Source organism: Xenopus laevis, chromosome 1L, assembly GCF_017654675.1.
Source record: "Xenopus laevis strain J_2021 chromosome 1L, Xenopus_laevis_v10.1, whole genome shotgun sequence".
Lineage (NCBI taxonomy): Eukaryota > Metazoa > Chordata > Amphibia > Anura > Pipidae > Xenopus > Xenopus laevis.
In genome coordinates this window covers 139,911,157-140,047,997 of record NC_054371.1, presented here as the reverse complement: position 1 = coordinate 140,047,997, position 136,841 = coordinate 139,911,157, and the positions used below count along the sequence as shown (strand labels likewise).

The window sequence follows — 136,841 nt, the reverse complement described above, 5'->3', positions numbered from 1 at the left end:
CTTAAAACAACAGTAATGAGTGTGTATGACTTTTGGAAATTATATTCTTCTTATTTCCCATGTTTTGTACTAACATTAAAATGATTTTAGCAGTGGGACTGACAAAGCAGAGATGGTGGAAAATAGAGGATTTTAATAGTAGCCATGTGCTGCCAAGTTTTATCCAGTGTGAAGTACGGAGTACAGCCAGACCCTGGAAAAAAAGGCTCTCTGAATCAGCATTATGGGTTGTTTTCCTAGTCTAGTATCTAGTTAAAGGACACCTTATGTCTTTAAACCTTAAAAAAAATAGGAATATACTTCATTCTGCCTTTATTTGGATCTGGATCTTCTTATTAAAGTTTTAGATCAATAAAACGTGGGCGTGGCCACAAATTTTGCATTCACATGTAATAAACCAACATTTATTTTAATAAGTAAGATTAAGATATTTGTCCAAGATGGGGTAAGTTACTAACTGCTGTAAATACTGGTCTATGCTAAACTTCTGCTATATGAACCAGGGGTGACATTTTTGTTTTTGTATGCTACCAACAGAAAACTTTCCATTAGAGAAACTATCATTCAGTGAAAAAGAGGGAATTAGCATTGGATCTCTCCTTTATTTCACTGCACTTTTCCACCAATTTGTTTTCTCCCCCTTACCCTTTTGTTCATACCTAGTTACATAGTTAATTAGGCTCATCAACTTCAAGCCTTCCAAATGATACCCAGTACATATACACACACTGACACTGACCCCTCCAAACACTCACATAAACTATAATACCAATATCTATACTAATTGTAGTTTTTAGTATCACAGCCATCACAACATCATCCGATGTCTGAAGGGGTGGCCTCTGGTGCGGTGATCCATTTTATAGGAAAAAATATTTCCCGCTAGCGGTCTAGAATGTCCTCTTAACTACTTGTAAAGAGTAATCATGTCCCCTTGCATGCGGATTTTTTGCTCAGAGATAAACCCAATCTTGACAGTCTACCCTCATAATTTAAATCCTCCATCCCTTTAACCAGTTTAGTTGCACTCTCTCCAGCTCATTAATATCCTTCTTAAAGGGATACTGTCATGGGAAAAAAATTTTTTTCAAAATGAATCAGTTAATAGTGCTACTCCAGCAGAATTCTGCACTGAAATCCATTTCTCAAAAGAGCAAACAGATTTTTTTTTTTCAATTTTGAAATCTCACATGGGGCTAGACATTTTGTCAATTTTCCAGCTGCCCCTGGTCATGTGACTTGTGCCTGCACTTTAGGAGAGAAATGCTTTTTGGCAGGCTGCTGTTTTTCCTTCTCAATGTAACTGAATGTGTCTCAGTGGGACATGGGTTTTTACTATTGAGTGTTGTTCTTATATCTACCAGACAACTGTTATCTTGTGTTAGGGAGCTGTTATCTGGTTACCTTCCCATTGTTCTTTTGTTTGGCTGCTGGGGGGAAAAGGGAGGGGGTGATATCACTCCAACTTGCAGTACAGCAGTAAAGAGTGATTGAAGTTTATCAGAGCACATGTCACATGACTTGGGGCAGCTGGGAAATTGACAATATGTCTAGCCCCATGTCAGATTTCAAAATTGAATATAAAAAAATCTGTTTGCTCTTTTGAGAAATGGATTTCAGTGCAGAATTCTGCTGGAGCAGCACTATTAACTGATTCATTTTGAATTTTTTTTTTTTCCCATGACAGTATCCCTTTAAGGACTGGAGCCCAAAACTGCACTGCATACTGAAAGCGAGACCTTACCAGGGACCTATATAGAGGCAAAATATTAAACTTTGAGTTGTCATTACCAGTATGTGATGTGTCAATTTGTGCTGTGTTCTATTAGTGTTACCAAATGGTTTATCAAATTAGAGTTCTGTGCCTCTAGCCTAAGGGGGTGGCCTCTGGTGCTTTGAAAAAAAAGTTCCCCTGCTATCTATTTATAATGCCCTCTAATTTACTTTTAAAGTGTAATCGTCCTCTCGCAGGCGCATTTTTTCTCAGAGAAAACAACCCCAACCATGACAGTATATCCTCATAATTTAAAATTTCCAACCCCCTAACCCATTTTACAATATAAGAAGGAGGATAGAAAAGATGGCATATCTAGATGTAAGGACCTGGCATATGTTACAGGGCAACCCTTTTGAAATAAAAAAATAACAAGTGGTATAAAGGCGATACCTTTATTGGCTAACTAATATAATCATAGCAAGCTTTCAGAACATTTTAGTTTCCTCAAGACCTGGCATATGTGATGGGTTCTTTCCCTGGTGTTTTACCCAGCATGTCCACCTCTCTGATTGCTCAGTATTCAGCATCTAAGCTACTCATAGATTGCACATATCAGTTCCTCCCCCTGGCATACCCTATTCTCTACATCTCTGTACTGTTGAATAGTAATTGTTCCCTTCTGTAGGCCAATGCTGTGTTGGCCAGCCCAAAATCCACTTGACCCAAAGCTTTACATATGAGTTTATTTTCTAGCAGGTGGTAAGATCAAACTTTGCTGGTGGCCCTCCCCTACCTTGATGTCAGTATGCACCTAATTCTCTTCCGCTTAGATGCCATCAGTCATTTATATGAGTCCTACCCCCTTCAGTGACCTCAGAGAAAAGGCAGGTGCTGGTATAAAAAGAATGGCAGCTTGCCAAGCTGGGTATGGGTTGACAAAGGACGGCTTAGGTCAGAGGCAGAGATTTCACTAATGAAGGCTGCAAGAAAAACATTATATTTCTGCAAGGCATTTGTGTAGATAAATTGAAATTTAGATAAAGTTTTGTTTGGTGATTATTTTTCCTTATACAATTTAGTGATTAGTTTGTTTTAAATCCGAGACTTAACTTATATAATATTAATATTTATTGAAATAGATCCAGCATTCAGTAAAAACTAACCATTGAAATCCTTGGTAATGGCAATTTATCGCAAATATTCAGTCTCTAAAATCAGCCCTGTTAGAACTCTTTCACTCCCACCAGATAAATTTTTACTACCTTGAATCTAATGCAGTACAAGGGACAAACTGAAACAGTGTCCAGTACAAGGCAAAATTGGCTGATGTTAATATCTAACTAATGAACACATTAAATAGACACCATTATAATAAATATGTTTAAAAATAGTTTCACTCCCATAATAGCTAATCCAACAGACCACGTTGTTATTCAGTGCCAAAGGGAGCTGTCCACTGGCTTTCTCTCCCAAGGTTTGACTTGTGAAAATAGGTGTGAAAGCAGTTACCAAAGCAATTACCTTAGCAACCAATTCGATTTTTATTTTCTAACTTAAAGGAAAACGATACCCCCAAAATGAATACTTAAGTAACAGACAGTTCATATCAAATTAAGTGACATATTAAAGAATCTTACCAAACTGGAATATATATTTAATCAAATATTGCCCTTTTACATCTCTTGCCTTGAACCACCATTTCGGGATGGTCTCTGTGCTGCCTCAGAGATCACCTGACCAGAAATCAACTCTGTCTGTTAATTGGCTCATGTGACCTAACATGTATGGTTTGTTTGTGTAAATCCGTGACAGGGGCGGCCAATATGTTTTTATAGAGACCTACATTGTTTGGGGGGCATAGTTTTCCTTTAATTGAACATACAAAGCTATTTGCAGATTGGTTGCAATTGGCATCTGCACCTGCCAGGAATTGCCTCATGGTTCTGGCACATATTTTTAGAAAATAATCTTTTATTTTGTAGTTAATGGGCAGACTAGACAGGCTTCTTCTTCTCTATATCTACAATAAAACAAATCAAACATCTGAATATGGCCAGCATATGAAGTACCACTGTATTACAGTAGGTCTCATAAAATTCATTTTAAGGTCTAATCCGACAATAAGTCTAGGCCCCCCCTGACATGATATTCAGGCACCTGCAGCTTCAGTATGCCTTTAATATACAATTCCCTACAAGGCCTATAACCCCCCTAGCTGAAACAACACTTGAGACCTACCTTCATAGACAAGATCTGACCAAACCCCTTGGTTCTACATTATACTATCTTCGGCAGGTCCCTCTCCTCTGGAAAAAAAACAAGATTAAATAGCAGAGAGATATTCTCTTGCTAGATGATAAAATGTGGACTGATGCCCTTAAATTGGTTCCTGATTTATCTATCTATCTATCTATCTATCTATCTATCTATCTATCTATTGCTATCTATCTATCTATCTATCTATCTATCTAAACATATACACACACACACACACACAGATACACACCCTGTCGTCTGTGAAAAATGTATAATGATGTATCAGATCAATGTCTCAAATGTAGGGAGGAAATAGGCACTATGTTTCGTGTCTTCTGGACCTGTCTGGGTCGAGGTGCTACAATTTCTGAATGAGAAGCTTGCACTTGCAAATATAATAAAATGAAATCTTCATTTTAGGATGTCTTTTCATTTGTCTAGGGAAGAAATCTATTAATATGAGCCATTCATTTCTATACAGATAGGAAACTGGAGTGCTGTAACCCCTCCTTATTTGACGAAGGATTAGTAGAACAGGTACAGGCAAGTCTATCCATGCACTGGCACTGAGCCTCTTCATTTAACAGCTGCTGAGCTGCAGTATAGACGCTGGAATGTTGTCACATTAGGAAGCATTAAGCGAGAAAAAACGTTCAAATAAAAAACTCGAAATATCACAAATAACTTTATGCAATATGAAACCCTATACTTGTTTTTTACTCTTTTCTTTTACCCATGATATTATTCAAAGCAAAAGGATAGCAGTACAGTATGTAGGCCAATGAATCAAAATTGTATACAATACACTGAATACCTATTAAATAATTAGTGAGCATTTTGCAATCTTCATTTGTTTAAAGACAAAGTATGAGTTACTTGAATAAAGTACCAGCTGGGACACAATCACATCATTTGGTTGAATATTTATGCCTAAAAGAATATTGTATTTGCATGGCTTGTCACATAAAGGCTTCTGTGTTCTTGTGCTAGTGCAGGAATGTCTCCTTTGATAAACTCTTGAGCAACAGCACAAACTGTCATGGACAACTTAAAGCATAATATTTTGCCTCTTTATAGGTCCCTGGTAAGGCCACATCTGGAGTATGCAGTGCAGTTTTGGACTCCAGTCCTTAAGAGGGATATAAATGAGCTGGAGAGAGTGCAGAGACGTGAGACTAAACTGGTTAGAGGGATGGAAGACTTAAATTAGAGAGACTGTCATGGTAGGGGTTGTTTTCTCTGGAAAAAAGGCGCTTGAGACGAGACATGATTACACTTTACAAGTATATTAGGCCTTTATAGACAGATAGTGGACATAAACGCACCAGAGGCCTCCACTTTAGACTACAGGAACAGAATAGGCTATTGTCATACTAAAATTCTAAATTAGTATAGATATTGGTATATATAGTTTGTGTATGGAGGGGTTATGAGTGTGTGTATGTTGGCTGGGTTTCATTTGAAGGGGTTGAACTTGGTGAACTTTGGACTTTTTTCAACGCAACTTAAATGAGTTGTTCACCTTTGAGTTAACTTTTTGTATGATGTAGTGAGTGATATTCTGACAATTTGCAATTGATTTTCATGTTTTATTATTTGTGATTTTTGAGTTATTTAGCATCTCTCCAGTTTGCAATTTCAGCAATCTTGTTGCCAGGGTTTAAATTACCCTAGCAACCATGAATTAATTCGAAAAAAGACCGGAATATGAATAGGAGAGAGCCTGAATAGAAAGATGAATAAAAAAAGTAGCAATTAAAATAAATTTGTATCCTTACAGAGCATTTGTTTTTAGGTGGCCCACATTTGAAAGCTGGGAAAAGGCACAAGGAGAATGGAAATAATTTAAATATAAAAATGAATAATGAAGACCAATTGAAAAGTTGCTTAGAATTGGCCATTCTATAACATATTAAAAGTTAACTAAAAGGTGAACCACCCCCTAACTATGTAACTGTAAAACAAAGATGTGGGCAAGAAGGCAGTACATATAAACAGAGGTGGCCTCAGTACTGGATAGAGGGAAAGACGTATTTTACATGAATAACTCTAGAGATAACATCAAATTTACACTCCTCTATGGAAACAGCCTTTTGGATTGTTTACATGAGCATGATCTGTCCTACAGTATAGAGGTTGCCTGCATTAAGTTTCTAAGTTGCAGACATTTTGTCTGTGTTGTATTCAGAGGACAAGTTGGGTGCAATGAGACTATGACCACAATATACATATATACAAATACAAGAGGTCCCCGACCTGATTTTAGCTGGGAAGGGTGGGAGCTACAACATGGAGCTGGCCATTGTCTATATGTATTTTGTGATCACAGCCTCATTGCACCCCCGGCCAGCTCCATGTAGCTCCCACCCTTCCCAGCTATAGTCAGGTGATCCCACTGGTGTCTAATAAAAGGGCAACCACGTTTGGGAGCTTTACTTTGAAAGCAGCAAAGAAGTTGCAGGTAATACTGTGTAAAATGTATAATGAAGCAATAGAATTCTTAATGAATCATATTGAGTGTTGGACTGGCCAGATATATATATATATATATATATATATATATATACAGATGCAGCCACTTTGGTTTGCCTGTTTGACACAGAATAACTAAACACAGATATCCCACTTATCCCATTTAACACAGACAATTGTGTCACAGCATCCCATCTAATTAAAGCATTCCCCATTGTGAACAATGGTGCTTTGGTATGCTAATGAAAAGGTTAAATGCATTAAATGAGTTAAGATGACTTTAGATAACACAGTTTCTTTAATTAACCTTGAGTCATGACGCATTTAACTCACAAATCCAAGTGGCTTCATCTGTATATATATATATATATATATATATATATATATATATATATATATATTCGTAAACAAGCTCTTATAGGACAAGGAAAGTGGCTGTATGAGTCTTTGTATAGGCAAAGATAAACTTAAATGGCTTTCTTTTCCTGAGTTGATCAGTTTTTTTCTTGTGGGTACTGCTTTATATGATATAAGTTAATCAGTCCTTTAATATGGGTGCAGGAGTGTTATATTTTCTTTGGGTGATTATAACATTTTATGATGTGACTGGGAGAGCTCTGTAATTAAAATCTCAAATTCCTGTATAATAAATATGTTTGTGAAGAATAAAACCAACCACAAATTATAGGTATTATAATATTGCCAGAACATGCATAAGTTTTAACCAGATGATGGTCATGTGATCTCAAGCTATACAGATACATTTTTTAAACTAATCCGTGATATTAATTGCATTATTTTTTCTTTAATATTGACAAGTTCATATTAATGGAAACATTATTTATATAAAGCTCTTTTGGGCATGGCCCTTTTTACCTCTTTTCATCAGTTGTTGGTGTTTGGTATAATATCTGTATGTTTGATGTGTATATCTGTTTATTGTACCTTGATGTGTAATATGGAGGCGCTTTAGAAGTCTGGAAATCTACCTCAGGGTGGCTAAGGACCCAGAAGGCAACACACAAATGAAACCAGAAGTTATGGCTGGAAACTTATATCTTATCTCATTTATGTGAAATCTTGAAGGTTTGTTGAAATATATGTTACGCTTCACTGCTTCTGGAAATTCTTGTGACAAAAGTTTACCAAGTGCAGTGGCATCATGGAAAAAAAAACACTGTCTTTAAGATCAAGTTCAATCGTTATTGCTTTGGTCCACTAAACAAAATATAAGAGCCAAGACAAAATAAATAAAATGCAATATACAATAAAAGAGACATTTTACAGTCAAATATGGAATATTTTTGGAGAACTCAGTGAAGGGTGATTGACTGGGTACCAGGTTGAACAATGAAACCAAAAATTCTATTGGTTGCCATGGGTTACTACCCAAGTGCAAAGTTTCCCAGTAAGTTTCCCCTAATATAGATTATTCTTAATAAAGGTTTAAAAACTGAAATGAAATGTTGACAGCTTCTAAGTGAAGTAAAGCAGTAACTACTTGTTATAACATGATAATGTACCTGTCACATATGGCTCCCTAAATTCAGTGCTAAGCTCCCGAACAAGTGCTACGGCTCAATCTTCCACCTGTAGCAGCCACCTTTGGCCTTGGGAGGAGCCCTCAGCTACTCAGATGCCGCCAGGTATTACCTTGAGAGGAGCAAAGCAAGCGTTCTGAACAAGCAAAAGAGCACGTTTGTTACCAAGGCTTTAAGGAGTAGACGATAAAGCGTGGTCAGGCAGGCCGGGGTCGGTACAGGCACAGTTCAAGAATAGTTCAGACAAGCCGGGTCAATACAGGCAGAGTACAAATAATGGTCCGGCAGGCAAAGGTAGGGATTTGCAAAAATTAGCAGAGTCAGACAGGCAGGGATCAAAAACCAGATATATACAGACAGAAATCTCACACAGGAACTAAATCAATTAGATCTAACAACGGGCAATGAGTTTGGGCTCAAAGCCCCTTTAAATATTCGAAATTAGCGCCACAAGACGCAATGTCACACGCACGGCACTCAAAACCCGGAAGTGCGCGGCACAGGAGTTCCGGCACTAGGAAAAAGAGGATGCCGGTGGCAGGCATCCCCGCCAGCCCTCTGGACCCCCAGGGTGAGTTTACAGTACCCCTATTGTAAAATAGTAAAAGTATTATACATAATAAAATATGAAGTACTATATAATGTAAGGATTTTATAAGTCACTTAGGACTTCTATAACCATATAAAGGGACAAGGCAGAAGGCCAAGTGCTTTTCTACAGGTCAGGGAACTCCGAGGTGACTTGTAATATCCTCATATTTTACAACAGAGGGTACATTATATGTGCATTATTTATGTTTGTGTGTGTATATAATTAGACCTACCTAGACTGACTATGATGTCCTTCAAACACAGTCTCATAGTGATGGTTATTTTATTTAAATCAATTAAAATGTTAACAGGTCCCTTCTCAGGAGGTCTTAATAATGGTCCAAAATCAACCACCTTTAAGAGTTTAAATGCGGCTTGGCTGGCTTTTTTTTTTTCGGAACAAAATCAATGCTTCATGCAAACCCTGTGAGTGCCGGTACCACGTGCAACTTCTATCTATCATTTAACCAGAGCACCCAGGTCTTTTTGTGTACTTAAAGGTGTGCAGCTTGTACCCACCTTTCCATATATATATATATATATATATATATATATATATATATATATATATATATATATATGTTTTCAAAACAAATATTCCAAAGGCACAACCATAACCCTAAAGAGGCAAGTCTGCGCCTACAGGAGAACTATATATATACATACTACAAAACTGAACTCCTTCAGGATTTTTTAACCTAATGGAAACACAGTTCATAAGAGAGTGATGTGTGGTTCATCTAGCACTAGACTTATATTCCTGGTGGCAGCAGACATAAGGGAATAGTGAAATGAAAGCTACACATTGTAGGACTTGGCAGTGTATGTAGATTTACACCTGCTTCTAAAGAAAATAACAATGGCAAATACACTTTGGAACATTTCCGTTCATAACTGATATTTTATAAACTGATATTTTTATTTATTTGCTAAAAGCAGATTAAAACAGCTAGAAATACAACGGGATATACCTGACCATGCACAATAACCAGAAGTAATGCAAAAAAAGGCTTCCTCTCTTTTCCACAGGAGGATTACTTCATCATTCAGAGACTTAGAGAATGACCTTCCTCCATGCACAAAGTGGAGCAGCAAACCCACAGTCCAACACTGCTGCCTTGCCCTTTTATATTTTATATTATTCCACTTAGTTTCCTTAGAATCTGCTAGTGTTTATGCAATATACCTGTGACATTGCTCAGATTTCCAAAAATGCGACTGTCCATGTTAAAGGAAAACTATACCCCAAAATGAACACTTAAGCAACAGTTTATATCAAATTAAGTGGTATATTAAAGAATCTGACCAAACAAAGTATATTATTATGAAAATGGATTATTTACATGAAGCATGGTTTTACATTTAGGGACCTATAGGATTAACATGCCCCTATAGCTTTAAATCCCTACCTTTCCTCATCTTTCCGTAGTTGCTGGGCAAGTATCCATGTATCTAGTTATATTTATTGGCCAAGAGGTGTAATGACCACTTCCTACCACACTTCCATATAGAGCTGGGAAAGGAGTGGATCTCCTCTTTGGCTGCTGGTGTCCTTACCTACTGGTTGTTCCCATTGAGCCTGGGTACACCAAGGCCCAGTAAAGTCATTGCCCTAAAGGGACAGTGATTAAGTCGGCGACCAGGGAACCCCATGAACAAGGTGAGCTAGAATAGGTTATATCTGTTATAGACTCTCTAGGAGAGTAAGATAGAGAGCTCAGATAGCAAGAGCAGCTTTGTGCTCCATCATAGCATGGAGTAGCTTCCCAAGGCTCCTAGATTGCCTTTAGTGAAGGGACCCCTGTTGGATAAGGCATCAAGCTACTTCTTCTCCCTGACCCTTCCACTGGGTGGGATCTGGACCACTTTGACGTATATCTGCCTGAAGGAATTGATGTACTGCTTGACTACAATGCCTTATGGGAGTCACATTCCTCAACTGTGTCATCCAACCTGTTCTAGCAGGTGATATTATTTGTATTGGAACAAATAAACTATCACCCTTTTTGTTTCACCCTAAGAACCTCCTGGTGTCCATCATTATTCTGTATTTTTACTGCACAGTAGCCTGAGAGTTGTAGTTAAACTACACCCTTCCTGAAAATCTTCCACCCTCAGCGAAGGCCCTGGCCTGAAGCGTTGAGTCACATGTAACCCATACTCCTATCACTAGCTGGACATTAACCCCTTTTTGGTCTGCCTAGCCAAATTAGTGTTACATACATATAAGCTGTCTAATTCAATATCTTTTTATAAAGACCTACATTGTTCAGGGTGTACAACTGGACAGTGAGGTCACATTCTGGCCTATTAATACCTGGATGCAAGGTCTAGAGCACTAAAGGGCAGAAGACTGTACCCTTTAGTGCTCAATAAGGAAGCACTGGCTTTTGGGACATACTTGCACTCTGAACCCTATGCTAGTTATTTAGCTTAGAGTTTTTCAATTTGTACTTGTTTTAGTAGGTTTCCAGTGCCTCACTATCTCTTCTACATGAACATTTCATAACAGAATATTCCTCTAAGGAGGCCCCAGAACTGACAAGAAGTGCAAACTAATGATAAATAAATAAATATCTCTAGCATTCATAGCTTCAGGGAACCAGACAACAGAGCAGTGTCTAAACATAGTCACATGACTCTCGTGTTCAAAATTAATACAAAATTTACAGTATGCTGAAACGTGGTATGTATTGTTGTGTGAGTGATAGTGTTTGATGCTGCACTGAATAACTGAGTTTTATGCTTTACCAAAATGTTATCACAGTTATGAGATCTGTTATGCAGAAACCCATTATCCAGAAAGTATTTTATTTTTCTCTGTAATAATCAAAAAATACCTTGTACTTGATCCCAACTAAATTATAATGAATTCTTATTGGAGGAAAAACCACCCTATTAAGTTATTTAATGGGTAAATAATTTTTTAGTAGACTTAAGATATGGAGAGCCAAATTACGGAAAAACCCCAGGTTATTCTGGATAACAGGTCCCATACCTGTACTGAGTTTATATTTCCCAACAGTTTCGGTAAAATCTGTTTTTATGTCTGTTATCCCCTTTCTAGTGTTTATAATGGAACCTTCCAAGAATCCATAGACATAGGTACAAATCGAAAAGAAAGGGCTTTTCATTAATTGGCCAGATTCATTTTGATGAGAAAAATGTATCTACAGTGAAAACTAAATTTTACAACCCCTGGTTTTATGTTTTCCCTCATTTTACATATTTTTTATGCATAATACATTTCCCTGATTTTAAATTTTTCTGGATTTGACACCATTTTCTTTGGTCTCCAGAAAAACGTAACATGGGGGTTCTACTGTAATGATTCAATTCTATAAATCCTTTTAGATTGAAATGGAGTTGCCTTGATAGAAGCCTGAAGCCAATGTGTTCTCCTGGAATAAAACCTGGTTCTAATGGAGCAAAGCATTTGATATAGATGGTTCACCATGCCCAGTTATGCCATTTAAGGGGTCATTTCCTAAAATCCAATTTTATTTTTATTTTTTTAATGAACAAACTCAACCAAACTCCCATCCATGATTTTACCTTATTTATCATTAAAATAACTCAGAAAAGTCAGTTGGGGAAAAAAACATATAAAATTGAGTGAAAACTCGAATTGTACAAACTTTTCAGATTTTTCTCCCGAATCGTTCCATTTTTTTTGGTTATTACCCGAAAACCCTGAATTTTTCAGATTATTGAGCTTAACCCAGTGCTGCCAAAAAGAGGTGGGTCAAAAGAGGGTTGGGGCAGGTCAGAGAGTGGCGGGGTTGTGACATTTCGGGCATTGGCGGGTATTTTACCAGCTGGGCCTGTGAAATACCCTACTGGTGTGCCATAATGTGCAATGTGAGCTGTGGTGATGTCGGAAAATATCATATAAATAAATGCATGTTATAGTGGAGTCCAGTAATCCATTAAAGGCTCCACTAAACACTAAGGTATACATATGGGTCTGTATAGTGATGTGATGGAGAAAAACCTGACCGGCACCAATCTCCCCTTTATTTATAGGCTTCCCCCTGCTGTCACAAATGGGGTGGTTCAAGCACGAGCCTATAAAACCGGGAGCAGGAAGCCGGCAGTGTAAGGTCGCGGGCAGGGATAGCAAGCAGAAGAGCTCAACCCAAACCCACCTACAACCTGCAAATGGTGTGCTGAGCTTGGTCCAAACCTGACTGATCCGTGCCTCTCTGCAGGTATCACTAAATCAGTACTCCTTTAGTGCCACCTAGTAGTTCATCTTGTTATTGCACTTACTGTATGATAACATGGAATCTCAGCTTTATAGAAAAATGTTTTCAGGCATGACTAGTGACAGTGCTGTGCTGGTGGTTACATACAATAAAGGATGAATTAATTAGTGTCATGTTTTACCAACAAGAAAATGCATCAATAGTTGGCCCACATGTAATTGCCCTATGTTTTACAAAAGGGAATACACTGTGACCCACACAGATAATCCAGGCATAGTTCTTGGTTTTAAGTCCCTGTGGGTTTCTATTCTGGTGGGATCATGGAATTTTAATTTAGCCATGAGTACAGACCATTGGATAACATAGGGGCAAATTCACTAAAGGACGAAGCGCCTAACGCTGGCGTAAATTCGCTAGTGTTATTTCGCACCCTTACGCCTGGCGATAAGGATTGCTTCAAAAAAAATAAAATTTCCAAATAACGCTGGCGTTTTTTCTTTTTTTATGGGTGATAGGCTGAAAAAGATCTAAAAATTTTTTGGGGCTACCCTCCTTCCCCCCTACATTTCCTAACTCATGGCACCTTAACTATACAGTGGGCACATGTGTAGGGCAAAATAAAAATTTTATTTGCTGTTTTGAAGGTTTCCCAGGCTTGTGTAGTGCTGCTACATATACCTCCATTGTAACTTCAATTGAGCGCCGTATGCAAATTAAGCATCGCTAGCGTAACTTTGCTTTGCTTGGCGAATTAACGCTAGCGCAACTTCGCAACCTTATGCTTCCCCTGACCGCAACTTCGGATTTTAGTGAATTTGCGTAGCGCTGGCGAAAATACACCTGGCGAAGTGCAGCGAAGCGGACGCTGGCGCAATTACGAATCTTAGTGAATTTGCCCCATTGGGTCTATTTTACTAGCATGGTTTCACCATAGGCTATTCTTTGCCTACAATGAGAAATGAGCAATGGCTGCCATCTAGTGGCAAATGTAGAGATAGCAATCGCATGGAATCAACAGTGTCTATAACAAAAAGCCTCACACTTGGGTCAGATAAGAGACTGGTGGCATTGTTTGCCTGAAGCTGAACTTGCCAAAATATTCAGTCTGTAAATATGTCAATCTATCAATGGAATATACTGTGGATATTTTGCTATCTGGGTCAAATAGCAGTTAGGTAGATTTTATATAAACATAAAAGGTTGAACTTGATGGAACATATGTCTTTATTCATCCTAAGTTACTATAAATAAAATAAAGGCAAAACTAGTTTTCATCTTTTACGACAGGTACGTTTTCACATAATTTAGTTTAGTTTTAAAGGAACAGTAAGAACAAGAAATTAAAGTGTTTTAAAGTTATAAAAATATAATGCAGTGTTGTCCTGCACTGTTAAAACTACTGTATTTGCTTCACAAACACTACTATTGTTTATATAAATAAGCTGCTGTGTAGCAATGGGGGCAGCTATTCAAAGGAGAAAAGGCTCAGATTACACAGCAGATAAACTCTGTAGAACATAATGCTGTTATCTGTTATCTACTATTTAACCTGTGCCATAAAGCCTTTTTTCAATCTCCACCATTGCTACACAACAGTTTGTTCTGAAGCAAACAGATCAGTTATACCAGTGCAGTGCAACACTGCATGATATTTTCATTACTTTAAAATACTTTCATTTTTTGGTTTTACTGTTCCTTTGCATTAAGATGTCACTATACCTGCTATAGAATAAGTAGGCTTTTGCAATGTTGGGGCCACACACACCAGGTCTGTGCTCCACCTTGAGTCTTAAACAACAGCACTATCCCTGGCATCTACTCCAATGGGTGTGTTGTTCATATGTACCAAGAAATTGTCCCTTTACCTCCACCTGAAACCCAGCCAAGGAAGAGAAGTGCTTGTTTCTCTAGCTTCTATGCATTGCAACTGAAAGAATCCGGAGTTCCATATTGTTCAAAGTGACCATTTATTTTGCCGCTACAAATGAACAGTGAGCTCTTGGAAGAAGGTAAATATGCAAGGCAGAAGTACTGAGGTGTAAAGGAGAGACTGGCAAAAGAGAGGCAAGAGGAGAAGATGGCAAGGGTGTAGGAGGGTTAAAGGGGTTATTCACTGTAAAATTACATTTTAGTATGATGTAGAAAGAGATATTCTAAGACAATATGCAATTGGTCTTAATTTTTTTATTTGTGGTTTTCTTCTTGTTAAACTCTCCAGTTTGGAATTTCAGCACCTATCTAGTTGCTAGGGTCTAAATTCACTGGCAACCAGGCAGTGTAAAATTCTCAATTCTCCTTTTGAAATGTTCTCCTGACTGTCAGGCTGGCCCACGAAACTGACCAGCAGGTGTCGCTGTTGATTCAACTTCAATATATTAGTGGTGTAAAAACAACTAATATCTCTAAGCAATTTTGCATTCCATTTGTTTAGGGTTCACATATCCTTTAAAGGAGAAATAAATGTTAAACCTAAGTAAGCTTTATCAGAAAGGTCTATATAAATACATCAGTAAATCCTCAAAGTAATGCTGCTCTGAGTCCTCTGTTAAAAGAAACACATTTCTTTCCTTCTATTGTGTACACATGGACTTCTGTATCAGACTTCCTTCTTTCAGCTTAAACCTCCAGGGCTTGGGCTTGAGCATGCTCAGTTTGCTCCTCTCCCCCTCCCTTCTCCTTCCTTCCCTCCTAGCCCAGAGCTATGAGGGAGTAGAGAGAGACTCAAGCAGGAAGTGATGTCCCACCAAGCTAATATGGCAGCTGCTATCCTAAACAAACAGAGAGCTTATAGAGCTGCTTACTCAGGTATGATAAAGCATTCTACAGAATAAATATAGTGTTCTAGCTTGCACTATTGTGGCTAATCTATTGGCAATAAACGGCCTCTGTAGCTTTCCTTCTCCTTTAATACTATACTTGTGTATAACACAAACATGTAGCAATGGAGGTACAAAGATATAGAACCAGCACAGGGGAGGAGCAAAAACAGCTGAAACAGCACAGTGCCAGGGATGTTGCATAAATTCCAGAGCCCAGCACAGTAAACTAACCATATCAGGAATTCTTTGTGTATGCCACTACATACTTACTCCTTCCTAGGGATCAAACCTTCAGGTCTTAAAAGTGAAGTTTAGCTCTTTGAGTTAAAGACTAAACATGTGGAGAACATAAAAAATTGTGGTAATTTTTTGTTCTATATACCATGCCCAATGTTTCCCTGCAGAGGAATCACAGGGGACCCAGGAAGGTAGAGGACCTAATTAATGACCAATGGCAATATATCTTGGTAGAATAGATCAACTTAGCAATGTTTTGGGGCCCTAAATTGAACTTTCCGTGGGCCCCAGTAAAATCTATGTACACAACTGTCCCCTTGTTGTTTGCCTCTGGCTAGAACTTTTAGTGTGTTACTAATCAGCAGTATTGTATGCATTATATTATTGCTATAGTAAAATATTCTGCACAAAGCTCCAGCCATTATTTTATAATTAAATAAGCAAGTACTGAGCACAAAATATTTTTTTTATTTCCTTTATGAATAAAACTATAGTATACAGATATTTTACTCTAAATAAATTATATAATTTCTCTATTTTACAAGCAAACTAGATCACAATATCTCAAAGACAATATATGTACACAACATAAGGCTGAGTTATAAATAGCACATTTTCTTCAACTCATCTAGTAAACGTTGAAAATATCTTGAAAAGAAGCGTTCTCCTCATACGGAATGTGTGCGTGGATGCTAATGTGCGGCGTGGGATTATTTTACAACCCAGCGAGATGGATTTCAAAGTTCTCCTAATTCCTGCAGAAAAGCGCTATTTCAACGACGTTGCATTTACAGTGTTCCAGGCGGAGCTGCCGGCTCGGAGCGGGTGGACGAATCACAGGTGTTGCTGGTGGCAGTATCAGGAGGAACATGCAAATGGAAAAGCATCTTCTGGATGGAGCTCATTGCTCGGGTGTTGAGTGAGTTGCAGCAACGGAAGCCAAGAACTTTCATATTATAAGAATCCTTCTGAGTTCCAGGAATGGGCTGAAACATGTTCCCCAGTTCATGTGCTATCTGCAAGGTTATGCCAAGGCCAGAGGCTCAAGGTCAGTATGGTCCTCTCTTGTAAGTCAAGGACAGAGATTCACACGGCGTGACTTTAGAGCAGACCAAGCTTCACTCTCTTGGAGACACAGGCTTCTCAACATTACTCCTTCATTTCACAGCTTACAGGACACTTTACTGCAAGAAACCAGGAACAGTCTTTTACAAACCAATTATATGACAAAAAAACAGCACCTTTCTGAACATTTCTTATTTTTATGCACATTTTATCATTTTCTTGGAGTAGAGCAGGGTGGACTGACTGTTTCATACTTCTTCATTTGAGGAGGAACACAAGGTTCTGAAGTGAGGGCGTTAGACATGGCTATGAACCATGGTTAGATTGCTAGCCTTTGGTAACCTTTCTCTGGAGGGTTTCAGCAGAACTATGTCTAGTAACCCATAGCAACCAAGCTTGTTTCCGAAGCTGATAAGTAAATGCTACCTGCTGCTGGTTCCTATTGGTTGCTATGGACTACAAGACAAGTGTCAGACTCCAGACCATTTATTACATTACCATCAAGGCTTGTAAATACATTGGCTACAGGTTTTGTTAATATAAACTAAGGGAAACTAGAAAATTGACCTGGCCTGGTCAGTAAAAGAAAAGATGGCCACTTAGAACGTTACAAAACTTGGTAGGAACAAAATGTACTTCACAATCACAATGTAGAAAACCATAGGTAAAACACTATTTCAGGTATGGAATCCATTATCTGGAAACTCATTATTCAGAAAAGCTCCGAAATACGGAAAGGCCATCTCCCATAGACTCCATTTTATCCAAATAATCCAAATGTTTAAAAATAATTTCCTTTTTCTCTGTTATAATAAAACAGCATAGGTATGGGATCCATTATCCAGAAACCCGTTATCCAGAAAGCTCCAAATTACAGAAAGGCTGACTCCCATAGACTCCATTTCATCCAAATAATCCAAATTCTTTAAACTGATTTTCTTTTTTACTGTAATAATAAAACAGTACCCTGTACTTGATCCCAACAAATATATAATTAATCCTTATTGGAAACAAAATCAGCGTATTGGGTTATTTAATGTTTACATGATTTTCTAGTAGACTTAAGGTATGAAGATCCAAATTATGGAAAGATGCATTATCTGGAAAACCCCAGGTCCCAAGCATTCTGGATAACAGGTATATCAATGCATGGTTGCTAGGGTAATTTGGACCATAGCAACACATATCTGTTTGCTTGACCATTTGGCCAAATGAATGGATGGGGCTAAAGTTGCTGCTATTAGGAAATTCAGAAGTATATTACTTCAAAATTAAATCTTACAAAAATCACCAAAAATAAAAAAACTGAAAGAAACTATTTGAAAACAGGTTACTTGAAAAATCGTTTGTTTGCGATGTAAACTACGACTGTCCCCTGTGCAATGTGTCTGGCCATAAGCATCTGGAATAACACCAAATTTCAATTTTATTTCTTTTTAAAAGTCATTATTAATGCCCTTTTCAGCCGTTTTGTTTTTCGGCTAGTTAGGAAGGAATAGAAGCATCAAATGAGGATGATCCACCTGTTGATGGCGCCATTAGCTAATAAGGGACACAGCTATAGCAGTGCAGCAAATGTATCTGAGCTGAAAATGTTTTTTCATTATGTGCTACTGTGGCTCCATCATCAACATTCTGATAACCCTTAGCCTATTGTATTATGCACAACCTTTATCTCCTTCCAAAACATTCATGTAGTATAGTTATAAAGCAAACCCAAGAGGTATTGGGCAGGTGGCCTATGTTTTTGCCTGATTATAGCTCTGTATATAATTGATTCTCTACAGTTAATGGAATCTTTGTGTGAATAAGGCAGCCAGAACCATTTCATTTTACTGTTTATTATTTAATTGTTGTTTTCCCTATCTCTGCCATAAAGCAAGACATGCTGTGCTTTTTTTTTTCTTTGCAGAAGAGTAGAATCACTACTACAAGAAGATGCACACTCCATTGGAAGCACTAAAAGTGACAATGTATTGATTTATCGCCTATTGTTAATGGTAGATTAAGATTTATCAGGAAATACACAGCCCCTTGCAAACACTTAGGGCAGAGACACACGTGGAGATTGGAGGAGATTAGTCGCCTGGCAACAAATCGACTCTTCTTCGGGCGAATAATCTCCCTGAAATGCCTTCCCGCCATCTAGAATCTAAAACGCGTCGGGGTGGCACTCGAGCTCTTCGTTTGACGAAGACGCCCGAAGTTTCCTCGTGAGGCAACTTCGGAAAACGTATCGATCTGAGTGCCATCCCACCAGCGATTTAGATTCTAGCCGGCGGAAAGGCAGTTCAAGGAGATTAGTTGCCCAAAGAAGAGTCGATTTGTCGCCAGGCGACTAATCTCCCCCAATCTCCACGTGTGTCTCTGCCCTGAAAGGCAAATGGAGTGTTTTGTTGCTCAATGTTTCTTGATAAGTGAATTCATTTGCACGTGGTGTGGAATGCTACTGAATTTCATTATTTTTTAAACTTTTTTTCTATGCAGACCTGACTTTTAGTCAGAATAAGGAAGGAACTCAGCAGCCAACACCCAGAATATCCTGGAAAACATGCAAACCGAGTGCAAAAGAAAAGATTAGCAGGAGTAACAGCAGGGAGGCGGTTAGAACTGTGTGTCACACAACTGTTATCTGACAGCTCCAACTGCAACAGAACACAAACTGTTTGGACAAAGAGAAAATACAGGAAAAAGAATACAAACAAAAGTTTAGCCATCATTAAATACATAGCTCGGAATTTTCTATACTTTAAATACATGGACGAGACAAAGCTTTAGTACATGTCCACATACAGTAGTTCCTAGTCAAAACCCTACGTAAAATTTGGGTGTTGCAAAAAGTTATTTTAAAAATCCCTTTTAAGATTTTAAATTGCAATTCAATAAAACGTGTAATAGTATAAACTACTGTATAAATTGAGTCAGAAATACTTGGGGAAAATTGTACCCTGTACTTTCATGTATTCTGATCAATTACATTCAACTTTGAATATTCGACCATTTGAAAATCGAATTACTGTCTCTTTAAAAAAAAATTAGACTTCGACACTTCACCACCTTAAACCAGCCGAATTGCTATGTTAGCCTATGGGGACCTCTTAGAACCTATAGCCAACATTTGGCTAAGTTTTTAGAAGTTTTTTTTTTTAAATCGTTCGATCAATCAATTAAATTGGCGAATCGAAGGATTTCATAGATCGATCGAAAGATTTTACTTCGATCGAATATAGCCATATTCGATGAAAAAAAACTTTGACTTCGAATATCGAACTACTACAATTCGATGGTCGATTTTCAACGTTTTTTTCACTTCGAAATTCGACCCTTAGTTAATGTGCCCCACACTGTCAGTTCTTTACTACCAGCAAAATGTATATAGTGTGTTTATATACAACCCGAGGTGCTATCTGTTCTAGGAAACTAAGTGGAAGATTTTTCAAAATTTTAGTTTAGAGGTTAATAAATAAAAACTCATCCACGTTCATTCCTATGGGATTTATAGAACAGTATTTATCATATAGTGAGTTCTAACTTCCACTCATTGATAAATACAATTCTAAAAATCCCATTGGAATGAATAGAATGTCGGGAAGCTTTAAAAGTTGTTAAAAAGCTATGAATGAGATATTACCACTGTTATTTAGTTATTGTTAGTATAAAAGATAATAACTGTCATCCGACATGGGGAGGCCCATGTATCATTAATTTGAATATACTCACAATTCTAGGTTATTTAAGAAAAAATTCTTAAATCTGCCCGTACTGTCTGAAGATACAAGAATATCCAGTTCAGAAGCTTCAGAAATATCAAGCACTGAAAACAGTTTATGCCCAAAAAAAAGTGACCCCCCCCCCTAACGGTGGCTTGTGTGCCCAAACAGGTTGAACATCCCAAAGACTGGCCATGGAAGCATATTTGTTTCAAGAACATAAAGGTGACTGATACCTAAAAATACCTATACCGGTATGAAACCTATTATCAAGAATGCTTGGGTCCTGGGGTTTTCTGGACAAAGGATCTTTCCGTAATTTGGATCTTCATACAATAAGTCTACTTAAAAATCATTTAATCAAATAGGATTGTTTTGTCTCTAATAAGGATTAATTATATCTTAGTTTGGATCAAGTACACGGTACTGTTTCTTTACTACAGAGAAAAAAAATAATAAATTTGAAAAATCTGAATTATTTGGTTGAAATGGAGTCTATGGGAAACAGCCTTCCAGTAATTCGGAGCTTTCTGGATAAAGGGGTTTCCACATGACGTATCCCATACCTGTATTTATAGTATGTACCTACATACATAGTTGCTAGTATCTAGTGGACAGGACTAAAATAAGTTGAATGTGACTGAACTATGGACTTTGTGTTAGACAACAAAGGGTTGTGCTATACAAAACACTAAGGGGCTAATATATCATGTGATTGTGTTACATATTAAGGAATGTATTTAAGCATATGGTTTATTGAGTGTATATTGCACCTGAGGAAGGGGGTATCCCTGAAAGCTTGTGCTGTATTTTCCGCTGTAATAAATGGATTGAAAGGCTCTGGCCACAGGTGTGCTCCTTCCATACAATGAAACCATGTGAGTCAGTCAAAAAATATTACTCAAATGACCTCAACTGTGCTCTAAGAGGGCTACCTTTAAAGCGTGGCCTGTTATGCCTCTTGAGGTTTTTTTATCCTTGAAATTTGAAGAACAAGTCAAACAACAATCAGCTGCTCTATGGCTGAAGCTAAAAAACGTTGCCATCAACAGTATAGTATTTCATGTCTTTATTTCTTGTACAGTATAGAATTTGCAGCCAGAGACCAGCTTGTTTTATTGGCCCTCACTGACTTACTACAGTCGTCTGTTTCAAACCTTTCCTTGTGTCCTATCAACAGCATGTCTTTCTGGGTAGCAACACACACAAAAAAAAAAACAGAGGACCTAACAGCCGTATTTTCACGTCTTGACTGTTCTGCTTTAAGGATATTCTTAAAATGAACAGTGATAGTGGCCACTAATGGTGATTTTAATGTTTAGTGCAACCCAATTATTATTTCTGAACAGCATTGCTTGGCGTTGGCTGTGCAAAACTAGATGACCCAGATACTTACAAGATAGATGTCAAATACAGAGGCATTGTCATTATCCCATTCAAGGGTGCTCTGTTCAGATGTTTGATAGGCGCTGTCTTCTAGGGTGAATGTTGAACTTGAAGGCAGGCCTTTTCTGGAAGCAACAAAAATAAAAAGATCTAGTCAGCAAACATACTAATCAGAATGCCCAGCCTCTGCAAGTTCATTTGTAAGACATGTAAGATTCTTCAAATAGCTTTCAAATATATTACATTTAGGGGGTTATTTATCAAAGGTCGAGTTTTAGAGTTTTGTATACCTCGAATGAACTCACAGCTCGAATGGTTTCTAATTTAAGAAAGAACTTGAATGGAAAAAACTGGAATCAGCGAGTTCAGGGTTAATAACCTTTGGCGGGAAAAAACCCGAATTAATTAAGTTTCCGGATAAAACCCGGGAAAAAAAACCGAACATCTTCAAATGGTTCAAGGGACCTCTGCTATTGACTTCTACATGACCGTGACAGGTTTTAGATGGTGTATTTTCAGATTCAAACTATTTCCAGGGTTGGGGTATAATAAAATTTGAGTTTTTTGCAAAAAAAAAAAAAAAACTCAAACAATTTGAGTTTTCTTTAACTCGAAAATGTGAGCTTTGACCAAATAAATCAACTGGAAACATTTTTGTGGAAAACACAACTCGTATCTTAATTAATAACCCCTTATTATTTCCTTTAACAAATGAAAGTATCTGCTTTTGCATTCAGAATTAAAATTTCTATTAACCCATTATTTACTACTGAAAATGATTCTGAAATAAAAAAGAAACTTTAGGCTCAGAATTGCAGCCCAACCCTTGTATCAGTTCCTCAAGGAAAAGTCCAGCCTTTCATTTTTACACATATTATAACCACCATTGCCTGTCTTTTTACAGTGAAATGATTACAGTCCAAATTTTAGGTGTTTCAAATGTATTCGGCACCCAAAATCATCATGGTTGCCTCCCTTTCACTTGAATGGGAAGCATTTGACAACACTGGTACTTGACTTTAAAGTCCCAAACGCTGACTAAATACTGTGGTAAACTAGTAGCAGTGCTACCATGCATGATGTTCCCATTCAAATAAATGCCAGGTAGGAGTAGTTGCTTTGTGCAGAAATATGGCAACACATACAGTGAATACACATATATAGTTTAATTATGCCTTATTTAGAAAACATTTCATACTTGTGTAGGTAAACACATAGAAGCAATTATCACTCACGCATCAGATGGGGATGGCACTTGGATCGCTTTGGCTTTCCGAAGTCACCCGAAGTTTCCTCGTGAGGCAACTTCGGGCGACTTCGGAAAACGAAGCATTCCGAGTGGCATCCTGCCGGTGATTTAAGTTCTAGCTAGTAGGAAGGCATTTAGGGGAGATTAGTCGCCTAAACAAGAGACAATTTGTCACTGGGCGACTAATCTCCCAGAGTAGCCATGTCTGCCACCACCTATTGTACCATAGTGACTACTCTCTGCCAGGGCCGCCATCAGGGAGTAACAGGGGGTATTACTGTACTGGGCCTGGGCCTTAAGGGGGGCCCGGCTGCGCTGCACTTTTCACCATAGCCGGGCCCCCCTTGACAGCGCAGAAGTCCTGTCTGCATTGTGTTTCCTCCTGTCCTGCCCCTAACCAGAACGCATCATGACAGATCCTGCACAAGCGCCTGCCTCCTGCGTGTGCCACTTCACATGTACAGCCCCCACTCCCTTGCTGCAAACTCACTGCACAAGCACTGCTGCACCAATCACAGCCGCAGCTCCAAATAAAGCAGCAAACATCAGCACGCAGCCTGACCCCTTCCGCGGAATCCCGTTCTACTTCAGTGGCGAACAGGATCAATTCTGCAGGGGGGGATCCCGGATTAGAAGCGCAGCACTACTACATGTATGCTTTCCTCACCCCTCCCATTTGGACACATAGAATTGGCCATTCACCACAGGCTGTCCACCCCTACAGTACCCCCACGCCTACCAGTCCCAGCAGTGTGCCCAACTCTATCTGGCTCCATGGGCTTCTAATAGGTGGGTGGGAGGGACAATAGGCAGGGCAGACATCGGGGGGGCACTTGGGTACAGCTGTACCGGGCCTTAAGGGGGCACCTTCTGTGCTGCACTTTTCGATAAAGCCGGGTCCCCCTTGACAGCGTTGAAGCGATGCAGCCTTTTCCGAAGTGCACTCCAGAAGTCCCGCAGCAGTGAAAAGACCCAAAGCCACTAAAATAGCCAAAGTTCAAGTCCTGAATCGGCGAAAAGATGCAAAGCCACGAAAATAGTTGAAGTCCTGAAGCGGCGAAAAGACCCTAAAACACAAAAGGAGCTTGAAGTCCTGAAGCCACAAGTTAAGTTCTACTGAACACTAATGTGTGTGTGTGTTTTTTTTTTTTTTTATTTAAACCCCTTGCCACCAATGTATTATTTGAATACTCTATAGATCCCTGCCACCAATGTTTTTTTTAAATATTCTCTAGGGCTCCAATTTTTTTTTAACTTGTAACAGGGGCCCTGGCACCAATGTTTTTTTTTAAAAAACTTATAGGGGGCCCTGGTGGCAATGTTTTTCATTTGTTAACTTATAGGGGGACCGGGTCACCAATTATTTTTTTTAACTTTTAGGGGGGCCCTGACCATCAATTTTTTAAAACATTTTTTATGGGGGCCCTGGCGCCACAGTTTTTTTTAACTTATATGGGGGCCCAGACCATCAATGGCTTTTTATAACTGGTGTGTGGTAGGGGGTTACCAATTTTTAGTGCTGATGTCTGTGTGGTCTTTTAACTGTGGTGTGGAGTGGGCGGGATCTGGGGTCTCGCTTGGGGACTGGGGTGGGCGGAGCCCAGGGGGCCCCCGAAACGTTTGTACAGGGCCCCGTGATTTCTGATGGCAGCCCTGCTCTCTGCTTTACTCACAGAAACATTTGCTGATACATAACTTCAAAGCCAATGACGTAAAACTGTGCAGTTGGGCTGAACAACTTGACAAGTGGCGTTTAGAGATTAACAATAGCTGTCTCTGCAAGTGAGGTAACAAAAGAAAAGCATACAAGAAAAATGTGTGTTCTGAAGAACCAAGCCAGGGAAGAAAGAACCCATCCTAGACTAAAGGATTGAATAGAGGCCCACAGTTTAAACATAATGCAGCTACTGGTGTAACAATAACAACTGCACTTTCCCAAGTATATTGCCAACTGCTCATTAAAATACTTTATGTACATACTGAAACAGCTAGTGGCATTGAAACTAGTTTCTCTATGAGACAGATCTGAGATGTTTAAACACCTCTTAGAGCAAGTTTTACTAGATTGATATATGCTGGGGTGTGAATTGTCTTTATTACAAAATGTAATAATAAAGGGCTAATTAACTAACCTATCATCTAAATGACACCAATGGTTTAGCACATATTCAACCATCAGTTCTTTGGTTTCACTTTCTTAAACTACCTTCCTCATCAGAAGAGGAGACCCATTTATCAAAGGTGAATTTCGAATTCACGTGAATTTTTTTAAATTCAAATATACTCACAATTCGACTGGGAGGTTATTTAAGAAAAAAATTGAATGGCTAATATTCGATCGAATGGTTCAGTCCCGAAAATTGTGTATTTTTAAGTGCTTTTTTTTGATGTGTACTAGCTGGAGCCACGTTGTCTCGTCTCACTGTGTATTCGTATACTGCTGAGCTGACAATAAAGTTTACTTTGACTTTTGACTTTAGTACAAATCAAATTTTTCTCCCAAAAAGCCTTGAATGTCATCTCCAAATGGCTCAACGGACCTCTGCCATTGACTTGTACATGACCTCGGCAGGTTTTAGGTGGCGAATATATTCAAATTAGGACTGTTTCCATGGTCGAGGTGTGATAAATCTCACTTTCAAATTTACATTCGAATAGGGGGATTAAAATTTGAATGTGTGAATTTTGAAACTCGAAAATGTTAATTCAAATTCTCTATTGGACCCTTGATAAATCTGTCCCTAATTGTTGACTGAAAGCTGGAAGGAGTCAGAAAAAAATAAAAATGAAGGCAATGGAAAAGTTGCTTAGAATTAGCCTTTCTATAATGTACTAAACGTTAACTTAAATGTGAACCACTTCTTTAAAGAATGTGTTGGGAGTAAGATACCTGAGCTATTGTGGTCTAGCCAACTAAACTTATGCCATGCAGATTTTTTAGGATTTATGGCAATTTAAAGCCATCTCCAAAATATGTGATTTTTGAATACTCACAATTTCTTAGACAATGACAGCCATGCTTGGAAAAATGACCATACCTCCTATCTCTGTTATTGGTTACTAAAGAACATTAAAACACCTGGATAGGTTTGATATGGAAAGTAACTGAATGAGATTGTTATAAGTCCCGCAATGCCTGAGTTTATTGAGTTCTTCCTGGGCTCTATGTAATTGCAGCTCTAACAGCTATCACTGATACATGTCACGGAAGTGACAAAAGACAGGTGCCTATAAAATAAATCCCCACACTGTTGCTTTCTGTTTCAATTACTGCTGACAGGCATCAAGAGCCATAAAAAAACGGCCTCATTTATTGAATGCTTACTAAGAGTAAATATCATGCAATGTCTCCGACATCAGCAAATGTCACTGGAGCTGGTTAGTGTTCCCCAGAAGGACAAAATCAATAAACTCTCCCATCTGTTGTCACTAGCAAATTGTTCCAAACACTGCTTGGCTTTACGCCTGTTTCAGTTTTTGACAGAGTGGGAGTTTCAGTGCTACGTGCCACAGAAGGGATTAGTTCTACATGCTATTTTTAAGTTTAATTGTTTTTCAGACTGCCCGAAAGAAATAATAACATTCTTCAGTTGCTTTCTATTTTTTTTATTTTGGATTTTATTGCATTTCCCCTGTAGCAGCCCAGTAAACCAGGTTTAAATAGTGACAATTACATTAGTTTGTATATTTCAGCACAAGAATGTCTGAATCCACTGCACCAATTGTAACAGCTGACAAAAAGCTACTACTGTTGTCTTATACATCTTAAAGGGGTGGTTCACCTTTAAGGTAACTTTTAGTATGTTATAGAATGACCAATTCTAAGCAACTTTTCAATTGGTTTTAATTATTTATTTTTTATATTTCTATAGTTATTTGCCTTTTTCTTCTGACTCTTTGCAGCTTGCAAATGGGCATCGCTGACCCCTTCTAAAAAGCAAATGCTCTCTAAGGCTACAAATGTATTGTTATTGCTAATTTTTATTATTCACATTTATATCCAGGCCTTTCCTATTCATAGTCCAGACTCTTATTCAAATCAATGTGTGGTTGCTAGGGTAATTTGGACCCTAGCAACCAGTTTGCCAAAATTGCAAACTGGAGAGCTGCTGAATAAAAAGCTAAATAACTCGAAAACCTTAAATAATAAAAAATGAAAACCAATTGCAAATAGTCTTAGAATATCACTCTCTACATCATACTAAAAGTTATCTCAAAGGTGAACCACCCCTTTACCAGTTTTAGGCTAACGTCAAGTAAAGGGGATGTGTACCCCCTTGTTTAAAATGAGTTCAATAAATATCATTTGTGCTAACATATTTTTTGCCTATTGTTTTTACCATGAAAGATCTATATTTTTTTTATTTCTTGGGATAAACAGGGCAAACAGGGAAGTTCATTCATGTTTAGTCCTCATGAAGTAGATGATTTGATTACCAGTATATCTCTATATCTCCATTATACAGGGGAGTTTATCTGTGCACTGTTAATCTAGTTATCTAGCTACAACAACAAGAACAAAACATAGATTAGCTTCAATTTCCCTGTTTGCAAAAATATTTAGTCTTAAAACCAACCTCCCTCCCCCCATAAATAGATACATATTAAGGGGGTTATTTACTAAATTCTGAATGCAAAAATCCTGAAAAATTCATGATTTTGTTTTTTAAAATCACATCTTTAAAAAAATCATGAATTTTTTGGAATTTATTAAACCCCTAGGATGGAAAAGTCTGAATCAGAAAATCCGGCATCTCAGACCTGTTGAGGTTGCATATAAGTCAATGGAAGAAGTCCCAATGATTTTTTGATGTGCACTTGGTTTTCGTGCAATACCCTGAAGTTTTCGGGTGAAAAATCAGTGAGAATCGAATGAAAAACCCGAAATAAACATGAAAATCAGATTTTTTTTCCTCGCAAAACAAATTTTCGAGAAAATGTAATAATAAATAAGCACAAAAATCCCAAGCGGATTTGAATGGAGTTTGTAGCAGAAAATATTGAGATGAATTCGGACTTTGATAAATAACCCCCTAAATGTGCACTCTGTATAGCTGACGATTAGACTTAAAGCAAGCTGCAGACAGCCCTTGTTCCTAAGTATCATGCAGCACACATATTAAATTATTGTCTATTCCATACATATGCTTTTATACAAGTCCATTTTGAAGGGGTTGGACATGTTGGAAATTGTATTGCTTACTGCAAAATCCAAGAATCCTAAAGAGAATTGGGAAACCTATTCCTTGTCCTTCAGTTGCATACAATTTACATAGTCCCAACGCTGACAGCTAACAGCAAAGGTGTTAATTAAGCCCATGTCTTTAGGATGATAATGATCCATTCCAAGCACTGGGAGACCTCATTTCATGTTCCAATTACATTTAAAAAAAATCAAGGACTGCTTTATTATGACCTGAATCACACGAGGTTAGATTACATGTCTGGCATGTGTTAGGCCCAGGGCTCCCTTTCCCCAGAATGTGAAACTTGCAAATTGGAACATACTGCACAAACGAGCAGAAATAGGCAAAATTGCATTTTGAATAGCATCCTCCTTCCATTTGCCAATTTAAAGATTGTAAATAAGCTCCTATGAGCAGGGCCGCCATTAGAAATCACGGGGCCCCGTACAACAAAATTTTTGGGGCCCCCTGGGCCCCGCCCACACTGACGACCAAGCTCCGCCCCATATCCCGCCCACATCGCAGTTAAAAGACCACACAGACATCAGCGCTAAAAAAGTAACCCCCCCCCACACAAGTTGTAAAAAGCTATTGATGGTCAGGGCCCCCTTATAAAAAAAATTGGGGCCCCAAAAAAAAAAAATTAAAATTTTTTTTTTTTAAAAAACATTGGTGGCAGGGGCCCCCTGTTAAAAAAAACTTGGGGCCCCAACAAAAAAAAATGTAAAAAAAACTAAAAAATAAACAAACATTGGTGGCAGGGGCCCCCTTCTAAGTTAAAAACAAATTGGGGCCCCAAAAAAAAATTTGAAAAAAAATAAATTTTTTTTTGAAAAAAAAAAAAAACATTGGCGGCAGGGGCCCCCTTATAAGTTAAAAACAAATTGGGGCCCCAAAAAAAAATTTGAAAAAAAATTAATTTTTTTTTGAAAAAAAAAAAAACATTGGCGGCAGGGGCCCCCTTATAAGTTAAAAACAAATTGGGGCCCCAAAAAAAAAATTTGGAGAAAAAAAAATTTTTTTGAAAAAAAAAAAATGGTGGCAGGGGCCCCCTTACAAGTTAAAAACAAATTGGGGCCCCAAAAAAAATTTAAAAAAAAAATAATTTTTTTTTGAAAAAAAAAAAAAAACTGGTGGCAGGGGCCCCCTTACAAGTTAAAAAAATTTGGGGCCACCAAAAAGAAAATTAATTTTTTTTTTAAAAAAAAAACCCAAAAAAAAACAATGGTGGCAAGGGGCCCCTTACGAGTTAAAAAAAAAATTGGGGCCCCAAAAACAAAAGTTTTAAAAAAAAGATTGGTGGCAGGGGCCTATAGAATATTAAAATAATACATTGGTGGCCAGGGGATTAAAAAAAAACACAAACTGGTGTTCAGTAGAATTGAACTCATGGCTTCAGTACTTCAACTTCGCCTCCTTTCGTGACTTCGGGTCTTTTCACCGCTTCAGGACTTCGGCTTCGGCTGTTTTCGTGACTTCGGGTCTTTGCGCTGCTTCAGGACTTCGGCTTCGGCTGTTTTCGTGACTTCGGGTCTTTTCGGCGCTTCGTGACTTCGGCTTTTTCCGTGACTTCGGGTCTTTTCGTCGCATCGGCTTCGGCTTTTCGGCACTTCCGCATTCGGCACTGAAGAGGCAAGACGTACGGCTCGGGCGCTCGTAAGGGGGGCCCGGATCTTCAAAAAAATGCAGCGCTGCCGGGCCCCCCTTCATGCCCGGGCCCGGTACGCTTGTCCCCCCTGTCCCCCCCTGATGGCGGCCCTGCCTATGAGCCACATGCTATATAGGTAATCTCCTGTAAATCTAAACAGACATTTGTGAAGTAGGCAAACCAGTTTTGCAACGCCTAAATCATTTGATGCCTAAAGACTCAATGGATTGTCTTTTTTGTTTAGAACTAGTTTGTCCTTATAACTGAAATTTAGCCTTTATCCATTGTTATATTATGTTGTATTAGCTTATATCCTGTATAGTAACTGTGCCCCATAAATCACTCATGTCATGTTAAAAGCAAGTTTTGGCAAATAGCCCTTCCAAAAATAAACACATTAAATAATCAATCTATCTGTAAATTCCTAATTTGTTGCCCATGAATACCTTTCACTGATCTAACAGTATATATATGCTGTGCCTTTCTAGCTTTCATTTGTATTTTGCCTGACGAAGGGGCCTTGGTGCTCCAAAAGCTTGCAATATATTTTTATTGTTAGCCAATATAGGTATCACTATACCTATATTGGTTTTTTTATTTGTTATTGATTATTTCAGAAACAGTGCAGAATTTTTAATTGATTGTATTTAGAAAGTTTCTTACTTCAGTATGAGTAACCTTATATTAAATTGTAATTTTTGTGATAGTTCTTTAACCATATTCATTTTTAGGGTTTAGTTCTCCTGTCTACTATCCATACCATTCCTGCACATGTGACAATTACATTTATATTTCTGTGCCTATATCTTCTACCTCTCATCTGGACACAAATATAAACTATTAAAAGCAGAACTCTATGGGTTGTATCCATTTGCTGACTAAAGCAAGCCAGTTGTTTCTGCCCTTCAGTGCTGTCACTGGATTTTACTCTGCTTGTTTTCTTCTTGGAGTTTGTATTCCACACTATCTGTACTGCCTACCATGCTCCAAAAACAGCAGTTATTAGTTTATAATCTCCTCTGGGTCAAACCGGAATAATGTGCAACATACTGCTGCTATATAAATAAATGTGTGGATTATAATAAAGGCTGTCCAGTTCTTTTGAGATTGTTATCTGGTCTTAAGAGCTTTTTAGCCTTACCTTTGGAACAAAATTCTCAATGGATTAGGAGTAGATTTAACAGTACAAAAAACACTAGGCCTGTGGATTATAATAAAGGCTGTCCAGTTCTTTTGAGATTGTTATCTGGTCTTAAGAGCTTTTTAGCCTTACCTTTGGAACAAAATTCTCAATGGATTAGGAGTAGATTTAACAGTACAAAAAACACTAGGCCTGTTCAGAACAGTGTGTTAACAATACCCACTGAAATTGTTTTGTCCTTTCAAGCTATTCTTTTGTAAAAGCAACAATAATACTATATCAATACATACTTAAGGCTTGACCAAGCATTCTGGACTTGGAAAACAAATGCTTATTTTGTCATAGAGATATACAGTATGCCTCCATGAAGAATACACTAAATAAAAGAACAGAATTGCAGAACTTGTAAAACGTGTTTTGATATAACATTTGATATCTCAAAACAAGGTTCATATTCGAAAAATCTCTCATCATCTGGTTGTCAGTGAGGAAATGGAAAATAGATAGCTATAGCAGTATCGAATAGCTTATTGTTGGAGACCCACCAAATATCATTTTTTACTGCAATGGGTATGGGTGTATTTAATACAAAGAATTACTGTATTTTTTTACACGAATTTTCTGTTTTATTTTCTTGCAGCTAATGATAAAGGTTAGTGCTAGAAAGGGAGACATCTGGGTAGAGCAGATGGGCAAAATATTTGTATTGCACTTTCCCAGTATTATCTGCTATAATATGGTGGCACAATTATGTGCAAGTTCACATGCTGTTGGGGGCAAATTATAAAACAGTGATATCAGACCGAGAGGTCTGTGGAGTTCTTCGGCATGCTGAGGACCATACATACCTCCTTGAGGGCTACATCTGGCCCACTAGCCTCCAGGTGGACAGCCCCGACATAGGACAGCACAAGCTATAATGTAGGTAGGGAAAGAGGCATCTCTCAAACCTACTGTGAGGGAACATGACTGGCCATTTGCCTCCATGTTATGCACGGGATGTTTATGCTTTCCCTGCACAGCTTAAATGTCATCATTCATGGACAGGTTGCGAGGGGGTGTGGGAATAGTACCTCTGTCCCTTCTGGTTACAGGTTGCCAGTAGTGAAACTATTTCCTTGTTGCCCTCTGTTCTTTTTACATATCTTAATAAATATATTTTACATACATTCCTACATATATATTGGCATTTTCTATTTTACCATTTCTTATTCCTAAATTTTATGATTTACGTTAACGGGTCTTCGTCGAAAGCAGAGTGCTGACAGACAAGAATGACTCTGATTCCTATTCCCAACCAAAATTACCGTGTGACTGGTTATTTGGCAGATTCACAGTGTTTCCACGCCAACTGCCAAGTGCTTTGCTAAAGAAGAACATTTTGTTTCAGAAGGATTTTGCCTAAAGGATTACTGCTGTAAAGTTAATTTAATTTGGTTAATAAGCAGTATCCCTTAAAGATTTGCTGTCAGGTAGTCTCCAGCTCAGGAGAATAGGAAAATATTCAATCTGAATTTGAGATGAAGCTCAATTGCACATCTTACTGTACTTTTACTACAAGATTCATCAAACAGCTGGAATACAGAATAAGACTACATAATCATTGAAATAAACATAAATGCATCATGTGTGTTATACACTATTTGTCTACCTATAATTTCCAACTGTATTCTGAAACACAACAACTGTTAATTTGTATGGCAGCCAATGATCCCCAGGTACATTGTGTTGTGACAAGCTGAACCCGAAGAGTGACCACATATGGCCTGCCTGATGCTTTCAAAAAGGATCATAATCATCTAATTTACCACTAATGAAAAACGTTTTTTCTTTGTTAAAGATGGCTGCTTCCACAGAAGCTCTCAATGGTCTTGAGAAAGGTTCAATTTTGTTGTAAATTTCTGGCAAAACACCAGTTTTAAATGCCACAGTTCTACAAGCTCTGAATTTGGTTCCACCCTGCAAGTGCAAAAATGATACAGTGGCTAACATTCTGATGCTGATGATGAATGCCAGCAACATTTTCTATTATTTAGGTTATGATTATTACCTGCTAGAATACCCAATTGTGTCTTCATTGTGATACTTATCATCCACATACAAAGATGAGGAGGATACCGATGTTGCTAATGAAGCAGCTTCAAACAAGGATGGGGTACTTGGGACGAGGTCAGGCCGGTGCCTGGAATTTAATGCTGCAAATACAAAAAAAAAAAGATTAGGAATAATGTAAAAAAATATATCAGAACAATAGGTGGACAAACAATATGAAGGCCCAAACTACAGTATGTTTTGTGTGTTTCAATTTATTTTCAAAATTACCAATTTGAAAAATTGGTCAATAAATAAGCTTTACAGTAATACACAAGTTGGGAAAACAGATGCTGATATTGCCACACAGCTGGGAGATTGGCATTAACCTGCCTTGAAGCATCATCTCGTTGTGTCTTGAAATTTAGGAGAGGATATATTAAAAACTATTCATTCATTCTTGTAAAAGGGATGTCATGGGAAAACATGTTTTTTTCAAAATGCGTCAGTTAATAGTGCTGCTCCAGCAGAATTCTGCCCTGCAATCCATTTTTCAAAACAGCAAAAAGATTTTGTTATATTCAATTTTAAAATCTGACATGGGGCTAGACATATTGTCAATTTCCCAGCTGCCCCCAGTAATTTTGCCTCAACTAGATGCTGCCAGTAAATTAAAAAAAATGGCAATGCCTAAAAAAGTGAACGGGGATAGTTTCACACAGTTTGTTCATTTGCTATTTCACCCGTTGTACTCTAGAGACATGTTACTCTGAACTGAACTGATTTTACTCAAAAGTACAAGTTGGCAAAGTGCTGCCTGAAATAATGTTGTCAACATTGTCCTTTCTGTTTTCCTGTTAACAACCTCATATCCAATTAAACATAAGAAAAAATATTTGTACATGCTGGCCACATGTAACAATGCTATCAGCAAAAATGTGCCTGTACTCCTGTTACCAGCATTTCAAAGGTCAGTGTAAGTAAGTGGACAAAGCAAACAAGTGTCAGCCATGTCTATGACGATTCCCGTTTATCCAGTTCATTATATACAGTATCTAGTAGAATTAAGTCAAAGGCAACTGGACATTGAGAGTTTTTCTTCAGTTCAACTGAATATCCTAAATGAATACATTTTACATGCATTCCTACATATATACATATATATTGGGCTTTTCTGTTTTATCAGATAAGTGTCAGCCATGATTCTGGTCTGCAAAAGCATTTTGATTCTTTTCTTGATAGTTACATTGACAACATAAAGTGAAGGTTCATTTTATCAAGTGCAACAATGGCTAGTTTGAGTTGATTGCTTGCATTACTCAGCTGAATAAGACTGGTAGATAACTTAGTGGGCTGATGACCTGATGCCATATCAGCCCAGAGTACCACTCCTCAGACCAATGTTGGTTAAGTCATCAACCAGATGTTGATGGGATAAATCAATGATTTTAAAGATCAGCCCAGGCACAAACTATTGTATTGTTTAATCCAAAAGTGACTCATTTGTATAAGACTAAAACACTACATGTCGCCTGTTCAGGTAAAAATTCTGGGTTTTTTTTCTGCTTTTTTAAGTATTTTAATGATTCATCACCTTCTTCATCAAGACTTGTAAAACTTGGCCCCTCGGTAAGTCTTTTACTCTTTTCTTCCCTCCATTCCTGACTGTTTGATGAGAGTATTTCCTGCGAAGAGGACTTAAGTGCAGGAATTGAATTGCACCTCTTTTTGGATGGTGACGTCTTTAAAGCTGCAAAATGTTAAAATAAAATTATAATTATTATGGGAAACGGTATCCAAGTCATGTTTTTTTTCAATATTTTTTCATCTACAAAGATATTTTGGGGTGATCCATGTCATTCTTAATGGCAGAGTCTGGCCAACTAATTCTCCCCTTCTCTCCCTTCCTTGATGCCATATTCCATGATAGGAAGGAATGGTAAAAACTTCTAAACAGATTGTGAATATTTATTTCACGTAACTATTCAATAATCATTACCTGCAAAAGATCTGCAGTTATTAATACCTCAGTTATTCCCTTTCTATTTATAATGCAGGTTACTAAACCCACCCATATGTTGCACATATCTACTTCCCATAGAACATTACCTTGGACTTTTTTGAAAACCCTTGAGTTCATAAACTTCAGAAATCTGTCAGCATAAAAACTCGGTCTGTGTACAGACACTGAGTCCTGAAAAACATAAACAAGTATTTAATGTTATAAAACAGCAAATCCCACTAACCCAAATTCCTGTGATAAGCCCCTAGGGAATTTTTCCTACAATGAAATTCTTGAGAAAATCTGGTTATACAAGGTTTTTCACTTGGCTCCTCTGAGCATGACTTAAAAAACCAATTCATTGTACTGCCTCACAGAAATAAAATTAAAATTAATTTAAATTAAAACCAGTAAGAGAAAAATCATGTTACATTAGCCTTGTCTTATATATACCCATACAGGCAAATATAACATGATTACATAAATATATATCTATATATATGTGTGTGTCTGTACGATGCAAAGCAAAATAACATGAGATTTACACATTGTATTTAACTACTTCAGGACACTGTATAACTCTTGAAGACAGAGCTGACTTAAGGGCTCATTAACTATTGCAAAATGTAGTGCTAGGTGAGAACATCTGAGCAGAACTTTCAAAATAACCATTCAATCAAAGGGGAACTATCGTGAAAATGTAATATTAGCTTCATCATACTGAAATAAGGAAAAACTTGTCCAGAACAATGAAAATAATAGCTACACATGCATAAAGTGCTGGCAAAAGTCTGCAGGAGTATTTCCTCAGCAACTGCACATATTTCCTTTGCCTCACATTTGAATTAACAGGACTAAGAGCATTACAATATCCTGTTTTATAACACCCAAATCCTCCAAATAATACAAATATGTAACTTTAATAACCTTTCCCTGAGCAGTCAATACAAGCACCCTATACATCTGCATTCGTTTCTATAATGCTCAGTAAAATGTACACAGATAGATTTAAACAAGCAAGCAAAGGCATCTTTATAGATAAGATCGTTGTCTACTTTGGGAATACTCTTTAAGGGATAGTTCATAAAGAACTCTTTGCAATTGGATATTTTATTTTTTTTTTTGGTTTTTGGAATTATTTTGATTTTTGTTCGGCAGCTCCCAAGCTTGGAGTTTCAGAAACCAGGTTGCTAAGATAAGGTTTTAAATACATAGAATATCACTATGTACTACACATTGAAGCCATACTGTAGACAGAACGGATTCCAGCTTGTTTCTGAGACCAGATGCACATTTTAATACAATAAATGGAAGAATAAATACAAAACTGTCAATTAATCAGATCTTTAGCATCAATTATTTATCCATGGTAAATACAATAAAACACAGAGAAAGGAATTATACCATCTATTCTTCCTATAGCATTATACATTATTGCTATATATCTTACCCCATCATAAACCAGGGCTTTCCACGAATGTTCCAACTTCTTCATTAACCTGAAGACAAAGCAACACCATTTGTAATGTTTGCCTGGAACGAGTGTACAAGTATGTAAGGCAGTTGGTATTATATATGTTACCTGTAAGACTGTAGGATATCAATGATCCCCATAAAAAGCAGCATCCTTTCTCCCTTGTGGTTCTTGGCTGGAATGCCTCCCATTCTGTTAAAAAACAACAGTGCTGAATAGCAATACCATAAAATGAGTATATTAATTACCAAGGAAACACACAAAAAAAGATATGAATACTACAGGAACGTCTATGCCACCAATTCTAGAGGGTTTTAAGGAATCTAAAAAAAAGTAACTTTTCTTCAAAATTTACATATAAGAATGTTGCTCATCTTAAAGGCTATGACATAATTGCTAACAATAAGTGCCAGTGGGGCCACACTATTAACCATTCAACTGAATGGGGTTCTGATTAAAAACACCATAGCCCTAAATGTTCTACCAACTCAGGGCCATGGAGGACTACAGGAGTTGTTGCAATCAGGGTCCTTGTTGGCAAAGGAGGCCTGGAGATGGAGTGGCTCATGAAATGGATTTGTTGTTCATGAAATAGGTGGGGGTCTGTGGGAAAGTGGAGGGGGTTTGGTGGGGTGAGGGTGGAGTTGGGCAGAATTGGCAATTGGTCAGTTAGTATTAGGGTCATGGTTGTGCTAGGTCCATTTTTTTCATTGGGGTCCCCATTTTATTTGTTGTCAGGACCCACCATCCACCACCATGAGGGCTCATGTAACAAGTAGACTAATTATTGAGGCCCCTGGGAGAAGCACCCAGCTAATTTAGAAGTATGGGGCCCTATGATTGCTAACAACAATTATGCAGAACCTTACCTTTACATTTTAAAATCATGCAAAGATTTAGGATCCAGATAACAGGTTTAAAAGGACAATGAATGTTTAACTGTTTATGTTTAACTCCCTGTTGATGTGTTGGAGACTAGTTCAATATATATATATATATATATATATATAATATATATATAATATATATATAGTAACATATACAGTATATAGTAATATATACAGTAATAGGCCACACATTACCAATATTTAATACTGCAATTGAAAATGATGTGCTTTTTAAAAACAACTTACGTGCTTTCCTTAATGAAAGAGTTTACATCCTTCCCTGGTCCCTGAATGGACTCCAATGCAGTAGAATATAGAACTTTTTGCACAGATGGCCTTTTATTGTCAATAGAGTAGTGTGAACTTTCTCCTTCCTTTTCTTTACTTGTAGAACCAAGTACATGGACTCCAAGCAACAGGCTATAATCCATGATTTTAAAGCTTTCCAGTACCTGTTACAAAGGGATGAACAATATGCAGTTCATTAATTAGACGCACCCTTTTGACCCTCAAAATCATTTTAGCAGAAACAATAATGCCACAATATAGTACATGATCCATCAATGACCTGCCAAACATGCTTATAAACAGTGCTTAGTTTTGCCATGAGTTATAATCAGGGTTTAGTGAATACACTTATAGGGGCAAATTCATCAAGGGTCAAAAATCGAGGGTTAATTAACCCTCGATATTCGACTTCGGAATGAAAATCCCTTCAATCGAACGAATAATCGTTTGTTCGAATGATTAAATCCTTAGAATCGAACAATTCGAAGGATTTTAATCCAACGATCGAAGGATTATCCTTCGACCTTCCCCATAGGCTAACATTGGGTTCGGTAGCTTTTAGGTGGCGAACTAGGGGGTCGAATTTTTTTCTTAAAGAAACTTTACGATTTTTAGTTTGAATCCTTCGATTGGAAGTCGAAGGTCGAAGTAGCCCATTCGATAGTCGAAGTAGCCCAAAAAACACTTCAAAATTCTAAGTTTTTTTACTTCGAATCCTTCACTCGAGCTTGGTGAATGGGCCCCATAGTGTATTTTTGAAAATGACCGTAACCCCACATCAGAATTCCACAGCCTCCTTGATACAAATGTTGGGAGATATCATAATACAATAATAACAGTGTTATTATTATAGAAGATAAAGACTTACATGAGATGGGTTATCTTCCCCTGTATATTATAAATAAAGTGATGCCTCCTTAAAAGAGAACTAAAGCTTAACTAAAGAAGTAGCTAGAAATGTTGTACACTATGTTTGGGCTTCTGTACCAGCCCAAGGCAACCACAGCCCTTTAGCAGGAAAGATCTGTGTCTCCAAAGATGCCCCAGTAGCTCCCCATCTTCTTTTCTGCTGATTCACTGCACATGCTCTGTGCTACTGTCACTTACTGAGCTTAGGGACCCACTCACAATATACTGTACATATTGAATATAAGGGGCATATTTATCAAAGGTCGAAGTAAAAAAAAAACTTCGAACTTCGAATTCAAAAAGATCAATCGAATGGTGGTTGAAGTTTTTTGGAGTCGAAGTGGGCTGAATTCGGCCTACTCCGAAATCGTACGATCGTACTTCGATCGAAGTTATTTAAACTTCGACCTTTGAACTCCCAGACTCCCCCAATAGCCTCCATACAGGTTCTAGGAGGTCCCCCATATGCTAAAACAGCACTTCGGCAGCTTTTAGGTGGCGAAGTCGAAGTTTTAAAGAGACAGTACTTCAAAAAAATCCGACCTTCGAATTTCGAAGTTTTTTCAAATTTGAATCGAAGCTGGACTATTCCCTCGTCAAAGTACCCAAAAATTACTTCGAACTTTTTTACTACGAAAATTCACTTCGACCATTGATTAATCTGCCCCTAAATGTCACAATATAAGGCTGATTAGTAATTAATACAGATAATTACTGCAGATAAACCAGTGCAACTAGCATCAGAATTTAATAATTAGCCTTGTAGCATCATCTTATATTACAGGCCAATATCATTTTCTGCTGGATAATTAGTGACGATCCCTAAGCTTAGCTTCTCAACAGCTGCTCAGAGCCCACTGAGCATGTGAGTGTCACAGACACTTTACAAGATGGTGACTCCCTGTGACAAGTCTGAAGTCCTGGATCATTGCTTCTATTGAGAAGCTGAAACTTTAGGCTGGTGCAATAGGTTCAGTATATAAAATATGCACTTTTAGCCATATTAATGTTTAGGGTTTAGTAATCCTTTAAAAACAATACAATACTAACCATTTCTAATAAATCGGAATGTGCAACAGATTAGTGTCAGGTGTAAGTGTCCATAGCCTAAACTGGATATGGGCAGTAATAAACAAATTAAGTAACTAAACTGAAACACTGATTCTGCTTTGGCCTATTGTATGTTTACAGAATACAACTCCTCGCAGGGGAGGATGACAAGACCCAGGTAGCAATCAAGAAACTGGATGGACAAAGGCAACAAAAAACGAGAACAGAAGAAAAAAATGCACTGAAAATGGAAATATGAGAAAACACAAACGTTCTAAAGTGCAATATTAGAGTAAATAATAAATAGTAATGGGGATGAACATAGCAGAATAGTAAAGTAGAATGTGGTAACACAAAACCAGCTAAATGGAAAAATGACAAAGGGGTAGGATAACAGGAGGAATAAAGAATAAGAAAGTAATGAGAAAGAAGTTGAGGGAACAAAAAGTCAAAGCAGGAAACAAGATTTCAGCAGAAGGCAAAAGGAACAATTTAATGGGTCACATTTGCTGGTGGTTAATAAGTTAGATGTCTCCTGTTGTACAAGATAACAGCAGGCTTTCTTCTTTTTAAGAAATTCATAAAGATTCTTGGAACCTTAACATACGTGTGGTTAGCTAAAACAAATTGTGTTTCGGTGGAACTAAGTTGCAACAAGCATATAAATCCGAAAAATGCACTGTAATCTCTTCTTGAGGGCAGAGCTCTCTTTGTGGGTTTTTCTAGATCTTCTATTCTCCTTGTATGGAAATTATTTCATTATTAATCACTTATAAAAAAAATCTGTCACAATTTCCTTAAAGAAAGACTTAGTTTACCACTAAAAATGTTGCGTTAGCAAAATGATCTTTTCATTTCTACCCCTCACTAAAAACAACGAGTTATAGTAATAATAAAGCAGCTTTAAAAAGGGCACACAGTGGCTGTTAATTTGCTTGTTCCATTCCCATTCTGAAAAGTTATGGTACTTTGCTTTAAACAAAAACATGATATGTGAAACCCATAGGAAAATTAGGGCAGGTTCTCCAGACCTAACTAGCTAGCAACTGGCAAAGTAGAACCTGCATTTATTTATCCGTGGTGAGATTTATAAACCTGCCATTGCATTTTTAAGTATTTTCTATTTTGCCATTACTGTCCTTTTAAGGAGAACATGCTGAACATGCTTAAAATAGGAGCTTCGGAACATCAGATTACTCCAAACTATCATCTTAAAGAGCAGAACTATTAAAGCCATATTCCAAAACTCACGTCATTCAGATGTACTTTTAGTTCTTGATTTTGGCATGCACAGATGAAAGCAACCCAGTAAACAAAAGACTATACTCAGGCACATTTAACTTTTTTGTGTGTCTAAACTGAAGCATAGATTTATATATCACACTCACTCTATATATACAGTATATATATATATATATATATATATATATATATATATATATATATATATATCAGTGCCTTCCTACTGGTACCTTGAACCAGTATTTGTTATTCAAACTAAGCAGCATTATTCAAATATTCAGAGCATAGCTGTATTTCCATTTGATTTTCATACCGTACAGGATGGAGCTACAGCTAGTTTTTAGGACTCATGGGCAAGTAATGTTTAGTAGATGAAAAGATAGCAATGACACTGTATGACTGTGTTGTCGAGAACAATGATCTGTTCCTGGGTGCTGAATAAATGTAACAAAAGAGAAATTCAACAATTGATAAAAAAACCTATTTTTTTTTACTTATACGTTGGTTATTTCTCCTGGGGAATAATCTCCTGCACTTGACATATACTAGAGTCAAAACAGGTTAGACTATCTGAGCTTGAAGCAATGTAGCAGGGGGTTTAACTACAGAGGAAGCAGACCCTATGGCTGCAGGGGAGCCCAGGAGTTACAGGGGGGCCCATGATTACTTAATTAATGAGCAATTCTAATATATATTGGTAAAACAGGATTTTGGAAGCCCTAAAATTGATTTGCTGTGGGGCCCAGTCAGGCCTAGGACAACACATATTTAGGGACGGCATGCTGCCCAGTCACACCTGAACTTTGGTCCAGGTGCATTAAAGTTTTCTATGAGTCCTGTACCCAGTACTAAAATTATCCTTACATAGCAGTTGGGTACATGCTATGTATATTATTTTAAATGCAGAAATGCATGAGTTTTATAGCAGACATAACTGTCTTAGAGCCTAGGCTTGTTTGGCTGAGTTTTTCCAAGAAACATCACAACCACAGCATACTAGAAAGACGTTTTAGTGCAGGGTTTCATAACCTTTTCCTCAGATGAGCCAAATTAAATCAGGTAATCAGCTTCATCAGCCTACAGTTGTGTTATATCTAATAAAATACCTTTTTTTAAATTATTATTCTCTATTGTAGGATGTGCACCCGGTTATAGGGAAACATGGAGGCCCATCCTAAACAGCTTGTAGACCCATATTTGGATCCAGACTCTGTGTTAGAGGTTGCTTCCCATTATAGTAATTATTATAGTTAGTGCAGTACACAGACACGATGAAAACATAGGTGACCTAATATTCTTGCATGTCTCACTGAAAGTTGTGCCTTTCTCAAACCCCAAGTTTGCTTAGCTGAACTTTGTGCTTATTTTGGCATCAGGTATATGACTGGCTGCAAACTGACTTGCAGAACCTCCTTCACCAAGGTGTCATACTGAAAATATTGTGCTGTATAGTTTCACGCATAGTTATCATGGTGCTCACGTCCTATTCCAAACCCCCTTCTTCATGAGCATTTATAAGACTCTACAGCAGTGATCTCCAACCAGTAGCTTGTGAGCAACGTGCTGCTCTCCAACCTCTTGGATGTTGCTCTCAGTGTCCTCAAAGCAGGTACTTATTTTTGAATTCTGGCTTGGAAGCAGGTTTTAGTTGCATAAAAACTAAGTATAGTGCCAAGTAGAGTCTCCTGTAGGCTGCCAGTCCACATAGGGGCTACTAAATATCAATCACAGTCCTTATTTGACACCCCAAGGGACTTTTGTATGCTTGTCTTGCTCCCCAACTCTTTTTACATGTGAATGTGGATCACAGGTAAAAAAGGTTGGGGATCCCTGCTGTACAGAATAAAGCAGTAAGTTGAAAAGCACTACCTCCCTATCTTAATGCATAAGAGAAAGTTTGTTTATTAGCAGGCAGATAATGAGAACGCAGAGCTAATTTAATTATGGAAATAAGAATTGTGGCGACACTGTCATTACACATGGAAGGCAGGTTTTCTTTTAAAGCACCATGCACTGGAATTGCAAATCCAGGAGCTAATAAGCCTACGAATTACCATCACATGGTTCTTACTGTCAGGTTAAATTGGGTTTACTAGAAAATATATTCATGTTACAACAAAGGTTTTAGCAGTTTGATTAAAACATTTGAAAAGCTTTTATGAAGTTATTTGTGTGAAATGTATTAAACTAATTTGAGCTGGTAAATATACTGTAATAGGAAAACAAAAATGCATTGCTTCTTGATATCCACTGATTATGAATGAATTGTTTTTCATTGACATGTCAGCAAATGACTGGTCTTTAGCAAGTTGTGTACCTACTTTAATTATGTACATAAACCATGTACCATGCTTAGCTGGATTTACACCTAACATAATACTTTTTTCCCCTTAAAACAAAATATAATAATAACTCTGGTGGTCATGAATGCAAATACAAAGTGCAAAATTGGCGGCTATTTCATGTGCACTTAAACACTATTAACATGGCTACTTATGCCCATACATTATAATTATTATACACAATATGAATATCCTGTAAATTATATCCCTATAAAAGTGCATAGTGATGTCATCGGTTATAATCGGAGCTTAGTGATGTAATTTCTGTCACATGACTCACTGGGGCTCATTTATCAACACATGGGCAGTGTCCTATAGCAACCAATCGGTGATTAGCTTTTTGAAACCAGCTGCAAGTAGAACAATTAATGCAGCAATCTGATTGGTTGCCATGGGTTACTGCCCATGGACAAATTTGCCCAGTGTTGATAAATGAGCCCCACTGAAACTTGTGTATTATAATAAATAAAGTACCCTCTGTTGCAAAATATGAGGATATTAGAAGTCACCTTGTTGATTCATGACCTGTGTTTTTATATGGTCATGGAACTCCTTGGTAACTTTTTTATTCATCCTCGTGTTTTTATATGGTCATGGAACTCCTTGATAACTTTTAATATCGTTATATCTTATAAGAGGTAGTACTTTATTCACTATATTATTAACATGTATTTATAAAACACTAATATATTCCGCAGTGTCTCCTTACAACCTGCTTTTAGGGCGAATGCCCTATACTGACAAATGGCAGTGAACTGCACGCAAGTGCAGATTACAAGGTGCATAGATGCAACAAATCGCAGGAAATAATCACCTGACTTGAGGAGTTGGTACCACTAGGGTGCCCTGTGCTTACAGACCCAACTAATTTGTAGCTAGTGAAAAACACTCTGTTAATGCTATTCATGAAATTCATACATAAATTCAGTAAGACATCATTGAGCCACAACTTGTGCTGGTACAGTCCTGTACTCATCTGTTTGATTATGAAGGGAAGGCTACAGTCAGATAGATGAATAGTGAAATAAGCCAAGCCATTTTGCTCTTGGTTAACTTACTCTAGTTTTTGGAATGGAAAAAGATGTCTACGCTAGAAGATTTCTAAATTTGGTGCAGTGACTCATTCTTTGTAATCATTCTTTAGCATAAGACTCAATTTATACCAGTTCAAGAGGTAAACAGTTCACAACAATCTCAGCATACTCTACACAACAGAAATATATATCTGTGGCAAATTCTGGAAATATTTCTGTGCATGACTTGCTGGTTTATACAATGGCAAATTGTATTCATGTGTTACAGAGCCTTAAAAACACACCACTCCCACTGAGGGAGGATGCCTAATGCAAGCAATATATACGCTTAGTAGAGAGAGAGGCTTTGTTCAGGCATGTCCCAGCATTAAGACCCTTTTATACTTTTGAGGCAACAACAGACACATATGACTTTCTGTTTCCAATGTCAGTGCGTGCTTTATGTTTGAGTACTGTGGAAACAGTAAGAGTGTATTTGCATTTCAGCAGAGCCGTGAATGAGCTGCATTGTGAGCTAGAATGTTATTTTCTTATTGTATGCAGCTGGACATGAGATCACTAGCTGGTCATGTTCACACGAGACAGCCTCAGCTAGTGTCTTCATGCCAGGGTTTTTGGCTTTCTTTTTTTTCCAAAACAATGGGAAACATTTTTCATTTTTTTAACAATAATATTTGGCATGCCAGCAGTATGCCTCAGTGACCTATTCTCTTTTTTGGATACCGACCTGTTTATTGGTCTGGTCACACAGACAACTAAAATACTGTTTTTGCTTAGAGAGTTAAATATCAGTCCACACAAGCAGATTCAGGGAGATTTAGTCACCTGGCGACTAATCGCCTCTTCTTTTGGGCGACAATCTCCGGCGCTTCGTTTTCCGAAGTCGCCAAAGTTTCCTTGTGAGGCAACTTCGGAAAACAAAGCACCGCGTGTGCTTTAGCACAGGTGACTTTTCATTATAGCGGACGGGAAGACACGCAAAGGCAGTTCGTGGAGATTGTCGCCCAGAAGAAGAGGCGATTAGTCTCCAGGCGACTAAATCTCCCCGAATCTGCTCGTGTGGACTGGCCCTAAGATGTAAAATATATTTCATCCAAGGAAACACTGGAAATGGTAAGGCTCTGGTGAACTTGGTTTTCGAAAAGCATCAATGTCTGGTGGGTTTCTTATAATCATACTAATTAGATGAATCATGTGTTAATGTAAAGCAAACATTTAACTGTGGTGGATCTAGACTGGGAGACAAATTGTGTTGAGTATGGGTTTACCAGACATATTCATATTTTATCTATTTGGAGTAGACCGTTCTACTAAAGAGTAAGCTACTGTGAGATAGCAAAACATAGCATTTCGAGAGACAAGGGCAGACCAGTAATGTGTTATCATGCAAGAACCAGAGATGTTACTCATGGCTTCCTAGAAAGGCCCCTTCCTGCGATAAGCTGTAATTGAGCCAAAAGAGGGGCTGCCTTTTATTCTGACAATATCCAACACTGAACTATGGTGTAGAGACCTATGAGAGTCTATTTAGGCAGACCTCCACCCAACCTGGACTTGCAACCTGACCCATTTTTTTCCCAATGATCCATTTTCATGGTTTCCAATTACACATTTGAATTAGTCATGCCACTTTTGTCATTCATTTTTTAAAATCAATGGACGTTTTTTTACATTAGCAGTAGAAAAAGCATGGCACTCTTGTTGACTAAGTGGTTGTAAATTGGACCTTAGCAACTCAACAGATGCTGCCAGAGCGCAGCCAAACAAAGAGCTCAAAGATAAAAAATGATGACAAACCTCAGAAGGTCTTAGAATATCACTGTCTATATCATATTGAAAGATCATTTAAATGTGAATCACTTCTTTAAAAGCATATGGCTTATGATTTGTTTTTGCTTTGGAAGCTGCCATATTACATTAAATTGGCTGAGGCATAGCTTTTAATCTTTTAAAAGATTGTCCAGCCAGGGACTATGGAAAAAGTCACTGCCAAGGCAAACACAATTCAAATAGATCATGCAAACAGTGTACATGCAACAAATATATGTTCGTTTATTATGCATCTCTACTGCAACTGTTGTATTTGCACTCTAGTGATTAGTGACGACAGAGCAGACATACTGTATTTATCGTAATGCTGGTATTTACATTTCCAGTGTCACGCCTCTCTAACAGAAAGACTTGCCATTTTGCAGGCAACTGAAACTGTAAAAAAAGCCATAAGGTTGTTTATTCCTCTTTGTCCCAAATACAGAACACCACTGGTTTTCCAGCATTCCTTTCACATTTACCAACCAAAATAGAACGAGCATGAACTCATAGTTTACAACGTTTCAAGAGTTTAGGTAAAATACCTAACAAAAGTGCCATAAGTCTAATAGCTAACTATACTGAAATCCAGGCTAGCTATATTGAAATACACACACATAGCTGCACTCACTTACTGGAGAAAAAGCCTGGGTGCACACTTCAGAAAAGTCATATTGATTATTATGTAAAGCAACGCACTAACAGGAGTTTAAAATATGGTGAAAAAGAGATAACGCTTATTTATTATTGCAACATTTTGGTCTTCCTTGTCAAGGTAACAACAGAGTAAAAAATTCAAACCTTATACCACTCCCCTGGAAAATGGCGCCAAAATGTGTGTAATTAGTTGCTAAGATGTTCACATAGCTAAACTCTGTAGGAATGGCTGTGCTGTGTTTTTAATTTGTGACTATCCCACTGTAAGTTACATTATTTTATAACAAATATCATTATTTTTACAATATAATTTCTACAGAGTAAACTGATCACTGATCCACACAAGGTTTCTTAACAACTAATTACACACATTATTTTGGCGTCATTTGCAAGGGGAGGGGTATAAGGTTTGAATTTTTCACTCTGCTGTTACTTTGACAAAGGTCTCAAGGAAGACCGAAATGTTGGAATAATAAATAAACTTTATCTCTTTTTCACCATATTTTTAAAGTCCTGTGAGTGCCTTGCTTTACATGATATTCTATTTATGTATATATATATATATATGCACAAAGTACTGCACTCAGTACAACCCATCAATCAAATGAATTTACAGAAGAACAATGATTTTACATTCCCCAGGGGACCACATCAAAACAGTGTAAATTCAGGGAAACCGTTAAAGGGGTTGTTAACCTTTGAGTTAACTTTTAGTATGACGTAAAGACTGATATTCCAAGAAAAATTGCAACTGACTAATTTTTTATTAGTTATGGGTTTTGCGTTATTTAGCTTTTCATTCAGAAGCTCTCCAGTTTGCAAATCAGCAACTTGGTCGCAAGGGTCCAAATTACCTTAGCAACCATGCACTGATTTGAATAAAAGACTGGATTATGAATAGAAGAGGGCCTGAATCGAAAGATGAGTAATAAAAAATGTAGCAATAACGATACATTTGTAGCTTCACAGCTTTTTTACATGCCCATTTGAAAGCTGAAAAGAGTCAGACGAAGAAGGCAAATAATTCAAAAACCATAAAAAATTGAAAAGTTGCTTAGAACTGGCCACTGACACTTATTATCCCACCTGTAGCAGTGTTAGAGCATGTGCATTACTTGCTGGTGTCAACAACACAGAGATGGGGGTATAAGTCACCTTTGTTCCTACTCCAGTGCTGTATACACAAGGCTTATAGGTGTGCCTGAGATTCCTTGCTGTTTTTGTTCAGTGCAGAAAACTTACCAGACTGGTCAATTCTATGACAGACACGGTTCTATAGACAATTTTCCCAAAGTGATATCACCCAAAAATTAATTATAATTAATAATAATAAGGATGCATTGGTTTGTGGTTCCAGCAGTCAGAATATACTAGACTAGTGCTGTTCGACTTCTGCGCAATTTTTCTGGCCGACATGGTGGAGTCGATAATGGAAGCCAGTGTTGACCACTACCTGTTTTAAACCACACCCACTTTAAACCACACCCAATTACCACAAGACCATGTCCACATTAATGTTGGAAGAAATTCGAGAAAGTTTGGACCCGGTGGTTGGAGGCGAATCCAGAGGAACAAATGGTTTACCCCTGTTAGGGAGTGTCAAAGCCCTGAGTAGCGAAATTAATTGACCCCACAATTCATAGCGGATATACAAAGCGCCCACTGAGCTACAGAGTTATAGCTCTATTGCATATAATTATTGTCATTATATGAACAATTCTTACAGTCTTGCCTAATGTAGAATGTGATGGTTCTTCGTTGTTGGTTCTATCCACTTGTATGTTAAAAGCAGAAATAAAATCTTTAAAAAAAAAAAAAATGGTGGGAGAACACCAAAAAGCCAAATGGCTGCTGCTCACTGCAGAGATATTGCTCATATGTGAAAAAAGTTAAGTCATATTAAGACATACCCTTAAATCCATATGCCTCCTCCTCCCCTGTGAATAACTCAGCACCCCCAGCACATGATTAAACACCTTAGGGGACCTTAACAACAATATTCAAATGCCAACAAAGCCCAGGCTGAGTATGGCACACACAGAGAGCATAGGGAAGTCAGAGTAGGGCACACACAGGCAAAGTATGGCACTCCCAAGGAGCATAGAGCTGGCAGAGTAGGGCACACACAGGGAGCATAGGGCAGGCAGAGTATGGCACACACAGGGATGGTGTCTAGTTAGATAAGAACTCAGAATGGGACAAAGAACAAAAAGTGTCCTCAAGTTCTGGGTCCCAACCTGCCTACATTGCCTCTGGCCGCCCGATTTCTAACTCCAGTTATGCTACTGATACTAATATGATAAATATTGTTTAAAATACATACCTGGCCTCTGTCCCATTCACTGATTTTATTGTTATTAGCCTCATTTACCAAATTAGGCACCAAAGAGGCATCACCACCAAAAGTAATGTAGGCGTAGGTAGACTATAAATACCTTTCTTACTTTTTTCAATAATTTTTGTTGCCATCTACTGATCTTTAAAGGAGAAGGAAAGCTATGGAGGCATTTTATTGCCAATAGTTTAAATTAGTTGCAATAGTGCAAATTAGAATGCTATATTTATTCTGTAGAATGTTTTACAATACCTGAGTAAAAAGTTCTAGAAGCTCTCTGTTTGTTTAGGATAGCAGCTGCAGTATTAGCTTGGTGTGACATCGCTTTCTGCCAGAGTCTCTCCCTGCTCACTTATAGCTCTGGGCTCACATTACAGCAGAGAAGGGGTGGGGTGAGCAAACTGAGCATGCTCATGCCCGGGGCAAAGAGGTTTAAGATGAAGGCAGGAAGTCTGATACAGAAGCCCATATGTACACAATAGAAGGAAAGAAATGCTGTGTTTCTTTTGACTAAGGACTCAGAGCAGCACTACTTTGAGAGTTTATTGGTATATTTAGGTGGACCTTTCTAATAAAGCTTACTTAGTTTTAACCTTTCCTTTTCCTTTAAGCTAATAAAAGGCATTGTAGCAGAATTCTATTTTGGCATACTAATTGCTGGCTCTTATCAGATAGATTTCTTTACAGAAGCTAAATGCCTTATTCAAAGAGGCAATTTGTTTTTTGAATCCATACAAACAAATTTGGTTTATGTACTGTATGGTACCTGTTATCCAGAATGCTTGGGATCATTCTGTACTTTGGATCACCTTACCTTAAGTCTACTAAAAAATAATTTAGATATTAAATAAACTCAACAGGATTGTTTTGCCTACAATACCTATTAAATATAGCTTAGTTAGGTTCAAGTACAAGGTGCTGTTTAATTATTAAAGAGAAAAGGGAAATCATTCTAAAATCATAATTGCTTAAATGTAGTTTGTGGGAGATGGCCTTCCTGTAATTTGGAACTTTCTGGATAACGGGTCTCTGGATAACAGATCCCACACCGGTACATACTCAGCCATAATACTTATGTATTTCTTACAGATTTTCATGTTACAATGAAATACATTCGTAAGCATTTTGAAGTAACAGAGCTATCTAAAATAATGCAACAAACCTTACATTTAAACAGACAGTATTTCAGCATCAATAAGTTCAATATCATTACTGAATAATTTTACTTACCCGACAATCCCTCTGTAGTGTTTTCATCAAAGCACTGTATGTTTCAGGATCAAAATATAATCCCTCAGGTGTATCTTGCAAGAAATCCAGGTCCTTATAGGTCGGGGAAGATTTTTCCCTTTCTTTTCTTGAGGCCCTGCGCTTGTATGTTGAACCTTTTAGGTCATACTTGTAATTCATCTTCACAGATCGAGGCAAAACATTGTTCATGACCACAATTCTTATGTTTATTCCACCAGATTGAACACAGTAAAGTCCATAAAATTTCGGTAAAAGTGTCCTGGGATTTTGATTTAAATTCTAAATAAACCAAAACAATGCAGGGTTAGTGCATAAAATGTAATATAAATGTTTCAGGAATGTGTTACAAGGAATGTGAAGTTAATCTCTTTAAGATGTGTCATAAAATACTGAATTTATAAATTTAGACAACATAGTGGCTGTTTTCTGATTGAAATAATAGACTTGCTACAAATATTCCATAAAAACAACCTCAGGGCTGTCCCACTGAAAGCCCAAGTGATGTGTATGGTTTTGAGCAAGCTCCAGGGCTCTACAAGCTTATATAATACCTTTATTTTTTTAAATATATTCCAAACCCATAATCCTCAAGTATTATGTAACTTGAACAATTATGAAAGTGTTTCCTGCACCAAATCCTTCAAATAATTAATCAAGCATATTCAAATGTGGATGATCAGATGAAAACACTATCATAAAATAAAGCAGCTTCAAAGTATCAAAGTGATAGAAAGCACTCAAGTCATGGAGTAACCACTGTATATGTAGAGTACTCTATATTAGGTGTTGTTTTGGAGCACCTATTGTTTGTATGTTGACTATGTGGGCCATTGCATGGAAAATGTTCCACAGTGACAGAAGTACACTTCTACTACAGTACAGTGTATATCTTATGAATGCAATACATGTGATAAACCATATAACCACAAATGTGGGTTAGAAAACCACATAACAGTGACCAAAACCAGAGATAAAAGTTAGAGACTTACCATATAGTACCCTGGGAGAAGCTTCTGGAGAAACTCTGCTTCTTTGTGCTGAACAGTTTTGATGATAAATTCGTCATCGCTTGTTACAAAAAATATGGAGCCGCTTGCACCAGGGTTGGACAATTCTATCAAGGGCTCACTGCAGAGTGAATACTGAAACAGCAGATATAATATATTTATATATTTTGCCCACAAGGCACTCAGAAAGATATGTCCTGTCCTGTGAACTCCTCCCCCTGCCTCCCATCAGAAAATCATTGAGGGGCAAATATATACACTCTCAGTACTGGGTAGCTTTTGCTTAATATCCAGGGTACCTGCTGCAAATTGTTGTTGAAAAAATACATTTAAAAGATTGTTAAGATTTCACAGTCGCCATTAACATTTCAAACACTTTTCATTGCAGTATTTTGAGGTCAAGGTTAGAAGACGAAAAGCTACAAATTGCTCCTAATGAGCTGCATAAATATGGCAATTAACACATAAGAGCTTCCAATTAGATTTTAATCAGCTCTATTCACAGGGGTATTTTAATCTAATTATAACTTTGTACTGGAAGAAATAGCATAACCACTAGCAATACCACAGGGCACAGCAAAACTAAAAATTATAATAAAGCAACAGGTTTATCAAGCACACAGTTAATGCTAAACCCACATGCTCATTTAGTACTTAACTCGTGTGTTCTGAGTTTAAGAACAAGCCATGGCCATAAAGATCATTAAAATGTAAATATAAATTAAAATAGTCTCATCTTAATATCTGCGTTGATTGTATACCTTGTTCAATAATATTACTCAGTCTTTGTTAAAAATAGTTTTCTTCCATCAAAGTTAGCATCATTATGTTCTGCTTATTTAAATGTAGATTAATTTTTAAATTAACTGATGGTGCGTTGCCCCCATAAATAGTTATACGGATATGGGACCTGTCATCCAGAATGCCTGGGACCTGGGGTTTTCCGGATAACGGATTTTTCCATAATTTGGATCGTCATACCTTAAATCAACTTAAAAAACCATCTAAACATTAAATAAACCCAACAGGCTGGTTATAATTCCAATAAGGATTAATTATATCTTAGTTTGGACCATGTACAAGGTACTGTTTTATTATTACAGAGAAAAGGTAAATGGTTTTAAATATTTGGATTATTTGTATAAAATGGAGTCTACAGGGGCAAATTTACTAAAGGGTGAAGTGGCTAACGCTAACGTAAATTCGATATCAAAGTGGACCTACGATACTTTGCACCCTTACGCCAGGCGAATTTGCGCTAAGGCGAAGGGACATAACTATGCTAATTCACTAACTTGTGCAATTTACTTAACGTTACCTCTTGCGTCAGACTTGCCTTCGCCACCTCAGACCAGGCGAGGTGCAATAGAGTAGATAGGGCTTGCTTTAAAAAAAGTTGAAATTTTTTCTAAGTCCCAAAAAACGTTGGCGTCTTTTACTTTTTTAAGGGTGATAGGCTGAAAAAGATTGTATATTTTTTTGGGGGTGACCTCCTTCCCCCCTATATTTCCTAACATATGGCACCTAAACTATACAGTGGGCACATGTATAGGGCAAAATAACAACTATATTTTATTCTATGAAGCTTTCCCAGGCTTGTGTAGTGTAATGTATTTTCTGCTACATATACGTCCATTTTAACTTGGCGCCGTATGCAAATTAGGCATCGCTAGCGAAAATTCGCTTTGCTTGACGAATTAATGATAGCACAACTTCGCTACCTTTCGCCTCCCTGAGCGCAACTGGCAAAGTGTGGCGAAGCCAACGCTGGCGCAACTTCGAAGGTAAGTAAATTTGCCCCTATAAGAGAAGGCCTTTCCGTAATTTAGAGCTTTCTGAATAATGGGTTTCTGGATAATGGATCCCATACCTGTATACAGGACCGCCATCAGAAATCGCAGGGCCCCATACGAGATATTGGTGGTCAGGGCCCCCCATAAAAAAACATTTGTGGCCAGGCCCCCCCCATTAAAAAATATTGGTGGCTAGGACCCCACATGAGAAAAAAAAATTGGTGGGCAAAATTGGTGGCCAGGGCCCCCCCCCACACACACATTATAAGAAAATTGGTGGCCAGGGCCTTTTAAACGTCCATGCCTTCCCGAAGTCAGCAGCTCTCAGAAAGATGGGGGGCCCGGCTAATCAAGTAAGTGTGGCGTGGCTGGGCCCCCCTTACCCTCGGGGCCCCCTACAACTCTCCCCCCTGTCCCCCCTGATGGCTGCCCTGCCTGTATACAGTATGCATTAAGAGGTGCTGGTAGTAGGCTAGTACCAAGAATGGTGAGGCTGGATAAATGCTGGCAGATTTAACCATTTGGACCTAGACCTAATGGAAAGATTACTAGCGTATTTTCTTACTCATTGGTAAACTATGGACTATCATTTATATTCATTCTATATAGAGGCTAATAACAATCATTCACAATGATGTACCAATCTAAATGATTTGTTTCTGTGCCAACACAATTTTAGACACTTCATAAAATGAATTTATAATCCTAATAACTATTCATTAGTATAATATAACATGAAAAACTCCTTCTTCCCTGTGCTATGTCAACTCTCTTCCACACATGTATCAAGTTGTCCATAAAAAAACGTTGCACAGTCTGTTCAATACTCCTGTTGCTCTTCTTTTACAATTGAAAGGCAGTAAATAAGGGTTTGCACATGTAGCATCAAAAACATTTCCCTTGCTCTTGTTATATCAACAAGTGTTCTGTTCTCTGTAGAAAAGGGAAGTATCTGGACAGGCTTTATGCCATTCTTATCTTAAGATGGCCACAGACGCAAAGATCTGATTGTACGAATCAACGTACGATCGGACTTTCCCATCTCCCGACCTGCCACTAACCATTCAGATCCAAGTCTTACCATACAGATAGTTAAAAAACAGATCAGCCGATGTTCTGCCCCTGACAGCAATCGTACGATAATTATGTCTGACCAAATCTAGTGACAGTCTCCCACTGATAATCGTATGATCGGCAATACACGCAGAGATATTATCGTCAGCCAACATAAATTTTCTAACCTGTCCAATCGACCAAACGACCGATCTCCGCCGGACGAAAAATGACGGGACTCTCCACACACGGTCCGAAAATCGTACGAATTCTCGATTTGTACGAATGGATCTTTGCGTCTATGGCCAGCTTTAGTCTATCTGTCAAGTGATTAAAAAAGTCCTTACCAAGTAGTCATCTGGCTTGATACCAAAAAGTTCTCGAAAATAACGGAAAGCTAGAGGAGCATAGGTCTTGAACCTGAAGTCTGGATAGTGATGTGCTGGAGTTAGGTTGCTTCCTTCACTGAAAGCATTGGGGGAAAAATACAGAATCTTTAATAAAGGTACAATAACTTTTATTAAACTTTTTATTAAACTTTTATCAACTTTTAAATTATAATATTTAAAAAGTACAGTACTTCATTATAATGGATAAAAGCCTTAGGGTTTCAGGGGTTTGCCCATTCTTAGCAATGCCCTGTGAAACAGAAAAGCTAACAATCTGTATGATGCTGCAAAGATTTATTGGAAGATGTAGACAAGTGACCACAATGTGAGAAATTCTGAGCAACACTGGCATTTAAGAGATGTACTAACATAACAGGCAAACGGAAGCTAACTTTAATAAACTAGTAACAGAGGTAATACAACACTGGGCAGTACCTTATATCCACCAAACTAATGCAGTTAAACCTTGAGGTTTAGTAAATGTATTCTGTGCAGTTCACTGGTAGTTTGCACAGTGAGTAACAATAATACACTGTAATACATGCTAACAGCTCAATAGAGAATTGTCATTTTATCAGGTGCTAGTGTTTAGCAAGCCTAACATATGTTAGCAAAAACAACCGTTTGCCAATGTAAAAAATCACGTATCAGTGAGAACTCAATTGAAATGCAATTATATATATATATATAAAAAAAAAAAGCTAGTCTGCAATGCCTCCTCGAGGCAAGATAAATGAGAAACAACTCTTTTTTTTCAATCAGTATAATTCAATTAGAAAAGATGGGTTATAATGCAGATGCAGAGGAGCTACAAAATATTTTGCAATACACTTTTTCATTATAAACATAGACCCGATGAGTCTTTTTCCTCAGAGCTAATATGGCATTGTCTACTCCTTCCATTGAAAACACAACCGTCCTGTCATGGTTTATAGATGAGGTTCAAGCTGCTTAGAGCGATGGAGCCTTTGTCCAAGGTTGGGCAATATTGGACTGATTTGGTCACCCCCCCACCCTATTGAGCAATTTTTGCATATTTAATTTATACAGAGACTTTAATCCTTCATCTAAAAAACTTAATGTTGAGCATTTATTGGGACAAGCATTGATTGGAATTGGCACTTCTCAGAAATGCCCACATTGTCTGAAACACATCTTTATGTTACAAAATCATACTATCTACATTTCTACAGCCTTAACTTGCCTATATAAGAACACAGATATTGGACTAACAAAGTCTTGCCAATCTCCATCAGACATGTTGCCCTATGTAGTCATAATAAAAGCTCAGTTTATAATAGAATTTCTTATATACAGTACATTAAACTTCTTTCTTCAAAACACCAAACTGCCTTTATATACATAGTAACCATACTGAAGTTTCTTTTAATTGTTTTATGCGTCGGAAAATGGAATGCTTAGAGGTTACAGTCTAAATATTAATGTGAAATTGTATTCACACTGCTAAATATAGCAGATAACCTGCCTAAAAGAACAAACATATTATATTGTCAGTCTTTAGTCACCCCTGCTTCTGTACTTTGTCCTCACTAATTCTACCCTTTACGATGTGTCAGGTCATTAGATGGTCTGGGAAGCAAAGGTAAAAAAGGCTTGCAAGACTGACTTTAAATGGTTTGAAATGTTCTGTGGGCTAACAAAAATGTTAAAAATGCGAATAAGAAATATATTTCTACAGTGCACTATGCGATTATGTATTTTTAATAGGAGCTTTATGCACTTACCTTGGTAAAAATACACTCTCAACTACGTAAAAGTCTTGCATAAGAACATCTCTATCTGGCTTGGAAGTAAGGTTACCCACAGTGTAGCCTATTCCCAGCTGAATGGTTCCTTTAATAGCCGATGACGTAGTCTGCAAAGAGAACATATGTGTATTACATTCATTTACCTGTCAATTTTAACAAGTGGGCTATTGTTTCATGTACTAAACTGTCTTTGTGCTAGAAGTGGTTTTGAACAGACTAATTTTATATCTGAAGTGACAGTATCCGGCCTATTCTGATTTAATGGGCCATGAAAGAAACAGCCTAGCTCTGTTATCATAAAAATAGACAGTCTTTCATTTATTTTTGTTTATGTTTGTTTTTGTTTATGGCAATATTAAGTATTTTACAGTTTTAACACAGAGACATGTCATAAAATGAACCAGAGACCCACACCTGAGATGCTGAATTAAGAGATGTAAAGCAAAACTCTCTACCAGATCTGATGTGTGACTCCCAGATCAGCAAACAACCAAATAACAGCATTTTCTGCAATGGCAGAGTTTAGAAAGTAGATATCATGACCTGGTAAAATATGTGTAATTATTTTAAATTGTTTATTGTAATGGTCGTTAAAGGGGAAGTATTGAGAAAATTAAAATTGAATATAAGCACCATCTTGCTGAAATAAACTTTTGAACCGTTTCTGAAATATTCAAGTTAGTCTCCACTATCCTTCTCTTAGTATCTGCCTCTCTTGATTCTCACAGGAGTTGGGAGTCTGATTTTGAATGACAGTTAATATATCATTTAGGGGGGGGGGCTTCTTTTTCCTAGAAGATGCTTTAGGGCTCACTCTATTTAAATCACCAAAAATTCAAGATATATGCCAAAGGCAGTTATTTTGTTAGATTTTGTTTGCACTGGAATCAGTTATTTGAATGAGCTCTAACACATCTGCTAGGAAAGGGAGCCCCCCTATAAGATATATTGGATCTAACTGTTAATGAAAATCTGACACCTAACTCCTGCATGAAGAAAGAATGAAGAGAAAAAGATGCTGAGAGGGGGGTAGTGACGATAAACTTGATTGTTTCAGAAACGATAAAGATTTTTTAATTGATTGTATTTAGAAAGTTTCTTATTTAAAATTTACATTTTTGCAATAGTTCCCCTTTAATTTCAAACAATCCACTATCTCTGAATGAAACCCACTAGTAATGGTGTTTGATTATGGCAGTTCTCACAGAAAGGATCATAGTCATTAAAAACCACAGTTCTAAATTCTTCCTTCAACATTTGGTCACTTTTACATCACTTTGACTAAAGGCAAAGTATTTGGTCCAAAATAAACCTATCTGGATTCAAGCATATGCTGACTTCATTTAGTGCTTATGTTATAACAGTTGTTGTGTAACCTTGTAAAATGTGTAATTCATTCAGTTTCTCTCTTTGTAATAAAACAGTGCTTTGTTCTTGGTTATAACTATATTAGTAATTCCAGGTAAAGTTGGCCAGTCAAAGGGCAAAAGAATAACAAAAAGGTGGTATAAAGGTGATATGTTTATTGGCTAACTAAGATAATCATAGCAAGCTTTGAGAACATTTTAGTTTCTTTTTCAAACTGAATCCTCTTTTCAGCTTGAAAAGGGAACTAAAATGTTCTCAAAGCTTGCACCTTTATACCACATTTTTGTTATTTTTTTTTTTTGCAACTAGTACAAATCCATACTGGTGGCAATACTATTGGGTATACTATTGCGTTTATTTACTCTACACATGTTTTAGTACACAATGTGTGGTGACCCAAATTATGAAAATATGCTCCAAGAATTCCAGATAATACATCCCAGACATGTTATATTGTCATAAGACAGAGCAGTATCAATCTTTTATAAGAAAGTTCTTAATATTGACTATAGTGCTTCCTGAGGTGACATTTCTATAATTTAGCTAAAAAAAAAACAAAAAAAACAATAATGACCCTTATCTGAAGCAAAGGATTCAAAATAAACTTTTGTTTCCTTTTTTTTTTTTTTTTTGGCAGATCTCTAACCATAATCTTTTATCGTAAAGTATTTTAATGAATGGTAACTAATGAAACAGAAATGAAAGATGTTAATATAATCAAAATTTGTTGTTTTCGTTCTGCATTTAATTTTTACACGTAGAATTCCAAATTACATAATTTGAGTGTTTTCAGGCACAAAAATGCCAGTGCTTTCATTTGTATCCCATTCAAGTTAATGAGAAGAGGCAAGTTCGATTTTGTATGGGAAATGTGTGTACTAATTACAGCACAAAGATATTTGCAACAAAAAAGGAACAATTCTTTGTTTCTAGTCACTGTTACAAATGTATCTGAAACAGCAATTCACATTTTTGTACATACATTGTTGCATAATACAAAAGCACTGCTCCTTGCTAGTGATCCAAAGCTTAAAAGCTCCCAGCTAATTGCACGCAATCTAAATCAGTATAATGTCAGCTACAGCGTGCACACACCAGAAAGAAAAACAGATTCTTCAGTCATTTGTTCACACGTCTCTATAGTAAAGTAGAATGAAGGTAAAGCTCTGAATGATGCCAATTTCTTGTGCTTAGGAATTGTCAGGAGTAAACTCTGCTTGATAGGGTGTTTGAAGAGGTCTTGATATGTTGTTTTTAAGAATTTTTGATGACAGGATGGCTGTAGCTGTTATTTGGGTGTGGTGAAAAAGCAATGACCCTGAGATAATGTGGGACAGAGACAACTCCAGATTACCACTACTCCCATGCACCCCAAGGCCAATGCAGAACTTCGACAAACAATATTGTACACATTCATTTTGACTTCTTCCCAAATTTTGGTACATTATGGTATACCACATTTATTAACTACCATTAAGATATGGACATATGTGTGTACAAACCTGAGAATGATACAACATACTTCATTATAACTTATACTTCTATCCAAGTGCCTTTAAGTAGGAGTGCTTAATTTTGTACTGTATGGGTGTGGTTAAACCTGCGTTCATACATTCCATTTTGCCCAGCAAAGCACATAACAAAAAATAAAGAAACACAAATATTTGACTGGCTGCTGATTCTGTAAGGTCTTTGCCAAACTTGAGATGAAATAATAAACATCCTCTTGGCTGACATTTTAAAAGTGTATAGTTTTATTACATTCTGTGTGACCACTGTGTCACTTGTATACATTTCTAATCCCAGCTTTATAATGAAACAATTCTAAAACAAAACCCATAGAAGATGAAGCTGCCTACTGTTATTAAATACTTAAATTCTTACTAATTTTTATGTAATATTTGACACATAAAAACTGGCCATTCACAATGAGAACTATCCATTTTTATCCTATACATACGTCTCCATCACTGCTTATAGCAGTTTGTACAATATAGGGCAGGGATCCCCAACCTTTAGAACCCGTGAGCAACATTCAGAAGTAAAAGGATTTTGGGAGCAACACAAGCATGAAAAATGTTCTTGGGGTGCCAAATAAGGGCTGTGATTTGCCATTAGGTAGCCCCTATGTGGATTGTCAACCTACATTGAGGCTCTGTTTGGCAGTACATCTGTTTTTTATACAACCAAAATTTGCCTCCAAGCCTGGAATTCAAAAATAAGCTCCTGTTTTGAGGCCACTGGGAGCAACAGCCACTGGGAGCAACATCTAAGGGGTTGGGGAGCAACATGTTGCTCACGAGCTACTGGTTGGGGATCACTGATATAGGGCATGGACAGGCAACTTGTAATTGCCTCAATTGCTATGACTAAAAATACCCACAAATCTCAGCCATTTCCCCAGCTTTTGGAAGCATGATGCAACAACTACAGTACTGAATGTTCCTATTTCATGTAAAGTCTCTTGCCACTTATGATTTAACATCACCCTAATCCTCCCAAAGAACAGCTGCTTAAATGAGGGCAACAACCCCAAATATTTATCCTGTGCAGATGTGCCCTTCTGAACTGTAACATCTGAAAACCGCTTTCTCACTGTAAAACGTCATATTACATACCCAACTACAATTTAGGTAGTTAGTGGGAAGCACACTCAGAGCAGTTTTTAATGACGTGTCAGACTCCACACAATCTCTACTTAGTTTGGTATAAGCTAATGATGCCCATTATAAGTTTGTAATTTCAGGAGCTATTTGGTTGTTAGGGCCCAAATTATCTTAGTAACCAGGCTGTGGTTTGACTGAGAGACTAGTATATGAATAGTCAGGGACTTGAATCAAGAGATAAGTAATAAAAACTAACAATAACAATAAAATTGTAGCCCCACAGATTATTTTTGTTGAAAGCTGGAAAGAGTCAATAGAAGAAGGCAAATAATGCAAAAACTATTCAAAAATGAAGACCAATTTAAAAGTTACTTACTTAGAATTGGTCACTCTATAAGGTACTAAAAGTTAACTTAAAGGTAAACAAACAAATGAACACTACAGGGTTATTTATCAAAGTCCGAATTTATCTTAATATTTTCTGCTACAAACTCCAATCAAATCTGCTCTGGTTTTTTTTATTTATTTATTTTACTTATTTATTATTACATTTTCCTGAAAAATTTGCTTTGCAGGAAAAAAAAACAGATTTTCAAAATTTTTTCGTATTTTTCACCCAATTTTCACGATTTTTCACCCGAAAACTCCGATTTTTCACCCGAAAACTCCGATTTTTGACTGAAAACTCAGAAAACTTCGGGGTATTGCCTGAAACCCAGCATACATCAAAAATCATTGGGACTTCTCCCATTGACTTATATGCAACCTCGACAGGTCTGAGATACCGGATTTTCTGATTCTGACTTTTCCATCATCTGGGTTTAATAAATTCTGAAAAATTCATTATTTTTTTAAAAGTCCAATTTTATAAAAAGAAAACACAAAATTTTCATGATTTTGTGTATTCACAGTTTAGTAAATAACCCCCTACATTTTCATTCATTGTGCAAAAAAGTATTTTTTTTTTCAAATATATGATATGCCAGGTCTTCAAATATTCTATTACAACATACTTAAAGCAATTGCCATTTATACAATTTTCTATAAAAATGCTGTGGTTTATTGAAAAAAAAGGTAAAAATTATATTATTATTGTTCTCAAGGATGAATAACTTCACAAGATATAATACATTTGTCAATTTACACTTACTTTTTTATATGTTTTCTCTCCATTTGGTTTGTCGCTTGTAGAACTTCCATTTTCTGCTACTGTAGACATCTGCAGAACAATAAAAAAATTAAAGATACAGTTACCTGCTAGCACAAGAAGGGCAATACATTTCTTTTCAGTCAGCTGCCTTCACTAGGGATGCAAGAATGGACTCTTTTACCTTCTTTGTTGTGTTCCATCCCATCCCTGTCAGGTTCTGCAAGTTCTGAAAGGAGGAAGCTAACTACACGATACGCATAATACCTGACCCCACTGCAGCAATGGCTGGTGTTTCATGATAATGAAGCTGCTTAACATGTAATACAGAATCCCTTACATTCTTAGGTGTTGGGCAGGATTTAAAAGAGGTAGAAATCAAAGGGGATTTACTCATTTTAAAACCTCAAAATGAGGCCAGTGCTTGTTCTGTAATGCAGCACTAATGCTGCTTTTAGCTGCAAATCATGGTGTTACACCATGAAAATGACAAGCATTAGATCACAAACAGCTTATACAACATTGGATATGCTCACTGGGCAGAGAAAAACAGTAAACTCTGCAAATCAACATGCAGGCTCATTGAAATCTGAATCTAACACCCATATTCCCAGCCTGCATAGCTACTGCCTGAAGAATGGGACTGAGGGTAATACCTTTCTTCAGCAGTCAGTCATCTGGAGCAGAGGTGAAACAGTGCACTGATCATTTATGCACACAGCTATCCCCAAGGCCCTGGGAAATAAGTAGCTTACTGTGCAAAAACAAATAAATAAATAACCGATGCAAGAGGTAAAGACAGTCCTGTCAAAGGAGCTTACCCATACCATCATGTTAGACAACACATCTACAGCAACTAATCGCCAAAGAATGTTTAGGGTGCTGGGAGTTATAGTAGGAGACAGGTCACAGGTTAGAAACAGAGACACAGACTCCCCAACTGCTGGGGGACCCTTTTATTCAATTCATGTGTGCTTCAAGAGTAGCAAACGGCTCTTTGCAGCCCCAGGTGCATTCTGTACCCTCTGCCAGGGTGGAATAAACTCAGATCAACAAAAGCAGCAGCACTCCGGTGATTTGAAAAAAGTGAATCTTTACTTCAAGTGCATTAGGCAACGTTTCGGGCTACAATGGCCTTTTGTCAAGCCTTACACTAACAATATCAACATGTGTTTAAATACCCACAGGAAGAGGAGGGGCCACAACTGGTCACCTCCATATTACCCATAATACACAGTGCAACATTTTCATGAGAAACAGAGTGAAACTTTTGCCTTATATTTATACCTTGTATCAAAAAAAAAAGTTGTTTTTCTCCAGCATGATCAATAGGCCCTTAATATTCTTTCTTTGGGAGGAATGCTTAGCTTTCTTTCACTTTTCCCAACCTAGTTCTTGAAACAACAAGACATTTCTGTTTCTCTATGTGTTCAGCATAATAACTATACCTACAAGAAATTATATTAAAAGCAGTGATTTTAAAGACCACTTATAAGGCTGGCTGAGAGTAGAAGGTTCCAGCTACTGACTTATGGAGCTGCTCTTGTACTGTGCCATTTCATTTTTTATTTCACAGACACAACAGTTCTTAGGAGCAATTGCCAGAGAAATGGTTTACATATCATATAAACTTGTTTGGACACTGTTTTGTGCATAATGGTGGATACTTATTTTAGGTGCCAGGGTCACTTTAAAATGCAAAGGCACACTATAATTAGCTCTATCTTCCATTCATTTTCTCATGAATAATTTAGGACTACAAATCTCAGGATTGATAGACCCATTCAATAATTGTTTTTCAGGTACAGCTGATCCTTTTAACATAAACTGCTTATGTCCCCCAACAAAAGTGTTAGTATTGGTTGTTGTATTGCTTGGTTTGTTAGAGGCATACTACTCAGACCTCTACAGAATAGCACTAATTTCATAAACAGACTGTGCTATTGTCAGTACATATTCGTTACTAACTCTTATCTGCAAACATACAGAATGTAATAAAGTATTCAAATAACAATGTGTGTTCTCGCACATAACAGTCTATTGAAAGGACAAACAAAGCATAAAAGTTATTTTGTGTGCCTCAAGGGGAAACACATGGGTTTTACCACCAGCGAATCACCAATGGGAAAGCTTTTACAGGAGTTTAGCGACCCGCAGAAGCAGAAATGTTATTGCTGGTGTGTCATTGCCCTTAGTAGAAGCACAGTATTGGAGTTACAGGACAATTTTGTTCTTCATGAAGGAGAAAATAATAATACAGGTACAGGAGCTATTATCCTTTCTTTAATTTAGATCACCATACCTTAAAGGAGAACTAAAGCTGAAATCACTGGGAGTGCCAAATGTTAGGCATTCTTATTCTATATGAAGTGAAAAGAAAAAACACACAGGCTTCTAGTTGACAGACAGGAAACCGAGCCACCTGAAATTTTCTATTAATAACCAAAATGCTTAAGGCAAATGTTTGCTAACTTTATTTCGTTAAAACGTGCGGTACTATTTTGAAGTAGACTGTAAGCTCTCACAGTATGAACTCCTTTGTTATGGTTTCCTTGCAGTACTGTGAAGTTTCCCATATGAATGTGTTTGTCATTGTAACCATTGTGGAACATATTGTGCACACCCACATACAGCTATGGCAGGCTAACAGCGGGGTCATACTTCATTGCTTACTTCTTGTGCATACACTAGGTTGTTTGCTCTACCCTGATACAATACATTTATTTCATCACTGCAACAGCTCAATAAACAAAAGATGATAATGAACACAGGACTGTCCAACTTTTTCAACAGAAGGGGTTGATTATCCAGAATGCCACACAGGCCAGAATTACCACAAACGATGGCATAAAAATCCTTGCACTCATTGGTTTTGAGCTGATCAGCCTTGTGTAAACATCACAGGATAAATGTTGACATGTATTTGCACATATGGATCACGATTCAAATAAAAAGTGTGGTATCAGGAGGAAGGTGGCATTTTTGAGTATCAATAGAATGGTTTTTATTGGAGAACTTAAAATTATATACATCATTTGGTCCATTTTGGGGAGGCTAAACCATCATAAATCTTCATTATTCTCTAATTATGGCATCCAGTTGTGTAAGGGGCCTAGAAAAATGCTCACACTCAAACATTTTACACACTTCTGGTAAGGTATTGTAAGGTACTTCTGGTAAGGTATTGTAAGATTTAAGTACAAGACTACAAATAGGCTGTAGAGCCATTAAGTAAAGTTCACATTCTCAATACTCAGGGGCACATTTACTTAGCTCGAGTGAAGGATTAGAATGAAAAATACTTTGAATTTCTAAGGTTTTTTTTTTGGCTACTTCGACCATCGAATTGGCTACTTTGACCTCCGACTACAAATCGAACGATTCGAACTAAAAATAGTTCGACTATTCGACCATTCGATAGTCTAAGTACTGTCTCTTTAAAAAAACTTTGACTACCTACTGCGCCACGTAAAACCTACCGAGCACCAATGTTAACCTATGGGGACCTTCCCCATAAGCTTTCCTAGCAATTTCTGATCAAATTCGAATCGAAGGATTTAATCGTTCGATCAACCTACGATCCTACGATCGTTTGATTGAACTAAATGCAGTAAATCCTTTGACTTCGATATTCGGAGTCGAATGATTTTACTTCGATATTCGACCCTTAGTAAATGTGCCCCTCAGTGTACTGTACTATAGTGTATCACTGGCAGCAAATTTCTTATTTTAATGAATAGGAACTGGCATTCTGATCACTGCGAATCAAAACTCCATATTGACAACTGGTTTTAGCCTGTAAAGTGTAAATGTATTTTTTGTCTTTGCTACAGAAACATAGATTTGCTCTACATCCCCAAGGGACTGAAAGCATCATGGTATGGATATAATATTCCTGATTCAAATATTTTTTTACAAATAACAGATAGCAAAAAATCAAAATATAAGTAACGCAATATTAAGTGCCTCCACAAATGGAGGGAGGAGAATGCTGAGTATTGATTATAACTATTTAAAATCAAAACACTGTTTATTGGACTGTTTACATGTGTATAAACCCTTTTTCTCAATACTGTGACACTCCTTTCCTTTAAGGAATAGGTAAGTATATAAAGTCCAGATTGGAGACACACATTGTATATAGTGTTGGCATAACAACTAACAGCTAACTCCATGACCTATTACAACTATAGTTACTTCATGCAATTAATTTGTAAGCTAACATTAGGAAATTATACCACTGCTATTATTCTTTTCCTGTCAAGCAGTAGGAAGCAAACACTGATTCTGGGAATTAGTATAAATATATCCAGCTATGATCAATATCTGCTAGGAAGAGGTGAACACAAAAAAACTTGAATCAGAATGCAGTTATTGCTAATTTGGAACCCAGAAAGCTCTGAGATACAGTATCACCATATGCCAATAGTTTCCTGATTAAACAAATAATTTGTCTAACTTACTCGATGTTTTTACGCATTAACCAATCTAGAATACATAGTAGATATTTAAAATGTTATTATGTTTTAGTATCCTAAGAGAATGAACCCTTATTCCTGATAGCTGAAACCCATGACCGATGGTAAAAAATATATACCTCTGGGCAAAAGTGTCAGAATGTTTAAAAAAAATATAAAAAAAAGACTAAAAAATGCTCAATTTTAATATTCAAAAAGTAAAATTAAAAGACACTTTCACTGTTGGTGCTCACATCTGTTGGTATGTACCTGAAAATTGTGAAAGGAAAACTATACCCCTCAAACAATGTACGTCTCTATAAAAATATATTGCAAAAAACAGCTTATATGTAAAACCCTGCATTATGTAAATTAACAATTTTCATAATAATATACTTTTTAGTAGTGCCATAGGGTAATCCTAAATAGAAAACTTGAAAAATCTGTTGCTCAAGTATTCATTTTGGGGGTATAGTTTTCCTTTAATAGTGTTCTCCTAAGCCACAATATAGTCCTTTCTTATAGGGACAATAAATAGTTAAATTAACTATAGAGCCATACGTTACTGCATGGCCAATGGAACCCTATCAGTACAGTGGCATATAATCCCTTATACAAGCTAAAGATAACTCAGAGCTTTCCTGCATTGAAGGATTATGTAGTCTGTTCACCATATATCTTCAAATATTAGACAATTTCCTACATTATGAGGATATGTTGGCCTGGAACTGTGTGAAATAAACAATCCACAGGAGGTGGATTTTCTAACAGTGATTTATTTTACACAGCAGTGCATTAGAAACAGTATTGGCAGCAATCAATACACAATCATTATGGTACCAAAGACTGCTGGACACACCATAGTGAATGAAAACAACATGTTTGTTATTTTGTACTGCAAGAGGCATTCTACAAGCAGCTCACATCTGTCACGCACTATTCAAGGTAGATTTATTGTGATGTAAACTTTGGTGCCTAAAACACCTCACCAGACTCAATCAGTCATGACTCATTTAAACAACCTGAAATATTGGCAGTTGGCGCCACAAGCAGAAAAACAAGCAAACAACCTATGTGCTGTAATAAGAGACAAACCACGTCAAATAACAGATCTGTGTCTTAATGAGAATTTATATGAAAACAGTGACTGAAATGTCAAGCACTGCAAACAAAGACCAAGCCCAGCTCTGACGTACGTAAGTAAGGGCTGTTCAGCTGATACCATAGACTTTTTTTTGGCTAGACTTCATAATGTTATTACAATTCAGTCATCTTGCGTGTCATCTGTGAAATAATCTGATTATAAGAAAGAACTGAAAAATGAAAGATTGCTTTAGAACTTCTACTTGGGTTTGGTGTCATATTAAGAAATAAATTAGTCTATTTTCCACTAGAGCCACCAGGGTTTCAGCCTATTATTGTGCTGTTTGGATCTTATAAGTCAATGCCATTTTCAATGATAATACAGGTATGGGACCTGTTATCTAGAATGCTTGGGACCTGGGGTATTTCAGATAACGTATCTTTCAGTAATTTGGATCTTCTCACCTTAAGTCTACTAGAAAATTATTTGTCTCTGATTAATTTAAAGGGTACTTTGTTAGGAATGTGGTAGCAATAAACAGGCTCTCAGAGTTGGCAATGGGCCACATGCAGTGTGGTTTATCAGATTCCATTTTGGTAAAACATACAATATTAAACAAATAAGAAAAGCCCATGAAGATGACAAATATTTTTGGCCCATGTCATATTAGCCTAAAGGCCCCCATATAGACCTCGAAAAGAAATAGACGGCACTCCGAATGTACTGGAATGTACTTTTATTCCAGGTTAAAAAAAGGATCCAACGCCCTAAAGGCCCCCATATGCGGGCTGATAAAAGCTGCCTACAGACCAAGTCGGCAGCTTATTGACCATTGTGTGGGGCCATCCGACAGGCGTCCCCAACCAATATCTGGCCGAATGTTGGGCAGATGCCGATCGTGCAGGTTAAAAAATCCAGTCGGATCGTGGCTGCATCTTTACGTTGATGCAATCCCGTGATCCGACAGCCCGTATGGCCTCCATTCTGATCTGATCGTTGGGCCCTAATGCCCACGATCGGATCAGCCCGATATTGCCCACCTCAATGTGGGCATATCGAGGAGAGATCCGCTCATTTGGCGACATCGCCAAATGAGCGGATCTCCCTGTGTATGGCCACCTTAAGTAAAAAGGTCTAGGTTTGGTTAGGTTCCATAGACAATCACTTGCAGCACTGTATTTGACCTTAAAGGACCAGTAACATCAATTTTTTTTTAAATTTGTTTGTATATAACAAAAAAAAACACCAAGACATATTTAACTTTAAAATCGCAAAATCTTTATTAATAAATAATTTACCCAAACCCCGCTTGCGCTCCTCTTCAGAAAAGGCGGCAGGGCGGCGATCCATCATGCGGCGATCGATTTCTCCTCCCTCGGTATCTCCTATAGAAGACACAGAGGAGAAATCGAGCTCTGCACGATGGATCGTTGCCCTTACGCCTTTTCTGAAGAGGAGCGCAAGCGGAGTTTCGGTAAGTTTTTTATTAATAAAGACTTTGCGATTTTAAAGTTAAATATGTCTGTTTTTTTTTAAAATTTGATGTTACTGGTCCTTTAAGTATACAGGTGGACTAGATGAAAGCTATCACTGCTTTTTTTTCAATTGCATAATAAATATCTTGGAACTAATAAACCAGCACAATGTCAAAGTTTATTCCATTATAGAGGAAGTTACCTAAAATGCCCTTTTAGTTAATAGTAGATCAAGCAACCTGAGCAAACTATAAAATGGGACTATTTTTTAATGTATCTGTGATTATCTGTCTGTCTTACAACCTCTTCTCTATTTCCCATGAAAACCACTACACGGTTGCTAACATCTGTGAGTTCACATCAGCTGTAAAGTTACTAAGACTCCTACTGTCTACATTATAAAAGTTAATATTTAGTTAAACTCTGCTAGAAATGATCACATAACAAATTGCTATATGAATGCATATAAAATGTAAAAAATAGATTGCAAGTAGCAAGTATATCATGCACATAAGATTTCATATGAATAGTTAAAGGAACATTAATACCAAAAAATTAAAGGGTTTTAAAGTAATGAAAATATCATGTACTTTTGCCCTACACTGGTAAAACTGATGTGTTTGCTTCAGAAACACTACTATCGTTACTGTGTACCAATGGCAGAAATTAAATAAAGGGTCTATGGCACAGGTTAAATGGTGGATAACAGATAACACCAAAAACTGAAGTTAGAGATCACCACAGTCCGCTAGAGTGAAATACAGCCTCTTTCCATATATTTCTATGGGATTTTGAAAGGTTTTATCAAAGGATGAACTTGCACTTGCACCCTTTGATAAATACGCCTTTCAAAATCCCTTTGATAAATATACCCCAATATGTTCTACAGAGCTTATCTATCTGCTGTGTAACCTGAGCTTTTTCTCCTTTGAATGGCTGCCCCATTGCTACACAGCAGCTTATTTGTATAAACAATAGTAGTGTTTCTGAAGCAAACACAGCAGTTTTAGGGCAGAGACACAAGGACAGATTTGGGGAGATTATGGCCTGTCGACAAATCTCCTCCTCTTCAGGCGACTAATCTCCCCAAACTGTCTTACCGCCGGCTACAATGAAAATCACTGGCGGGATGGCACTCGGAACGCTTTGTTTTCCGAAGTTGCCTGAAGTGGAAACTAATCTCCCCGAATCTGTCCATGTGTCTCTGCCTTTACCAGTGCAGGGCAACATTGCATTATATTTTTTTTATAACTTTAAAACACTTTCATTTTTTGATGTTACTCTTGCTTTAACTTTACTGTTTAATGTTACTTTAACTTCTTTATAGACCTGGGAATTGCAATCCTGAAATCTTTGCCCGCGTTTCTATCTGCATACAAAGTCGTTTATATCCTATTCACTGTATAGCTATTATTGTTGAAAACGAAATGGTTCGGCAATACTGTAAATCATTTATTCATTACATTCTGTACTAATGCTAATCAGCACCTTAGAGTTTTTTTTTAATTAGAACTCACACACATGGATTTGTCTTGAGCTTCTCTGTTTACACCTTTGGGAAGTATTTAGCCAATGTATTTGGAAACACAATTCTGTCGCTGAAGGGGAGGTTATTAAAACAGTAAACTAAAAATCCTTTGAGACTTAATTAAATTGCATTGGCAGCCGCTTGGGGGGTTTGCTTTCACATAAGGACACCGTACAGGTCTAGGCTTGCCCACCGGGAATAGAGTAAGGATTATAGTAAAGTTATTTGCCATTTTACCAACTTTTGCTGGAAATGGTGTTATCTACTACATGTTTAGGACCTGTTATCTAGAATGCTCGTGCAGTGGAGTTTTCTGGATAAGGGATCTTTCTATATTTTGGATCATCATACCTTAAGTCTAAAAAATCATTTGAATGTTAACTAAACCCAACAGGATTGTTTTGCATCCAGTTTGGATTAAGTACAAGGTACTGAGAAAATTTTTAAAATTTTTAAAATTTTGAATTATTTGCTTAAAATTGGGTCTATAGGATGCCGTAAATACCAGACTTTTGGCTCAACAACTCTCTCTAAAAGTCAGCAGCCCTTGGGTTACCTGATTTACAAGCAGAGCTGTCAATCAACCCCATGTCATGAGGAAAATAATGAACCAGTCCTGTTTTTTTCAGTCTGAATTCCTCTTCACACTGAATGATAACGTGAAAGAAGGTGTCAAAAACAATTTATACATCCGAGTGGCATCCCCAGGCACAGGCCCTCAAGTGACTATATGGTAAATACGCCTGTTCCCCCATGGCTACACAACAGCTTAGTTATATAAATTGTGTCTAAAGCAAACACAACATTTTTAAAAGTACAGTGTAACATTACATTTTATTTAAATATTTAAATATGTTCCTTTAAAGAAGACCCGTAATCCAAAAAAATGATTCAAAATCCTATTTTATCACATTAGTTAAGCAAAATGAACCTTAATTAAACTGTATAAATTAGTTGAATCTTGTTTCCTTCAGTCTGGGAATTCATAATTATAACAAGCAGGCAGGAGCCATTTTGTGCACACTGTTATTAAGGCAAGCCTTGCATCATCTCAGAATCTTGTTTGTGCACCAGAATGGGAGACTCAGTGGCGTAACTAGATATTACTGGGCCCCGCAGCAAATTATTTTTCAGGTCCCCAAAATTTTTAGCAGTTGACTTGTTTTACCAATATTTATTGAAACTGTATATGAATTAGGGCCTTGTGGGGCCCCTATACCTCCTGGGCCCCCCTGCAGGCGCAGGGTCTGCTTCCTCTATAGTTACGCCCCTGGGGAGACTCTATGTCCATCCCCATGCCCTGGCAAAACAATTAAATGCTGAAGAGACAGGGGGGAATGTTGGGAGAGCAATCACATCTAGGAAGTGCTGAATGGAAAGTGAAAAGTAATTATCTGCCCCGCCTCTATCCCCAAAGCATAGAGGAGGGGCAGACAATATTTGATTGAAAGCTGAGGTTTATAAATGAGCTTACAACAGCTATGAAGGATTTAATAAAAATAGAAATTGGATTTCATGTTTAATTTGAAAATGACTTTTATTATACAGATTTGTGTGTCTGGGTGACAGGTCCACTTTAAAGGACACTTATCAGGGTGATCGATGCCCTTTAAGAATGATAAGTGAAATCACTGCATCCAAAGGAATTCACTTCTTTAGGGAAGAGTCCCTATACTCTGCTTCAATACTTGCAATTGGGATGTCTAATTAAAGGAGTAATAATTAATGTCTTTGCAATATGTACATTAATTTAACAATTAGCAGCAAAAAAAATAAAATCAAGCACACAATGTACTACATACTGTATGATAAAGCTGCAACACCAGGATGTTTACAGGGGTTGTTCACCTTTCAGTTAACTTTTAGTTTGATGCAGAGAGCTCTCCTGTTTGCATTTTCAGCAATCTGGTTGCTCGGGACCAGATTACCCTAGCAACCATGCATTTTAATAAGAGACTGCAATATGTATAGGAGAGGGACTGAATAGAAAGACTAATAATAAAAAGTAGCAATAACAATAAATGTGCAGCCTTACAGAACATATGTTTTTAGATGGGTCAGTGACTCCCATTTGAAAGCTGGAAAGAGTCAGAAGAAGAAGGTAAATAATTAAAAAAATATAAGAAATAAATAATGAAAATCAATTAAAGTTGCTTAGAATTAGTCATTCTATAACATACTAAAAGTTGAACCACCACTTTAAAGGAGAACTAAACCCTAATGTTAAAAAAACCCTACCCCCCTACCCTACATAGACCCCCTCCCCCCCCCAGCCTATGCTGGGACATGGGGCTTTCCGGATAACAGATCTTTCCATAATTTGGTCTTCAAACATTAAGGGGCCGATTCACTAAGGGTCGAATATCGATGGTTAATTAACCCTCGATATTCGACTAGGAACTAAAATCCTTCGACTTCGAATATCGAAGTCGAAGGATTTAGCGCAGATAGTACGATCGAACGATCGAAGGATTATTCCTTCGATCGAAGGATTTAATCCTTCGATCGAACGATTTAATCCTTCGATCGAACGATTTAATCCTTCGATCGAACGATTTAATCCTTCGAATCGAATCGGAGGATTAAATCGTTCGATCGAAGGAATAATCCTTCGATCGTTCGATCGTACTATCTGCGCTAAATCCTTCGACTTCGATATTCGAAGTCGAAGGATTTTAGTTCCTAGTCGAAGGATTTAAATCCAACGATCGAAGGAATATCCTTCGATCAAAAAAAGTTAGCCAAGCCTATGGGGACCTTCCCCATAGGCTAACATTGACTTCGGTAGCTTTTAGATGCCGAGCTAGGGGGTCGAAGTTTTTTTTAAAGAGACAGTACTTCGACTATCGAATGGTCGAACGATTTTTACTTCGAATCCTTCACTCGAAGTTAGTGAATCGGCCCCTAAGTCTATTAAAAACCATGTAAACATTAAATAAACCCAATAGGCTGGCTTTGTTTCCAGTGAGGATTAATTATTTCTTAGTTTGGATCAAGTACAAGCTCATGTTTTATAATGACAGAGAAAAAGAAAATCTTTTAAAGATATTTATTTGGATAAAATGGAGTCTATGGGAGATGGCATAATTCAGAGCTTTCTGGATAACGGGTTTCCGGATGGAGGAATTTAAAAGAAATCTGTCATTTTAGCACTAGTGCTCCTGAAAAATTTTGCTCAGCAGAGGGGAAACACCTGCCATAGTTTTATAGTAGATTTAGTAGATCCCTAGGCATGTGCACTCTCTGCAAGGCAATGTCTGTGTGGGTTTCCTCAATGTACTCTAGTGTCCTCCCACACTTCAAAACATAATAGAAGGTTAACTGGTTCCATTAAAAACTGCCTATAGCACCTATAGATTGTAAGATCCACTGAGGCAGGGGCTAACATGAATGATGAATAACATCTCTAAAAACTGCTAAACAAGCTAAACCTTCAAGTTATAGTAGCAGCACCTTCGGCGAAGCTAGAGCCAGGGTGCAAAAATAAATTAATAACAGATTTTTCCTTACTATTAGGCAAATATAAATGTATACCATTACTTTAAACATGGAACCAGAGTGACTTTTTAAATGTAATATGAAGCTTCTACAACAAGCTTTACACTGTGTCTTATGAACCTTATCTCTCTGTTCCCAAGAAACATGTAACTTAGCGCCATTCTTATATTGTGACTCAATATGTGTGTTGCCATAACAGAAAAAGAAAACTCGTATTCAGGAAGCTATATCGGCATTCCTATTCAGTTCACCTGTCAGGCTGCTTCAAGAGCCCACAGTTCAAGTAATCGGGAAGGTACTGAAGAGAAGGCTGAATAATGAAACATGGAAGAAATCATGTGGACAAGTAGCCTCACCTGTCACGCAATCCATTCAGCAAATATGCTATCATGAAAGAATACCACCAAATACATACACTCCTTGTCACATTGAACTACTGTAGGGGTAGGACTCCACGAGCAATTTTGTCACGATCTGACGCAAAACGCATGCGAATTGTCGTATGTGTCAAAAATAAGGTAAGAGATAGAATTGACGCATGGTGTCGCAACGTTGATCCGACGCCATCCAACTGTCGGCTGCAGACGCAGCGCACAGCGTCTGCATCCGACAGTCGTGTCACAACGGATAAAACGCTGCGACACCATGCAACAATTCTATCTCTTACCTTATTTTTGTTGCATGCGACAATTCGCATGCGTTTTGTCGCAGCGCGTCGGATCGCGACAAAATCGCTTGTGGAGTCCTACCCTAATAGTTATTGTATAGTATTGCAGCCATGGCAAACTAGAGGATGTGACAAATGCATACACACAGCAGCCCTTCTTCATAAACCATATACTGTAGCTTGAAACAATTGGGAAGTTATAATTAATGCATCATTTTTTTTTATTAAAGATTAAGCCAGATAATGAAATAAGTTCTTCTTACTAGGGACGGGTGAATTTTTTCGCCTTGTTTCGCCGTGGAAATGATGCCCATAGACTTGTATGGTGGCATGCGTCAAAAAAAATATTTTGAGGCCCATAGTCTATAATGGGCATTGGCGACAATTCGCCCATCCCTACTTCTTACAAAATGCAGATTTACCCAAGGTTTCTCGGTGTTGCCTCAGCTTGGCTGAAGCCTTTTTACTATAATTTTATTAGAAGGACAGCTTTACATTAAGGGGGTTATTTATCAAAGCCCAAATTTATCTCAATATTTTATGCTACAAACTCTGATCAAATCCGCTCGGGTTTTTTTACGCTTATTTATAATTAAATTTTCCTGAAAATTTGCTTTGCGGGAAATCAGATTTTCATGATTTTTGCATGCTTTTCAGTACATATGTAAGTGTGTTCACTACGATTAACAGTGCTCTGCTTGGCTGCTTAGTGTTTCCAAAATTGCCATAACAATGGGACAGGCCTGGAATCACCCAGCAGTCTGTCAGAGGGTTGTTCAACTCAGCAAAGCTTTGTAGTTTATGTGCTGACACTGCAGAGACAATCCAGACTGCAAGCTCACTCACATTCTCTTGAGAGAATTACATTTTTGCTGTGTACTGATACTTTTATAGATACATAGACATTATAGTTTATGCTGTCAAAGTTACCTGAAATTGTATCAGTAACACAGTCCTTATCCCCCACAATATTTTTAAAGAGTTTTTCATTCTCACTCTCAGAATTCCTGTAAACTGGATAACTAGAAGCAAAATAAAAAATGTTTCTAATATAGTTAGTTAGCCAAAAATGTAATGTATAAAGGCTGGAGTGACTGGATGTCTAACATAACAGAACACAACTTCCTGCTTTTTCAGCTCTCTAACTCTGAGTTAGTCAGCGACTATAAGGGGGGCCACATGGGACATAACAGTTCAGTGAGTTTGCAATTGATCCTCTGCATTCAGCTCAGGTTCAAAAGCAACAGATATGACCCATGTGCCCCCTCAAGTCACTGATTGGTTACTGACTGGTCACCAATCAGTAGAAACAAGAAAGTAGTGTTGTGGCTATTATGTTAGACATCCAGTCACTCCAGCCTTTATACATTACATTTTTGGCTAACTAACTATATTAGAAACATTTTCTATTTTGCACAGCCTATCTATTTACCCAGTTTTTATTTTTACACTGAACAATTCCTGTCGACTCCATTCAGGCAACTTTTTATTCAGAGCTTGCTCTAACACGGCCTTCCACAGCCTGTACTCTCCAGGATACTTGAAATTAAAAGCCACTGCTTTTTCCCAACATGCCTTTAAGAGCCATTTCTATTCACTGCACTTGTATTCTCAATGTTTGTTCCCACATTGTTTTGAACAGCTAGCAGTGTTCCCACCATCTATGATCCCTGCAATGTTGTTCTTGCTGTTGTTGTTGTTTTGTTATTACGTTTAGGGGCAAGCTTAGTTCAGAGTATGGTTGTATTTGGCCAGCTGCACAGAAAAGCTCACAGGACTACATTTTCTGCACTATTGTCTAGCTAGATTTAAACTATGCAGCTACAAATACATGAGTTGTGAGTATGTACCTGCTTTAAATATATGTGCTCTTGCATTAAATTTAGCTTGTGGGAGTCTTAACCAATGGGTCCCTATGCTGTTTTGGGTGGGTCTTCATCATGATCCTGGTCAATGATTGTAAAATTCTTCCTACAGTAAAATATAATATGAAATTAACAATGATTTTTTCTGTAAAATAATTTTTGTATACTTACAAATTATGAGAGTTTAGGATAAGTTGATATGGGAAAATCAAGTAAAAACGAATAGTGTGTAGTTATAAATGGAGCCAAAAACATTATATTCATATTAGGCCTTGCACTTCACACTTTTTGAACTGCACTGTAACTAGAAAAACACAATTGCCTAAACACGTCTAATGAGGTATTCCTGGTACTGATTATTTATCTCCTTAGGCCTAGGGCACACAGAGCTTTGGTCCCACTGTTCTCAACCTATGTTTTGTAGGCAGGTGGAGAGAAGCGGATCAACTCCCTTCCCCAGCTCCTAATTAAGTGCAGTTACACAGAACAGAGGTAAGCCCGAAAAAGCCTGCTTTGATTTTTTATTTTCCTGCTGACCTCTGCTCTGTGTACCTGTACTCAATTGAAAGTTGTACTTTTTAGAGCAAATCATTTAAATATCGATTTAAAAAATGAAGTCCAATTGGAATTAGCCATTCTATAAACACAGTAAACAGTAACTTAAAGGTGACCACCCCTTTAATACATTCCACACTATAGTAGTGTTTGCCTCTACTAAAGACACAGAAGAATGATGAAAGAAAGATAAAAATAAAATAATGAAGAAAGATAAAAATATAGGAAGGTTGTTTTTTTTTTTTTTGCAGAAAAGGTTGCAACCCTACTGACAAGAACAAAACATGGAGTAGCTTTAATCTCCCTGTCCTGTTTAGCTCAAGAAAGAACAGAAAAAATGTATTAAACGGACAAAAAGTATGTTCAGCACAAGCCTTATTCACTAAAGTCATGCTGAAATTTAAGAAGTTATCTCAACAAAAACGTTGATTAGAACATATTTACATTTTTTTCATGATATATGATAACTGCAGTTCTGCATTATACTATATGAATATATACCACTCTGCAGAGCAAACCTGAAATCATTGCTGCTGGATAGGGTAGCCTGTCAGCAGAATGGATTCTATACACTTACTAAAAATGTGGCTACCACAGTGTTGTACAAAAACACAGTTTCAGGTTTCAAGAAAATTATCTAATAATTCCATGTCATAGTTCGAAAAACAGGTTTTTCATCTTGTACAATCTGATAAAATGTAGCCTGCTCAGTCTCACTGGGGTCATTAGCAAAGCTTAGATAACAGGTAAACCAAAAACACTGACCTTGAAATCAACATATTTATTCATATTTATTAGCCCAGGCAAAAAAATGATTATGGAGCATAATGCAGGCCTTTGTTGAGAAGACCGCATTATTGTGCCAAAACAATCCTTGCCCCATGGAATTTTAAAATATACCTGATAGATATACAGGTATGGGACCTGTTATCCAGAATGCTTGGGACCTTGAGTTTTCCGGATAAGGGATATTTTCTGTAACTTGGATCTCCATAGTGTAAGCCTACTAAGAAATCATTTAAATATGAATTAATAATATTTCTTTTGCTGTGGTCAAAAATAATTGCTTAGGGTCAGTGGTGAATGCTTCGGACTCTTATAACAACTTTTTTGGTTCTTAGAAAAAGTGTTAGAGGAGAAGATGGTAGACAGTCAAATTAATACTGACTGAAACCCGGTAAAAAATACATTTTCAAAACAAGCCATTTTTTATTTTATGTTGCACCTTTGACAGATCTGCAGGGTTTTTCTTGGTCAGGTAAACTTAACTGAAGCACTGCATTATTATTAGGGATGCACCGAATCCACTATTTTGGATTCGGCCGAACCCTCAAATCCTTTGCTAAAGATTCGGCTGAATACCGAACTGAATCCGAACCCTAATTTGCATATGCAAATTAGGGGTGGGAAGGGGAAACCATTTTTTACTTCCTTGTTTTTTGACAAAAAGTCACGCGATTTCCCTTCCTGTACCTAATTTGCAAATTAGGATTCAGATTCGATTCGGCTGGGCAGAAGGATTCGGCCGAATCCGAATCCTGCTGAAAAAGCCCGAATCCTGGCCGAATCCCGAACCGAATCCTGGATTCGGTGCATCCCTAATTATTATATAATCATAGTCAAAGCAGGGAAATACAATTTACTGAAAGCTATGGTACAACATATTGCAGCTGGCCTAAAGCAGTGTTGTCCAACTGTTTCCATGTAGTGGGCCACTAAACCATACAGATTACAATAAAATAACAATGTGATAGAAAGAGGTGAATTAAGCTGTCTTGGGGCCATGAAAATCTCTTTCACCATGGTTCTACTGGAAATTCCTTATTTAAAAATTGCCTACTGGCAAAATCTGTCCCAATCAGTGATGTTATAGGCTATGTCTTTTGATAAGTCAGGTATCTTATCCATTCCACAATAAATACCAAAACTATGTTTATGCAGGGCTTTTATAAATTTGATTTGTATCAGCTTTTTACTGTGAATGCCTTTAGGGTAGTTCAGCAAGTCCCAGTATGTGATGTACTTTGCTATTACAGGTCCAACAGTGTCACAGAAAACCCCTATTCCTCTTGTTTATACAATTTGCATCAGCAAAGTACTTAGCAGAAATAAAATAGGGAATTACCAACCTCGCTACTGGGCAATGTGTGATGCTTGCCAAATATTTTAATTAGCTCTCAGCCTCTTATGATCACACATCAGCATTATGGTCTGTGTTGGCCAATGGATTTCATTAATTAGAAGGCATCTGATACTAAATCTGAGCTAAAAATGCTTTAATCTGAAAGTATATTTTATTAATGAGAAAATTACTCCAAAGTAATTTGAGGGGGCATTGGTCCTATAACATCAGTATGTTAAAATTACATGAAACTAACGTTTCGGATACATATCCTCTAAAAGGAACTTGTCTCTAGAGCACTATATTGTAGAAAACCCAACTCATATATAATATATTAAATGGCAAAATGCTATTTCTGTAAGTGTTTTGAGCAATATTAGGAAGCTGTCACAGAAATAAACTGATTATTCCATTCAAAGTCATTAAAGTATTTACATACATTACTTTACAGTATGCGTGACAGAACCAGCTCTGTTTTGAGGGCAGAATTTGCTACATGCACACCTTATATAATAAGATATAATAATCACTCTGGTGAGAGGCAGTGACTGCACTGTGTTTACCCACTGCAAGCTAAAGTAGTGGGTCAGAGATGACATTCATGTCTGCTTCGGGGCTTTTGGCTGCTGTTCTGTGAATCACAGCAATCCAATCTCTTTTATGGCATCTGAGCCTTCAGGCCCATAACCTGAGAGACAAGCTAACTGGAACTTCCCCGTGGATCCCTGTAAATTACAGCATCAGACACTTGCTCACGTCTTACATAGGATATCACCCAACCGTGGGACTGAAGTGTTATTTTACTTTGATTAAATAACTCCCACGAATGAACATCATATGTGACATATCCTTAGCATTAAATAGCTTCAAACAATATGCAGTTATGCATTTAGTCATACTTGCAGTTTACATAATTGCTACACAAAGAACAGAGATTCTCCAGTGTGAAATATCATATGGCATTTTGTAATATGCATGCTAATAAATGATAGCTGGAGTATTAGCAAAAAATAGACTAAAAACTGAAATATTAAAAAATCTCAGAAAGAATAATGCCTACTTAAATTATGTCAAGTACAGTTATTTGTTAGAAAGAAATCAAGTAGCACACTGTAATTGTGGTGAATTTATTTAGCCCATATATAAACAGACAAGGGCAAAGTTTTGGGTCTCACTGGACCCTTTATCAAGCCTTGATAAGGGTCCAGGCTTGATAACGGGTCCAGTGAGACCCAAAACATTGCCCTTGTCTGTTCATATATGGGCTAAATAAATTCAACATGAATTTTGCAACAATTACAGTGTGCTACTCGATTTCTTTCCTTGGATATCGCAGCTGACCCAAAAAGCAGACGAGGGTTCCCAGTTTAGCACCTGGAACTGACATTGGTTTTAATGAAGGTAAAGCACTCCTAATTACTACTATATACAGTTATTTGTTTACATTTTTATTCTTTAATATGCTCCACAAATGAATTTTATAACTACTTGAACTTAGCCTGATGTTTCTCTGCTTATGAGATTAGAAAGTCTGAAAGTTTATTTACATGACAAATAGGAGCTGATTTAACAAAGGTCAAGTATTAGGGGGTTATTTACTAAACTCCAAAAATCCTGAAAAATTTGTGTTTTTTTTAGTATGAAATTGGACTTTTAAAATATCACAAATTTTTCGGAATTTATTATACATCGAGGATGGAAAAAGTCAATGGGGGAAGTTCCAATTTTTTTTTATGCAATACCCCGAAGATTTCTGCGCTTTCTGGAAAAAAGCATACAAAATCGGAGTTTTCGGATGGAAAATCCAAAAAAATAGTAAAATTCTGATTTCTTTTTCCCGCAAACCCGTGCAGATGTAATCTGAGTTTTTCTCAACATGTTGAGATAAATTCGGACTTTGATAAATAACCCCCTTAGAGTTTTCTTTTCCTCAAATGATGACTTTAAGAATAGCGAGTTAGAGTCCCACGAACTGAAAACTCAAATAGTTTGAATCATTCCAGTTTCGTGGCAAAACTGTATGAAAAAACTTGGAACATCAAGCAGGATCTTTAAATAGTTCAAAGGACCTCTGCCATTGACTTCTACCAAACCTAGACAGGTTTTAGCAGGTGTATTTTCAGATTCAAGCTATTTCCAGGGTTGGGGTATAATAAACCTTGAATATTTCAGTTTTTTTTTAAAAAAAAAACTCGATGGATTCAAGTTTTTTTCTTTAACCTGAACATGTGAGTTTTGACAAAAAATACAACTCAAATACAGGTATGGGATCCCTTATCCGGAAACCCGTTATCCAGAAAGTTCGGAAAGGCAGTCTCGCATAGGCTCAATTTTATCCAAATAATCCAAATTTTTCAAAATTACTTCTTTTTCCTTTTTTCTCAGTAATAATAAAACAGTACTTTGAGATTTATTCCCAACTAATATATAATTAATACTTATTGGAAGCAAAGCCAGGCTATTGTGTTTATTTAATGTTTACATGATTTTCTAGTAGACTAGTAGACTTACTAGTAGACTTAAGGTATAAAGATCCAAATTACGGAAATATCCGTTATCCCGACAATCCCAAGCATTCTAGATAACAGGTCCCATACCTGTACTTAAATTTCCGTGGAAAAAACATCTCAAACCTTATTAAATCTGCCCCTTAATTTCCTACAAGTGGAAATAATAATCTGAGGGTATATTTGCTATCTTCCTAAGGCTAGCACACAATGAGCAAATTGTGCAGAAGTACAACAAAACTTTGTTTTATAATGTTACTCTGTTCTTATTGTGGCTTTTATTTTTATAAAGTAAACCACTTGAATTTATCTAATCATTTCCCTACAGTTTAACAGGAACTAATATAAAGGGATAAAACAACAAGAACAAGAAACTTACTTATTTAAGCTGTTGCTGTTATCAGTGGACTGCAAACAAGAAAAGGGGATATTTTTGCATCAGTAGTCTTAAGTAGTCTTGATAGTCTTATGTAAATATTATTCTCCAGTTTGTCCTCTGAGGCACAACCCATAAGTGACACCAGTTCCCACAGTCTCATAGCAATGCTTTCTTTTTTAGGGGGAATGTAATTAAAAGTCAAAAGCAATATGAGGAAAGACTGGCCAAATTGGCGATGTTCACGCTGGAAAAGAGGCGCTTAAGGGATGATATGATAACTATGTATAAATATATAAGCGGATCGTATAATAATATCTCTAATGCTTTATTTACCAGTAGGTCTTTCCAGCTGACACAAGGTCCCCCATTCCGATTAGAAGAAAAGAGGTTCCGCCTAAATATTTGGAAGGGGGTTTTTACAGTGAGAGCTGTGAAGATGTGGAATTCTCTTCCTAAATCAGTTGTACAGGCTGATACATTAGATAGCTTTAAGGAGGGGTTGGATTGCTTTTTAGCAAGTGAGGGAATACAGGGTTATGGGAGATAGCTCATAGTCCAAGTTGATCCAGGGACTAGTCCGATTGCCATTTTGGAGTCAGGAAGAAAATTTTTCCTCCTCTGAGGCAAATTGGAGAGACTTCAGATGTGCTTTTTTTGCCTTCCTCTGGATCAACTAGCAGTTAGGCAGATTATTAAAAAAAACTTACTTATTATGTTACTATGTTATCTAAAATTTAGTCTTTTCAAATATTTAGCAATGTAAAATCATTAGCTGCCAAATATTACATTGGGCATTATCGCTAAGCAAAGGTTTAGTGTTAACACCTGCTCTGGAGTTTCATGAAATATTTTGTGGCAAAAAACACTTAGACCAATGCAAAAAATCTCCAGGAAACAAGCTTGAAAGTTAAAAAGTACAAATTTATTACATATTATAAAAAAACAAAACAACCCTTCATGGAGCCTAACGCGTTTCATGCTTACTTAGCACTTAGTCATAGGCAATCTATGACTAAGTGCTAGGTAAGCATGAAACGCGTTATGCTCCATGATGGGTTGTTTTCATTTTTAATAATATGTAATAAATTTGTACTTTTTAACTTTCTACCATGTTTCCTGGAGATTTTTTGCATTGAATAAAGTTATACCTCTATTTGGTCACTAGGGGACTCCAACATGCGAGTTAATGTTTACTGAGGTCTATATCCAAGTAATTTTGAGTTTCAAAAAACACTTTGAGCTTGAAAAATTTTATTACATAAACTGCGAATGTTCGCAAAAGCCATTTGGTTGTTGAAGTCGTTGAGGTCTGTAATCAGTCAAAAAGGACACAAACATGGTTGATAACGTAGTTTTTTTTTGCACTAGTGAAACATATTACATCCCCCCAAATATGTGAAATTTAACAGAACAGGCTGAATGAGTATATTCACACTCAATGCAAGTTACTGGTAAATGGTGTCAATACTCGCATTATTTTGCATTCTTGCTCTTTGCACTTGAATATGAGCCTTTATCTCATGGTGTATGGTTTAACTGCAGCACAGTATGCTCTAACAGTTTCATCTCAATGTGAGTATTTTAATACAGAAATATCAAGAGTCTTTATACATGCTTCAGACATTGTTGTCCGGGTCATTACTATACTCTGCAGCTCACTCTAAATAAGAAAATTTGATGTCACATGTAAAGAAGCTGCCAGAAGAAGGGCTCTGCTTCTGCACACTGGCCTTTATTTGCGTTTCTGAATGGTATGCAAGTTAGGGGGTCAGCCACCCTCAGAACGTCCCTCATGAATACTTCTGAATGCAGGCAGTGCTGTATTCACCAGGGTAGACCTGGTGTTTGAATATAAAAACATTTCTGTAGCATTAAAACAAGTTCTTTCACTTGGTAGTCTAATACTAGGCACCAAGATGGCCCCATGCCTACTGACCCACAGCAACTCATCACAAGGTACAATTTAGTGTTTTGTGTTTCAGTGGATTATCAGACCTGGTACACTATGGGGCACATTTACTAAGCTTGAGTGAAGGATTCGAATGAAAAAAACTTCGAACTTCGAAGTATTTTTTTGGGTACTTCGACCATCAAATAGGCTACTAGGACCTTCGACTTTGATTTGAACGATTCAAACTAAAAATCGTTCGACTATTCGACCATTCGATAGTCGCAGTACTCTTTAAAAAATACTTAGACTACATACTTCAGTAGTTTAAACCTACCGAGGTACAATGTTAGCCTATGGGGACCTTCCACAGCACTTTTCTAACCTTTTTTTGATCGAAAAAAAATCCTTCGATCGATCACTTAAAATTGTTTGAATTGTTAGATTCGAAGGTTTTTATCGTTCGATCGAACAATATATACTTTGATCGATTGATCAAAGGATTTGAGCTAAATCCTTCGAATTCGATATTCGAATTCGAGGGTTCATTAACCCTCGATATTCGACCCTTGATAAATGTGCCCCTATGTATTACATTTCCCCTGAAGTTTTGTTGACTAAGATGTTCTATAATATAACCAATAGGCTATGGATACACAGGCTGTTTTCAGCGGCTGTTTTCAGCCTGCATAATTGGGCTGACCTCACCCTGTGTGTGACCGCACACAGGCTGATCGATTCAAATCAATGGAGCTGGGGCACTGAGCAGATCTGCTTCTCTCATTCTGCATAATTATTCAGGTTGAAAACAGCCGCTGATCAGCCTCTGTGTCCATAGCCTTACTTGCTACTGTATAACCAAGATGTTCATGGGTGTGTAGATAACACACCCTCTTTATCTTCTTTAATACTGTCTCACATGCTTTGTTTTATTGCCTGGTATTGGAACTGCCCACAGAATGTGACCTAATCTCATATAAGAGATAGTCTGACAGATAATAATGTATCTCCATTTCCTTTTGTGAAGCAGCTGAATGTCACGAATCATAGCTTCTGTAACCAGTTTGTTGATTTTCTTCTCACCACATTAAACATAAGAATCATTCTTATTGGTTGGTGACAGAATTTCCTGTTTTGTGCAGACATATTTTACGCTACAAATATCATTCTTGCTGAAATCCCACTTGCTTTTGTGCCTCTCGTGTCATTGTGTTGCTGCAGGATTATTCTTTATGTGTGCATATGTGAAAAAAATGAGCTTTTTTCAGAGAACAAACTGTTCCTGCTCAGAGAAAACCAGCATAAATTCCACAGTGAAGGCAACCATAGAATACTGTCAGCTTGTATCTTCTCATGCTGTGGGAGCTCAAACACGCTTGGTTTCCAGGGGACAGAAATGTCTTGATCGGTTAGTTGGACAATCACTATGACAAATGTCAAAAATGATTCTATTGCATTTTCATATAAACTGAGCCAAAGAAAAACTACAAGCTCTTGCAGTACATAAGAAACAATGTGATCACTGGGTTGCAAGTGTTTTGTTCTGTATGAGCTGAGCTGTCTTCTTCTGACCTTACCCTTAAATGACTTCCTAGCTATGTGTTTTCTCCTGGTGGAAAAGGAGCAAACTGTTTGCCAGAAACTGCAGCTTTGAAAGCTTTCCTTTCTGCCAGCGTTTGGTGTGTTCGATATCAGAGCAGATTCACAGAATTGTAATTGTTGAGCCAGGTACAGCCAACTTTTTTTTGTAGCCTAACATGAAAAATGTTCCTTCAATTTATAATGGGATAAGAAGTCAGTTATAAGTTTTGAATCATACAAGAAGCATTGGACTGCAAGTCATTGTACTAATTTAATGGAAGTAATGTAATAAAAACTTTGCTACTACTTTATAAATAAAGTTACACATACATACATACATATATACATACTCGTTTAGTAACCCATAGCAACTGATTGACTGATAAGGGTGAAAAGATGTGGACAATGTCCCTTTTATTACTTTTCCCTGAAACAATTAAAACAATTCAAATTGTTAAAGGGATACTTACACTATTTGAAAAATCATTAATAGAGCTCCTCCTTTATTTACAAAGACAACGTGCATGGGCACCAAGGGTCAGAACACTGCATTAGTGCAAAGAGCAGATTGTAAAGTACAAAACCATGGTGGATGGCATCTATTGTTATTTTGCCTTAATTGATTTAACTATATTGGTTATGCCAACTGTAGACTGGTTTAAGAGGGCCATTGATTTCGGTGGTGTAGCACACTGATCCCAACACAGCAATTCAGAATGCCCAACTGCCAGACAGCATGACTTGGCAGTTGGCTTGATAGCAGCAGGAAAAAAAATTTTAACGGTCAGACTTGATCAGCATTTTGAGACTGTGTGTAAGGTCATGCAGATAAACTGTGTCATCGGAGTACAGGGCAGTAGTTGCTAACTGGCTAGCCAAACAAAGTGGAACAAGGGCAGGTCCAGCACCAAAAATGTGACAGCAAAGGAGCATACATAGGATATTTACCGAAAGAGGAACGTGGAATATGAACAGGTACAATGCTACGGAACTAAGGTACTCACAACAATGATTTGCAGCTGTCATTAAACACTGATATTGTCTAGCTGTTGTCTCACATGAGTCACTATGAGCATACAGGGGAAAGGCATAAGAGCAATCTTGTGCATTTGGGCATAAACGTGTTTATTTTGGTAAAGAAAAAGAAAAATAAGAGAAAAACACACATTAAACTCCTAAAATGGTTACTGAAGCTGGAATTTAGAGTCCACCAAAGAAGCAGATTACAAAGTTTTACTCCCAATAAGGCATTTCAATAGGCAGGCCAAAAGCCTATCTATTATTAAAACAGCACCTCCAGGCTGTTTATTAGTTTTTTTTCCACAATGCTATGCCTCAATAATTGATATCACAATGGTAGCTAGTTTCTCTTTAATATGCTGTAGTCACACTTTATCGCTGGCTTTATTAATAATGGAAGCATGAAAGATACGGTACTAGCTATAAAAGTAGCTATTGAAACTATCTACACAAGTAGAAACCCGAAAATTCCATACACCAAGCATTCCAGATAATAGATCTTCAATCTGTAAATAAATATTGTTTTGTAGTTACTTGATATCAAGGTCTTCACTAAGCAAGTAGCGTAAAAGGCAAAGCAGTGCACAGTGTCTTGTGTTTTCTTCTTTGCCCTGGAATATCTTCTGGAGTGCCTCTAGTTTGAACAGTGCCAGGGACGCAAGGCACTGGGAAGCCCTGTACTTCATGCCTGCCACAGGCCCTTGAAAGTTCCATGTTCTGCATTCAGTCCTAAATTCAGTGCAAGGTGCAGAGTACATTCTGGACTGACTATTGCCACAGATGCAAGTCCTCAGATCACAGGTGCTAAGGGTGCAATTTTAGGAACCTAAATGTGGCCATAAACAAAGAGATCCACTCGTTTGGCATTGATGCCAAACGAGTGGATCTTTCCCCAATATGCCCATCTTGAGGTGGGCTATATCAGACTGATCCAATTGTGAGCCCTAGTGGCAACGATCTGATCATAATGCAGCAGTAAGGATGGTCGGATCGAAGGTTCGCTCCAATGGACAGATGCGTTCTGAGATCCAACGGATACCCGATCGACATCTGGCCAACTCTTGGCCAGATATCGATCGGGGAAGCCCATCGGAGGGCCTCATACATGGGCCAATAAGCTGCAGTCTGTCTGCAGCTTTTATCGACCCGTGTATGGCCACCTTTGTATACAACTGTACATTGATTTTAGTTTCCATTGCTTAGTAATTCCCCAAAGTGCTCTCTAGGCATATAAGCAGATATACAGTAATTAGCAATACTTCTTAAGGAATTTAGCACTTTTGATATATGCCAGGCACTGAGAACGTGCAGATGATTCAATCTAGCAGGCTAGTGGGCTGTAGACAACAATTTCATGCAGCAATTAACTATGTATAAGTACGGTAAGTGGCTTGAAGAGCAGGCAGTCATAATGAGCCTTCCCAGTTATGTCACCAATACCCTGGGAAATAATACAAAATATCTCTTTCAATCAGTGTATAAAAGCTCAGACATTTGAATAGAACTGTGTGAAACAATACATACCTATTGCATTGCAAACCAATTTTCAAAGAATGTGTTGGGGCGAATAGGTGTACCTGAAACTGCACTGGGTAACAGCAACAAAAACTTTTAATTTTAAAGAATTTTGTAAAGCCCATAGCAAATATTGTTCATGATTACATACACCTGTCTATTTAGAGCAAGGAGATTAAAAATACTACATGATTTTTAAATAAGCACATACTGGTTGCTACAATGGCCTAGTCCACTCATTCGGCATCTACCAAAAGATATTTGGGCCAAATTTATTATCAGTCAAACTAGGAAATCTTTTTGGAAAATGCACACCATCCAGCCCTTTCGAGGTAATTTTAAAAAATAAATGGGAGATACCTGGTTTAGAACCTTTTCAAAACCAATCATAGTCATGTGCCTTCAGGAACTACAAGAAGGTAACACATAATTTATTTACAGGTATGGGATCCGGAAACCCGTTATCCAGAAAGATCCGAATTACAGAAAAAGCCTGTCTCCCATAGACTCCATTTTCTCCAAATAATCCAAATTTTTAAAACTGATTTCCTTTTTCTATGTAATAATAAAACAGTACCTTGAACTTAATCCAAACTAAGATATAAATAATCCTTATTGGAAGCAAAACCAGCCTATTGGGTTTATTTAATGTTTACATGATTTTCTAGTAGACTTAAGGTACAAAGTACCAAATTACAGAAAGATCCATTATCCAGAAAACCCCAGTTCCAAAACATTCTGGATAACAGGTCCCATACCTGTACTACAAGTTAATACATCATTAATGTACTATAAGGGATACTGTACCCAATTTTTAGGATTCAATATCTCTCAAAAAAACTATGGGTTCATGAAGGCATGAGGTCACTGGTATGTGTCATAGCACTCATAAGTAATATGTATTGTGTTCACTTTGCCCAAAGCTACCTTTCACTGAGCCAAATTCCTTAAGGCCCCAATTATAATTATATAGAAGCTATAATATATGTGAATTAGTGGTGGTCATGTGATATTAAGAGGACAGCATCTTCATCTTATACAAAACAAAATAAAAATACATTCTACTTATAGTGTATGTTTACTCTTCAATATAGTCTGTATAATCTTGAATGGATTGGTTATACAACACATTGCTAAACATCTGGCATTTGCATGTTGATCAAATAACAAAAACAAGTTGGCTGCTGGCATTCACTTGTTTTGTACTGTGAATTTCGATGCTGCCAGTGAGGAAGGAAAAATAACAGCTTGCTTTTGAAAAACCACACTGCCAAGCAGTACAGCTGCCTATTAAATGACACATTATCACCATCATCACAGATGGAGTCAAAGTCCAAACAGGAAAAGGCCGGCACCAAGAAAGAACACAAACATCTTGTACACTGGTGAGTGACGGAAGAGGTGGCAGACAGTGGGTACAATGCAAGCGCACTAACAGGTTCCTGCTTTATCTGTAACTAGTGCAGAGCTGCAGTGCATATCTAGGGAAGCTAATACATAAACACATACAGATTCCAATAAAGACTAAGTGCAAGCTCAATTATAAGTAATATCCGTCGCCATTAAGATATAATTTCCAGCAAATTCAGAATGCTTAAACACAGAGACATCGCTATGACTCCCTAAGCTTGTTAGTATGTGTATAAAATAAAATAGTATTCCTGTATAATTGCTAACCACCTCCAAAGCATCTGCAGCTAAAGTGCATCTACTCTGGGGGTTCTGCAGTAAGACTGAAAGCTACAGGTGGAAGGCAGTACAGTACTAAGAGAAATGCGTGAATAATATTTCAGTGTCCCTAAAACACAAATTACATTTTCTCTCAGAAAAAGAGTTGCCCCCCCCAGGTGTTTTTTTAGCATCCTGCAGGAAGAGGTTATTCCTGATGAATATACTACATGCAATTTATATTAATAGGAAAGAAAAATAACTGAATTGAAAAGGCCAGTATTTTTCCATAGAAGGTAGCAACCTGATTTACAGCCAGAGCAACAGGCAAAGAGGAAACCCACACGCATTTAAAACTAGACTAGACAGACTGACAGATAGATTCCAGGATAGACAGACTGACAGATAGACTATAGGATAGACAGAAAGTCAGACAGATGATAGATAGATTACCGTTACCTTGTAATTCCCCTTACTATTTACAAGTGCTGATCAGCCTGTTACAATGCACCACAGGAATCAGGCAGGATAATAGCAAGTAAGAAAGGAGGTGCAATGAGACCAACAGCTGTTTTATGAATAATGGCATTCTTCGCTTCAGCTACTTAAGGTGGCCATAGATGCAAAGATCCGCTCGTTTGGCCACATCACCAAACGAGTGGATCTTTCCCCGATATGCCATTAACAAACATGGCTATATCGGGGGTAATCTGATTGTTTGCCCGTATGGCCGAACAATGCCATTACGATGTGCCGTGGGCTCCGGCGGGATCAGTCGGGTCAAAATCAAACCTGACCGATCGACCAAACGACCGATCTCCCCCGGACGAAAGATGTCGGCACACGCCACACACGATCTGAAAATCGTACGAATCTATGGCCACCTTTACTCTCTCTTGCCCGCATTCTACTCATGCAGCAAGCTTCTGGGGCGTTTCTAACCTTATATTTCTATATCACTTAAAGAGAGACATAGAAATGATTTGATTACAATGCACATTACAATGCGCATTACAATGCGTATAATCAATAGGCGGCAAAAAGGAGGCAAGAAGGGGTAATTCTAAAGATGAACACTGTTTCCCTCCTGACACAGAGGTGGACACCCAGACTGTCTTCATACTAACCTCTGATCTAGTCCTGTGAGCATCTGACTCCTGTTAGCATATTATCCATGCCCTCTGGAATCAAACGGAGCAATGCAGTATCCCCTCTGTATAAGCTTGCTTCTCTGGGAGACCTATTGACAGGGTGCAATATATTCCAGTCCTGATGGTACAGATTCAGCTGTGAGAGTGACTGCTACGTTCCACTCAGCCTGGCCTGGCCGCTCCCCCTGTGTCTCAGCACTGCACATACACACACACTGCACTGAGACTGTGACAGGCCCCGCCTGGCTGGGCTAGAGCTCCCCTCCCTCCTCATATTCGCTTCCTTGTCCCCTGCCTAATTATTTTTCACTCTGCCTGCAAAGCAAGGCCACTGTACTTGTTACTTGCCTGAAACCAAGGCCAAAACAGATGCTTGTGTCACAGCCGCCTTGCTACAAACAAGGATAATTTAAAAAGTAGTGTAAGCAGATGTGCTACTGGTAAACATACAGCTGTTTTGCGCTACAGCTGTTTTGCTACCCATAGCCAGGCCCGGACTGGCAATCTGTGGGTTCTGGCAAATGCCAGAGGGGCTGCTATAAGGTCAAGGTGCTATAGAAAGTCAGTATTTAGTGGGCTGGTGGGGGCTCTTTGGACCTCTGTGTGGGCTGATTGGGCCTCTGTGTACCTGAAATGCCAGGGCCTATTTTAATTCTCAGTCCGGACCTGCCCATAGCGACCAGCAACTGGATGGCCCCATGTTCACCAGCAACTGTATGTTCCCATGGCCACCAGCAACTGTATATTCCCATAGCCACCAGCAACTGGCTGGTCCCATGTTCACCAGCAACTGTATGTTCCCATGGCCACCAGCAACTGGATGGTCCCATATTCACCAGGAATGATGGTCCCATCTCCATCAGCAACTGTATATTCCGATGTCCACAAGCAATGATGGTCCCATGTCCACCAGCAACTGGATGGTCCCATGTCCACCATGAGCTGGATGTTCCTATGACCACCATGCAATATGAAGATTTTCTACATTCAATTAATTTTGCCTTGATACTCTTCTTTAGTGATTGTATTGAATTACCTGAAACCCCGGGCTGGTGCTCCTATCAGCAGAAAACTGAATCGGCCCAGGGTTATACCTGTGAGCACAATGGAGTAATCTTCCGTCTTCCTTCTTCTTTGCGCGGCTGCGCATGCGCAGTACAACGAAAAGCCAAACTTTAACTAAAAAGTTAACTGCGCATGCGTTTGCCTGGGAAATTTGAAGAGAGAAGAACACGGATTGCTCTGTGGTGCTCACTGGTATAACTCCGGGCCGGTGCCGTTTTCTGCTGATAGGAGCACCAGCCCGGGGTTTCAGTTAAGTTAATACAATCACTTGGCAGTGCCTAAAATTTGGCACCCACAAGTGCTGCAAGCCTTTCCTTCTCCTTTAAAGGCTTAGGCATAAATTATAACCAAATAGCTTTGCAGTGAGGTAAGCAGGGGCCCTGGACCACTAAACATCTTAGTCACAGGTGCAGCTTGTTTAGTATAACCACTGTCTTGATTGTTAGTGAATTTATTTACACGGATGAATACTAAAGCAGTCTTGGAAGACAAGGAGTACAAGTTTGCATCGATTAATTCATACTTGTTTTACAAGTATTCATCAACAAGGAAACTTTGTTGGAGAAAAAGCAATTCTAGATTATGAAAGCATTGCAGGTTCTGTTGGGGCAAGGTATGGTAGGAATGTACATACCTATTGGATATGTTCTTTATTTGCTATTGTGAAAGCATCAGATGGTAGGTGTCTATCGTTTGATACAGAGGCGGAAAAGAAACCAGGAAGGCCCAAAGTCAATATTTATTACAACCTTTTTTCCGAAGCTTATTCTGGCTTGACAAAATTATTGTTTAACAATACTATAGGATGATATTATAATATAACAGCTTTACCAATGATCCCCTGTTCATTTATCTACCAAATAAGTATGGGCAAAAGGCTCAGTGGGAGAAAGATGGATACTTATTTTGATTAATTCTTGTTTGGTGAAAGTTGACTTCACATTGACTTTAGATCTGTTAACAGTTAACTTGTGTTAGATTTGTTAATTTGAAGTTGTATGTGTCTATCCTGTGTGGCCCAATTTTGACCGTATAGCAAGTTACCTGTATACAGTATGATAAGCATATAGGTGTGAGGACTCATCCTGGTGGGCTAGCGTTAGTGCGCCGGGGACGTCCGCCGCGTCTTTCTTCCTAGGCGATGTCATTGCGCATAGGCATGAAATTCAAATATTTTAAGTGCAGGCATCTATTGTACCATTGCCCAACGTAGGTCTATTTTACTAGTTCCTGGGTGCATTTCTTGTTGTGTAAAGCCTGTTTTGACCCGCCTGCCCCTGTTCCTGTGCTGTCTGCAGCCTGTCCTTACCCTTGCTTGTGCCTTGACCATTCTTACAGAAACTTACAGAACTGGTGTGTTTGACTCAGCTGGTGACCTTGACTATTCTTTGGTCTCCTGATTTTTAGTAGTATGTGCCATTGGGTAATCATAAATAGAAAACTGCCATTTTAAAAAATAAGCGCCGCCCCCCAGGATCGTATGATACACGGTGCACACACACATACCAAACAAACTATACTTGTTAGGTCTTTTGCTTCCTCACTTCTTCCTGTTACAGTTAGAGCTGCAGTATTTCTGGTCAGGTGATCTATGAGGCAGCACAGAGATCATCACAAAATGGCGGTTCAAGGCAAGAGATTATTATTATTATTTATTAACATGTATTTATATAGCGCCAACATATTGCGTAGCACTGTAAGAGATGTAAAAAAGCAATATTTACTTAAATATATATTCCAGTTTGGTAAGATTCTTTAATATGCCACTTAATTTGATATAAACTATCTGTTGCTCAAGTATTCATTTTGGGAGTATAGTTTTCCTTTAAGACCTGGCAGCACCCAAGTAGCAGAGGGCTCCTCCCGAAGCCAAAGGTGGTTGTTAAAGGCAGAAGAGTGAGCCATGGCCCGGGACCTTGGAGTTAGCTCTGGGTTTGTTTGTAACAATAGGGTTTCCGTCTGGCCAGCTGGGGACGGTATTACAAATTTACTGGCAATGTATTTGCCAGTAAACTTGTGATACCCAGTAGTCTCAGCTCCAATCTCTCATCTCCCTTTCATTCCACTCACAAACCAAATTCCCCACTATGTGCCCCTTTATGTCACAGCTCTGCCCCTTTTGGCCCCGCCATGACTTCATTATTGGACAGGAAATATTACAGGTATGGGACCTGTTATCCAGAATGCTCGGGACCTGGTGCTTTCTGGATAACAGCTCTTTCTGTAATTTGGATCTTCATACCTTAACTCTGCTAGAAAATCATGTAAACATTAAATAAACCCAATAGTCTGGTTCTGCTTCCAATAAGGATTATTTATATCTTAGTTTGGATTAAGTTCAAGGTAATGTTTTATTATTACAGAGAAAAAGGAAATAATCTTTTAAAATATGGATTTGGATAATTTGGAGCTTTCTGGATAATGGGTTCCCGGATAACAGATACCAATACCTGTATTTAAAAAAAACCTAAAAAAAAACCTTAAGGGCGCATAGGTCTATAATTCCAATGATAGTTGTTATAATCTGCCTACAGGTCTTGTCTATACAAGGAGTTGTAATACTGCTGTATTTCTCATTGCATCAGACAACTGCCTGAGACACCATGGTTGTAAAGTAGAGGTGCCCTCTTCAATCACAACAAATGAATCCCTAGATATTGAACTCTTATTAATGGCTGTAATTAATGAACTCTTATTAATGTCTGTGGTGGCACACGTAGCGATTTGTCTCCCAGCGACAAATCTCCTCTTATTTCGGCAACTAATCTCCCCGAAATGCCATCCCGCCAGCTAGAATGTGAATCGGCAGCAGCATGGCACTCAGATCGTTTTGTTTTCCTGAAGTTGCCTCACAAGGAAACTTCGGGCAACTTCAGCAAGCCGAAGCGATCCGAGTGCCATCCCACCGACGATTGACATTCTAGCCGGCGGGAAGGCATTTCGGGGAGATTAGTCTCCTGAAGAAGAGGAGATTTGTCGCTATGTGTGCCACCACCCTAATAAGTGACTTTTTTTTCATCACAGTGCCTAGGTTCAATACTTGTATCAGGTCCTTAGACACGCCTATGACTAAGCGCTGGAGGGTGTGAAACGCGTAAGGTGGGATATGTGGGGTTAGTATGTACCGAATACTTTTTTAAATGTGATTACCAATAAATTATTTGGTTTTACTCTAAGAGGCCTTGGGACATATATCTTTTTTGATACAAACCTTTTTGCAGTTTGATTGCCTTTGGAACTGGGGCAGGTCCCTTCGGCCTGGTTGAATAGTCATATGGACTCCCGACCCCCCAATTGACATATCAGGTGCTTAGGAACCTATAATTTCCCTGTAGTTCTGACTCAGCTTATTGGACGCAGGAAAGTAACAGAAATTGCCATTTATACTGGTGTATAATAAATCATAATTAATAACACTGCATGAAACCACCATAAAAACACACACACACATACTGCCCCCCGCTGACTCTTGTCGAGCCTCAACTCCCAGTGGAGGATTGCTGGGGGTTCTAGCACAACAGAACCAAGGGGCCACACGTGAGAATTCCAGATCCACGGAAAACAGAATATATTATAATCAATTGCCACTCAACAGTTCCAACAAACGACACATTACAACCAGAGAGCCCTCAAATTAGCATAAATACACTGTACCTCAAATGAATGACAACCCTGTTTTTTTGAAATAAGGAATATTTACAGTTCCTTTTCAATTTGAGCACCTGATATAAATCTCTAGTCGAAACCCGCCTCGACCAATATAAAGTATATATATATATATATATATATATATATATATATATATATATATACACACATATGGGTATGGGACTTATTCTACAGAATGCTCGGAACCTGGGGTTTTCAGGATAATGGATCTTTCCATAATTTGGATCTTCATACATTAAGTCTACTAGAAAATCATTTAAACATTAAATAAACCCAATAGGCTGGTTTTGCTTCCAATAAGGATTAATTATATCTTAGTTTGGCTCAAATACAAGGTACTGTTTTCTTATTACAGAGAAAAAAAATTCAAAATTAGGATTAATTGGATAAAATTAAGTCTACTACAGATGGCATTCCGTCATTCAGAGCTTTCTGGATAACGGGTTTCCAGATAACCGATCCCATATATATATATATATATATATATATATATATATATATATATATATATATATATATATATATATATATATATATATATATATATATATATATATATATATATATATTTATAAATATATATATAGCATCCACAGGTAGCCATGCTTCCACTTACTGCCAATGTCACACATATACATGAATGTCTCTCACACACAGAAAGGCAGAGTGATGCTGTCTCCCCCACATGGAAACTGAACCTGTCCCACTCTCTCTCACCCTCACAGCCTCATGTCACCAAGCTGGGGCTCAGTCTGTGGATGAATGGAAAAAGTAACAAGTGGCAAGCCGCAGGTGCCAGAGAAACTGGCAGTTTTGAGAAGAGAAGCAGAAAACCAGCAGTTGCTTAAACAGGACATGTTGAAACACTATTCTAGCGCTCTTGTTTTTGCCACGCTTGAGGGCAACTGACACCCCTTGCTCCCCACTGTGAAAGCATATGCTATGCACAGAGCCATTTACGAATGATTTAAATTACAATGCGTAGGATAATAATTTGGGGTTAATTCTGTTTGTTGGTACAACCGATACTAAGCAACACGTAAATGGTGTATAAATGGGGCAACTCGTCTCTTGTGATGGACACTGTGTCTCCCCCTGTCACAGAGACAGTCACCCAGTCCAACTTGACGCTTACCTCTGGGGTGATCTATTCCCGTGAGCCCCGGATTCCAGTCAACATGTTATCTGTCTCCTCTGGCGCCAAGAGAAGCAACGCAGCACTTCCTCTGTATCAAGGTGCTTATCTTATAGTCCTTCCCACGAGGGACCCAATGTATTTCAGTCCTGATGGTACAGATTCAGCTGTGAGAGTGACTGCTACGTTCCACTCAGCCTGGCCGATCCCCCTGTGTCTCTGCACTGCACATACACACACACTGCACTGAGACTGTGACAGGCCCCGCCTGACCGGGCTGGTGCTCCCCTCCCTCCTCATATTCGTTTCCTTGTCCCCTGCCTAATTGTTTTCACTCTGCCTGCACAGAGAAGCTACTGTATTTAATACTTGCCTGTGCTGCTTATTGAAGGCCAAAACAGTTGCTTGTGTCACTGTATCACTTCCTACTTGCTTCAAATGACAATAAAAAAAATGCAGTTATTACTGATGTGCTTAGTGCTACCTGTATTTCTAAACTTGCACTCTTGGTCCAAAAAACAACTGGACTGTCACCAGAATAAGCTTGCTCTATATTCAAGTACAGTTTTCCTGCATAGTCAGGTGTGCAGTTAGTTACTTGTTGCTTGGTTGAAGTTCTCTGATGTCCTTTCTTTGTATACCATAATGTGTCGGACTGGCCCACTGGGATACCAGGAAAACTCCAGCTGGGCCCAGGTGTCATTTTTTCTAAACATTTGGCTTATTTCATGGCCATTCCCTATTTCTATGAGAACAAAGAGGCTAAACAGATGGAATCAGTGTCAGACTGGGCCTGCGGGACACCGGAAAAAAACCCGGTGGGCTCCAGGCACTTGTGGGCCCTGCCGGCCCAGATCCGCTACTCGGTGGTGCGATCCCTCTTTGTCGGGGGTCGAGGTAAAATCAAGTTTTGCACGTGAGCACTAGCATTGCACTGCGCACTGACACATATACAGGGGAACCAGAGCGCCGGAACGGGGGCCTAGGGCCAGTAGCCCCGGTGGGCCCCAAGCCCCCCAGTCCGACCCTGGATGGAATAATATTTTATAGTATGTAAAGAAAAGAGACTAGTAGAATAGAGGTTGAGTGAGGACAGGAAGAATACTTAGAGTACTGAAAGTGGGCCCCTGGTCTAAGATTTTTGGGTGGGCCCCTGGTGTCCCAGTCCAACACTGAAATTTGTATACCTTTGGTCAATGACAGATGGGGTACTTTGTCACCGTTGGGAAATCTCTCTCACAAGTGAAGTACCTGGAAATACCAGCCCCTTCGGATTCAATGGAATCGGTGCATGTAGACACTTAAAGGAGTTGTTCACCTTTAAATTAATGTTTAATATGATTTAGAGAGGGATATTCTGAGACATTTTACAATTGGTTTTCATTTTTTATTATTTGTGGTTTTAGGAGTTATTTAGCTTTTTATCAAACAGCTTTCATGTCAGCTATCTGGTTGCTAGGGTCCAAATTACCATGACAACCATACATTGATATAAGTAAGAGACTGGAATATGTATAGGAAAGGGCTTGAATAGAAAGATAAGTAATGAAAAGTAGCAATAACAATAATTTTGTAGCCTCACAGAGCATTTGTTTTTTAGATGGGGTTAGCTGATGCGGCAGCCCCGGTGGGTCCAGACCTCCTAGATTGACAATTTCTTCAAGTCATGCAAGCTACTCTTATAGTTATTAATATATCCCCTGGCAGGGCATTCCACAACCTCAAGAATGGAGACTTGAACCAAAAAATTCTCAGTATGATATGGAATTTTAAATAATGCATCAATACAGAATTATTTTCAATAACTCACTTGTCTTTGTTGAGAGAGGATGAATATAAGTGTACATTTGCCTTCTCTTTCAATTGGACATTTTGAGTCCCCCCCAATTTGGGGTTATTCCCCATAAATTCAGCCACCAGAAAACCAATAGTTGTGTAACCACTGTTTTGAAAGACTAATGAATTTATGTACAAAGATGACTTCTAAAGTTGTACAAGCTATGTCATGTGTCATGAATTCCAGCAATGAATTCAGTTTTGTGATTATTCTTTAGTGATTAGTGAAACTGGCAAAACAGAATACAAGGTGAAATTCTAGCATGGCTAAAAATTTTTGGTGCAAGTGCAACCATGAATTTTACCACAAGAAAATTCACTCATCCATTAATGAGTGTTATTTTTGTTTGTACTGTAAATCACAGTTTTTGGCTGTCTCCCCACTGATGAGAGCTCTCCATATTGATTTGCGGTTCTTTTCTACTTGCCAATCCCACTTTTAAATTATCCCAGTAAGTTTTGCAAAAAACACTTATTAACCATCACGTAGATATAGAAAGTGGTGGCTTTTAAATTATTATGCGGGGGTGCAGTGAGGCTGTGACAACAAAATACACAGAAACAAACACAAGAGGTCCTTTGCACTTACCCATAATCCATATGCTAAGGAAATTAAGATATTATGTGCATTAAGATACCAAAAATGTCATTCCCTTCAAATAAAACAGAGATTGTGTGTCCATATATTGCAATATATTTGAAGGAACAGTAATACAAAAAACAGAAAGGGCCTCATTTATCAACTCTGGGCAAATTTGCCCATGGGCAGTTACCTATAGCAACCAATCAGTGATTAGCTTTTTAAAGCCAGCTGCAAGTAGAACAATGAATGCAGCAATCTGATTGGTTGCTCTGGGTTACTGCCCATGGGCAAATTTGCCCAGTGTTGATAAATGACCCCCTTTGGTGTTTTAAAATAATGAGCATATAATGTAGTGTTGCCTTGCACTGGTAAACCTGGTGTATTTGCTTCAGAAACTCTACAATAGTTTATATAAACAAGCTGCTGTGTAGCCATGGGACAGCCATTGAAAGCTGAAAAAGCAAAAAGGCCACAGGTTACACAGCAGAAAACAGATAAGCTCTGTAGTAATACAATGGGATTTTTCAGAATTTATCTGTTATCAACTGTGTATCCTGTGATTGAATGGCTGCCCTCATGGCTACACAGCAGCCCATTTATATAAACAATAGTAGTGTCTTTGAAGCAAAAACACCTCTCTATGGTGGGCCCCATAGGGGTGCAGACCCAGGTGCAATTACACCCCCCTGCATCCCCACACAGGCCCGGATTTGTAATGGGGCCACCCTAGGCCAGTGGGTCATAGTGCCCCCCCCCTTGCAAGAGTGTTCCTCTCTCTCTAGAACATGCCCTGGTTTGCCATGGAGCAATGGGGATTATACATGCAGCAGTGTTAAAGGGCTGCGAGTCCGCAGTGCTCCTGATAAAACTAGAATGCGACTGGGCGGCATACTGCTCCCATAAATTTGCCACCCTAGGTCCGGGCCTTTGTGGCCTTTCCACAAATCCAGACCTGTCCCCGCAGTGTCTGTGCCATGCTGACATTTACAATGTAATGTATACCCTTCACTAGCTACATACTAGGCACCTATCAGGCATTGAGAGCCTTATGTAGACTTATTGATAGAATGCCAAATTATACACAGTTTCATTTATTAGCATTAAAGGGGTGGTTCACCTTTAAGTTAACTTTTAGTATGTTGTAGAATGGCCAATTCTAAGCAACTTTTCAATTGGTCTTCTTTATTTATTTTTCAATAGTTTTTTTAATCATTTCTTACGACTCTTTCCATCTTTCAGTGACCATATCTAAACCATATCTCTGTAATGTTACAAATGTACTGTTATTGCTTTTTATTACTCGTTTTCTATTCAGGCCTCTCCTATTCATACTCCAGTCTCTTATTCAAATCAATGCATGGTTATTTGGGTAATTTGGTCCCTAGCAACTAGATTGCTGAAACTGCAAACTGGAGAGCAGCTGAATAAAAAGCTAAATAAATGAAAAAAACACAAATAATAAAAAATGAAAACCAATTGCAAATTGTTTCGGATTATCACTAGCTGCATCCTACTAAAAGTTATCTCAAAGGTGAACATGCCCTTTAATATGTATTTTTTTCAGTTTTGAAAAATACTCTGCCTCCCACCATTATGTTGTTTCCTTTATTTTGCCTGCATCATCTGTCTATTTCTGGATAGTCTGTCTAAAGGGAGGGGGGGTCCACAGATTCCTTTTATTGCTTATGGAATAAAGTACACAGAGCACATGGGTCTATGTTTCCACTGACAGATAGCACATGGGTCTATGTTTCCACTGACAGTTCCTCCCACAAGCTGTGTTAATTTAAGGAAATATACTAATAGTCCTGTATGCTTTTGTATGCTTCTCATTGCTGCACAACGCTGCCTGGGATATCGACAATTAAAAACACAGGTGTAATCAACAAGCCAGTAGCTTAATTAGAAATTACCGGAGAGAGGATTTTTCATAAGCATATATTGAAGCAGCGTATCAGTTTCTCACTGATACCACTATATGTCTGATATCTCCTGGGTCCCTCAGCAGTTGGAAGCTATGCTTATATCTTTGTCACTTTTTACAAGCACTCCCAATCAATCCCTAGATTTATTAATGGCAGGCACAAAACTCATGTTGTTGACAAAAAAAGTCAGCGGCATACCAGCCTTAAACTGGCCATTCATGTGTATATTTTCAAGCGTTCACTTACACGGCCATATTGTAGGTTCTGTCTTCTCTGTGATTGACTCTAATCTAAAGATGGCCATACATTGGGCAAAAAAAGCTGTCAACTCTGTGTCTCAAGACAAGTCCGCAGCCTATTGTACCATGTGTGGTGCCTGTCGATCTGCCTTATATCAATCAGGCATGTTTAAAAATGCATTGAAGTGGTCCAATCCTGACAGATCGCTATAGGTCTACTATAATACAATTGCTGTTTTCACCATTTGGAGTTCTGCTGTGCTCTGAATCTTTTGTATTAATGGTTTACCCCTGGCAGTGAGGTTACAGCTTGCAGCCAACACTATGGGGCCTATTCACTAACCCTGCTGTTAATATGGCACAGACGCATGCTACTTTTCCTACCTTTCTCATATTGACATGGTACATTGGCTGATTCTTTTCAACATTTTCAAACCTGCTTGATTACCAACCAAACTGATATTCATAGTACAGGTATGAGATCTGTTATCCAGAATTTTCAGGACCTGGATTTTTACGGATAACTGATTTTTCAGTCATTTGTATCTTCTTACCTTAAGTCTTCTTGAATATCATGTAAATATTAAATAAACCCAGTAGGCTGGTTTTGCTTCAAATAAGCATTAATTATCTAAATATCTTTGTTTAGATCAAGTACAAGGTAGGAAATTTGGATTATTTGAATTAAATAGAGTCTATGGGAGATGGCATTTTTGTAATTTGGAGCTTTCTGGATAACAGATTTCCAGATTACAGATCCCATACCTGTACATGGATATTGGTCAAGAACGGTGGGATACTATGGGGCAGATTTACATAGGGTCAAATATCGAGGGTTAATTAACCCTCGATATTCGACTGCGGAATGTAAATTCTTCGACTTAGAATATCGATGTCGAAGGATTTACCGTGAATAGTTCGCCGAACGATCAAATGAAAAATCGTTCGATCAAACGATTAAATCCTTTGAATCGTTTGATTCAAAGGATTTTGATCCATCGATCAAACGATTTTTTTTCGACCTAAAAAACATTAGAAAGCCTGTGGGGACCTTCCCCATAGGCTAACATTGCACTTCGGTAGGTTTTAGGTGTCGAAGTAGGGGGTCAAAGTTTGTTTTAAAGAGACAGTACTTTGACTATCGAATGGTAGATTAGTCGAACGATTTTTAGTTTGAAACGTTCGATTCAAAGTCGTAGTCGAAGGTCAAAGTAGCCAATTTGATGGTCGAAGCAGCCAAAAAAAATCATTCGAAATTTGAAGTTTTTTTTATTCTATTCCTTCACTTGAGCTAAGTAAATGGGCCCCACATCTACTACATGTTATTGGTATGCGTATAGCCAGCATAATTCTAAACAAATTACCAGACCATATTATGCCTTTATAGGGTGTAAAATCCAACCCACTATTTCTCATTCAAGATTCTGATAAGAAGTATAGAAAAATGAATGCAGTAGGGCAATGAAGGAAGGAGAGTGAGAGATAAAAACAATAAAAATTTATTTTTATTACAGCAAATAAAAGCAAGTAATGTACTTACTTCAAAGTCCACAGCTCATAATAAAAACATGCCAGCCGTAACAAGGAGAAAGTTCATATAGACCACAGTTTCAAGCTGATGTCTATGAAAACATCAGTATTTTAAATCTGAAATATTGTTAATAATCTAATATTCTAACAACAATGATCTAATAATTATTTGTGTGCTGTGACCCTATAATGTTCCTTGGCTTCATGCCTCAATTGGAGTCTCCCCACAGCACCACCATACAGACTGAGCTGTATCTGAAGAACCCACACTGTTGTATTTTGTTGAGTAAACAGCCTGGGACCCTCCTTTATATTTCTATGAGGTTTGAGTCTATTTTATTGCTTAATGAGTGTCAAAAGGACAATGGTAAATTTCACAAGTACTGCAAAGTTACAGAAACAGTGTCCTTTATTGTAGGTAAACTGCTCCCTCTTGAGGTAACAGTCATTATTGCACTGAACTAAGTTATAATTACACTGGATTACATTGGTTCTATTCTAATAAGTAAAATTGTGTATGACTAAGGCTCTGTGGAAGCCCCTTCTTATATATGCATGTAAATAGGTAGGGATTCTATGAACACAATAGAGTGAACAACTACATGCAATTTTAGAGTGAACAACTACATACTTTCAGTTGAAAACTGAAAGATAGACATAATGAACTGCAGAGCATTGTGTGGTGGTGAAACCTCTGGTCACACTCACTTTTAAGAAATACCTCCAAATACCACACTAATTTATCAAAAACACTCGATTTTTATAGCCCCCCAATGGATAAATCATAACTGAAGAAGCATTAGGTACAGCGACATTTCATGACAAACACACTGTTTCATGACATTTTGTGACAATTTGCCACAGTTTGTGGCCCCATATATTTTGATGACAGTCAAAATGTGGTCCGATGCATTTTGATGTCAGGCACGATGTGTAACCCCATGCATTTCATGACAGGCATGGTGTGTGATCCACAGTCTCTTGTGAGAAACAGAACTTAAAGTGATACTGACACTTAAAAAGTACATTTTAAAATATGAATGTCATTAAAAGTTACCTGTAGGTTATGTTGATCGTTTTTTGCTGAGAGGTTTATTTTTGTAAGTTGTTATTAGTTGAAATTTCTAAACCTGACTGTTTTGCCAACCTGTCTGTCCCATCTCAGCCTGTCAGTTAAAGTTTTTGCTAATGCTAACGGACTCCTTCTGCACAAATATGGCAGACCCTTCATACAGGAACATGGGGCACCAGACAGGTAATGTAAAAGCAGTGTGCAAATACTTTATGGCAAAGTTATAAGTAGTCTTCAAAGCAATATTTTAATATACGTAAAAAAGAGTTTAATTTCTGGCGTGAGTATCTCTTTAAGCCTAACTGTCCAGGACAGTAGTCAAAACTTGGTGCTGCCTCCCAAAAAAGCAGGACAGTTGGGAGGTATGAGCGTGCCCAGGTCCGAACTGGACTATGGACCCCAGCACTACAAGACAACAGCATCAACCACGCTTCATTGCCTATATTGTAATGGAGTAACTATAGAGATAGCAGCATCCTTGGCCCCCCAGGCATGAGTGTGAGAGGGCAGTGTGGGCCAGATATTTTAAGGATGGCGCGCTGGTGGGGGATGCAATTGGGGGGCTGGGTATGAGTTTCTGTGTGCTAGGACAACTAGTTACATTACTGGCTCTATGCAGGGCCGGATTTACAAAGCAGGTGCCTCTGGGCCTAATGTCGTTCGTCGCCCTGTCTCTTTTCTTTTATTCAATCAAATTTTCATCATTGAGACCAGAGCAATGGGGATTGGCATACAGGAAATTTTAAAAACTCTTTTTAAATATCTCCTGCGCCTTCCGAGTGTTTCAGAGCCAACGTGGGTGTGTTTGGGGAGCATGCCACCCCCTAAAATCCTGCCACCCTAGGCCTGGGCCTTGGTGGCCTCTCCACAAATTCGGGCCTGGCTCTATGTAAGTGTCAATTCTAAAGGAGTTGCCAAGAAAGGGGTTAAATCACCTTAATTCTCTTGCCAATCTGATCTGGGGAGACATTGCAGGCATTACAGTGAATGCTCATGTATGCACCAAAAGCTAAATAAAGATTATTTAAAAAAAAGACATAAGATTGTCTGGGAAGGGAGTGGCTTCCTGTGTGAGTAAGCTGCTGCTTCTTATTTTTGTGAGTTAATCTTGAACAAAGAAAAGCAGCAGAAATAGAAAGAGAGCAGGGACAGATAGGAATAGAGTTACAGGGGACTGTCAGCTTATAAACACAGAAGCTGTGAGGGAGGGATTCTTCAGTGAAGTAATGGGAAAACATATACCACAAACAGGACTAAGAAACCTGTGAAGCATTTGTTTGTTTCAGGGGCATAACTATAGAGGAAGCAGACCCCGCGGCTACAGGGAGGCACAGGAGGTATAGGGGCACCATAAGGCCCTAATACATATACAATTTCAGTAAATATTGGTAAAACAGGTCAACCTCTAGACATTTGGGGGCCTGAAAAATAATTTGCAGTGGGGCCCCGTAATATCCATTTAAGCCACTTATTTGTTCATATGTACAAGTGCATGAAACTTGTACATAGTTTAAATTAAATACCCTCGAAATAAACTATATAGAACCTGCCATCTGTCTGGAAAAATTTATTGCTTGTCCATACTAAGACAAGCCACAGTAACCACTGACAGTGACATGCAATTGTCAAATAATTAAATATTCAATAAAAACCTGTATGTTTGGCATTACGTAACGTGACAAAATAAATGTTATAATTTATTTTACTGAATAAATTAATAAAGTTTGCAACAACCTCTATTGGTCTTATTCGAATAATGTAGTGGATAATTATATAGTACAGGTATGGGACCTATTATCCAGAATGCTCGGGACCTGGGGCTTTCTGGATAATAGATCTTTCCGTAATTTGGATCTTCACACCTTAAGACTACTAGAAAATCACGTAAACATTAAATAAACCCAATAGGCTCATTCTACTTCCAATAAGGATTAAATATATCTTAGTTTGGATCCAGTACAATCTACTGTTTTATTATTATAAATAAAAAGAACATTTTAAAACATTTGGATTATTTGATTATAATGGAGTCTATGGGAGACGGCCTTTCCGTAATTCGATAGTTTCTATATAATGGGTTTCCGGATAACAGATCCCATACCTGTACAATTCAATCCTCTACAATAAACAGAAAGAGCAAGTGGTCTGGCTGAGGCTTAACTCCTGATTAACCCCTCGGCCCACAACAAGACAGAAGGACAAGCTGCTTTGTTAAGGGTTTATCTAAATGCATGTATACACTGTATTTTTCATCTTAGGCCTTATATATAGGAAAGGTTTTGAATATGGGCTGTTTTAAGTAATATCTTTTTAAAGATATTAAATGGCATACCTTCCCTTTGAGGCCATGTCGGCAATCATCTCTGCATTGTGATTTTGACCCCCCCACATTGTGATATTACACTTATAGTCAGATTTTCCATACCACACAGGAGATCAATTTAATTTTTTTTATTTTAACAACAAAGGTACAGTCACTCTCAGAAAGTGTCAATAATACAGCCATTAGTTCTCTGTGGTGTCCTTAGGGGGTTCGGAAACAAAGACCGCTGTTATCCATCCATATATCTCTTTCAGGTGATGCCATAAAGACTGGATCAGCTTTCTTTCATCCTGTTCTGGTGTTGGTTTATCTTGGACATACTGAACTGACTTTGAATTGGTAGTAATTTGGTTATATGGCACAGATATTGGTGCATTAGGTTGCTGAACTGAACTTACCAAAAATGCACTTGGCTTTATCAGTGGTCTATTTTCATCCCTAGGTAATTGAGTGTCTGCTTTAGGCTTAAATGTGTCAAGCAGATATATTTTTAATTTGTTTTTGGTATTATGTGGGTATTCTGTATTTACTTTCATATTTATGCTTGGGGTTGCAAGATCATGTTGAAAAAGGATCTTTTTGAGAACAGACCTTTTTGATCTTTTTTTGACCCCTTTGTACAATTTTCTATTGATCCATTCAGTAAAGTACTGGGTACTGCTGTAAATGCCAGGACGTTGCTTTCGGGCACATCCTGATCCCCAGCTTGTCACTCCAACCACAGCAAAGTCATTAGACTTTGTCCTGCACATGAGAGGTCCTCCGCTGTCACCCTGGAAACAAGAACAGTGAACTGTGTTAAACACTGTTTAGAACATACATAAAAGTAATTATTTTGCATGGTGTGAAATTTAGTGGTACATGTGATATTATTGCTCGTTGTTGTGCCACCATAATGAATGTCTCTTTCTAAAGACGTCTACTTACAAATAGTGCTATATAATAATAGGATTATAGAACAGTTAAATGCAACTTGGGGAAAGCACGTATCAATAGGTTAATAATAATCAGATTGTATTAAAATCTCTCTATTACCTGGCAGCTGTCAATCTTCCCTTGCTTATGGCCAGCACAATGGTTGTACTCTTCTATCTTCCCATTATACCATTCTGTGCTGTTGCAGAGAGCCTTAGGAACAAGTGTCACGCCAGCTTCTTGAAGGATGTCAGATGGTTCTTTAGCTAAATACAATAAATACATTGAATAAGAGGTGGGAAAATCTCTTTGAGAAAAAATCATTTGTATTAACACTTATTTGAAAAGATACTTACATGTTTCACTAAGAACACCCCATCCTGCTACTTGGCATGTGGTCATGTGCTCAACATTAATTGATTTAGAAGGAAAACAGGCCGGCTGGATGTAGTCACTAAATGTAATTGTCTCATTCAAATGAATAAGAGCCATGTCATACATTTGTTTTCCTTCTCCTGAGTACTCTTCGTGTACTACCAACTTCTTAATTTTTCGAATCTGGGTGTGTGGACCCAACTGAGAAAGCTGGTGGGCTCCAAATACCAGTCTCAGATTATGGAATTTTCTGAAACAAGAAGACATTTGTAAGTCAGACAACTAAGTATTCAGTGATGCCCTTTTGTTTGACAACAAATAGAGTTAATAAATCTTACTCTTTGAAATGGTTGAAGCAGTGAGCTGCTGTCACCACCCATTGTCTGTTCAAGATGGTGCCACCGCAGAAATGTATATAGTTGGTACCTCTACTGTATTGGATGCTTACTATCCAGGGCCAGGCTCCTGGCTGGGCATTTACACCTCCAATTATACGAGAGCCAAGTTGAATGTTTTCTATTAGAGGCCTTTTTCCGCAATCTGTGGGAGAGAATTCAATAAAATGCTGTTCAAAATCACTAAAAACAGATATGTTATTTTTTTGGTTTTCTGGATAAGTTATCTCAGTAATATAGAATACTATGTTTAAAACCCATTGAAAAAAACCCCCATAAAAGTCATTATAATAGTTTTGGCGTCAACATAGATTCAGCTGCAATTTATCATACAATTACCAACCATTAATCACATATTACTGGCACCCAGGCAATAGATGTTTTTGAGAGAGACAAGTATTTTAAGTTAATATTATAAGTGAATATTTTAGTTGAATATGCAGTTGAACGTTTGCCTGTTTTGCCATGTTTGTAAAAAAAAAAAAAAAAAATTCTACACTCTACAAGCCCAATATCTCCCAATATTACTTACCACATGTCTTACAGGTCTCAGAAAAGATTAAATAAATGAATGAAAAGAATATTAAAAAAATGACTTCAAGCTTCAGAGACAGTCTCGCCATCTTCAAAGCTCAAAAGCAAATGAGTGTTTAGAGGAAGCTGTGATAGATGTCTGTTTACCATTATGACACCATCGAGATTCAGCTAGATGTCTATTATGACATCATAATAGGAATCTGGGTCATATAAGTATGACCCAGGGCTGAAGCTGTAACATTTGCATATGAAATGTAAACTTTGGGGCTTATTTATAAAGGTGTGTGAAAGATGAGTAATTGGAATATAACATTGCCACATTAACACAATGGTTTACACCAGGGGTCCCCAACCTTTTGTACCTGTGAACCACATTCAAATCCAAAAAGTGTTGGGGAGCAACACAAGCATGAAAAAAGTTCCTGGGGATGCCAAATAATCTGGCCTATGTGAGCTGGTACATTACAGGTGGTACATTACAGGAGGTTCTGTTTGGCAGTACACCTGGTTTTAAGCAGCCAAAACTTTCCTCCAAGCCAGGAATTCAAAAATAACCACCTACTTTGAGGACACTGGGAGCAACAGCCAAGGGTTTGGGGAGCAACATGTTACTTACGAGCCACTGGTTGGGGATCACTGGTTTAAACTCCGATTTATTTATATAGATGAGATTATATGCTTATGTGTACCCTATTATAGACATAAATAATGCTATGGATCATCACTGTATTTCATGTAGCTTTTAGTGTCATATATTATGCCAGAATTTGTCAGAATTGTACAATTACCAACCATTAATCACATATTACTGGCACCCAGGCAATAGATGTTTTTGAGACAGACAAGTATTTTAAGTTAATATTATAAGTAAATATTTTAGTTGGGACTCACATATGCAGTTGAAAGTTTGCCTGTTTTGCCATGTTTGTATACAAATGAGTAGAAAATCACCCTCACTTGACTTTTAAATCCAAAAGGTGATTTATTTGTGAAGAACACCTAACATTTTGGCTGGGTCCTCAGTTTGACAAAAGCCGAGGACCAAGCTGAAACTTTAGGTTTTGTGTTCAAATAACTCACATGTTGGATTCATAAGTTCTGTGACTGCTATTACAAACACAAATATATATATATATATATATATATATATATATATATATATATATATATATATATAAGCTTCATTAAACTTGTATTTATTTTACTTTAGTCCCTGCCACAGTGGAGTTTACAATCTAAGGGTTAGGGCACACCTGGAGATTCGGGGAGATTTAGTCGCCCTCAAGAGCAAACTTCGGGTGACTTTGGGAATTGAAGCGCCGCAAGTGCATTGCCGCAGGCATTTTTTCATTGAAGCAGGCGGAAGACACAGGGAAGCAGTTCAGGGAGATTAGTTGCCCCAATGAAGAGGTGATTATTCGCAGGGCAACTAAATCTCCCTGAATCTCCAGGTGTGCCCTTACCCTAAGCTCCCTATTGGCTGAGGCACGTTTCTCAACTCGCACAGCACCCCTGTGTATGGTCAATTTTTACCAGGATTCAATTAACTTGAGAGAAACTCATGCAGACGCCAATGTATTTATAACGTTGTATATTGATTAATTATGTGTCTTGTGAAGCCAAATATAAAATTACAGCATAAAAGGCTCAAGAAACCTGTGTAATCAGTTAATTGTCACTGCATTTACAGCTCTGAGCTGAAAGTGTCCCATTGAATTCAATGATTGGTGCTCTAACCGTACAGGAAAAAGTAGGTGTCAAAAATATATGGCTTAAAGAAAAGAAATTCTACATTCTACAAGCCCAATATCTCCCAATATTACTTACCACAAGTCTTACAGGTCTCAGAAAAGATTAAATAAATGAATGAAAAGAATATTAAAAAAATCACTTCAAGCTTCAGAGACAGTCTCGCCATCTTCAAAGCTCAAAAGCAAATGACCGTTTAGAGGAAGCTGTGATAGATGTCTGTTTACCATTATGACATCATCGAGATGCAGCAAGATGTCTATTATGACATCATAATAGGAATCTGGGTCATATAAGTATGACCCAGGGCTGAAGCATTTGCATATTAAAGGTAAACTTTGGGTCTTATTTATAAAGGTGTGTGAAAGGAGAGTAATTGGAATATAACATTGCCACATTAACACAATGGTTTACACCAGGGGTTCCCAACCTTTTGTACAGGTGAACCACATTCAAATCCAAAAAGTGTTGGGGAGCAACACAAGCATGAAAAAAGTTCCTGGGGATGCCAAATAATCTGGCAGCACCTATGTGTGCTGGTACATTACAGGAGGTTCTGTTTGGCAGTACACCTGGTTTTAATGCAGCCAAAACTTTCCTCCAAGCCAGAAATTTAAAAATAACCACCTACTTTGTACGAGCCACTGGTTGGGGATCACTGGTTTAAACTCCCATTTATTTATATAGATGAGTTATGATTATATGCTTAAGTGTACCCGATTATAGACATAAATAATGCTATGGATCATCACTGTATTTCATGTAGCTTTTAGTGTCATATATTATGCCAGAATTTGTCCTATTGAAGTAGGTTATAATGATTGAAATTATGGCTTAACTTCTATAAATATATAATAATCATATATACTTTTTTAAATAGCTCAGATGTTTGGTGTGTAAGGACAACAATTCATAAAGCTATTTATTTTATACCCTTTTATATATATATATATATATATATATATATATATATATATATATATATAAATACTCTTTTATAAGTATGGTGCTTTTCATTTATTGAATATAATATGTACAAGTAAGTCAATTTATAAACTGTCGAAAATTTTGTGAAACTGATAATTTTTGCTAAAAAGTGCATTGGAGTCCGTGGAAAGGCAAAACGACACAGCAGTTAAAATTTTTTTTAGCTCTGCAGTAGTGTTTATATTGCCTTATTTTGTTAGAGAAGGCATAACAGTAATCCATAAAAAAATTCATGTGGATTTTAACTAATTTTCCAGCCTAAAATTGCAGGGATTTAATCGGCATCAAATTATATTTCTCTGCAATGACTTTATTCATCTACTTGTTCACATGGTGTTTCGTGATGGGCGAATTTGCGAAAAACATCGCCGGCGCCCGTTTTTTTGACGCCGACGGCCGTTTTTGCCGCCGACGAAATTTTTTTCGGGCGAATTTTCGCGGGCGTTTCGCGATTTATTCACTGGCGGCGAATCACGCAAATTTGCCGCGAATTCGCGCCTGGTGAATAAATTCGCCCATCACTAATGGTGTTCGGTACCCCCCCTGGGATATTATGCTGAGGAACTCACCCACCACAATTATAGTATATCATTCATAGCACTCACTGTAAATATGAATAAAAAGGAGGTCCACACATGCTGCCATTGAATTTAGGAACAATTTGTTTACAAGTGGAGCATAATTTCTAGACAATACTTCACACACCTCTCAACAGTTTAGGGTTTCCCAGGCTGCTGGGACCCAACCTAATTCCTACTTCCCTTTCCTCTCTCTCCAGGGATGCTGTCTTTTCACAGACTTTCCGCCTAGGTAGCAGCCCGCCATAACAGATATGTTAAGCCCTATGCACCCTATTCTTTCTGGGTCCCTAACTGGGCAAATACCACCACATAGCGTTTCTTGGGTCCATCGCTTTTCTATCAGCACCGCCGAGTGGCTGAACCAGAATGAAACATTAATTGCAATAAAACATTTTCCTATTCCTTACATACTCATGCACTAGTAAAAAATAATTTCTTTAATGTAAGTGCAGAAGAACATCAAGAGACAGATAGAGTTGGGCAGATTAAGCTTCAGCAGCCTTTATAAAGTGCATGCTAAGTAAAAAGTACGATAACCTTCTTCTATGAATGAAAAAGTTCAAAGATTGTGGTAAGACTTAAATAGGAAAAACAGCAAAAATGTCCATGGGTTTGACAGAAGTTTAGCAAACAAGCAGTCAGCACGATGATTGTCACTTCTTTGTAAGGGTAGTGCACGTTCTTTAGTGGCCACTTTCCACTGAACGTTTGGAACAGCACCCCAAAGTATTCTTCATATTTAAAAAGCCTTTATTAGTGTTTTAGGGCATCACAGCAATGTTTCAAGCCTTTTATCAAGCTTACTGACACACCATTAAAAATGTTATTTATAATCTATAGCACCATCTGATGTTAATTAGGGGCAGATTTACTAAGGTTCGAGTGAATTTTCGAAGTTAAAAAAGTTCGAATTTCGAAGCAATTTTTTGAATACTTCGACCATCGAATAGGATACTACGACTTCGAATTTACTTCGACTTCGATTCGAAGTAAAAATAATCGACCATTCGATAATCTAATTACTGTCTATTTAAAAAAACTTCAACTTCAATACTTCGCCAAATTAAATCTGCCGAAGTGCTATGTTAGCCTATGGGGACCTTCTACAACCATTTTCTAAGTCTTTGTACATCGAAGGAAAATCCTTTGATCGTACGCTAAAATCTTTCGAATCGTTTGATTCGAAGGATTTAATCGTTCAATCGAACGATTTTCCTTCAATCGTTCGAACGCTAAATTCAGTGAAAAATCCTTCCACTTCGATATTCGAATTCGAAAGATTTTAATTCGAGGGTCGAATTTCGAAGTTTTTTTAACATTGAAATTCGACCCTTAGTAAATCTGCCCCTTAGTGTACAAAACTTTACTCACGGAACAAGCAAAAAAAAGTGTAACATTTCAACACAAAGTGTTTATTTTAGTATTGCAAACATGTGCTCAATACCTTAAGGTGAATGCTTGGCAAGATGTATATACAAAGTATATCTGTAAAACATAAGGGATTACATAATCAACAAAAACAGTTCATATAAAAAAAGGAAGGTAAAATGATCTAAAGATGGGGCTCAAATCATATTCTTTGTTTAAGCAATATGGCTCTAAGGTCTCTAATTTATGGATCCAATATGCCTCTCTATATAGAAATTCTTTATGTTTATTACCGCCTAGTTCAGGGGTGTCCAAACTTTTTGCAACAAGGGCCAGATTTGGTGAGGTGAAAATGTGCGGGGGCCGACCATTCAGCCTGACATCCATTCCGAGGTGGCTAGCTTGTGATCAGGATCATTTACTCCTGGAAATGGACGCATACTGTTTGGACTAACTCTCCGTGCCTCATTTAAACAAGGAATCGTGTAGCCGTAGCAGTAATATCTGGGCACATTAGTCATTAGTGAAATGATCTGCCACTATACTGTTGCCTGTGTACTGACGGTGTTAGCAACAGACACATACTGGCACGTAGTGACGCGCCGCTCTCGTATACTTTTTTAGTTTACTGTACTGGCACGTCAATACGTCTATAGACAACTTCAGCCCTAAAGAAGTATGGGAGAGAGGCATGTTACTACGTGTCTATTGCTAACACCTTCAGCACACAGGCAGCAGTATAGTGGCAGATAATTTCACTAATATGCCCAAATATTATGGCTACGCGATTCCTGATTGCACTGTGCCGGAGGGCCACATTATTATTAATTTCATAACAGAAGCTGCAGTAAATTTGAAAACGGCCCGCAATTGGCCCCGGGCCGGACTTTGGACATGTCTGTCCTAGTTCTTTAGTTTCAATAGTCTCCGCTATCTGAAATTTTATTTGGTTCACCCTATGGGCACACTCAACAAAATAACCGGCCACAGCTTGTTCCTTTTTTCCTATATTAATTGCTTATTTATGTTCCCTAATGCGTTCACGGACCGTTCTCTTTGTTTGGCCAAGATAAGCCAGCCCACATGGGCATTTGATGATATACACTGCGTATGTTGAACTACGTGTGTAAAGGCCCCTGATTTTAATGGGATTACCCTTTCTGGGTTTAAAAACACAATCCTCTTGTACATTGGAACAACACATGCAATTGTAACAGGGGAAGGTCCCCAATTTTCCCTTCTTTTCTTTACTCAAATCTTAATTTTTCCTTATGTCTGAATGCACCAGCATAGAGCCCAATGATTTTCCTTTCTTATGGGCTATAACAGGTGGTCTATCAAACGCTGTGATCTGGGGTAAATTCCCTTTTAGTAAGGGTCAATACCGCTGTAAAATATTTGCAATCTGTTTACTCAACGTATTATTGCATCACATTGCTTTCCCTATTTTTAGATTTCCCCTTTAACATTTCTGTTCTGTCTTGTTTTTTTATCCCCTCTAGTTGTGTTTTCATGGGTTTGACAGAGAAACTTTCAGTTGTTTACTGTTTGTTTGTTTTATGGCTTTTATTTTATGTTTGGGTCTGTGAGAAACGTAAAAGAAATTGGATTCTTAAGCAGTGTGCATGTCATTATTTTGTTTTAAAATAAAGTAAGGATCTGTGAAATTAATAAAATTAAGTAAGGATCTGTAGAATTAATAAAATTAGATCTCTGAAGGGGCTTCATCCTCCCCTGCGTATGCACTAGTGTTGCAGATGGCCAGTGGGAGACTTTAAAAAACTTGCGGCAAGGCGAAAAATATTCCGGACTAGGGGTAACTACAAATGAGGTATGTGCCCAGCACCCCTCACACCCTTGTGCTCTAGGCACGTGCCTCTTCTTCCTACCCCTAGTTCCGGCTCTGCACCCATATATTTATATATTAGTATATACAACAGACAAGTATAAAAGAATGGAAAAAACATATAATGGCCTTTTAACTTTGCTGAACAGGGCCGGAACTAGGGGTAGGCAGTGTAGGCACGTGCCTAGGGCGCAAAGCTGGGGGGGCGCCAGGCATGTAACTCCTCTGTCGCCTACCCCAAGTCCGGTTCCCTTCTCTGCCCGACTCACTGGTTATTATCGAATCTTTTTGCGCATGCGCACGCGAGCGCAGATTCGCGGATGTGCATGCGAGCGCAGAGTACCGCATGTGCACGCAAGTGCAGATTCATGCATGCGCACACTAAGCAGGCACCGCGACTGCCCAGCTTGCCTAGGGCGCCTGGACATTGTGGTCCGGCTCTGTTGCTGAACACTTTGGTCTTACTCTGGATATGTACTGTATTACTTTTAATGTAATTGCTGCAAACACAGTAGAACCCCCATTTTATGTTTTTCAGAGGACCAGAAAAAAATGGTGTAAAATCCAGGAAAATGTAAAATCAGGTGAATGTATTATGCATAATATATAGGTGGGACCACAAAACAACAATGTAAAATGAGGGACTGTAAATGGGGGTTCTACTGTATATGATTACATTAATTATGGTGTTGTAGTACTGTTTTTGGCTATGATATGATAAGGCTATAATTCTTCTACTTGCTTAAACTAATTTTTCCATAATACAAAATCCACATGCATAAAGCTGTTTTCGAATTACTGCTATTACAAAAAAATATTTGTAAATATAAAAGGCTCAGTAAGCAAAATAATATTGTTTTGATTTGATTTGTACAGCAATTTGAATGGCAAATTAATGTGCATTTAATATGCATTAAATACATTTAGGAGTATTCTAGCTAAACTCAAAGGTATTTCAGTGTCAATATTTTCTAATAATACACCCAGATTAGATTTACTCTAAAACACTTCATATGAAATAGCTGAATACTTGTTTTCCACAATTAACAAAATATGTAATAGATCATTTTCTCTGTAGACAACATATACTGCATTTATATGGCCACTAGGGATGCTGTTGCTATTGCTGTTAGTTTTCAAAGTTACTAGTTAAACAAACTGAGGAGATGGTAAAACAAATGGGGCTGAAAATTATTCATAACAAGTTAATGAGCTATATACGCACACTTTACTATATACAGGTATGGGATCACTTATCCAGAAACCTGATTTCCAGAAAGCTTGGCTATTATATGAAGTTCATCTCCCAAAGAGTCCATTTTAAAAATGTAATTTACATTTTTTAATCATTTAATTTCTCAGTAACAGTACCTAGTCCCGGCTGGGTTGCCTAGGGCCGGCTTGGCCCACCTTTGCCTTGTAGGATTAGATGGTCAGCTTTTAGCGGCCTGTGTTTGGCACCTTTTGCTAAAAGTGTGCACTCCATTAAATAAGGTACATGCCTGGGTGCAGGAGTCTGGAGCTTATAAAACATTATATTACACCACACTCTTTAGTCTTTAGTGATGAACAAAAAAGAAATCTATTGAACCACACTCGCAGGTCTTTAGTGATAAACAAGAAAATAAATGTATTGAATCACATATATTACTATATGTGTATATATCACCTTTAGGGGTGTTAAAATAATGTTTTCCTTCAGTACATTTGGAAGCATACTGCATTTCCTATCTGCTGTGCTGAACTAAACCGTTAAAGCCAGATATGTACAGTATTTATTGTACATGCTATCTAATTCCATTCCTAGTAATGTAATTGCCTGGTGTGTCTGGGTAAAAAGCCCAGATGTGCTGCACATTTCTGTAATGAACAATGTTCAGAAATCTGGAACAGGTCAGAATCTGGGCACCAGGTCAAGAGGAGTTACCACATGACAGTTTAATATGATACTTATTACGCAATATGTGGGCTGTTTTTTCAGTGTTCCTAAGTGTTCTATTATTGCCTTTTGTTTCTACCTGCAGCTAACCATGACACTTGATTCTGTTGCTCAACTTATAACCATTGTACACTGTAATTTTAATATTAAGGAGCCAATGTGAAGATAGAAGGATGTAAGCAGCAGATTTGGGATGCAAATATACATTATCTGGCCAAAAAAATCCAGACACATACTCTAAAATGACATGTCTTCAGATGGAACATATACTGCTGAGTTCTAGTTTGTTCTTGTGAGTTATCTAAAATTTCAGCAAAATTACTTTGTAAGAGCTTACCCTGGTGGTCTAGTGGGGGGACGGCAGCGACACCTGCCGCCCCCTCGGCGGGGACGCCCGCCGCGTGTTTCTCCTTTCCTAGGCGCCGGTAACCAGGGGCATTAGCTGTTTGCTATTCTGATTCTGAACTTGATTCTGACTACCTGTTGTGACCCCTGCCTGTTCCTGAAGATTCTGACCTCTGCATCCTGATCCATTGCCTGAATTTTGACTACCTCTTCTGCCATATCCCTCTGATTGATCTCCCCGTTTTGACCCTTGCCTGCCTGACCTTGCTTTGAACACTGGTCTTCTTACCTCTAATTTGCATATGCAAATTAGGATTCCTATTCGGTTCGGTATTTGGGCCAAATCTTTCACAAAGGATTCGGGAGGTTCGCCGAATCTAAAATAGTGGATTCGGTGCATCCCTAAAAATAATAGGAAAGTTGACTGCAGACCAGGCCTGTGCCCAACCTCACTAATACTGTTATGAAAGCAAATACCACTAATAATGTTCAAAAAGTCTTCCCAGAAGAGTAAAGGATGTTATTATTGCTAGGACCAACTTCATATTAAAAACTTTGGTTTGAGAATCAGATGTATCTGAATACTTTTGACCATATACTGTAGGTAGCACAAAGGTATCCCTTTTTTGGCACCTAGTTATTGTAGCTGTCTATGAGAAAACTTAAGGATTTGTACCAGTTAAAGAGTGTGCCACTTATCTAATAGTTTAGTTTGACACTCTTCTGAACTACTCACATGGAGATAAGTGCATATTTTGGAACCTACATTTTTAGTTGGCAGATAAAAGGGGACATAATTGGTTTATAATTCTAACCTGTAGGGTTTTATGTAATATAGTAATTTAGGCTGAAAAAAGACTCACATCCATCAAGTTATATAACCTGCCAAACTGCTAGTGTGGATGTGTGTGGATGAAATAAGTTAATAATTTTTTTTGACTATTGCATTTAATAATGATATTTCATATTAATGCTCACAATTATATTAATAGTAAGAAGGTGTCTTGGGAATAAATGTGCTTTGCTTTTTTTTATGAACACTGTGTAGTGATTTGGAGTTAAAAAGTACAGATGAATCTTTTTGAATGTGTTACTAATGACAACCTAAGGTTTAGGGCCAATGCATTATAGGAACAACACTTTGCAGCACAAATCTGTGGAGGTTGCGGGCATTAGTAATCATTTTAGCAACAACATGGAGGCTAGATTTAGCCCATACACCTATATACCTCCCCCAACATTTTAGTGGGACCACAAGAAATTATAAAAGGACAGGGATGAGTGTGTGCCCTTTAAGACAATCCTTGTCTCCCAGACCCAGCACTTAACTTGTGCAGTAACAATACTAGCCTTACCCTAGAGTGATAAAGGCATGACCATGCACTTAAAGCCTGTGTACTGTTTGTGACACAACCTTCTGGCTAGTTATGCATGGTAACTGCGTGGCCACATTAATAGCAAGTATGGGATAAGGTATGCACCTAGCTTTATCCAGTGGCTCACAACAAGCCTGCAATGAACCCTGAGAATCCCAATGAATCCTAACTTTGTGTTCTTTATGAATATAAGCATCAGTGGGTGTTAAAGCAAAACCATAAGTAGCTGCTGCACTTATTTTAACCCTTTCTACTCATACTATACTTGTTTTTTTATCTTTTTTCAATATAGACTTACTATACTTTTTCATTAAAGCAATAAGTATCTTCTTCTTTGTCTCCCAGACTGATTTATGTATCATATATAGTACCATATATGTACATTTACATTAATGGGCATGTTGCATAAATTCTCTGATGAAGAAAAGCTGATTACAATATGTATCTGAAAATGATTATTTCTTAGACTGTACTGACGGGGAATCAAACATTAACCAGAAAATCAATTTACATGGTTATTTAGACAATAATACAATAAATATATCACAATGTTTTATAAATTCAATAGTAATATATCTACATATATTAAGTCTGCTAAAAATAATTTAAACATTAATTAAACAAAATAGGATTGTTTTGCCCCAGTAAGGATTTATTATCTTAGAAGGGATCAAGTACAAGGAAGTCTTCTTACGGGGAAAAAGGGAAACTTTTTTTTTTTTAATTATTTGATTAAAAGGATTCTATGAGAGATAGCCTTCCCATAATTTAGAGATTTTTGGATAACGGGTTTCCAGATCGGATCACATACTTGTATTGAACCAAACAACCCAAAGAAAAACATGGCTGCCGTATACAAAACATTGGTGCTCAACATGTTTTAGAGCCTTGTACCATTTATACCATGCAGTAGCTGGAGTGACTGCTGATCCATGGGTCTGTACAAGCTTCATAAATGCTGCTCCTAAATTCACATGCTTGAAGTCATGTTCCTAATACCAGTCCCTCTAAAAGCTGCACATAAAATTGCATGTTGGATATATAACACACAGAGCTGTCAACTCCCCCAGATTTCCTGGGAGTCTCCAGTTTTAAGCTTCCACTTCACGGTCAACAGCTGCCATTCCCCTGGCTTTTACAATTTAACAGTCTCAGTTGAAAGTGGAAATGTGCAGTGAGTTGTCAGGAATGTCGAATGGCCTTTGTGCTTGTGCAGTGAACGCTTAATGAAGCTCGTTGCTCATGCAAAATTATATCATAGGCTCTACCAATAGGCCTTGCCCACAATTTGAGCAATAAGCTATCCGTGTTTCAGAGCTTCCCCCTAGCACAGTTTCAAGCTGATGTCTATGAACACATCAGTATTTTAAATCTGAGATATTTCTAATAATCTAATATTCTAACAACAATGATAATAATTATTTGTGTCCTGTAACCCAATAATGTTCCTTGGCTTTATGCCTCAATTGGAGTATCCCCACAGCACCACCATACAGACTGAGCTGTATCTGAAGAACCCACACTGTTGTATTTTGTTGAGTAAACAGCCTGGGACCCTCCTTTATATTTCTGTGAGGTTTGAGTCTATTTTATTGCTTAATGAGTGTCAAAAGGACAATGGTAAATTTCACAAGTACTGCAAAGTTACAGAAACAGTGTCCCTTATTTTAGGTAAACTGCTCCCTCTTGAGGTAACAGTCATTATTGCACTGAACTAAGTTAAAATTATATTGGATTACATTGGCTCTTGTCTATATGACTAAGGCTCTGTGGAAGCCCCTTCTTATGTATGCATGTAAATCGGTATAGATTTTATGAACACAATAGAGAGAACAACTACATGCAAATAGCATATCTCCAAACATTTGAAAACTCAGAGATAGGCATAATGAACTGCAGAGCATAGTGTGGTGGTGAAACCTCTGGTCACACTCACTTTTAAGAAATACCTCCAAATACCACACTAATTTATCAAAAACACTAGATTTTTATAGCCCCCCAATGGAAAAATCATAACTGAAGAAGCATTAGGTACAGCAACATTTCTTGACAAACACACTGTGATCCTCACCAGTTCATGACAATTTGTGACAACATTTTATGACAGGCACAGTGTGTGGCCTAGGGTTGCCACCTGTCCGGTTTTGACCCGGTATTTTGAGGGGCTGCCCGGGTCTATACTTCCTGCCCGGTTTTCCAAATAAGGAAAACCAGGTGGGATTCCCTTGATCCCAATCAGCCAATCGCTGATTGATGTGTCATAGCCCCGCCCACTGACATCAGGGGGTCCGTCCACTGATGTCACAGATACGCCCACTGACATCACATACCCGCCCCCGACTGGTCTCAGCCAGACATAAAGGTGGCAACCCTAGTGTGGCCCCATATATTTTGATGCATTTTGATGTCAGGCACGATGTGTAACCCCATGCATTTCATGACAGGCATGGTGTGTGATCCACAGTCTCTTGTGAGAAACTGTCCAGGACAGTAGTCAAAACTTGGTGCTGTCTCTCAAAAAAGCAGCCAACGTGTAAAAGAAACGGATCCGCACACACACCGATTAGTGCAGTAGGGGATTATCCCCTTTTATTCAGCCACCAAACATCAACGTTTTGGGGGGGGGAAACACCCACCCTTCATCAGGAATGATGAAGGGTGGGTGTTCCTGATGAAGGGTGGGTGTTTCCCCCCCGAAACGTTGATGTTTGGTGGCTGAATAAAAGGGGATAATCCCCGACTGCACTAATCTGTGTGTGCGGATCCGTTTCTTTTACACGTTGGTTGCTAAGGGACCTGGCCGGGTCAACGGAAGGAACGCACCACCAGCTTGCAGGATTGGTGAACTACAGGTGTGCGGTAGGAGAATTACAGTGTCTCAAAAAAGCAGGACAGTTGGGAGGTATGAGCATGCCCAGGTCCAAACTGGACTATGAACCCCAGCACTACAAGACAACAGCATCAACCACGTTTCATTGCCTATATTGTAATGGAGTAACTATAGCGATAGCAGCACCCTGGGCCCCCAAGGCATGAGTGTGAGAGGGCAGTGTGGGCCAGATATTTTAAAGATTGTACGCTGGTGGGGGATGCAATTGGGGGGGCTGGGTATGAGTTTCTGTGTGCTAGGATGACTAGTTACATTACTGGGTTTATGCAGGGCCGGATTTACATAGCAGGTGCCTCTGGGCCCACTGTCATTCGTCGTCCTGTCTCTTTTCTTTTATTCAATCAAATTTTCATCATTGGGACCAGAGCAATGGGGATTGGCATACAGGAAATTTTAAAAATGATCATATCTCCTGCGCCTTCCCAGTGTTTCAGAGCCAACATGGGTGTGTTTGGGGAGCATGCCAACCCCTAAAATCCTGCCACCCTAGGCCTGGTCCTTGGTGGCCTCTCCACAAATCCAGGCCTGAGTCTATGTAAGTGTCAAAAAGAGTGGGATTAAACCACTTTAATACTCTTGCCAATCTGGTCTGGGCAGACATAGCAGGCATTACAGTGAATGCTCATGTATGCACCAAAAGCTAAATAAAGTTTATTTAAAAAAAACCCATAAGATTGTTTGGGAAGGGAGTGGCTTCCTGTGAGAGTAAGCTGCTGCTTCTTATTTTTGTGAGGTGTGAACAGAGAAAAGCAGCAGAAATAGAAAGAGAGCAGGGATGGAAGGGAATAGAGTTACAGGGGACTGTCAGCTTATAAGAACAGAAGCTGTGAGGGAGGGATTCTTCTGTGAAGTAATGGGAAACATATACCACAAACAGGACTAAGAAACCTGTGAAGCATTTGTTCCAGGGGCTTAACTATAGAGGAAGCAGACCCGCGGCTACAGGGAGGCACAGGAGTTATAGGGGCACCGTAAGGCCCTAATACATAAACAATTTCAGTAAATATTGGTAAAACAGGTCAACCTCTAGACATTTGGGGGCCTGAAATATAATTTGCAGTGGGGCCCCGTAATATCCATTGAAGCCACAGATTTGTTCATATGTACAAGTGCATGAAACACAAATTTTGTACAAGTTATACACAAGCTATTGGCTGTTTATAATTGTTATTTCTACAGTAAATTCCAGATTCAAAGTCACTAGGTTAAAGCTTCTAATTCTAGTAAATAATCTAGAATAGGATGTGTAACTTTGAGTTAACATTTAGTATGATGTAGAGAGTGATATTCTGAGACAATTTGCAATTGGTTTTCATTTTTTATTTGAGGTTTTTGAGTTTTGAGATTTTTATCCAGCAACCCTAACAACCATGCATTGATTTGAATGAGAGACTGGAATATAAATAGGAGAGGGTCTGAATAGAAAGATGAGTAATAAAAAGTAGCAATGACAATACATCTGTAGCCTTACAGAGCATTTGTTTTTAAGATGGTCAGTGCCCCCCCCCCCATTTGAATGCTGGAAAATGAAAAAGTCAAATAATTCTAAAACTATAAACAAAGAAACCAATTGAAAAGTTGCTTAGAATTGGCAATTCTATATTATACTAAAAGTGAACTTAAAGATGAACCACCTCTTTAAATTGCAGCAGTAATAAAAAGCAAATACTTTCAGTGTCAGCTCATGAACGCTCTGTGGGGGAAGACATTTAAAGGAGAACTAAATTTTAATTAAAGAAGTAGGACAGAAATGTTGCACATTATGTTTTAGGGAATTGTACCAGCCCAAGGTAACAACAGCCCTTTAGCAATAACGATCTGTGTCTTCAAAGATGCCCCCATTAGATCTCCATCTTCTTTTCTGCTGCCATATTAATTTTTAAGGGTTTAGTTCTCCTTTAAATACCCTAGAAATAAACTGTATAGAACCTGCCATCTGTCTGGAAAAATGTATTGCTTGTCCATACTAAGACAAGCCACAGTAACCACTGACAGTGACATGCAATAGTGTCAAATAATTAAATATTCAATAAAAACCTGTATGTTTGGCAACACATGGCATGTGTTAACTACTTATGTAACATGACAAAATAAATTTTATAATTTTACTGAATAAATGAATAAAGTTTGCAACAACCTCTATTGGTCTTATTCAAATAATGTAGTGGATAATTATATGGTACAGATATGGGACCTATTATCCAGAATGCTCGGGACATGGGGCTTTCCGGATAATGGATCTTTCCGTAGTTTGGATCTTCACACCTTAAGACTACTAGAAAATCATTTAACATTAAATAAACCCAATAGGCTCATTCTACTTCCAATAAGGATTAAATATATCTTAGTTTGGATCAAGTACAATCTACTGTTTTATTATTATAAATAAAAAGAAAATAATTTTAAAAAATTTGGATTATTTGATTATAATGGAGTCTATGGGAGACGGCCTTTCCGTAATTCGAAACTTTCTGGATAACGGGTTTCCGGATAACAGATCCCATACCTGTACAATTCAGTCCTCTACAATAAACAGAAAGAGCAAGTGGTCTGGCTGAGGCTTAACTCCTGATTAACCCCTCGGCCCACAACAAGCCAGAAAGACAAGCTGCTTTGTTAAGCGTTTATCTTAATGCATGTATACACTGTATTTTTCAGTTTAGGCCTTATTTATATGAAAGGTTTTAAATATGGGCTGTTTTAAGTAATATATTTTTAAAGATATTAAATGGCATACCTTCCCTTTAAGGCCATGTCGGATATCATCTCTGCATTGTGATTTTGACCCCCCACATTGTTACACTTATAGTCATATTTTCCATACCACACAGGAGATCAATTTAATTTTTATTTTTTATTTTAACAACAAAGGTACAGTCACTCTCACAAAGTATCAATAATACAGCCATTAGTGCTGTGTGGTGTCCTTAGGGGGTCCGGAAACAAAGACCGCTGTTATCCATCCATATATCTCTTTCAGGTGATGCCATAAAGACTGGATCAGCTTTCTTTCATCTTGTTCTGGTGTTGGTGTATCCTGGACATACTGAACTGACTTTGAATTGGTAGTAATTTGGTTATATGGCACAGATATTGGTGCATTAGGTTGCTGAACTGAACTTACCAAAAATGCACTTGGCTTTATCAGTGGTCTATTTTCATCCCTAGGTAATTGAGTGTCTGCTTTAGGCTTAAATGTGTTCAGCAGATATATTTTTAAATTTTTTTTGGTATTATGTGGGTATTCTGTATTTACTTTCATATTTATGCTTGGGGTTGCAAGATCATGTTGAAAAAGGATCTTTTTGAGAACAGACCTTTTTGATCTTTTTTTGACCCCTTTGTACAATTTTCTATTGATCCATTCAGTAAAGTACTGGGTACTGCTGTAAATGCCAGGACGTTGCTTTCGGGCACATCCTGATCCCCAGCTTGTCACTCCAACCACAGCAAAGTCATTAGACTTTGTCCTGCACATGAGAGGTCCTCCGCTGTCACCCTGGAAACAAGAACAGTGAACTGTGTTAAACACTGTATAGTTTAGAACATACATGAAAGTAATTATGTTGCATGGTGTGAAATTTAGTGGTACATGTGATATTATCGCTCGTTGTTGTGCCACCATAATGAATGTCTCTTTCTAAAGAAGTCTACTTACAAATAGTTCTATATAATAATAGGATTATAGAACAGTTAAATGCAACTGGGGGAAATCACGTATCAATAGGTTAATAATAATCTGATTATATTAAAATCTCTCTTACCTGGCAGCTGTCAATCTTCCCTTGCTTATGGCCAGCACAATGGTTGTACTCTTCTATCTTCCCATTATACCATTCTGTGCTATTGCAGAGAGCCTTAGGAACAAGTGTCACGCCAGCTTCTTGAAGGATGTCAGATGGTTCTTTAGCTAAATACAATAAATATATTGAATAAGTGGCGGGAAAATCTCTTTGAGAAAAATTCATTTGTATTAACACTTATTTGAACAGATACTTACATGTTTCACTAAGAACACCCCATCCTGCTACTTGGCATGTGGTCATGTGCTCAACATTAATTGATTTAGAAGGAAAACAGGCCGGCTGGATGTAGTCACTAAATGTAATTGTCTCATTCAAATGAATAAGAGCCATGTCATACATTTGTTTTCCTTCTCCTGAGTACTCTTCGTGTACTACCAACTTCTTAATTTTTCGAATCTGGGTGTGTGGACCCAACTGAGAAAGCTGGTGGGCTCCAAATACCAGTCTCAGATTATGGAATTTTCTGAAACAAGAAGACATTTGTAAGTCAGACAACTAAGTATTCAGTGATGCCCTTTTGTTTGACAACAAATAGAGTTAATAAATCTTACTCTTTGAAATGGTTGAAGCAGTGAGCTGCTGTCACCACCCATTGTCTGTTCAAGATGGTGCCACCGCAGAAATGTATATAGTTGGTACCTCTACTGTATTGGATGCTTACTATCCAGGGCCAGGCTCCTGGCTGGGCATTTACACCTCCAATTATACGAGAGCCAAGTTGAATGTTTTCTATCAGAGGCCTTTTTCCGCAATCTGTGGGAGAGAATTCAATAAAATGCTGTTCAAAATCACTAAAAACAGATATGTTATTTTTTGGTTTTCTGGATAAGTTATCTCAGTAATATAGAATACTATGTTTAAAACCCCCATAAAAGTCATTATAATAGTTTTGGCGTCAACATGGATTCAGCTGTAATTTATCATACAATTACCAACCATTAATCACATATTACTGGCACCCAGGCAATAGATGTTTTTGAGAGAGACAAGTATTTTAAGTTAATATTATAAGTGAATATTTTAGTTGAATATGCAGTTGAACGTTTGCCTGTTTTGCCATGTTTGTAAAAAAAAAAAAGAAATTCTACACTCTACAAGCCCAATATCTCCCAATATTACTTACCACAAGTCTTACAGGTCTCAGAAAAGATTAAATAAATGAATGAAAAGAATATTAAAAAAATCACTTCAAGCTTCAGAGACAATCTCGCCATCTTCAAAGCTCAAAAGCAAATGACCGTTTAGAGGAAGCTGTGATAGATGTCTGTTTACCATTATGACATCATCGAGATGCAGCAAGATGTCTATTATGACATCATAATAGGAATCTGGGTCATATAAGTATGACCCAGGGCTGAAGCATTTGCATATTAAAGGTAAACTTTGGGGCTTATTTATAAAGGTGTGTGAAAGGAGAGTAATTGGAATATAACATTGCCACATTAACACAATGGTTTACACCAGGGGTTCCCAACCTTTTGTACACGTGAACCACATTTAAATCCAAAAAGTGTTGGGGAGCAACACAAGCATGAAAAAAGTTCCTGGGGATGCCAAATAATCTGGCAGCACCTATGTGTGCTGGTACATTACAGGAGGTTCTGTTCGGCAGTACACCTGGTTTTAATGCAGCCAAAACTTTCCTCCAAGCCAGAAATTTAAAAATAACCACCTACTTTGTACGAGCCACTGGTTGGGGATCACTGGTTTAAACTCCCATTTATTTATATAGATGAGTTATGATTATATGCTTACGTGTACCCGATTATAGACATAAATAATGCTATGGATCATCACTGTATTTCATGTAGCTTTTAGTGTCATATATCATGCCAGAATTTGTCCTATTGAAGTAGGTTATAATGATTGAAATTATGGCTTAACTTCTATAAATATATAATAATCATATATACTTTTTTAAATAGCTCAGATGTTTGGTGTGTAAGGACAACAATTCATAAAGCTATTTATTTTATACCCTTTTATATATATATATATATATATATATATATATATATATATATATATATATATATATATATACTCTTTTATAAGTATGGTGCTTTTCATTTATTGAATATAATATGTACAAGTAACAGTTTATAAACTGTCGAAAATTTTGTGAAACTGATAATTTTTGCTAAAAAGTGCATTGGAGTCCGTGGAAAGGCAAAACGACAGCAGTTAAAACTATTTTTAGCTCTGCAGTAGTGTTTATATTGCCTTATTTTGTTAGAGAAGGCATAACAGTAATCCATAAAAAAATTCATGTGGATTTTAACTAATTTTCCAGCCTAAAATTGCTGGGATTTAATCGGCATCAAATAATATTTCTCTGCAATGACTTTATTCATCTACTTGTAACATGGTGTTCGGTACCCCCCCTGGGATATTATGCTGAGGAACTCACCCACCACAATTATAGTGTATCATTCATAGCACTCACTGTAAATATGAATAAAAAGGAGGTTCACACATGCTGCCATTGAATTTAGGAACAATTTGTTTTACAAGTGGAGCATAATTTCTAGACAATACTTCACATACCTCTCAACAGTTTAGGGTTTCCCAGGCTGCTGGGACCCAACCTAATTCCTACTTCCCTTTCCTCTCTCTCCAGGGATGCTGTCTTTTCACAGACTTTCCGCCTAGGTAGCAGCCCGGCATAACAGATATGTTAAGCCCTATGCACCCTATTCTTTCTGGGTCCCTAACTGGGCAAATACCACCACATAGCGTTTCTTGGGTCCATCGCTTTTCTATCAGCACCACCGAGTGGCTGAACCAGAATGAAACATTTTCCTATTCCTTACATACTCGTGCACTAGTAAAAAATAATTTCTTTAATGTAAGTGCAGAAGCACATCAAGAGACAGATAGGGGGGAATTCACAAAAGTGTCGGTAAAAAAAGTAACCCAGAAGTGGCGGTCGACAAATTTGTAAAATGTCGTACGAACGGCAAATTCACAAAGGCAGATGTTACCATCTCTGAATGTCTCGTAAGTCTGACAATTTTCTAAAATGTCGTATATCTTTTCATCGTACAAACGACATTTACCAAGACTTTTTAAACGACAATTTGTCTGACATTTTCATTTTGGAGAGCCTAAAGTGTCTGAAAAATTGTCGGTAAAAAAAATGAGTTTACGAGTAAATCATAACAATGGCGGGAAAAGTGGCGCCGAAAAAACCACGCCCACTTTTAACGACACTAATTCAAAAGTGTCGCACATGTCGGAAAATTGGCGGAGAAATGCTCTGTGAATTTGTCGGCTGTTGCTACGACACTTTCTACGACATTTTAAAGACATTTTTTCGTTCCCGACACTTTTGTGAATTCCCCCAATAGAGTTGGGCAGATTAAGCTTCAGCAGCCTTTATAAAGTGCATGCTAAGTAAAAAGTACGATAACCTTCTTCCTGGTACAGAGGTATGAATGAAAAAGTTCAAAGATTGTGGTAAGACTTAAATAGGAAAAACAGCAAAAATGTCCATGGGTTTGACAGAAGTTTAGCAAACAAGCAGTCAGCACGATGATTGTCACTTCTTTGTAAGGGTAGTGCACGTTCTTTAGTGGCCACTTTCCACTGAACGTTTGGAACAGCACCCCAAAGTATTCTTCTTATTTAAAAAGCCTTTATTAGTGTGCAGTGTTTTTCAACCTTTTTTGAGCCAAGGCACATTTCTTTCATTGAAAAAATCCCGCGGCACACCACCAGCTGAAAATGTGAAAAAAAGCTTATATTAACAATATAAGTGCTATTGTTAATGTAAGCTTTTTTTTAAACATTGATGCATGAGGCAGAAAGTTGTCAGTAAGAAAGTAGAAGGAAACATATATGAAAAGGCCAATTGAACTTTATTATATCATCTGCAGTCTTTTTACCTGATAAGATTTTCCAAAGCAGGGTAGCGCTGCCCTCTATTTAAGATGGTTGGGGCAATAGTTCTCTCACGAACACAGAGATTAAATTATTTTGTTATTGTGTTTTTTTGTAATAACACTCCCCCAAATATTTTATAATTGCTGCCAAGACCGTTGGGGTTTTATAAATAAACAATACTGATAATCAAATCTCAAATCTAACTAACTAGATCTGGTGCTTCAGCTAGCAACTTTGCAAAGGGAGAAGCAGGTCACTTATTATTATTTTGTTATTACAAAAAAACACAATAACAAAATAATTTAATCTCTGTGTTCGTGAGAGAATTCTCACATTCATCATTCAAGGCCAGGGTAAGCTTGCTATGCCGGGTACCCACGCTATTGCCCCTACCATCTTAAATAGAGGGCAGCGCTACCCTGCTTTGGAAAATCTTATCAGGTAAAAGTTCAATTGGCCTTTTCATATATGTTTCCTTCTACTTTCTTACTGACAACCTTCTGCCTCATGCATTGCAGCCAGACAGCTAGAAATATGGTTCTCCTTATTACAGCATGGCTAAGCCGCAGGGTCTGCTTCCTTAATATTTTGATAACAGCACTAGCCGTTCACCTGTCAGTCCGTGCACTTCTGCCTTCTGCCTTCACATCGAAGCTGCGCGCAGTGCAGCCAGCGACCTCCCTGATCAGCCAACCCAGGCACGGCTCTTCTGCCCGCTCAGGTCACGTGACGTCACGTGAAAGGTCCGCGCACTTCGGCCTTCAAATTGATAGCGGCACACCTAACATTAGTTTGCGGCACACCAGTGTGCCGTGGCACACAGGTTGAAAAACACTGCTCTATAGCACCATCTGATGTTAATTAGGGGCAGATTTACTAAGGTTCGAGTGAATTTTCGAAGTTAAAAAAGTTCGAATTTCGAAGCAATTTTTTTAATACTTCGACCATCGAATAGGATACTACGACTTCGAATTTACTTCGACTTCGATTCGAAGTAAAAATCGTTCCAATAATCGACCATTCGATAATCGAATTACTGTCTCTTTTAAAAAAACTTCAACTTCAATACTTCGCCAAATTAAACCCGCTGAAGTGCTATGTTAGCCTATGGGGACCTTCTACAACCAAGTCTTTGTACATTGAAGAAAAATCCTTCGATCGTACGCTAAAATCTTTCGAAATCGTTTCGTTTGATTCGAAGGATTTAATCGTTCGATCGAACGATTTTCCTTCAATCGTTCGAACGCTAAATTCAGTGAAAAATCCTTCGACTTCGATATTCGAATTTGAAAGATTTTAATTCGAGGGTCAAATTTTGAAGTTTTTTTAACATCGAAATTCAACCCTAGTAAATCTGCCCCTTAGTGTACAAAACTTTACTCATGGAACAAGCAAAAGAAAGTGTAACATTTCAACACAAAGTGGTTATTTTAGTATTGCAAACATGTGCTCAATATCTTAAGGTGAATGCTTGGCAAGATGTCTATACAAAGTATATCTGTAAAACATAAGGGAATAAATAATCAACAAAAACAGTTTATATAAAAAAGGAAGGTAAAATTATCTAAAGATGGGGTTCAAATCATATTCTTTGTTTAAGCAATATGGCTCTAAGGTCTCTATTTTATGGATCCAAAATGCCTCTCTATATAGAAATTCTTTTTGTTTATTACTGCCTAGTTCAGGGGTGTCCAAACTTTTTGCAACAAGGGCCAGATTTGGTGAGGTGAAAATGTGTGGGGGCCGACCATTCAGCCTGACATCCATTCCGAGGTGGCTAGCTTGTGATCAGGATCATTTACTCCTGGAAATGGACGCATACATGACGTTTAGGAAGTGGAGTCTGTTTGGACTAACTCTCCGTGCCTCATTTAAACAAGAAATCGTGTAGCCGTAGCAGTAATATCTGGGCACATTAGTCATTAGTGAAATGATCTGCCACTATACTGTTGCCTGTGTACTGAAGGAGCTAGCAACAGACACATACTGGCATGTAGTGACGCGCCGCTCTCGCATACTTTTTTAGTTTACTGTACTGGCACGTCAGTACGTCTATAGACAACTTCAGCCCCAAAGAAGTATGGGAGAGAGGCGCGTTACTACGTGTCTATTGCTAACACCTTCAGCACACAGGCAGCAGTATAATGGCAGATAATTTCACTAATATGCCCAAATATTACGGCTACGCGATTCCTGATTGCACTGTGCCGGAGGGCCACATAATTATTAATTTCATAACAGAAGCTGCAGGCCGGTGTAAATTTGAAAATGGGCTGCAATTGGCCCCGGGGCAGACTTTGGACATGTCTGTCCTAGTTCTTTAGTTTCAATAGTCTCCGCTATCTGAAATTTTATTTGGTTCACCCTATGGGCACACTCAACAAAATAACCGGCCACGGCTTGTTCCTTTTTTCCTATATTAATTGCTTATTTATGTTCCCTAATGCGCTCATGGACCGTTCTCTTTGGCCAACATAAGCCAGCCCACATGGGCATTTGTGTAAAGGCCCCTGATTTTAATGGGATTACCCTTTCTGGGTTGAAAAACACAATCCTCTTGTACATTGGAACAACACATGCAATTGTAACAGGGGAAGGTCCCCAATTTTCCCTTCTTTTCTTTACTCAAATCTTAATTTTTCCTTATGTCTGAATGCACCAGCATAGAGCCCAATGATTTTCCTTTCTTATAAGCTATAACAGGTGGTCTATCAAACGCTGTGATGTGGGGTAAGTTCTCTTTTAGTAAGGGCCAATACCGCCGTAAAATATTTGCAATCTGTTTACTCAACGTATTATATTGCATCACATTGCTTTCCCTATTTTTAGATTTCCCCTTTAACATTTCTGTTCTGTCTTGTTTTTGTATCCCCTCTAGTTGTGTTTTCATGGGTTTGACAGAGAAACTTTCAGTTGTTTACTGTTTGTTTGTTTTATGGCTTTTATTTTATGTTTGGGTCTGTGAAAAACGTAAAAGAAATTGGATTCTTAAGCAGTGTGTATGTCATTATTTTGGTTTAAAATAAAGTAAGGATCTGTAAAATTAATAAAATTAAGTAAGGATCTGTAGAATTAATAAAATTAGATCTCTGTAGGTGCTTCATCCTCCCCTGCGTATGCACTAGTGTTGCCGATGGGCAGTGGGAGACTTTAAAAAACTTGCGGCAAGGCGAAAAATAGTCCGGACTAGGGGCAACTACAAATGAGGTATGTGCCCAGCACCCCTCACACCCTTGTGCTCTAGGCACGTGCCTCTTCTACCTACCCCTAGTTCCGGCTCTGCACACATATATTTATATATTAGTACAGTATATACAACAGACAAGTAAAAAAGAATGGAAAAAACATATAATGGCCTTTTAACTTTGCTGAACAGGGCCGGAACTAGGGGTAGGCAGTGTAGGCACGTGCCTAGGGCGAAAAGCTGGGGGGGCGCCAGGCATGTAACTCCTCTGTCGCCTACCCCAAGTCCGGTTCCCTTCTCTGCCCGACTCTCTGGTTATTATCGAATCTTTTTGCGCATGCGCACGCGAGCGCAGATTCGCGGATGTGCATGTGAGCGCAGAGTAGCGCATGCGCACCCAAGTGCAGATTCATGCATGCGCACACTAAGCAGGCACCGCGACTGCCCGGCTTGCCTAGGGCGCCTGGACAGCGTGGTCCGGCTCTGTTGCTGAACACTTTGGTCTTACTCTGGATATGTATTACTTTTAATGTAATTGCTGCCAACACAGTAGAACCCCCATTTTATGTTTTTCAGAGGACCAGAAAAAAATGGTGTAAAATCCAGGAAAATGTAAAATCAGGTGAATGTATTATGCATAATATATAGGTGGGACCACAAAACAACAATATAAAATGAGGGACTTTAAATGGGGGTTCTACTGTATATGATTACATAAATTATGGCGTTGTAGTACTGTTTTTGGCTATGATATGATAAGGCTATAATTCTTCTACTTGCTTTACCTAATATTTTCATAATACAAAATCCACATGCATAAAGCTGTTTTCGAATTAAAAATATTTGTAAATATAAAAGGCTCAGTAAGCAAAATAATATTGTTTTAATTTGATTTGTACAGCAATTTGAATGGCAAATTAATGTGCATTTAATATGCATTAAATACATTTAGGAGTATTCTAGCTAAACTCAAAGGAATCTCAGTGTCAATATTTTCTAATAATACACCCAGATTAGATTTACTCTAAAACACTTCATATGAAATAGCTGAATACTTGTTTTCCACAATTAACAAAATATGTAATAGATCATTTTCTCTGTAGACAACATATACTGCATTTATATGGCCACTAGGGATGCTGTTGCTATTGCTGTTAGTTTTCAAAGTTACTAGTTAAACAAACTGAGGAGATGATAAAACAAATGGGGCTGAAAATTATTCATAACAAGTAAATGAGCTATATACGCACACTTTACTATATACAGGTATGGGATCACTTATCCAGAAACCTGATTTCCAGAAAGCTTGGGTATTATATGAAGTTCATCTCCCAAAGAGTCCATTTTAAAAATGTAATTTACATTTTTTAATCATTTAATTTCTCAGTAACAGTACCTAGTCCCGGCTGGGTTGCCTAGGGCCGGCTTGGCCCACCTTTGCCTTGTAGGATTAGATGGTCAGCTTTTAGCGACCTGTGTTTGGCACCTTTTGCTAAAAGTGTGCACTCCATTAAATAAGGTACATGCCTGGGTGCAGGAGTCTGGAGATTATAAAACATTATATTACACCACACTCTTTAGTCTTTAGTGATGAACAAAAAAGAAATCTATTGAACCACACTCACAGGTCTTTAGTGATAAACAAGAAAATAAATGTATTGAATCACATATATTACTATATGTGTATATATCACCTTTAGGGGTGTTAAAATAATGTTTTCCTTCAGTACATTTGGAAGCATACTGCATTTCCTATCTGCTGTGCTGAACTAAACTGTTAAAGCCAGATATGTACAGTATTTATTGTACATGCTATCTAATTGCATTTCTAGTAATGTAATTGCCTGGTGTGTCTGGGTAAAAAGCCCAGATGTGCTGCACATTTCTGTAATGAACAATGTTCAGAAATCTGGAACAGGTCAGAATCTGGGCACCAGGTCAACAGGAGTTACCACATGACAGTTTAATATGATACTTATTACGCAATATGTGGGCTGTTTTTTCAGTGTTCCTAAGTGTTCTATTATTGCCTTTTGTTTCTACCTGCAGCTAACCATGACACTTGATTCTGTTGCTCAACTTATAACCATTGTACACTGTAATTTTAATATTAAGGAGCCAATGTGAAGATAGAAGGATGTAAGCAGCAGATTTGGGATGCAAATATACACTATCTGGCCAAAAAAATCCAGACACATACTCTAAAATGACATGTCTTCAGATGGAACATATACTGCTGAGTTCTAGTTTGTTCTTGTGAGTTATCTAAAATGTCAGCAAAATTACTATGTAAGAGCTTACCCTGGTGGTCTAGTAGGGGACGGCAGCGACACCTGCCGCCCCCTCGGCGGGGACGCCCGCCGGGTGTTTCTCCTTTCCTAGGCGCCGGTAACCAGGGGCATTAGCTGTTTGCTATTCTGATTCTGAACTTGATTCTGACTACCTGTTGTGACCCCTGCCTGTTCCTGAAGATTCTGACCTCTGCATCCTGATCCATTGCCTGAATTTTGACTACCTCTTCTGCCATATCCCTCTGATTGATCTCCCCGTTTTGACCCTTGCCTGCCTGACCTTGCTTTGAACGCTGGTCTTCTTACCTCTAATTTGCATATGCAAATTAGGATTCCTATTCGGTTCGGTATTTGGGCCAAATCTTTCACAAAGGATTCGGTAGGTTCGCCGAATCTAAAATAGTGGATTCGGTGCATCCCTAAAAATAATAGGAAAGTTGACTGCAGACCAGGCCTGTGCCCAACCTCACTAATACTGTTATGAAAGCAAATACCACTAATAATGTTCAAAAAGTCTTCCCAGAAGAGTAAAGGATGTTATTATTGCTAGGACCAACTTCATATTAAAAACTTTGGTTTGAGAATCAGATGTATCTGAATACTTTTGACCATATACTGTACATTTCCCAAAAGACAGGGGTAGTACAAAGGTATCCCTTTGTTGGCACCTAGTTATTGTAGCTGTCTATGAGATTTGTACCAGTTAAAGAGTGTGCCACTTATCTAATAGTTTAGTTTGACACTCTTCTGAACTACTCACATGGTGAAAAGTGCATATTTTGGAACCTACATTTTTAGTTGGCAGATAAAAGGGGACATAATTGGTTTATAATTCTTAAAAAAATCTAACCTGTCGGGTTTTATGTAATATAGTAATTTAGGCTGAAAAAAGACTCACATCCATCAAGTTATATAACCTGCCAAACTGCTAGTGTGGATGTGTGTGGATGAAATAAGTTAATAATTTTTTTTGACTATTGCATTTAATAATGATATTTCATATTAATGCTCACAATTATATTAATAGTAAGAGGGTGTCTTGGGAATAAATGTGCTTTGTTTTTTTTTATGAACACTGTGTAGTGATTTGGAGTTAAAAAGTACAGATGAATCTTTTTGAATGTGTTACTAATGACAACCTAAGGTTTAGGGCCAATGCATTATAGGAACAACACTTTGCAGCACAAATCTGTGGAGGTTGCGGGCATTAGTAATCATTTTAGCAACAACATGGAGGCTAGATTTAGCCCATACACCTATATACCTCCCCCAACATTGTAGTGGGACCACAAGAAATTATAATAGGACAGGGATGAGTGTGTGCCCTTTAAGACAATCCTTGTCTCCCAGACCCAGCACTTAACTTGTGCAGTAACAATACTAGCCTTACCCTAGAGTGATAAAGGCATGACCATGCACTTAAAGCCTGTGTACTGTTTGTGACACAACCTTCTGGCTAGTTATGCATGGTAACTGCGTGGCCACATTAATAGCAAGTATGGGATAAGGTATGCACCTAGCTTTATCCAGTAGCTCACAACAAGCCTGCAATGAACCCTGAGAATCCCAATGAATCCTGACTCAATAACTTTGTGTTCTTTATGAATATAAGCAGCAGTGGGTGTTAAAGCAAAACCATAAGTAGCTGCTGCACTTATTTTAACCCTTTCTACTCATACTATACTTGTTTTTTATCTTTTTTCAATATAGACTTACTATACTTTTTCATTAAAGCAATAAGTATCTTCTTCTTTGTCTCCAAGACTGATTTATGTATCATATATAGTACCATATATGTACATTTACATTAATGGGCATGTTGCATAAATTCTCTGCTGAAGAAAAGCTGATTACAATATGTGTCTGAAAATGATTATTTCTTAGACTGTACAGACGGGGAATCAAACATTAACCAGAAAATCAATTTACATGGTTATTTAGACAATAATACAATAAATATATCACAATGTTTTATAAATTCAATAGTAATATATCTATACATATATTAAGTCTGCTAAAAATAATTTAAACATTAATTAAACAAAATAGGATTGTTTTGCCCCAGTAAGGGAGTGACTGCTGATCCATGGGTCTGTACAAGCTTCATAATTGCTGCTCCTAAATTCACATGCTTGAAGTCATGTTCCTAATACCAGTCCCTCTAAAACCTGCACATAAAATTGCATGTTGGCTATATAACACACAGAGCTGTCAACTCCCCCAGATTTCCTGGGAGTTTCCAGTTTTAAGCCTCCACTTCACAGCCTCTGGTCAACAGCTGCCATTCCCCTAGCTTTTACAATTTAACAGTCTCAGTTGAAAGTGGAAATGTGCAGTGAGTTGTCAGGAATGTCGAATGGCCTTTG

General features: G+C 37.9%; 1 protein-coding gene across 2 annotated transcripts; it reads right to left on the bottom strand.

Moving 5' to 3' along the window:
* Positions 1 to 16,289: 16,289 nt before the first annotated feature.
* On the bottom strand, positions 16,290 to 96,708 carry pip5k1b.L (phosphatidylinositol-4-phosphate 5-kinase, type I, beta L homeolog). 2 transcript variants are annotated; one of them, NM_001092342.1, is given in 14 exon segments: positions 16,290 to 17,025; positions 22,013 to 22,127; positions 33,277 to 33,421; positions 34,852 to 35,007; positions 35,367 to 35,451; positions 36,710 to 36,758; positions 36,842 to 36,925; positions 37,867 to 38,072; positions 50,517 to 50,816; positions 51,527 to 51,679; positions 54,738 to 54,855; positions 56,525 to 56,655; positions 61,673 to 61,741; positions 96,499 to 96,708. In NM_001092342.1, coding segments are annotated over 13 exon segments (1,614 nt in total). In that variant the 5' UTR covers positions 96,499 to 96,708; the 3' UTR covers positions 16,290 to 17,022.
* Positions 96,709 to 136,841: the final 40,133 nt, after the last annotated feature.

Excerpts from the sequence above, each read along its gene's own strand:
- pip5k1b.L (XM_018245291.2), bottom strand. The coding sequence starts at position 61,741 with ATGTCTACAGTAGCAGAAAATGGAAGTTCTACAAGCGACAAACCAAAT. Across the intron at positions 50,817-51,526 it reads TTCTCCCAGGGTACTATATG|AATTTAAATCAAAATCCCAG; the intron begins GTAAGTCTCTAA and ends TGGTTTATTTAG. Across the intron at positions 35,008-35,366 it reads GGTTTTCAAAAAAGTCCAAG|CTTTAAAGACGTCACCATCC; the intron begins GTAATGTTCTAT and ends AACATTTTGCAG.